Source organism: Dipodomys merriami, unplaced genomic scaffold (genome assembly GCF_024711535.1).
Source record: "Dipodomys merriami isolate MVZ:Mamm:240054 unplaced genomic scaffold, mDipMer1.0.p SCAF_4, whole genome shotgun sequence".
In the NCBI taxonomy this organism is placed as follows: Eukaryota; Metazoa; Chordata; class Mammalia; order Rodentia; family Heteromyidae; genus Dipodomys; species Dipodomys merriami.
The window spans coordinates 11,726,331-11,865,662 of NW_027205603.1; the positions used below are offsets into that span (position 1 = coordinate 11,726,331).

The 139,332-nt window shown below is 46.1% G+C and overlaps 1 protein-coding gene across 6 annotated transcripts; it reads right to left on the reverse strand.

Moving 5' to 3' along the window:
- Positions 1 to 46,837: 46,837 nt before the first annotated feature.
- On the reverse strand, positions 46,838 to 118,466 carry LOC138805640 (6-phosphofructo-2-kinase/fructose-2,6-bisphosphatase 3). 6 transcript variants are annotated; one of them, XM_069990526.1, is made up of 17 exons: positions 118,385 to 118,466; positions 68,806 to 68,931; positions 67,480 to 67,576; positions 66,767 to 66,833; positions 66,135 to 66,209; positions 65,785 to 65,841; positions 63,269 to 63,393; positions 62,245 to 62,452; positions 61,469 to 61,615; positions 61,227 to 61,331; positions 59,078 to 59,207; positions 58,008 to 58,070; positions 57,839 to 57,903; positions 55,708 to 55,881; positions 53,830 to 53,852; positions 51,348 to 51,400; positions 46,838 to 49,930 (listed from the first exon to the last, which is right to left on the reverse strand). In XM_069990526.1, the coding sequence occupies exons 1-16, from the start codon at positions 118,398 to 118,400 to the stop codon at positions 51,358 to 51,360; spliced, it is 1,521 nt and encodes a 506-aa protein (XP_069846627.1). In that variant the 5' UTR covers positions 118,401 to 118,466; the 3' UTR covers positions 46,838 to 49,930; positions 51,348 to 51,357. The 6 variants fall into 6 exon arrangements, with proteins under 6 accessions (XP_069846627.1, XP_069846629.1, XP_069846626.1 ...); XM_069990528.1 differs by lacking the exon at positions 118,385 to 118,466 and adding an exon at positions 103,731 to 103,765; XM_069990525.1 differs by lacking the exon at positions 118,385 to 118,466 and adding an exon at positions 77,149 to 77,525.
- Positions 118,467 to 139,332: the final 20,866 nt, after the last annotated feature.

Here is a 139,332-nt window from a genome sequence, read left to right on the forward strand (position 1 = left end):
CTGCCACCCCACTTGAAGGAATTTTAAACTCATACCTCTTCTTGACTTATGTATGTTCTATCTGGGGGAAACAGGAAGACTTGTAGATCCAGGCCTTTCATTGGTGGACTTTCCAGAGGCTACTGCCTTGACTATATCCACTTTGCCCAATCACTGACCAGGGTATGAAACACTTGCAAGAACCCCCATAGAAGCAAGAAGAACTTTTATCTTTAACAAATTTCCAGAACACAGAATGGGCCGCCATGGGAATTTAGAATGCTAGGAGCAGACAATTCCAAATAGAACTTGACCTTGAACAGACCCTCAGATCTCCTGGATGTTCATAAGACTAAAGGTAGGACAAGAGATCAGAGAAGATGTCCCTTGGTGTTGCCGACTTGGAGGAGGAAAGCAGCTGTATGCAAAAGGCTGGAGGTCTCATGCAGAGCCTGTCTTCCTTCAGAACCTGTCTTCATCCAAGCTGTTTGCCAAGCATCAGCAGACCCTGATGCAGGTATTGAGGCAAAGCTAAAATATGAGGGTGGAGCTGAGACATATCTCCATATCCCACACTGTACCTTAAGTATAAAGAACTTCTGGAGCAATCTAAAACTCATGATGTACTGAAGATAGTCATGGCAACAGCAATCCCAAATCCAGCTCAACACCCCTCCCCCCCAACACCGAACTAGATTAATTCAACTCTCAACAATAATCACCTAGCAAAAACATAACTCTGCCCATTCCAGAGATACAACAAATGCTGTCCCTTGGGGTCTGCCTGAGACTGGTTTCTGTAACTGTAATTTGAAGACACACAAAGACAATCGTGTTCTTTGTTCAACTGGTTTTGTATGTTTGAAAGTTTTCACATTAAATATGTGAAGACTGGAGATCAGGCTTGGATGGGAAATTCAATACAAGATGTTATAGGAAAAGCTAAGTACTCCTCCCAATTCCTTGGAACTTGAGCTATTCTTCCTCTTTGCTCACATAATATTTTGGTCAACACTAAGTGTGTCATATTCTGTGAGGCCCTGAGTCTGTGCAGTAGACAAGAAGTCCCTTGGGGATTTCATGAGCTTCACAGATTGGGGAATGTCTGGGTATCCAATGAAGTCCCTAAAGTAGTCTCTGTGGGTCTCTGATATCTGCCCCTGCCCCCACCACACACACACTTGTTTTTTGTTTAATAACTTGGATGGGATCAGGCAGTCTGAGCTATGTTTCCACTTCCGGAACTGAGTCACAGCTAAAGGAAGTTCATCAAGGCAGTTTTGTCCCCAGTACCTCTAGTCTAAAGGCAGACAAATGAGCCAAGTCAGAGAAAGTCAACATTTGCTAAGAGGTGTGTAGGCTTTTCTTCCTTAATAACTGAGCAAAGGAAGGAAAGTCTTTCGTCTCTGTCTCGTTCCTTCCTGCTTGGACTGTGTCATGGGAGACCATGAAGCCTTGAGCCATAACATCTGTCATCTGCTATGATGGGAGGCCTGGCCAACACACTAAAGATGACAGAGAAGACAGAAGGAAGACCCTGCCCACTAGGGCAGGATGCCACCCTTGCCTCAGATCAGATAGATACATATATTTTAATTATAGGACAGTAACAAGCCCATGTGAGCCTTTCCTGTGTACTACGGGCAGCTTATCAGTTCCTGCCCTTTGACCCCAAAATTCCACTTACACACATTTGTCTTATGAATATAGTGAAGCATTTGTCCAATGATTCATGTTGGATGCTAAGGCACATAGGTGTTGCTCTTACAGTAAAAATAAATCTTTTATAAAAATATTCAATAATAAAGTGTGGGTTAAATTGTACAATCACACTAGTCAGCTACTAAATATAGTAAAAGTGCAGAGCACATAACTCCATGGGAAGATGTATGTGCTGACATGTTTTGAAAATCCAAGATGTGTATTATGAAGAATACATTTGTTTTTTGTGCAGAATACATACGTGGAGAGGCAGAGAGATGGAGAGACAGAGACACAAAAAGAATGAAAAGAGAAAGTATGCCAGAGCCTAATTGTGGTTATCTGCGAGTGATTTTTAACTTTTTCACTTCTAATTATTGGCAGTGAACATGGGACTCTAGAATAGGACTGGAGCACACACTAATCCAGGTAACAGAATGGGTCAAGAGTCAAGGCCCTTTTGCTTTCAGATAATTTCCAACATGTTGGGGGAGGTGGAGAAGTAGAATAACTGTGCTCACAAACACACTCGATCATCCTGAAGCTGGACTTTTCACTAAACAGCTCTGTGCCTCACCCTGCATTTCAAAGTATGCTCTAATTTCTAGAAGTCTAGATTATAGAACTCACCCTTGCATGCCTGCTCTACCTGCTACTATGTGGCTCAAGGGAATGTGCTAGAATCCATACAACAGTAGTGGATGGAGATACTAAGTTGCTAAGCTGAAGGCACAGGGGGGGAAAAGTTGCAGAAAGCATAACCTCCATGCCAAGCTCAATTTAGGAACCCTGTCATTCTCCTCCTTCATTCCAAAAGTGGCTACTTAGCAACCACTGTACATTAGAGACTGGGGTAGAAATTGAGTATTTTAAGATAAATGAAGAGGTACATATATCCAGTGGAGTATTATTCTACCATAAAGAATGAAATTATCACTGGGAGAGAGCAAGGAAGTGGTAACGTTGTCCAAAAAGAAATGTACTCTTCACCTGACTTATTAATTAATTAATTAATTGTAAAGTCCTTTGTACATCACCTTTTTAATAGAAATTAAAATAATTTTATTTATTTATTTATTTATTTGGGGGTCCGGTCGTGGGGCCTGAACTCTGGGCCTGGGCGCTGTCCCTCAGCTCTTCAGCTCAAGGCTAGTGCTCTACCATGTGAGCCACAGTGCCACTTCCGGCTCTTTCCTTTTTTGCTTATGTGGTGCTGAGGAATCAAATCCAGGGCGTCATGCATGCAAGACAAGCATTCTACCACTGAGCCACCTTCCCAGCCAAAAATAGTTTTAAAAGAATGAAATCACATCATTTGGAGAAAAATTACTGGAATGTGTTAAAGCAGATAAACCAATTCAGGAACACAATTATTACATGTTTTTCACTCATAGGTAGAATCTAGACTTTTAAAAAAAAACAACCAATATTATGGTATGATTACAAAGGAAGAATGTTTGGGGAGGGAACCACCAGGTAGGGGAAGAGGAAAAAAGAGAATGATGGAAAGAGGTCAATAGCAGAGAAGAATATTATATTTATACATATATATATTTGAAAATAGCACAATAACCCCCCAAGAACCATTAAAAAGGAAGGAAAGAAGAATTAAGAAAGAATAACATAGGTGAATCTGTTTAAATCATATTATATGTGTGTCAGAAATGTCACAATGAAACCCCTTTGTATGATTAATTTATGCTAATAAAATTTTTTAATAAACAGCTGAGTCTTGGTGGCACATATGTGTAATCCTAAGTACTCAGGAGGATAAGATCTGATAATAGCAGTTCAAAGCCATCCTGGATAGAGAAGTCTATAAGACTCATACCTCCTATTTACCAGCAAAAAGCTGAAATTGGAAGTGTGGCTCGTGGTAGAATGCCAGCCTTGAGCAGAAAGACAAGTGAGAACACAAAGCTCTGACACAAAAACAACCGAATAAACTATAATCCCTGCCATTCATCATGTAGTAGCAGAGACACATACGAATAAATAACTAAATGCAATACTTCCAATCTAGCATCAACTAGCATATAGTACTTGTAAATGCCAAGCAGAGGGGGAAATTGGTCATTAATGTGAGATTGAATTGGAAATGTTTCACAGAGGAAGTGATACGTGAACAAAGTCGGAAGGTGGAGATAGGAGCTGGCAAAGGGAAAAAGCATTTCGTACAGAAGGACAGCAAAGGCCTGATACAGCCCCACCCCCTGCCCAGCTGAATCCACCATCCTCCCTAGCAGCCTCCACACCTCCTTCCTCTGCAGACTGATCTTCAGTGGCAATCATGAGATTGACCAATAGTGGTCAGAGTAAAAGTACCAACCATGGCACTTTCCTGTCACTGAACTTTGTGCACAAAATGACATAGTTATAAAACTAATTGCTAAGTTGTACTAAAATAGAAGCATCTGCCAAAAGCAGAGAAGAATAAATTATATCATGACATTGAATTTCTTGATTCTCTTAGATGTAAAACAATTATTTCATTATTATTCTTTTTTTTAAAGTTGTTGTTCCTATAATGCTACCTACCCAGAAGGATAAAATCAGGATGATTGCACTTTGAAGACAGATGGGGCAGAAGAGTCCACTTAGACTCCATCTCCAAAATAGCCAGTGAAACACCAGGCTGGAGGCATAGTTCAAGTGGTAGAACACCAACTGAGCACAAAAGCTGATCAAGTTAAAAGCCCTGAGTTTAAACTGGAGTACAGAAAAAAAACTCATTTTAAAGATATTATCCATTTCAGTAAAAAAGAAAACAATGCCTCCCAGTAGGTATAGTTTAACTGGTTTAAATCTTAAAACCCTAACTTATAAGTTCATATTATGGAACCATAGTACAACCAACTGAAATCACTCATGTACTGTTTCTCTGCCTTTCCAATCCCCGATCTGGTTGCTGACTTGAGTGACAGCTTAAACATAGGAACAGGTTGTCCTGTATCCAACAATAAGCTATGAAGAGCTGAGCTGTTACAAATTCAACTCCAAACAAAAGGCGTGTAGTTAATCAGGCGGAATTGTATCACTGAGAGTTCTCTTAATAAACTTCCAAGTACAGAACAAATAAGTAATAAAAATCTATTCATTTGCCACCTACCTATGTATTATGATTTGAATAATGTCCCCAATTGACTTGTATACTGTATGCTTGGTACCCCAGCTGGTGACACAATTTAGGAAGGTTCTAGAAACTTAAGGAGGCAGAGTCCAACTGGAGGAAGTAAGTCCCTTTGGGTGGATCCTTGGGGTACCTTGTCCCTAGCATACATCTCTCTCCCCCCCTCCGCTCCCCTCCTTCCAGCTTCCCTCCTTCCTTTCTTCTATCTCCCTTGTTCTCTCTCTATCCCTCCCTTCCCCCACTTCCTGTTCACCATGAGTGAAGGAACTTCACCTCCACATAGTCCTCCTCCCCGTTCCCCCCTCCCCCCGCCCCTGCCATGATGTTGTAGCCAAGAAGTGGACTGAACCCTCTAAAACCATGAGCCAAAATAAATTTTCCTTCATTTTAAGTCAATACCACCATGGCGAGAAAGCTATCATGCTGACTTACTAAAACTCAACCCAAACCACAGCAATTGTTTAGAACATATGCCAGCAAAAGATTTCTTTCTAGCAGGTATTTTCCACTGCTGACATTACTTGGACCTGCAAGTACAGAGGACAATACAAAGGGACGCAATTTTAGCTCACTCTAGTGTTCTTTTCTCTACAGACCACATGCCTGTGGTTGTTAGCACCCAGAGCGGGAGGCTTAAGCTACCCTCATCTCAAGATATCACTCCCGGAACGAAAAGTTCACATAAAGTAGGAGCTGAGATAGAGATTCCCTGGTGAGAGATAAGGACAGACTGGTGGAATTCAGGCAAAACAGAAAATCAACTTAGAAAGGATCAGCATTTAATTTTGCCAAGAGATAAATCATCCTGACAAAGAAGAAAGGAGGCTCCGTCCACTCCTCCTCCGTTCTCTTTATGGAAAAGTTCAGCCAAGCTTTCCTGTCATACACAAGGATCAAAGTCTTTCCATGTGCCTTACTGACCCCGCAAGGACTGTCAGCAGACAGCAAACACGAACACAGCCAAACTTCCTGTCCCCAACATCAATCCACCCAGAGCTTTCCTGTTATCATTTTGTTGCCATTTTTATTTCCTTGGGAATTTCTGGCTGTACCCCTTCCTCCTTTCTTACTAAAGTCTTCCTGAAATGCAGCCTCTGTCTCCAGGTGTGACTATTGGAGCGGCCTCAGACACAGCCTTCAGACCTTATAAGGACAGATGAACAGGAATGTAATGTTTCTCAGCCTGGAAACACCTGACTGCAGCACTTTCTGGAAGCTTTGATGACACCACAGTTACGCACGGACACCTGTTTAACCATGTACACAGCATTCCGTGGCTGTTATCTGAGATAAGTAGAAATCAAAGGGAAGTGTCCTGTCTTGAGGACAAGCAAAATGTACATGTGACAGATGCCATGTACGGTGACACCACCCTAAAATGAGGTGAGTTTATGGCTGGTCTACACACCTGCCAAAGCAGACAGCCAGGTGAGCATGAACAATTGGAAAAAGGAAGCAAAGTCAAATCACATTTCTTCACTGATAGAATGGTTTCCACTTTCAGAAAGGAAAACAAAAAAAGTATGTTTTCCTTTTTTATCATGGGCAGGCTGAAATGGGGGTCCTGATATTGGGGAGACTGTCAGATAGATGTGCACTTCTGCTCTGACTTCATTGTTCATTGGCTATATAGCCACTATATACTGGTAGGTTTGAATTGTACCTTTAAAAGAAAACATCTCAATCCCAGCTACTTAGGAGGCTGAGGTGGGGAGTGGAATGGCACTTGAAAGCCAGCCAGGGAAAAAAGTTAGAGAGATCCATTCGAACAAACAAGCTGCTCATGGGGACACATACTTGTAATCCTAGCTACAGAAGAGGGAGAAGTGGAGGATCACGGCCCAAGGTTGTTCAAAGCAAAATGTTCCAAGAAAATAGAATCAGTCAAGTGTCTCATGCCTGTAATCCTAGCTACTCAGGAGGCTGAGATCTGAGGATCACGGTTCAAAGTCAGCAGGGCAGAAAAGTAAGACTCTTATCTCCAATTACCACTCAAAAACCATAAGTGGCACTGTGGCTTGATTGGTAGCTACTAGCCTTGAGCACAAAGAGGCTCAGGGGCCGGGCGCCGGTGGCTCACGTCTGTAATCCTAGGTACTCAGGAGGCTGAGATCTGAGGACCGAGGTTCAAAGCCAGCCTGGGCAGGAAAGTCCATGAGACTCTTATCTCCAATAAACCACTAGAAAACCAGAAGTGGCACAGTGGCTCAAGCAGTAGAGTGCTCACCTTGAGCTGAAGAGCGCAGGGACAGTGCCCAAGCCCACAGTTCAAACCCCATGACCAACCAAAAAAAAAAAGTGGCTCAGGGACAGTGCTCAGGCCCTGAGTTCAAGCCCCATAATTGGCCAAAAAAAATTAATAAGTAAAATGTTTTAAATTATATATAATTAATTATATTTATAAAATAACATAATATAAATTAATAGAATATAAATAGAGTATAAATTATATAAAGCAAAATTGGCTAGGAGCAAGCTTGCCTAGTAAGCTTACGGCCTTAAGTTTAAATTATACTACCATAATACTAAAAAAGAGATGAAATTCAATAATATATGTGAAACCCCAAGGTAATCCCACCTGCTCAGGAGGCCGAGGCAGAAGAATTTCAGGTTGGAGGAGGAAAAGGATGGATGTAAAAACACATAATGTTCAGCACTTCAGGATAGACTTGCTTATTTCTATTTAGCCTTAAAAATACAAGCATCTTTATTTTAATTTTCACTTGGTGACATTTCATTGAATAAAGCAGGTCATTTGTCCTGTGGCATTTCCTAGGACCAGCATCATGCTAGTGCCTTCCCATATGTCTGCTTCTCCTGGGTCTATATGCATGGTCAGTTGGCAGTTCCATGGTGGCAAAATCACTTCATAGGGTTGGTGACTCACATGTCCTTGCTTTGTTTCCTTTGGTCTTTCAAGACAAGACCTCACTATTCAGCCCAGGCTAGCTTCCAACTCCCAATCCTCCTACCTCAACTTCACAAGAACTGATATTACACATATGTGCTACCTTGACGCATATTTTTTAAATTATTTTGCAGAAGATCCCAGAAGAAAAAAAAAATTGGGGGGGGGAGGGTCCGGTCGTGGGGCCTGAACTCTGGGCCTGCGTGCTGTCCCTCAGCTCTTCAGCTCAAGGCTAGCGCTCTACCACTTGAGCCACAGCGCCACTTCTGGCTTTTTTCTCTTTCTGCTTATGTGCTGAGGGATCGAACCCAGAGCCTCATGCATGCAAAGCAAGTGCTCTACCACTGAGCCACCTTCCCAGCCCCCCCAGAAGAAAGATTTAAACAGACTGAGAAGACAAATATATAATCCTATTGAATGCATACTGATGAGTAAATGATAAAGCTCTTTCTTGATAGCATAATGGATTAATTTGTGTCACAATAAATAGGAGGCTTAGCACTCAGCCTCGTTACGGACCACAACTTTAGAGAGGAAAAAAAAAAGAAAGAAAAAGAGATCCAAGCCTAAGGACCTTTTCTTTCTTGAGTGAATAAAGTAAAGGCATCTAAACCACACTCTGATCTTTATTTAACTACAATTAGGTGTGTTCACAAAGTCAGTTTCTTTTCTGAGAGTTCTCTGGAGAGGTGAGAGCTATGTGTTTGCAGTCAGTGGCATCCAGGTCAAACGATGCTGACAATGATGACCATGATGCTTTCTCCTCCACACTTCCCCCACTTACACATCTGCAAAGGCTTTCATCTTCGCCTGCCTGTGGCACCAAAATGCCACCATGTGATGGAGCATATTGCATACAATTACTACAATTAATTGTAGTTGAGTCCTGGAGATAATTAGTGTCCTGGAATACAATCCTACAGAAATGACAGAGTAGAGAGCCAAAAAGGTTGTTAGGGTACACTAAACTGTTTTGTGCATTGACTTTAAATCTGCAATGTATTAAATAACACAGATCTACTTTTTGCTTATGAAACAAACAAAAGCCAGATGCTGGTGGCTCACACCTGGAATCCTAGCAGCTCAGGAGAATGAGATCTGAAAATCATCAAGGTTGGAAACCAGCCCAAACAAGAAAGTCTCCATGAGACTCTTATCTCCAATGAACTACTTATAAAACAGAGATGGCGCTGTGGCTCAAGTAGTAGAGTACTAACCTTGAGCACAAAGAGGCTCAAGGACAGCACCCAGGCCCTGAGTTCAAGCCCCACAATTGACAATAAATAAATAAAAGATAAAATCAAGCAATCACTCAGCTCATCAACATGTTGACTGTGGATCTCTAGATCCTTCCATTGTGTGGTTCTACCACCCTGGCTTGAGGTTTGTAATGAGCAGCAGCAGGTGAGCAAGAGCATGGAAAGCACCTTCACAACCATATTGCCCACGTGCACAGATGGACAAGTCACTGCTGTTCTATGGCATTGCCCAGAGCTACCTGATGGCACTGATTCTGTGTTTCCATGGCTGAAGTCACAAGCTTTTTGGTATTGGACTTACGTGACATTCATATTAGTAAAGTCTTTACTTCTGAGCTGTCGTTGTATTCCTTAAATCAATCCAATTGAGCCAGCTGGGGCCTGGCTTTATTATAACCACAAGGTAATATGTTTATTAGAACTTTCACTTCTCTTTGTTTAAAAAAAATCAGCCTATCCATCTTCTTCTTCTCCTTCATCTCCTCCTCCTCTTTCTCCTCCTTTTCTTTTTTTTTTTTATTTTCTCAATCAGGGTGATGCTTTTGAAAATGAATAAACCTACATTGTATAGAATATACAATCTATTTACTAGTCTGTAAGCTTAGAAAACACTAATATTTGGTTGATTTCTGAGACACAGTCCTGCTATATAGCCCAGGATGGACTCAAACTTGTGATCATCCTATCTTAGCCCCCCAGCCACTGGGATTACAGGTATATACCACCATGCCTGGCTAGACATTTCTTAAATTAAGTTGTTGAAAAATAAGTATTTGTGCTTTGTAAGACTATTCATATTCTTGATTATTATCACTATGCATGGGACCAGACTCCACAGCTTCTAAATTCTAATCTTCCTGTGTTATCTTGAGCATGTCAAAATGTCATCGCCTTGACCGACTTTTTTTTTAGTCCTTCAACGAGGTCCTAGGTAGATCTGATCAACAAAATCCCTTCTGATGGCCTAATAGAGTTTTATTATTTCAAACTTGACTTTTTTCTCTCAATTTGTGAGTCAAGGAAAAGCATATTAAAGTGGTGTTTGAGAAGGGAGAGCTTTTTTTAGTATGAGAAAAATCATGTTTCTTAGCTCTGTGTAATTAATACAATGTCTGCTGTGAAATACCACCCTGAACCCCATTAATATGTACAACTAATGCATGCTCATCAAACTTTAAATAGAGCACCTATAAGGAAGTAGATAACTAAATGGTGTCATGAGGAACACATAAGATTCTTTGTCACTAGTCATATCAGAGAAGATAACAAAGCACTGGAATAAGGCAATCTCTGGCTTCCTTGTATGGAATTGTAACAGTGGGAGTGACTTGAAATCTGGTTCTTTTCATTAAGATAGAGGGACTCCGACACGTTGGAACTGTATCTCCCTTGCTCTTGCCTCCAGTATGTACAGCAGTTCCATGGCCAACCTTGAGCTAAACTGCTCCTTAGGCAGATGTACTAACCTCTGAGTCAAGTGTTCATCCCCAATTTTGTCCATCCGTGCTTTCCTAAGCAAATACAAGGGAAATTTTTTTGTTTTATCTGTTATTGTACTGGGTGAGCTATCTGAAAAGCCAGGGGGAGGGAGGAGTCAGAACAGCATCTGGAAGGAATTCCAAAATCAGCCCAGAAAATAAAACAACCAAATTCATGATGTCCACTCCACATCACAAGAGTAGTTTTGCTGCATTGAGGGCTTCTGTGTAACCATTAATGATAAAACAGCATGAAAAAGTGCTTGGCTTCATGTTCTTTTAGTTTTACGGCTGTTCTGGCTCTGGAGAATACAGATGAGTTCCTTCTGGAAAAGACGGATTTGGCTTGTCAAAGTGATATCTATCAACTAAAAAATGTTTCATACATATGAAGGAGGTGCATTGCACAAGACCACCAAGGAAAACTTCACTGATAAACCTGAACTTAACCTGAGTTTACCATGTCTCTAAAACCTACCCCTTAGTCAATAAATATCAGTAGCATTTATATGCCAGACGTAATTCCAGTAAGAAGCAATAAGAAGAGTTATACAGTCTCATATTGTAGAATTCTCAGTCTTGTGTGCAAAGACAGATTCATTGTATGACTTGAATGCACTGTGGGGGTCATGAAAGGATAAGAAAGAAATATAAGGAATAGATTCCACCCTGGACTGGCTCACATCTACCTGGAGACAGACATGGAAGACCAAATGCTAGAGAACTAGTAAGAACCAGACCATGGATGCTAACTCTGACTAAATAGAAATTCCAAAAAGGTAGAAAACCTTTACAATAAGTTCCTTAGTGAAATTTAAACTGCATTTCACTCTCTTTGTTTAAAAAAATACTGGGATATGATAAACAGGTGCTGTGCCAGGCTCTAGGAATACAAGCACAGAAATGTCTAAATTCATGCCTTACTTAAAGTGTTCAGCTGTTAAGAGTGAATGTGAGGGCCAATGAGCCCCTGAGCCACTCCATTGGTTTACTTTCCATTGCTATAATAACCTACCTGAGGCTAGGTACTTGGTTTAAAGAGTGGTTTATTTAGCTCACCATTTTTGAAGCCTAAACAGCTCAACATAGAGGGGCTCTATGGTATACATTCAGACTCTGCTGAGGCCCTTGTGACTACAGTGTGGTCAGGAACATCACAAAGAAGCATCTGCAAGAGGGAGAAATCACACTGCGAGACAAGAAGCCAGACAACCAGGAGGAGCCAGTTTTGCCCTTTCTTTTGTGTTGTTGTTGGTAGTGGTGGTGGTGGTGATGGGGCTTGAACTCTGGGCCTGGGCACTATCCCTCGGCTCTTCAGCTCAAGGAGAGCGCTCTACTGTTAAGCCATAGTACCACTTCTGGTTTTCTAGTGGTTTACTGGAGATAAGAGTCTCACGGTTGCTTTGTATGTCCCTCCCCCACAGTATAACCCCTGCTTTCACTATATTTGATGTCAGTATAACTTGTGGAGGAGATGGGGAAAAACAAGTCGTTTAAGGATACAGGTGGACCTGTTGCAACAAGTTGTCGTGTCCAAAACGAGCTTTACAACATCGGGGGGGGGGGGGGGGAGGAGAAGGATTGGGACTGGGGGGGGAGGGGGGAGGCTGGGAAGGGATGTGAAGGGTAAACAAAGGAGGCTGCAATGCTTGGTAAGAAATGTACTCATTAGCCTGCCCATGTAATTGTAACCCCTCTGTACAGTATGTTCACAAATAAAATAAAATAAATAAATAAAAAAAGAGTCTCACGGACTTTTCCTGCCCCAGCTGGCTTTGAACCATGATCCTCAGCTCTCAGCCTCCTGAGTAGCTAGGATTACAGGCGTGAGCCACCAGCACCCAGCTTGCCCTTTTCTTTTGTTGTTCTATTCTTGTTTGTTTGGTTAGACAGGGGTCTTGCTGTGTAGTCCAGTCTGGCCTCAAACTTAATATCCTCCTGCCTTAGACCCCCAAGTATTGGAATTATAGGTTTGCATCATGTTCTCCAGTCTTATTCTTTTTCTAGCATCTTGCTCTAACAGGAACAACGAAATCCAGGACCACAGTGTCATTCCCCTCTTTAGAGGGGAGGGCTCCCAATGACCTAAAGACCTCTCCTAGGCTCCACCTCCTAAAGATTCTACCACTTCCCAACATCACCACACAGGTGATGTTCCCACACAGGAATTCTTAGGGAACACACTCAAACAATAGTCAGATGATAGCAGTCATAAAACAATGCCAAAGTATAATCCCTGTTTTTACTGTATTTGATGTTGGTATAATTTGTGGAGGGGAAGGGGAAAAAACAAATTATTTAAATAGGTATACAGATGCAACCACTGCAACAATGAGATGCACAAGATGTTATGTCAAAAAATGAACTTTACAATTTTGGCGGGGGGCGGGGGAGATGATGGAGGAGGGGGGTGATGTGGGGGGACAGGGGATGGGGAGATGGGAAGGGATGGGAAGGGGAAACAAAGGAGGAGGCAACAATACTTGATAAGAAATGTACTCATTACCTTTCCCATGTAATTGTAACCCCTCTGTATGGTATTTTCACAATAAACATAAAATAAAATAAAATAAAACAGTGCCAAGGCTTTTGCGGGTTTGCGGGGTGGGGCTGGGGGGCCTTTTTATTTTTTTAGAATTTGAGGATGTCCTGAAAGGAGGTTCTGACTCTGCTGAGCTGAAAAAGAAAGGCAGCAGACAGAGAGGAAAACAATGCTACAGGTAAGGGTTTTAAACTCAAGGAAACATCAAGAGCTCAGACAATTAGATGACTTTTTGGGAACCCAAGGTTGAACAAATCCTGCTTATGGAGCAGAAGGAACAAAATCAAAGAAAAGAGAAACTTGAGGCCCGCAAATCATCATCCTTTATCTGCTCTAACAGATAGGAGCTAACATATAGCTCTGTGGAAAGATCCAGGCCAGGGAGAGGCTCAAGTTCACTTCCAAGAGCTGGTGACTCAGTGTACATTGACTCAGCTATGCCACCTCCACAGAGGCAATTCAGGACAATGAGGAGGCCTGACGCATGCTAATCAGTCTCTCCCTGGCCTGGCTCTGGAATGCACACTCCTTGATCAGGTGATTCATGCCTGCTTGCAAAGTGTAGCAGAGGTGTACATGTAGGAGCTTAAATCCTAGCTACCTCTAAGTAAAGGTAAGAGCAAATACTGTATCTAAGATATCCATTAAAAAATGGATATCACCAGCTGGGTGCTGGTGGCTCACATCTGTAATCCTAGCTACTCAGAAGGCTAAGATCTGAGGATTGTGGCAAGAAAGTCCGTGAGACTTCAATTAACCACCAGAAAACTGGAAATGATGCTATGGCTCAAGTGGTAAAGTGCACAGCACCCAGGCCCAGAGTCCAAGCCCCATGGCCAAAAAAAAAAGAAGTTATGTAAGTTACCAATTGATGGACTGCTCCAGCTGTAGAACCCATTACCACTCCACTACTCGAAGCATTATCAAAACTATCGTTTATCCTTGAAAAATGTACAGCCATGCACCTGTAATCCTAGTTACTCAGGAGATTGAGATCTGAGACTCAGAATTTGAAGCCAGTCTGGGCAGGAAACTCCATGACAAAGGCACTTCCTCTTATCTTCAATAAATTCCAAAGGGCCAGAAGTTGGGCTGTGGCTCAAGTGATAGAGCACTAGCAAAAAAAAACAAAAAAACAAAAAAAGCCCAGGGACAGCACCCAGGCCCTGAGTTCAACTGTACATGTGCACAGGCAGGCACACACACACACACACACACACACACACACACTCACACAGAGAAAGTTTTTACTTTAAAAAATTGCTTCTAAATAAAGAGAAACATAGAAAATAAGACAAAGACTATAATGTTCAGGTCTCATAAAAGAGAATCCTAAGAAAAATACAATTGGAAATCCTCATTTCTCCATCTAAAAGAGAGCCAATAGATAACTGTCTGACAGGAAAAAAATGAAATTATTATATACTACACAGGTTTGGGGCTATGTAACAAATAGTAAGAAAAAGCATAATGTCTCTAAGTCACTTAGAATTAGATGGGAAAGACATGGAAGTTAAGTGAACAGTACTGGGTGTATCACAATAAACACTTCAAAATTATCAGAATCACTTGCATCCATCCAGTGGTGCATTTTGATACTCTGGCCTTCTCTGTTCATCCATTTCTCTCTCCTGAGCCAGCTTCCATAGTGTTGCCCAAGGACATCCTGTAATACTTGTGGTAGGACTAATACTGAGCTCAGAGAACTAAACACAGAACTATGTTTGGTTTGGCTGCTCACAGCACTAGCTGTCACCTTTTCCTTTCAACTTTTGTTCAAGAGATCAGATTGATTTACAAGATTAATAAACTGCCAGTCAAGAAGTCGCCTTTTTTTGTTCTGGTAAATTCCTTCATTAAATAGAACATAGTGACTTATGATCCCAGCCCAATTATTAAGAGCCACCTGAGTCTGCATATATAATGGGTATGTTTGCCACCCATATTCTTGACAGAACAACAGACCAATGCTCCTAGGAATTTGTTAGCCTAAGGAAGAAAGACTCAGAAACCTGTGACCTATTTATGACTTACACAAAACTGAATATGCCTGGAATTGGGCTAGAAATGCACACAGGAAGGCCTGAGAGGGGACAGCCACTCAGTGATATAACAAGAAGAAAGAGTAGCTTACTCAATCTCCTTCTGCCACAGTCTCCAGAGTGCCATTGCCAATGAACTGGCACTCACCAAGAAATGCCAGCTGGGATTATTACATCACTTCCCTACAGTGATGCTCTCTCACCTGCTTCCCAAGGGCTAGGAAGGATTCCTGGCTGTCACCTCCTCTTGGTCACCTGGGCCCTGAAGCAGCCCTGCTTGTATGCTTCTTGGGTCATACGAAATGTCTCCAGGATGTGGCCTTTTCATCTTTTACCTTACAGTAAGACATCTTAGAGTTCAGACATCACCCTATGGGGCTGGTGGAGAGGCACTGGGACATTTTCATCCCAACTCTCAGCCAGACTTTGACCCTCAGCTTCTACTTTCAGGCACCAAAACTCCCATTTCCCAAATATGCCCAGAGAGTTCTGTTGGTGGAAGGGACAGACTCTACCTGAAGAATATATGGCTGTAGTTCCCCAGATCATGATCATTAATTTAGGCTTTAATCCTCCCTTTTCTTCCTGTTCCTATCTACTGGGACTTCCAATGGAATTGCTACCAAGAAGATTCAAACAATACTTTCTGAGATCCATCTGCAAATCTCAATCCACAAATTTAGGTTTACACACACACACACACACACACACACACACACACACACAAAGAAGTCAAATTGAAAATCAACAACTCTTAGGCCCATCTGAGATTTAAGGTCATGTGACAAGCTGGTGACCTCCAAAACTGTAGAGACAGCAAGGAAGATGCAGACAGTGACAACCCACAGAGAGCAGAAGCCCCGTAGCTGGAGCCAGTATCTGCAGGAATACATTCAAGCGTGGTGGCTGGTGGCTGATACTCCATGTGGACTAGTTTAAAATTTTAAAACCCCAAAGAACTACTCTGGAGAGATGATTCCCCACACTTGAGTGAGTTTCACCACCAGAAATTCTACCAGCTTTCCATTGTGATGATCATAGAAAATTCTCTAATATTAACTATTTTGTAACTATTCTATAACTTGCCAGAGCTCTCTGCTCCCTTTGATAATGCCTGTTCTCAGGGTAAATTATTTTACCAGCCTGTAATTTGCTGGGATTTTTAACTAAAGCCTAACTGGCATCAGGATAGAAAAGTACTCACTCTCTGGCCCTTAGTAAGAAAACGAAAGAATGTTTCTTTTTGCCCCACATCTTAATCAAAGGGGATTGTTTCTAATACTACAACTTTAAAGACATATCTTTTAAGCTGAAAGCCTGCAACCTCACCTTAGGGATTTCTCAGAACACTCAAGACCCTGGGGAATGCAGAAGTAAAAACATTAAAGGAAACTTTAGCCTCCGACTACTGTTTCAGTAAACACAGGCTAACTCCTGTACAGATAAACAAAAGCCTCATGCTGAAGTCCTGTATGCATTATCTCTGAAGAGACAAACAAATGTAACCAAACTCAGGTATGGGAGAGATTTGGGGATGAGATGAACCAGGAATTTAAAATAACTGGTTATTAGAGGAAAAGCTGAGTGATATGCAAGAGTAGATAGGCATTGTAAGCAGAGAGCTGGAAAGTCTAAAAGAAGAATCATAAGGAAATGCTTGAGATAAAAAGCACTATGACAGAAATGAAGACTGTTATTGATGGGCTTATCAGTAGACTAAACACAGCTGAGGAAAGGACCTGTGAGCTTGACTAGGAACTGGTAGTAGTTTCCAAAACTGACGTGCAAAGAGATGAAAGACGCACAAACAATGAAAGATGACACAGGATAAGAAATGTGACATAATTCAAAAGAGTGCAACACACACATAATCAGAATAGCAGAAGTAAAAGAGAGGTAGAAGCCAGACAATGGTATTTCACATCTATAATCCTAACTACTCAGGAGGCTGATATCTGAGCATCCTGGTTCAAAGCCAGCCCAAGCAGAAAAGTCCCCATGAGACCCTTACCTCCAGATAACTACTCAAAAACCGGAAGTGGAGCTCAAAACAGTAGAGCACTAGCCTTGAGCAAAAAGAGCTCAGGACAGCACCCAGGCCCTGAATTCAAGCCCACCCCATCTCACCCCACCCCACCCCCCAACAAAAAGAAAGAAAAACCTGCACAACATAGACAAATCTTGAGCACATAGTATCAGGTGAAATAAGCAATCATAGAGAGACCAGTACTATAAGTTTCTTTCAATATGACATTTGTAAAATAGACAATTCATGGAATAAAACAGTAGGATGGTGATTTCCCAAGACTGAGATAAGGGGGAAATGTGTAGTTACTAATCAATAGGCATGAAGTTTTAGTCAAGCAAGAATAATCATCTCTGGAGAGCCACAAGAATGTATCTATAGTCAACACAATGAATCATACACTTAAGATATTTGTTAAGAGGTTGTGTTAAGCATGCTTACCACACTTTTTTTTTTTTTTTTTGTCGGTTGTGGGTCCTAAACTCTGGATCTGGGCGCTGTCCCTCAGCTCTTTAGCTCAAGGCTAGCACTCTACCACTTGAGCCACAGTGCCACTTCCAACTTTTTCTGCTTATGTCGTGCTGAGGAATCAAACCAGGGCCTTGTGTGTGCAAGGCAAGCACTTTACCACTGAGCCACCTTCCCAGCCCTTACCACACATCTTAAAAAGAGAAGTAGAGGGGCTGGGAAGGTGGCTCTGTGGTAGAGCGCTTGCCTTGCATGCATGAGGCCCTGGGTTCGATTCCTCAGCACCACATAAGCAAACAGAAAAAAGCCAGAAGTGGCACTGTGGCTCAAGTGGTAGAGCGCTAGCCTTGAGCTGAAGAGCTGAGGGATAGCGCCCAGGCCCAGAGTTCAAGCCCCATAAACGGACCAAAAAAAAAAATTTTTTTAAAGAGAAGTAGAACATTTATACCCTGCTATAGGAATATAAAATGATAAGTGTCATAGTTTGGTGATTCCTCAAAAAAATTAAATATGAAATAACTATATGGTCCAGAAATTCTACTAGATGTGCAGCACTCAAGCAAGACCTTGAATATAGCAACATCATTCACAATAACTAAAAAGTAGAAATAACCCAAATATATAGTAATAAATGAATAGATAAATAAGATGTGACATATACATACTGTTAAATAATATTCAACATACTATAACATGGATGAACTTTGAAAATATCATGCTACATGAAATAAGCCAGAGACAAAAGGACCAAGATTTTATGATTTTATTATTCCTCTTATATGAGATGCTTTAAATAGGAAGATTTATAGCCAATAAAATAAAGTCTAGTAGAAATGGAAGGGGAGAAAAAGGAAATGGAGGAACTGTCAAATGTGTATGGAATTTCTGTTTCAAAGTTCTGGAAATGAGTAGTAGTAATAGTTAGCAAAAACTATGAATATATTAAATGCCACTGAACTTAATGTATAATAAAAATGGCTTATGATGGCAAATTATCAGTTATATGCATTTTATCATAATAAAATAGTTTGACATTAAAGGATGAAGAAAGATGCTAGCATACTAGTTTACTAATACCAACCAACCAAAAGAAATCTAGAGGAGCAATATTAATTTCAGACACAATGGACTTAAGAGCAAAGAAAATTATCAAGGATACAAGAGAATTACACAATGATAAAAGTTTCCATTTCTATGGCAATACTCCCCAAGGCTATCTACAAATTCAATGCTATACCTAGCAATATTCCAACCTCATTCTTCAAGGAAATAGAAAAGGCAATCCAAAAATTCATAAGGAACAATAAAAGACCCCGAATGGCAAAAACGATCCTCAACAGAAAGAACAGTGCTGGAGGAATATCAATACCAAATTTCAAACTCTACTACAAAGCCATAGTAATCAAAATAGCTTGGTACTGGCACAAGAACAGACCTCGGACTAATGGAATAGAATTGAAAACCCAGAAATGAACCCACAGACCTATAGCCATCTAATCTTCGATAAGGGAGCTAAAAAATAGAATGGAAGAAAGACAGCCTCTTCAGTAAATGCTGGTGGCAAAATTGGTTAACTACTTGTAGAAAACTAAAGCTAGATCCTTATATATCACCCTGTACCAGAATCAACTCCAAATGGATCAAAGACCTTGGAGTCACAGCAGACACTCTGAAAACATTACAGGATGGAATAGGAGAAACCCCAGATCTCCTTGGCACAGGCTGAAATTTTCTTAATAGAGACCCAGAAACACAACAAATCAAAGAAAGGTTGGACAAATGGGATTGCATGAAATTGCAGAGCTTCTGCATGGCAAAGGACATAGCTCGCAAGATCAATAGAAAGCCCATGGATTGGGAGAAGATCTTCACTAGCCATACAACAGACAAGGGTCTCATATCTAAAATATACCTGGAACTCAAAAAATTAAATTCGCTAACAACAAATCTTCAATAAATAAGTGGGCTAAAGACTTAAAGAGAAACTTCTCTGAAGAGGAAAGAAGGATGGTCAATAGTCACATGAAGAAATGCTCAACCTCTCTAGCCATGAAAGAAATGAAAATCAAAACAACATTGAGATACCACCTCACTCCAGTTAAAATGGCTATAATCAAGAACTCTAATAACAACAGATGCTAGAGGGGACGTGGACAGAAGGGAAACTTACTGCATTGTTGGTGGGAGTGTAAACTTGTTCAACCACTTTGGAAAGCAGTATGGAGATTCCTCAAAAGACTCCATATAGAGCTCCCCGACCCAGCAATCCTACTTTTGGGTATTTACCCAAATATCACAAACAAGACCACACTAAAGCTACCAGCACGACTATGTTTATTGCAGCATTACTTATCATGGCTAATATATGGAACCAACCCAGATACCCCTCAGTAGATGAATGGATCAAGAAAACGTGGTATATATACACAATGGAATTCTATGCCTCCATCAGAAAGAATGACATTGCCCCATTTGTTAGGAAATGAAAAGTGAAGTAAGCCAGGTCCAAAGAAACATAGGTCCCATGGTTTTCCTTTATTTGCAATAACTAGTATATGTCTGAGTCAAGCAGAAAAGGTCAGATAAGGTGATGTTAGGGAAATGAACCCCAAGATAAGTATTCAAATGCTTTTTCTTTCATGCGATTGTTTCTAACATATTTATAAGATGATTTCTTTGTTGTTTTGTATGTCCCTCCCCCACGGTATAACCCCTGCTTTCACTGTATTTGATGTTGGTATAATTTGTGGAGGGAAAGGGAAAAAACAAATCATTTAAATAGGGATACAGATGGACCCATTGAAGCAATGAGATGTACAAGTCGTTATGTCGAAAAACAACTTTACAATTTTGGTGGGGTGGGGGGAGAGGGGGAGATTGGGCCAGGGGTGCAGGGGGGGGATGGGAAGGGATAGGAAGGGGAAACAAAGGAGGAGGCTACAATGCTTGATAAGAAATGTACTCATGGGCTGGGAAGGTGGCTCAGTGGTAGAGCGCTTACCTTGCACGCATGAGGCCCTGGGTTCGATTCCTCAGCACTACATAAGCAAACAGAAAAAAGCCGGAAGTGGCGCTTTGGCTCAAATGGTAGAGCACTAGCCTTGAGCTGAAGAGCTGAGGGACAGCGCCCAGGCCCAGAGTTCAGGCCCCACGACCAAAAAAAAAAAAAAAAAAGAAATGTACTCATTATCTTGCCCATGTAATTGTAACCCCTCTGTATAGTATTTTCACACAAAAATGTTTCAATTTCTAATAAGTCCTAACAGTTGTTATATATGCATCAAATAACAGAACATCAAAAATGCACAAGACAAATGGACAGAACTGCAAAAAGATGAATCCACTATTATAGTTGGAGAATATTTTTAGTTTCAAATCCTACTACCTGCCCCAGGCTACAGCAGCCCCCACGACTCTAGCCCTATAAGTATACATGCAGTTTCTCTTTTGAGTGCTAGTTTGTCTTTCAGCACTCCTTTGTTTTCTATCCCAGAGAGTGTATTGTAGGCATGAGGTAGAGGCACCTAAGCATTCCTGACATTCACATAAAGCCATAGGCTTTGAAAAAATAAGACCAAGGAAACTCTTCTGCTTTCAGTCATGCTATATCCACCCCCCCCACACACACACACACCTCCCTTTGCAATAGGCACAGAATAACACTGTTTAAATAGAATAGATAGCACAGGAGGAAAATACAGGACACAGGAGAAGAGTGAATCACTTGTAGACAAACTAAACTTTATGCCTATGTGCAAGTTATCAATACCAAGGTGAAATGGAGCTAGGAAAATATGTAAGAAGGTAATTCACATGATATACCTATACCAAAAAAGAAAAAAGAACACACATAAAACACGTGCACAGGCACACACATGTACACACGCATACACATACACAAACACACACACACACACACACACACACACACACACACACACACACACACACACACACACACAGAGGCAATTTACCTCCAAAGACAGCTACATGAGTCACCCAAGGACAGCTAGCCTACAAGGATAATGAGCACTTCGCACAAGTACATTCCACCTTACACAGACTCCACTGAGGGAATGTTCTCTTTGTTTCAAGAGTTCTGTTCTTTGTCTATAGATATTTCTCTCACCCCAGCCTCCTGCATGCACCTGGAGTTCTCTCGCATGTATATCCAGGTTACACTCCACCTGTTGTTCCCCAATACCCTCTTTAACCTAGAGAACTGGTCTGTCACTTATTTCAGTTGGATGTGCATGAAGACTGAATCGAACTTTTTGTACAACTTTATAGTCGACCTTAGCCCCTAAGTTTGTCAGTAGCAGAAATAAGACATAGTCTTTGTCAACCCAACACAAACTCCCTTCTGGATTGGTTTTCTCTCCTCTTTGGAGTGAATATTTGGTTGTTTTTAGGGTTCACTTCCTCCTTTCTCATTCCTGCTTCTTGGAAGTGGTAAGAGAGACAAATGGCTTATTATATTCTTTTGGCATTAGAGAAAGAAAGAGACTCAGAGCCTAGAATTGCCTGGGGTCTTTGCTGGGTTTTCTTGGAGCATGTCAGCCCAGGTCACCACCCTATCTTCATGAGAGAGGAGTATGAACAGTGCAGCCTTCTGATTCTAGCACAAAGCCTCACTCGGTTTCAGCCTCCATGTAGATTTTCTCTGTATGTCTTCTGCATGTTCTCTTTCACTACAGATCTCCCATGGGATGTGTGGAATGTATAGAAAGTTATGATTCCAGAGCTTTCCAACTAGATTCTATATGATGTAGCTGGATGAGAGGCAACCATTGGATCCAGTTAGCAGTGGAACCCATCTGAAACCTCAAAGAGTTATCTTCTCATAAGTTAAAGATGCTGCCCTTAATGTCCCAGAACATGCTATCCTTTCTTCTCCTAATAGACTGAATTTGTAGCTGGGATAAAAGTTATGATGAAAATCACAGTTCCAAGCTTTACTTGCAGTTACCCTGAGATATTTCTCTACACAGGAAGTTGAACCCTGCATCTATGCATTAGTTAAAGTACATACTGCTTACTCTAAGTGCAGTAACAAAGAAGTCTTCAGGAATGTCATTGATTTAAAAAAAAAAAAAAAAAGCTTATGTTTTACTCATGGAAAACCAATTGGTCCTACCTGACAGAGCAGCCTCCCTTATTTTCCATACAGGGTTTTTTGTTGTTTTTTTTTCTTTCTTTCTTTCTTTTTTTTGGTTCCAGTCGTGGGGCCTGAACTCTGGGCCTGGGCACTGTCCCTCAGTTCTTCAACTCGAGGCTAGTGCTCTACCACTTAAGCCATAGTGCCACTTCCGGCTTTTTTCTTTTTGCTCATGTGGTGCTGAGGAATCGAACCCAGGGCCTCCGGCATGCAAGGCAAGTGCTCTACCACTGAGCCACCTTCCCAGCCCTCCATACAGGGTTTCAACTCTACTATCTTGTGGCTCTGACCCATCTCAGGAGCCTCAGGGTCTTCTCTATTCAGTGAGAAGATAGAGAGCAAGGTTTATATGTACAAAGGATTTCTAGACTGGGCTAAAAATACTGGTCCAGGACTAAACACTTAGGAGGCAAAACACACCAAAATACCATCATGTAACTGCATATCCAGAATCCCCACCTTCAAGTAAGGTAAGTTAGCAAACAATCATTGAATACCTTCCATTAACTTGGGACCACATAAGTTTTCTAGGGACACACATGAACAAATTTTTCCATGTAGGCAGTATTCATCAGAGGGAGAAGATGCCCTATGATCAAAGGGCTATGTCACCCAGAGGAAGAAACCAATTAATTCTGCCCCATAGAGGTAAGGACACTAAACTGAGTCTTATTGATAACTAGAATGTCTCCAGAGCAGGGAATTTTACATAGCAGGGACAGCTAAGCGAAGATATCTCAATATGAAGGTAACTAGTCAGATATGGCTACTGGGTGACAGGAGCAGTGTGGAAAGTTCTGGAATCCTTTGTCTCATCATTCCTGTCTATTGACACTGCACATCCCTGCAAAGCCCAGATTCCTCCAAGAAGTATTAATAACTTTTCTTCCACACAGGCATCTTGCCAAGGGCAGCCATAATGTCTATTTAACCTGTAGAAACCCAACAGAGCCCAACCCAGCACCTTTCTCATAGAAAGGTCTTGAAAATCAAAGCCCACGACGCCAGCATCATTTGTATAGGATAAATATCACTGGACTTGTCAAACAGCTGGAAATTTTGGTCACCTCCTGTTGCCCTGGTAGCTAGTTAATCGTTAGTTTCTAATTGCTGCTTCATGCTGTCTGGCAGGAGGTTCTGCGTGACTCAGAGCTCTAATGACATCCTAGGAGGTCACTAGAAAGACCTTCCTCCAATGTGACCCAAGGCATGAAGGCTGTGGGCACAGCAAGCAAGGCAGAAGAGAGTTCCTTCTTCTCTGGGTGCTCGCTCCTTGGCCAACCAGGAGCCAACTGTTGAGAGAAACCTCTTGAATGGCTGCATAAAAAAGAACATTTGGGGCCAAGTGCCAGTGGCTCACATCTGTAATCCAGGAACATGGTTTGAGCCAGCCTGAGCTGGCAAAGCTAAGAAACTCTTATCTCCAACTAACCAGCACCAAGCTGGAATGGAAGTTTGGTTCAGGTGGTAGAGCACCAACCTTTAGCGATAAAGCTAAGCAAGAGCTCAAAGCCCTGAGTTCAAGCCCCAGTTCCAGCACATAAAAAATGGAAATAACATTGTGACCCTTCCGAATTAAAATATGCCTGTGAATCATAGGTATTTGCATATGTGTATACTCATAGGAGAATATGCTAACATAGAGCAAGAATTACATTTTGATATTTTAAACTTTTATATACACCTAAATACAAATTTTAAATATGCGTAAATGAAGAGCTACATAATTGTACATCTTCATCTGAAGAATGAAAATACTTCATGACAAAAGCAATAAAAAATTATTAGCTATTGTATTACTTGGATGGATTAATGATCTACCAATAGTAATATTAGCGACTGAAACTTTATAGCTGATTCTGTAGTGAGAGTATATGCACTGCTTTTCTTTGCCTCACAGCAAGATTTTATCAGTACTTGAAAACATTCAAATTGGGGTTATTATAGCTGATAACTGCAGTTATTGGGGTTATTAGAGCTGAGGAAACCTCAACTTTCTTGTCAAAAGACAGTCTTCTATACTGTTACGGTCCTTTAATTAAATATATTCACAAAAAAATGTTTTATTCTTCTACATATTTCATTAATTACAATCTTGTGGGTTTTTTTTTCTTTTTTTGGGGTCCGGTCGCGGGGCTTGAACTCTGGGCCTGGGCGCTGTCCCTGAGCTCTTCAGCTCAAGGCTAGCACTCTACCACTTGAGCCACAGCGCCACTTCCGGCTTTTTTCTTTTTGCTTATGTGGTGCTGAGGAATCGAACCCAGGGCCTCAGGCATGCAAGACAAGCGCTCTACCACTGAGCCACCTTCCCAGCCCCTTACCTGTGTTTAGGACTCATGAGTAACAGCCTCTACCATTCCTCAGGTTTTCTTTTTGAAATCAATTAGTTACCTTATTTATTTAAATAACATGCCACCAATGATTTTGATACAAGCTAAAACACCACAAAATAGGGGCTGAGAAGGTGGCTCAGTGGTAGAGCGCTTGCCTTGCATGCATGAGGCCCTGGGTTCAATTCCTCAGCACCACATAAGCAGAAAAAAAAAGCCGGAAGTGGTGCTATGGCTCAAATGGTAGAGCGCTAGCCTTGAGCTGAAGAGCTGAGGGACAGCGCCCATGCTCAGAGTTCAAGCCCCGCGACCGGACCCAAAAAAAAAAAAACCCACAAAATAAAGGATATAATTGACCAAAGGTACACCATATGTGACCAAAGACATCATAGGTCCGCAGAAGCTTTGGTCTTGGTTTTATTTTTCCTCCAAATCCTCTAATTTCCCAATAGTATCTTTCTCTCCCTTTATGCACTTTATTTTGTCAAGTGCAAGACTCCATAAATTTTAACACTGCTCCTTATTTGGAGATATATAAGTATGCAAAAAAAAATAAGTCTAAGAATCTGTGGGCTAGTGAGTTAAGAAAATGTAAAACTTCATTTACTAAAAGAACAAGACCTTCCTGAATTAAGAAATATATCCCTATACACTGAAATAATTCCTCCATTTACAGCACAAGATCCAAACAAAGGCTTTCTTTTGCATAGTAAGAACAATATAGGGAATGGAAAGACTATGTGGTTATTGGTATTCAGGAGATGACCTCATGACAAAATCCCAGCTACCAACACCAGAGTGACTATACATAAGCACAGCCTGGCTGATGCAGGGTCTCTGAGTCATCAATAGATGACTCCATCATGGACAAGGGATGAGGTTTCTGCCAGGTATTCAAGCTACTTCCCCTCTATGCCCAATCTAGGAAGGCTCAGCTGATTCACACAGCAGGCTGAGGGCGGCTCTTGGTGCTAAGAGGCACCTCCTCAATCCACCTCCTTCGCTGAGTCAGGGACAAGCTATGCAGAGAAATCAAGAGCAGAAGTGAATGCTCTGGTGCCGAGCACTAAGAAACAGGCAACTTTCGGGAGCCAACTAGGTCCTGTTGCCATGACAACATAGCAGGCCAGGGAAGAAGAGGTAGCTGAGAACCCTTGGCTCCTGGCACCTGGTCTCTAAAGCCTCCATTCTTTCCTGGACAAGAAAAAACAGGCATCGTCTCAGAGTGGAATCAACCCAGAATGACTAATCACAGACTTCAAAAGGCAGTGCAAGAATGGATAGAATTCAACTACATATAGAAGAAAAAAAAAAGTTGGCTTCCATTAACCAATGACAGATACTTAGCATTTTAATTGTGAATGTAGGCCGCATCCAATATGAGCAACATTGTGCATGTCACCCATATATTGCTGCAGATGCTTACAACATGGCTCACCCTTCATCTATGCTATATATCATTATCCAATGTAGCATATTTGTATATCAAAAGGTTTATGTTGGGTATCTTTGGATAATGGTATCCCATGAAAATCCTTTCCCTGTAAAGATGACATATTTTACTTAGGAGATTTAAACGTTCTGAGGAGTCTAGACTCAACCTAAACTATCAGAGAGGTCTATGACATTAAAAAATACTTAATCAGGCACTGGTGGCTCACACCTGTAATCCTTGCTACTTGGGAGGCTAAGATCTGAGGATCACAGTTCATAGCCAGCCTGGGCAGGAAAAGTCTGCAAGACTCTTTTTTTTTTTTTTTTTTTGGGGGGGGGTCCAGTCATGGGGCCTGAACTCTGGGCCTGGGCGCTGTCCCTCAGCTCTTCAGCTCAAGGCTAGCACTCCACCTGAGCCACAGCGCCACTTCCGGCTTTTTTCTTATGTGGTGCTGAAGAATTGAACCCAGGGCCTCGAGCATGCAAGGCAAGTGCTCTACCACTGAGCCACCTTCCCAGCCCCCAGCGAGACTCTTATCTCCAATTAACCACCAGAAAATTGGAAGTGGAGCTGCAGCTCAAAGTGATAGAGCATTAGCCTTGAGCAAAAGAGCTTGGGGACAGTGCCCACAGCCTGATTTTAAGCCCCAAGACTGACAAAGAAAGAAAGAGAGATAGAGAGAGAAGGAAGGAAGGAAGGAAGGAAGGAAGGAAGGAAGGAAGGAAGGAAGGAAGGAAGGAAGGAAGGAAGTGAGGGAGGAAGGATAGAAAGGAGGGAGGGAGGGAGGGAGGGAGGGAGGGCAGGGTAAGGACATCATGTTGATGTCCTAAGGCTCAAGTGGTGTGGTGAAGTCCCACAGATGAGAGCTTAAAGAACAGATATTTCTCATCTTGGCAGGTCTGGAGGCTAGAAGTTCAAGATCAAGGTGTCTGTAATCATTAGATCCTTCTCAGACTATGAGAAAGGATCTATTGCAGACCTCTCTCTATAGCCCGCACATAGCTGTCTTCTCCCAGTGTCTCTTCATGCCATCAGAACTTGTCTTCTTTTTTTAAGGATGCCAGCCATATTGGATTACTTCCAGAAAATTGGAAGTGGAACTGCAGCTCAAACTGATAGAACATTAGCCTTGAGCAAAAGAGCTCAGGGACAGTGCCCACATCCTGAGTGGAAAAACTTCCAGCACCCACTGCTCATCTTTGCAGCCATTGTAATAAAGTGTGAGCAGTCTTCCACGTAAGCTGTCAGGCAATGGGACACCAGTTCAATGGTGTCACCAGGACAATGCCTGCAATCTTGACTTCCCTTACTACATAGAGGACATTTGAACACTTTAGGAAAACGGGAGACATTTTCCTCTTGTTTATCTTCCTCTGACAAGCTCAGGCATTGTCTTCAAATATGAAACTCACCCCCTCCACCTATACCATACACACACACACACACACACACACACACACACACACACACACACACACACACACACACACACACAATGAAATCCCATCTCCTCCATCTGATCTGCTCTTGAAGGAGTTGAAATAAAAATCATTTCACATAGCCATTTGGCAAGCATACATCCCAGGGGAGAAACAGGCCTGGTGGACTGGTTAGTTGCTGGAGCCCAAAGAGATTAACCTGGTATATTTTCTAGAATCCATAAACCCAATATCTCATGCAGAGTTTGACTGAACTCAGCACCTCAGTATTATAAAAGCCAAATCAAATGATTGCCTCCATTAAAGAGCCTAAGTCAATGGAAGAGATGAAGAGAGAGACCCATAATCCAAAACCATGAGGGCACTGATCATGGAGGAGCACCAGCCTCCACTGGCCTGGCACCAGAGCAGATTCGCTATCTCTGCACATCCCATAGGTTCAGGGCCTTTGGTGCTCCTTCACAGTATATACAATCCATGCCCAATGGCAATTCAGCTACATTTATGGCTTGCTAGACCATAACCAGTATGAGGGCAGGAACTATTACCGAGCTCACCAACTAGTATACTCCCTATGCTACGTACAGATTTCTATACATTGTGAGGACTGGTAAATGTCTCCTAAATAATTGGAAAAATGCATCTTCTCCTTCCACATCCACCTTTTTGATGACCTATTATCAGATGACCTCGGTAAGGTTCACTTGTATTTAGTTTTAGAAACTGTACATGTGCCGGGAACTGGTGGCTCACGCCTGTAATCCTAGTTATTCAGGAAGCTGAGATTTGAGGATCATGGTTCAAAGCCAGCCTGGGTAGGAAAGTTCATGAGACTCTTATCTCCAGTTAACCACCAGAAAACCAGAAGTGGGCTGTAGCTCAAAGAGGAAGAACATTAGCTGTGAACAACAACAACAAAAAAAAATAGCTCAGGGACAGTGTCCATGCCCTGGGTCCAAGCCCAATGAATGACAAATAAAATAAAATAATAAAAGAAATGCATGCCCACAGTGTGGAAGCAGAAGGTACATAGTAATCTACCTATGTCCACAGGCCCTCCATCTACTGCCCAAGCACTAGAAAATCCCCCTGGGGCTATTTAGGGTAATGTTATTTCAACAACCTTTATTGGGCATTCATTTTTTTAATGAAAGGTTTTATGTACACTTCTTTATTTACTCTGAACAATAACCTTATTTAAAACCACGTAGGTTCAGAAGGTTGAACATCTTGTCCAAGGTCATACCATTAGAAAGGTCTGATCCAGGCCTCAAGCTCAAATCCATCTGAATCAAGCCCTGCATTTGAACAGCTCATTGTGCTATCTGCTTGAGAGAGGTAATGTTTCTATGAAAGAACTCTTGGCTTCTCGGCCTTTCTCCAAGCCCTGCTAGCACACTGTTCATCCTGCTATTCAACAGCCACATCTAAAGTTTGACTTCTTGCCTCTTGGCTCCCATGCCACAGCAAGCCGCCTGCAGAGTCTTTTAGTGTCTACATAGGAACAGACCTGGCCTTCCCTGCTGTCACCCAAACATCCCAAAATAACTGCAAATGCTCCTTTCCTCTTCAGCCCAAGATGTGTGCATCTCTAAGGCTGACACTGAGCTTGGATGCTGTGGTGAGTTCATTGACACTCGTATTTCCAGAAGAATCCATTAAGAGGCCACACACATTTTCCTTTGGCACTTGAAGCTAGGTTTCCCATGGTACAAGTGGTAGAATACTAATGAAACACCTTGAGTCAAGGACATTTGAAGATTATCTTTCACAGTTTCCTTACAAAGTCAGTCACTTGTCCTCAGAGAATTATTTTTCTTGAACTTAGAAAATAAGTTAATAAGTTGGCAAAAGCTATAGTAAGGGCAAAATTAATACTTCTTTCCTTTGTTCATTTTTTTTGGCAAGTATTTGGTGAGGGTGTACTATTGCTGCAGGCAGCAGGCTGTGTGCGGGTTGGGAGGGATGACCCACGTTAGCACAGCTCCTACCCTCCAGGTGCTTATGTCTAGTGAGAAGTGCAGTCACGAAGTCAATAATCGTCCCAATAAAGGATTAGCTGCACATCCGGGAACCCTGTGAGTGAAAAGAGCAGATGTTCCAATGAATGCATTTCACAGGCTCTGATCCAGGCGTGAGGTTGGGAAGACTGCCCTGGCACCATGATACTTGAGGCATCAGGAGCTACCTGGGTGAAGAGGATGGTGGTGCTTGCTAGACAGAGGTAACAGAGAAAGTACAAGGCATTGCAAGGGAAAGGAATACGGTAAGAGAAAAGAAGTTCAAGAAAGTCCCTATTGCTGGGTGTGATGGCTCATGCCTGTAATCCTAGCCACATGGGAAGTGGATATTAGAAGTACCAATATCAAGGCCAGCCTGGGGGAAAAAGCTAGCCTGCCTCCATCTGAGCATGATGCTGTACACTTGTCATACCAGTTCTGCGAGAGGCATAAAGTAGGAAGATCACCGTCCAGGCTAGCCCCAGGAAAGAAAGGAGAGACCCTACCTGAAAAATGACTAAAGCTGAAAGCGCTGGGATTATAGCTCAATTGATAGAGTGCCTGCCAAGCAAATATAAGGCTCTGAGTTCAATCCCCAGTACTTCTGAGAAAAAGTCCATGTAACTAGAAAAGTCTGGTGAAGGTTATTAGTGGGGACTTAGGAGGTAGCTGAGGTCACAACCCCTGAAACATGGTAAGCTGTGCTGAGGGGACTTCTCATTAAACCTGAGAGCAACAGGGAACTATTGAAGGACATCCAACTTAGACGTGACACGATCTGTCATATCAAAATCATTAATGTGATATGAACTCCATGGCACTTTTCATATGAACTGAGAAAAGGTCTGGGCTGGGAATGTGGCTTAGTGGTAGAGTGCTTGCCTAGCATGCATGAAGCCCTGGATTCGAATCTTCAGTACGCACATACACAGAAAAAAAAAACCGAAGTGGTGCTGTGGCTCAAGTGGTAGAGTACCTTGAGCAAAAGAAGCTCAGAGACTGTGCCCAGGCCTTGGGTTCAAGCACTAGAACTGGCAAAAGAAAAAAAAAAAGAAAGAAGAAAAAGTAGATATGATTGCCTGTACATATTGACCTTCAGGGAGAAGTCTAAAACATCCTTAAAAACCCAGCTCAGGCCCCACTACTCACTCTCCTGAGAAGCCTTTACTTTCACTTTGTTAAATAACTTCTGGTTACCTTCTTTTAAAAAATGCAGAATTTTTTAAAGTCAGAATCACATCAGATCACCTTCATTTTTATGCATTCTGACATACTCACCTCTGAGTTTGCCAGGTATACATAGTATCTCAGTGATGGCCAAAAAAATATAGTCCACCAAAATCTACTCCGAGAAATGGTGGGACCTTACCACCTCCTCTCTCTCCCACTCTAAACCAAATTTTTCCTGTACTGTGTCCCTCCCAACCTCCTTTCTGCCATGGCTTATCTGTGGCAAAGACATATGCACATCAGTAGGATCTCTCCACCACAGATAGGACAGTCTCCAGAGTCTGTACAAGGTAGAGAAAAAAATTACATATTACTCCCTAACACAAGCCTAAATCATTCTAGACCACTGAGAACATAATTTAATGGGAAATTTGTTTAGAGAAATAATTGATTCCCTGTGGTATCAGTGTCTATAAAATGGAAATAATAGGACTTTCATTGCAAATAATGGAGAACAGGTCATTCTCATCAAAGATCCTGCAGAGAATAAACAGCTAGAAAATGTTAAGAAGAGAGAGGGGGGAGGGAGGGAGGGAGGGAGGAAGGAAGGAAGGAATAAAGGAAGGAAGGAAGGAAGGAATAAAGGAATAAAGGAAGGAAGGAAGGAAGGAAGGAAGGAAGGAGTCTGTATGGCCATATCTGCATCATACCAAAATCTGTATCATATCAGGAACTATAAAATTAATGAAGAATTGCCACTGACTGAAGAAGATAAAGGTCCACAGATTTCCACTAGCCTCCACAACAGAAAAGAGAGTCAGAGAGAGAGAAAGTGAGAGAGAGTTCAAATGATACCTTAAACCTTGAGCTGTATATTTATTCAAAAGTGTTTTCAATCACGCAATGTTTTGTTGTGGAAAGATCACTCTTACAATAACATCTGAAAATACATCAAAAAAGTTCCTAGTGTAAAATGCAAGAAGAAAACAGCCCACACAACCTCCAAAGAGAAACCTGAGCTCATTAAGGAGTACAACCAGAACACACAAACTTCCACTATGATCAGAATATTATGAGAGAAATTATGAGAGAAATATGCCCCAAGTCTAAACAAAGCTACTGCTAAGCCTTTTTGCCTGTGGCTTCAAGTACATGGGAAGAAATGTAGGGAAGAGGAAACAAGAAATTCTGGAAAACAGGAGACCTGCAAGGACCCCAAGTTCAGTTTAACACACTGTTGTCACCATCTTAAATGTGTGTTTTCTGATGATACTAGGATTTGAATTCAAGGTTTTCTGCTTGCTAGACTGGCACACTATCACAGGAGCTATATCTCAGTTCTTTCTGATCTTATTTCTTTTTTTTTGTGGGGGGGGGGGAGTCCGGTCGTGGGGCCTGAACTCTGAGCTTGGGCGCCATCACTCAGCTCTTCAGCTCAAGGCTAGCACTCTACCACTTGAGCCACAGCGCCACTTCCAGCTTTTTTCTTATATGGTGCCGAGGAATCGAACCCAGGGCCTCAGGCATGCAAGGCAAGCACTCTACCACTGAGCCAACTTCCCAGCCCATCTGATCTTATTTCTGAGATCAGGTCTCAATTTTTGCCCAAGTGTACCTGGACCACAATCCTCCTATTTATGTTTCTATTGTAGCTGGCCTAACAGGCTCATACTACTACTCCTAGATTTTTCTTCTCAGAAATGGTCACACGAACGTTTTATGCAGGGTACTCTCTAACTTTCCTTCTCCCAATCTTTACCTCCTGGATAACTAGGATTATAGGCCTGAGCCATCATCACCTGGTTTAACTGGTGTTTGTAAAGTGAAAACTGATGCTATAATGCATGAGAATTCAGCCAGCCTCAAATTAACTAGAAAGATTTTGTGTTATGTCTATACTGGGTGGGTGACAACACCATGAACTCAATAGACCACACACCTCTGCTGAACTAAGAATTTTCTTTGACTACTAAGAAGCAAGCAATGGTGTTCTAAGAAATGATAAGCCTTCTTACACATAAAAAGAAAGCAAGAGACACCAGAGTTCCTTTGTCTCCAGTCCTTCCTTCCTCACCAGTAATCCAAACTCAAAACACTTGAGTTGGTATGGTGCAATTTTCCATTGCTTTGGCAAGAACAAAATCTGTATACAGGAACATGCCAGGAAAAATAAAATTAGTCATGTGATTTTGGTGATTCCTCTCCTAAGTTTGAATTTAATTCCTATGTTTGAATTTGAAATCGCTACTGTACAATAGAAGAATGAACCATAAGAATGAATTCATGCTAATAATTAAAATTATGATCTTTCTTTTCTTTGGATGACATTTAAGAGCAAATTACATAAAGCATGCTAAAGCAAAAGACCACAGAAGAAGTTGGGGTGTGGCTGAAGTGATAGAGCAGCTGCCTAGCAAGGCTCCAGGTTCAAACCCAAGTTCTGAAGTGGGGGGGGAGCGGGGGGAGGAGAGGGAGAATAGATGAAAGAAAGATATTTTATATTTTAGTACCTTTGATGGCCTTTTCCCTTCTTTTTAATAAAATATTCTGCATATTCATTTTAGTTTGAGAAAATGTTCCAGTGTTGCTAATGAGTAGAGATTCTCTTTGTAAAGATGAGAGATGTAATTGGGAGAGAGTGAGGGAAGGGAAGACATTGTCCAAAAAGAAATGTACTCTTTGCCTGATTTATGTGACTGTATCCCCTCTGAATATCACTTTTATGATAACAATAAAAAATGTTTAAGTGTTTTGATTGGGTGGGGGGGAGGGGGGAGGCTGGGAAGGGAGGTGAAGGGTAAACAAAGGAGGAGGCTGCAATGCTTGGTAAGAAATGTATGCATTATCCTGCCAATGTAATTGTAACCCCTCTGTACAGTATGTTCTCAAATAAAATAAAATAAAATTTAAATTAAAAAAATGTTTAAGTGTTTAAAAAGATGAGAGATACAAATAAGAATGATAGAGACAACTCTAACACTTGAGACCCAAGAAGATACACAGGAAGGGCATCAGGCCTCTTGCTTGGTTTAATGCTCTGCCGTTTCTCTCTTGAAATTCTGAATATATTTTGAAACATGGCATCCCACACTTCATTTTATACAGGATTTCACCAGTTAATGGTAAGGTAGAGCCCTGAGGGTTGAATTAGAATTAGAGATTGCAATGCATAGTTGAGTCTCTAATAATTATGTGCATGCTTACACATATCAATTATAGCTCTTGTATAGTTTTATTTTTGCCTACATATATAAATACACATACATATATAAATGTATATTTATTATTTATCCTTGCTCTAGCAAGTCAAAGACTGTAGAAGCAACAACAGCCATGAATTCACTTGCAATCACATCCAGAAACAAAAATTTGTGGGGGCCATTGCTAGTTTTAGGGCTGAGACAGGAAAGGTATGAGGAACCTGCTTTACATTACTAGACCAGAAACAAGGATGGATGGATGGATGGATGGATGGATGGATGGATGGATGGATGGATGGATGGATGGATGGGATGGGATGGGATGGATCGATCGATCAATTGATGACTATATGGACAAATGGAAAGACTGAAATTTGTTCATCTAATACGATTCTCATAGCTTTAAGAATACAAATATTTCTTCTATACAATTCTCCTTGCCCAGAATTCAATACAACATCTCATCAAAACAAGGCTTAATTTCAAGATTTTTTTAGTAACAGGGATGACCTTTCTATAGTTCTTCATAGACTGAGGAAAAAAAGATTATCTCAATTAAGGTCTCCAATATCTACCACCAAGGAAGGAGAGAGTTTACTTCCCTTTCAAACTTAATCTTCTGCCAAGGCTACCAACTCAGGCTTCAGACCAAATAAGAGAGTCGTTTTTCCACTCAGACAGTCCCCTGCAGGGAGCAGAGACTAAACTAATGAGGATCTAATGGCTATCCATGCAGGAAGATGAGGCACTAAGCTAAGAACATGTTTTCCCAAAGCATCCTAAAATGACAACCAGGCAACTGAAATGGAGAGAGGTGAAGCCGCAATTTCCAGTCCAGTATTGTACCTAATTGCATATTTCAAAAGGAAACATCATTAAGGTCACCAAGTGGTCCCTAGGGGCATGGGTTCTTAGGACTGGAGACAGAAGTTCACCCACTGCCCAGGCACGGGCCTTGTCCTTGTTATGCTTTATTCCTATTACAAAGCAAAACAAGCATCTCATAAAATCAAAATGTTTCCACCTGTACCTTCACACTTACCCACCCCCCATCTTACCCTCTCCTAAGGCAACACACTTAGAATCACTTTCCTTTCTGACTTTTTTTCTTTGCATGCAAGCAAGGGCCTATACATAGTCCTCATTTTAAGATATCCAATGATATATGCTACTCAATCAATTGGTTTTTCTTTTTCTACTCAGGGCTGGCCATGAATGAACTTTCAAGGCCTATGCCTTTCATCCTCACTACACAGGAGATTTTGAGACTTGAAGGATCATGGCTCAAAGTTAGCCCAAGCAGAATAGGCCAAAAGACTCCACCACCGATTAACCAACACAATGCCTGACTTGAGGCTCAGGTCAAGAGGGCTGAGTTCAAGCCTCAGCACCTTGCCCATATGCACATAGGCAAACACACCCATACATATACACACACACTATGTAGATATATACATATACATATGTATAGGATGTGTATATAAGTTATATGTGTGTGTGCAACCTAATTTGTCTCTTGTCTTATTGTCCTGCTTTCCCACTCCTTTACCAGGCTGTCCTAGGAATGTTCTCATAGTAACCACTTGTACAGGAATTCTCACAGCAGGGTGTGTCTGGGGAGATTACCCAAACTGTGTAATATTCCACCATCCAGAACAAGCGCTTCATATTAAGGAATTGTTGAGCTGTTTATGACTTTTCCCCATCCCAGAGCATGCTGAATAGACATCTGCACACACTCCTCTAACTGAGCGCCCAACTATGCTCTGCCTACACCACTCCCACGGTTGCTTTGGTGGTCAAGTCCATTGTCTGGCCTCCTGCTGCTATAGTTTCAAAATAAGAGTGTAAACAGGGGAAATAAGAATGTAAACACGGCTGCCAGGAACCCACTACCTTTATTAGCCACCGTGAAGATAAATGACTCAGTGCATTTGTTTATTTTTTTTCCTGCAGTGATGATCAAAAAGTTCAACCCACACAACTTCCCCAACCACCCCGGCTCAGATTCCTAGGTAATCAATGGTTATCATACACCTGGATACAACAGTCCCAAGCCTGCTGGTGTCTTTTTTCAGATCAGGAATTCAGGAAGGGTCCAAGTCTCCTGGGTCTAAGAAGCCACAAGGTCCCTTTTGTGCCCACCTTTTCTTGACACGGTTCCAACTACAGATGGAACTGGATGGGGGGAAGACTTCAGTTTAAATATTGCTATGAAAACATCTGAGAATCGGCAAAAAAAAAAAAAAAGGCTTTAAAAAGCATTGGGGGGGAGGGGGGCGGGAATCCTGGGAACTGAACTCAGGGCTTAGGCATTGTCCCTGAGCTTTTTTGCTAGCACTTGACCACTTGAACCACAGCTTCCCTTGTGGATTTTTGGTGGTTAACTAGAGCTAAGAGTCTGGTGGACTTATCTGACCTGGTTGGCTTTGGACTTCGATCCTCAGATCTCAGCTTACTGAGTAGCTAGGATTACAGGCATGAGCCACTGGTGCCCATCTCCCTAAAGTATTGATTTTTGAGAGCACATGCTGAGACATATGGAAATCTAGTGGGAACCCTAAGGTTTAGGAGATCTCTGGGGATAACCTAAAGTGTCTCACTCACTGGGGAATCACCAACCTTTCTTCTCAGATGGCAACACAGTAATAATTTAGCTCCTTCTTCTTCCCCTCTGTATGGGTAGATTTGTTTGGAAAGCTTTCTCGTCTCTGACTATAGATGTTTACTCACTGAATCGCTTCTAAATGAAGTTTCTGGGTTACAACAACTATATATGCTTAGCAGGAATCCCACTTCATATTCAAAGCTTTCCATAGCCATGAATGAAGTCGGTCCACTTTACAACACACAGCATCATGTGATGAAAGAGGTGTGACAGTTCCCATCCCCAGCTTGCATGACCGCGTGGCTGGGAGACAGACTGAGAAGACACCACCCATCTGATGGCTTTGTCACATCCTTGGGGCCAGCTGGGACAGATTGTTGTCGTGTACAGCCTAGGATGCTCAGACTCCCTTCCTTCCTTCCTTCCTTCCTTCTTTCCTTCCTTCTGTTCTTCCTTCCTTTTTCTCCCCTTCTTTCTTCCTCCTTTTCTCTTTTCTTTTTCTTCTTCCCTCCTTCCTTCCTTCCCTTCTTCTCTTTCTCCCTTTCTCCCCTCCCTTTCTCTCTCTTTCTTTTCTCAGTCAGATTTGACAAAGTCTGAAGTTGAATTACCTCCTCTCATAGTCTCCTAATGGCCCATCTCTCCCTACCTTGACAACAAAAGCCTCAACCCTGGGAATCCATAAAGAGATATGGAGTGGACCCATGAAGGAAGGGAAGAAGTAAATCTTCTCCAGAAAAATATTACAGTCCTGATTCTGAAAATCAAAGACAAGTTGTGTTCAAAGGACACAGCCTCTAAACTTTCAAGGGTTAAAAGAGAATCTAACATCAGGGGCAGGGGACATGAATGACAATTTTCATGAGTTTACGTGGCTTACCCCAAACCAGATCATTCATAACAAGGCAAAGAAGGAAGCCTGCCTCCTTTACTCCAGGACTGGGGATCTCTTCCACTAGAACAACATAGCCAGTGTTATTAGAAATGCAATGAGCATCAAAGAGTGCAGGTTAAATGTCAGGGCTGCCCGGCTATTCCTGCTAACATCATCCCTAATTATGATGATGTTGCCGTAAGCACAGTTTGTTCTCACACAGGGAAGCTGAGGCATACAGCGGAGAAGAGGTTGGATCATTGTTCCATCAACTGAGCATATGGCTGGCTACCTGCGTCACTCCTCGGGGCCTGGAAATCAGAGCATCCATCACTGGTATTGCTGCTCAGAACACACAGTGCTCCACTCCCAAGTGTACACATCCACACTTGCTCCAGGGCAAAGCCTGGCCCACCAAGCACCAGCATTTAATTGGTCTGGCAGAGTATTGGCTACAAACAAAACTAAACCAAAAGAAAGGACGCTGTGTCAAATTTACATAGGTAATATTGAAGTAATATATCCAAACATAAAGTGTATATATATATATATATATATAGTATATATATACTTCACACACAATATATTATATATATATAGTATATATGCATTTATACATAAATTATGTCATATAACATTATATTATAATGTATTATATATTATATTATATTATACATAATATATGTACATACTACATATTATATTATATATTATATGTAATGTTATGTGTGTATATTATATAATATCTTATATATAATATTAATTGTTTTACATACATATAGTATATATGTACACATATAGTATATATAATTTATTTATCCAGCTATATATAATTTATATACATCATATTTGTTTATAATGTATTGCACTAATTCATATTAATTTATAATTGATATGTATATATACAATTTGTATATAAACTTGCACTTTTCATTATAATTGATTTATTTCTTATATTTACTTGTTTTTTACTTATTATTGTATGTAATTTTAAGTATATCCTTATAAGTATATAATATGTATATGTAAAGATACATATATATTTTAAGTATATCTTTAAGTAGTTGTGCAGTTGCCGTTCAACAAAGCAGTTTATGAATACAATGCATCTTGGGCAATGTCACCCCTTCAACATTCTTACCCATCCCTCCAAACACACTCCTTCCCTCATTTTTCCATATGCACTGAATTCTTTTTACTGCATTCCCCTGCCCCAAGATAAATTTACTATTTCATTTTCATAAGGATTAGAAAAAAAAAAAAAAAGAAAGAAAGAAATAGATGTAAGCCTCCACACTCACACCATAATGCGTTAAAGAGAACCCAATGGAATGAACTGGGGAAAAAATCCAGGTCATATTCTTACAAAGTTAATAACTGTTCATGTTGACCGACCTATGTTGACACAGCAAACACTGAGGTAAATGTATTTTACACAATGGACACTGCTGAGAAAGAATCTCAGATGATCATGGAGCGAGTTGGGTAAGCTGCGGCTCACCAGGTTGCCGGGCACCACCAGGAGCCACATGCAAGAGATGCAGGAGGAGAAGCAGTACCTGTGCCAGCCTGGGCTGGGGAGACTTGATGTGTTGATGTGAGGCAGAGAGCCCCCTCTGGGCATCCCTGTGCTCTCTGTCATCAATGGGCGGGGGGGGGGGGGGGGGGGGGGGCACAGTGGGGGGGGACTGCGGGGAGGAAGCCAGAGTCCTTCCCAGCAGCTCTATGCTTTGACTCCTACACAGGAAGGAGCACACTGTAGCTTGACCTGAGGAGACAACCAGAAGGAAATAAAGGTCACAGAGTAGAATACCCTTCAGTCCATGTTCCCAGGAACACCCCACCTTCTACCAAAGGCTGCCCTGAGACTGATCATACTCTTGTCCTAGCAGACCACAAACTTCCCTCCCTGACCCTCTGCCCCTACTGCCAGGCTGGGCAGCATCTCATTTCCTTTCTCTTCTCTACATCAACAGCCAAGAAGGAAGAATACTGGAACCAAGGATGGTGGGAGCTGTGTCTTAGCTACCAACCTATGCCACAGAACATATCTTAATGGCTGGTTATTGGCTGGCACATTGGCACCCTAGCCTGGAACTGATCCAAACACCATATAGTACCACATTCTCTTGCTCATGGTGACGTGGCTACTATTCCCCTTAACAAGACTCCATTTTTACCTCTCTGGGTAGCTAATGCACCAGCGAGCAATCACCCATTCAGTTGCACTTTGTAATCAATCCCAAAGTAATGCCCTAGAAAAGAGAATTCTTTTTTCATCTTTCAAGGGACATACAAAAAGGGACGAAAAGTTAAGACATTTTGATAGTGGCTTTGAAGTAAGGTAATAGACGTAAAGGTTCTAATTGTAAAAAGAAGTGTGTAGTGTATAGCCAGTTTGCCCATCTCACAAGACTCTCTGCACCCCCTAGAATTGCTTCCCCTTCTGGAAATTTACTGACTAATAAAACTGGGTCCAGCAAAGCAACAAAAAGACACTGTCTTCATGCTTACCTGGTAACCATGCTTATCTATATGACTTACATATTTATTCTTCCATCTGTGTGATCAGGAACAAAAGGTTTAACCTCTGAGGTGGAGTTTTTCTCATGCTGCATAGCGTGGCTCATAAAGCTATAGGGAAGATGGAATGCAATGATTTAAGACTAAAATACCTAGCAGGCATCTATTCTTGTTATTCTTGTTCCTTCTTTAGAATCATTTCCTCTTATACTCCCTAGTAAGGAAATTAAGTTGAGTGAATTTGTGATTCCCTGGACTAGAAAGGGATCCAAAGCCAGGTGTTGGTAGCTCTCTCCTGTTAATCCTAGCTACTCAGGTGGCTGAGATCTGAAGATCATGCTTGGAAGTAAGCCCAGACAATAAAGTCCAAAAGACTCTCATCTCCAATTAACTACCAAAAAGCCAGAAGTGAAGCTGTGGCTCAAGTGGTAGAGGTATAGCCTTGAGCAAGAAAAAGCTCAGGAAGTGGCACTATGGCTCAAAGCTCTGAGCAAGGGACAGTGCCCAGACCAGAGTTCAAACCCCACGATTAAACAAAACAAAACAAAAAAGTAAACAAATAAATTATTTTTTAAAAAGAGTTCAGAGATACAGTGCCTAGGCCCTGAGTTCAAATCCCAGGGAAAGGGAGGTTGAGTGGAGGGGGAGAGAGAAAGACAGAGGAAGAGAGAGCTGTAGGAAAGGTCTGGAAGCTAAGACAGGTACAGAGTGGAGGCCTAGACAGGCTAGGATAGAGAAAGCAGGCTTTTCTCTTATTTTTCTCTTACTTCAGCTCAGGGAGAGCTGAACTCTTGAACTGCCTGGTTGTGTTTTCCTTTGTTTTGCCTTGGCCTGGACAAGCCAAAAAAGCAGTGGGCGGATGGATGTCACTGCCTATTTCCTCCTCATTGTTTTTACAGGCCTACATTTTAGAGGGCTAATTGTGAGAGTCCTTGTCTTTCTACCCCACAAAAAGAAAGCTTTGTTTGGCAATTAAAATCCGGCTGTCTGAGAAGCAAAGCCTTCCCAGTTGGGATCAAGATTTGGCTCTGAAAAATTAAAAGCAATATTGCTTGGTTTTCAAGTATTATTTACCTGACCGTGTTTCTGTCTGCAGATCTGAATTCAAGTTTTCCCCCTAGCAGAAATTCTGGCCCTAAACATGAGGAATATTAACATCCAAATACCCAGAGGTGTGATTCTTGCTGACAAGCTTAGAATGAGTGCGGTATGTTAGACATCTTGTTTCTGCCTCCAGTGAATGATGAAGCCAGTGTTGCTATTGGTTGACTTCCAAGATGGCTCAACCCTCCATCTTGTTTTGTCCATGACCCAAGGCATTTCTGGGTTTTGCACACGGGGAGGGCACTGTACCAGCCTCCTGGCTTTATATGCAAGCCATCAGAAAGCATCTTTGGCATTCATCCTGTACCACTGATGTTTTCCTCTGATCAGCTAGAGCTGCTAACTGAAGTGATTGTTCTGGGATTAAAGGATTGTGTTCTGTGGTTGGTTTTCATTTGGATGGAAACTGCTTCGAGTTGCTTCAGTATTTTCTTTGGGAAAATTTGCCAACGTGTTTTTTTTTTTTTTTAAATGGATGTCACTTTTTTTTCTTTTGCATTTGAGACAGGGTCTCACTGTGCAGCCTAGACTCTGTCCCAAACTTGACATTTTCCTGTTGCAGTTTCCTGAGTGCTGGGATTATAGGTATGCACTGTCACACAGGCAAATACACTCTTTAAATGGGTAATTGAGCAAGCCTGGGCCTAGCAGGGCAGACACACACCAGGGGAAAGCAGCCCAGAAGAACCTCTGGGGCAAAGGGGAGAGCCTCCAGTGGGAGGACTTCCAGTTGGAGGGGTTGTATGGAGTCTTCGAGCTGGGTATGGTGATGCATCCTTGTAATCCTAGCACTTGGGAGGCTGAGGTAAGAGAATCTCAAATTTGAGGCCAGCCTAAGATACACAGTGAGACCCTGTCTTCAAACTAAATAAATAAACAAAATAATTAGAGGCCAAAACTGGGAGAGAGCTAAGGAGGGAGTGACATTGTCCAAAAAAAACAAATGTATTCATTACCTGATTTACGTAACTGAAACTCTTCTGTATATCACCTTTATAATTTTTTAAAAATTTTTATGTGAGCCAAGTGCCAGTGGCTCCCACCTGTAATCCTAGCCACTTGGGAAGCTGCTATCAGGAGGATTGTGGTTCAAGGCCAGTTCTTAGGATCCCAATCAATCCCTGGGTACAGTGCTCTGCAGATATCATCCTACAGCACATGCTAATAATAGGAGAATCCGAGTTCCAGGCCAGCAGAAGCAGGAAGTTCAAAAGATCTTATCTCAACAGAAAAGGCTGAATGTAATTATGCATAGTCATCTCAGTTACACTGAAAGTATAAATAGGAGGATCACGGCCCAGGCCAAGCCCTAGGCAAAAATTGAGACCCTATCTCAAAAACTAACCCAACAAAATGGGCTTACTTACTTCTGTTTTTGCCCCACCCCCACAAACTATGCATATACCCATAATACTATTAAGCCTGTCACCTCCAGAGGTTTTCTTGTATTCCCTTTTTGCTTGTTGTTGTTGTTGTTGGTCATGGGGCTTGAACTCTGGGCCTGAGCTCTGTCCCTCAGCTCTTCAGCTCAAGGCTAACGCTCTACCGTTTGAGCTACAGCACCACTTCCGGTTTTCTGGTGGTTTGTTGGAGGTAAGAGTTTCACGGATTTTCCTGCCTGGGCTGGCTTTGAACTAGGATCCTCAGATCTCAGCCTTCTGAGTAGCTAGGATTACAGGTGTGAGTCACCGACACCCGGCTCTTGTATTCTTCTGTTAAGGTTTCTGAACTTTTTCTAATGTGTGTGAGTTAAGAACAGTTAACTGGAGATTTGTCTTCTTGACATATGTATGTATATATGTATACACACACACACACACATATTTAATTGAAACAGGGTCTCCCTCTGTCACCCAGGTTGGCCTTGAACTTGAAATCCTCATGCTTCTACTTCCCAAGTGCTAGAGATTTAGGATGGCAGGTTTTGCACTATACCATGTCTTAACATAAAGCATACAATATATGTTCTTAACTCAATAGGGATACACGGCAGATCTCCAGAACATGTTTGTGTTGCTCAACTGAAACTTTGTGCCCATCGAGAAACAGCGCCCAACATCTCCCTCTTGCCATCCTCTAGCTACCAACATCGTACCCTCTGCTTCTATGAGTCTAACCACTTCAGATATTCCATGTGGGCAGATATGACCCACTCTCCCTTTAGCACTTGTGGTCAGCCAGCGGTTATCAGATAATCTCTCTCAGAATCACACAAAACACTACAACACCCAAGTGATTTCAGCCCTTGACTTCTCAGTCACAACCTCCCTGAGTGAGGCCAGGATGTGCATTTTGGAAAAAAATCTCTCCGTGTTGTGCAACTCTGGTTAAGACTCATTGAATTCAAACCAATGAGCTCTGACATCTAACTGCTCAAGCACAATCCCATTTGGCTGGGACAAGGGAGGTCAAAAGGCTGATGGGACGGGACTGGCATAATCAGGGCTTGTCCCCAAGCCTGGCTTGATCCCTAAGGGGTGAAACACATTGTTCCAAAAGGCAAAGCCTGGTGGACTGTAAACATCCACACTCCCAAAGACAGAGCACAGTTCCACTTGGAAGGTTGACCTGTGAGTTGTGAAGAAGTTTAAGGTGTCCTTCTCTCCTCTGGATCTAGACTGAACCCTGATTCCTCTTGTCAAGGGCCAGTTAGGCTCTGTAGTGGACTCTGGTTTCAGATTAGCATCTCACTTCCCCTCCAGCCCACATTCTACTTCCCAGTAGACACAGCTGAGAACATGTTTACTTATTTAGCATGATTTAATGAACAGCACCAGAACACGAGATTAACTATTTGGGGGTAAGTTAATTATAGCTGAGTGCTGGTGGCTCAGGCCTGTAATCCTCGTGACTTGAGAGGGCTGAGATGTGAGGATCAAAGTGTAAACCCAATCAGGGCAGAAAAGCCCTTGAGACTCTTATCTACATGAGACTCTTAACCAGCAAAAAGCTGGAAGTGGAGCTGTGGCTCAAGTGGTACACTGCCAGCCTTAAGCAAAAAGCCAAGCGAGAATGGGAAGTTCTAAGTTCAAGCCCCAGTGCTCGTACACATACAAAAAAAAAAAAAAAGTTAATTAGATAATAGCATGATGCTACATACATTTTAAGTACTTTTTTAAAATTAAGGTGCTTAAGGAGAATATTGAATGACCAAGGGGTTGAGATTGATTGGAATATATTGGAAATACGTGTGGAAATTTGACAATAAAATCACCCCCATATAACTAACATAAGCTAATAAAAAATTAAGGAAGATATTTATTGGTGAATATCTAGCTTAAGAAGTGAAAAATACCAAACTTTAAAAGCCAGAGAAACTACAAAGGAATTGTTGAGATTCCACAATGAAAAGGTCATCAAAAACCACTGTAAGCAAAAGGAAAACAGCAAGCTAAGAAAATATTCGTAACAAACTTGAGCCTCCTAATTGTCTGGAGATATAAATGGATCTCCATCCTTCAATGTTCCCTTTATGATTGTAGAGAGGCCCAAGCCCACCCAGATGAACCTCAAAACTTGTTCCAAAGATCAGGACTCATTTGCAGATTTCCTCAGTCAATCAAGCCTAGGACTTGAAATATTGGGATTCATCATGTTTCAGAGCAGATGTGTGTGTGTGTGTGTGTGTGTGTGTGTGTGTGTGTGTGTGTGTGTATGTGTGTGTGTGTGTGTGTGTGTGTGTGTGTGTGTGTGTGTGTGTGTGTGTGTGTGTGTGTGTGTGTGCTGGTCCTGGGGCTTGACCTCAGGATCATGTTTCAGAGCAGGTGTGTGTGTGTGTGTGTGTGTGTGTGTGTGTGTGTGTGGCTTGACCTCAGGATCATATTTCAGAGCAGGTGTGTGTGTGTGTGTGTGTGTGTGTGTGTTCAGAGCAGGTGTGTGTGTGTGTGTGTTGGTCCTGGGGCTTGACCTCAGGCATTGCCCCACAGCTCTACTTCTGGCTTTTTGGTGGTTCATGGCATAAAGAATCAGACTTTTCCTGCCTTGAATTGTCATCCTCAGACTTCAGCCTCCTGAGTAGCTAGGATTATAGGCATGAATAATCTTTTTCTTGGATGATAACCTGGAAAACTGGCCAGATTTGGGAGCAGACTGTCTGTCAAAGGCCACTGCTGTGCTACCTGCACCCAACCTCTAGAGCAGCCAAAGCTGGCTCAGAACTGAGGGAGCATTGCCACAAGTCTATCACAATGCTCTACCCTATCTCAAAGCTTCCACATCAGAACCGTGGGAGTCACTTCCATATGGAGCTGCCAAAGGGAAAACAGCTGTTCTCAGCTCTGGTTAGAAAAGCATAGTTCTGAGAGTAAGGGCTGTCTCTGGGGTAAAGGCTAGGAGACACATTCTCATCTAGTGTTCAACGTCGCTTTGTCTGCAGAGATGAAGACCCTGAAGCTTGGACATAAAGAGGCAGGCTCTCAAGACCAGAATGGTTTATGCCTATAATCCCATCTATTCAGAAGGTGATCAGGAGGATTGGGGCTCAAAGCCAGCCAAAAAGTTAGCAGGACCCTCCCCTTTCCTCATCTCAACCAAGAAGCTAGGGGTGATGGCATGCACCTGACATCCAACAACATAGGTAGGATTAGTAGGCTGGCCCTGCCAAGCTCTCCAGTCAGAGTTTATCAAAACAACAACTAAAGTGAAAAGGGGCGGGGGAACACAGTTCAAATAATAGAGCACCTGTCCAGCCAACCGAAGGCCCTGGATTCAAAACCCAGCAGATCAAATAAAGGAACCCCACATCCCTTCCAACTTTTGACAACCCATCATCAAAGACAAAGAACTTTGATCAAGTATTTTTCCCTGTTTGGAAGGGGCTAGAAGAGGTTGAAAAAAAGGGCAGGAGGTGAAAGCACATAAAATGAATTATGCCTTTCCGTAATATTGCCTATTACATGATGAAATGCTTGTGTAAGACTTGCTGCTTGCCAGGACTGAGGGAAAGGTATGGAGAGAATAAGGACTGACATGCCCATCTCTAACACCTTGGTGGAGACACACAGCACCATATATTTGTCAAGCCTAAAGAACTATACACTATAAAGCATGAAATCTACAGTAAGCCATGAACTCTACTTTCTAGTAATGTACTCACATCTGCCCATCAACTATAACAGATAAACCTCACTAAAGTCAGTTGTAACAGGGAACAATGTATAGTGGAGGAGGGAGGGAGACAGCTCTCTGTATTTCCTGCACTTTCCCACCAACCTAAACCTGTAATCCCAACAAAAGGCTTAAGCAAGGTATCTGAGAGTTCAAGGCCAAATAAAAAAAGTTATATCAATGTAAACTAAATGGACACATCTTCCCTCCTAAAATGCAGGCACTAGATGATCTTTGTTCAAATGTTCTATTTAAAGGAACAAAAGGGTAGCTGAGAAGTTGAAGGGTCCCCACCATAAATGTCAATTAAAGACTCTTAGCCCTCCCTCCCTTCCAAAAAAGATCCCACAATGCACTCCGTTGGTGTATTTCAATGTTTTATTGATCTGGCAACTGCAAAATATACAAATTTCTCAAAGGCATCTCTTGTTTGAAAATGTAGCATAGCTTCATCCCAGGTCATTAATTCAGACAAATATATATACAGAAGTCAACAAAAAAAAAAAAATCACACACATAAGGCCCCCCTAAACCAATTAACAAATGAAACCCAAGCTAGACAGCTTTCTATTGTTTAGGCTCCCTTATACATATTAAATAAATAAATAGCACATCTGCTATCAAAATAATAAAAAAATAAATTTCAAGTATTACAAATGAAAAGATCATTGGTGTGGTTCAGTTTTTCTGCTCTCCCAAAGTGAAGAGCTTTGCCCATGATCAATGGAGAATGAGAAACTCACCCAAAAACATATGCAAAGTTAAAGACATTGGTCCCTGTTGTTTTGTTTGCAGAGGTTGGGGAGGAAACCAATAGAAGCAAAAAGTTCGATGACTTAACTACATCAGACTCCTCAAGCCCTCAAAATCAGGTCAAACTAGCTTTCCAATGAAGCAGCATATTACCTTCTCCAAGATCTGACCTTAGTTTCGTGCTTTCTCCTCTTCCAGGCCCTTTTACCAAACTGAAGTCCTGTGTTAGGCAAATCTTTATTCATGTATTGATTTTAGGTCACCACAAATGCAAGGGAAATACCCACTGTTATCCAGCCCCTACCTGTCTCAGACTGGAGAGTTTATGTTCAAAGAGTTGGCTCCAAAGAAAACAAGCAAGGAAGAAGCCAGAAAGTGGCACCTAATAAATGTAAAGCTACAGTTGGGCGATGATGGCTCAGTGCCTGTAATCCTAACTACTTAGGAGACTGAGATCTGAGGAACATGGTTCGAAACCAGCCCAGGCAGCAAAGTCCATGAAAGAGACTTTTATCTCCAATTAGCCACTAGAAAGTCAGAAGTAAAGCTGTAGCTCAAGTGGCAGAGCATTAGCCTTGAGCCAAAGCTAAGGGTCAGTGCCCAGGCACTGAGTTCAAGCCTCAGTACCAACACACACACACACACACACACACACACACACACACACACACACACACACACGCACACACACACACAGACTACCAGTGCCTCTGATCTCAGAATATAGCCAGCCGCACATTTCACGTGCATGTGCATACTCAGCAGTCTGCCAGGACTCACTGGACTGTCCATTCAAAGAGGGGTGGGGCTAGTGGGGAGAATTTGAATGTTTAGTGTGGAAAACATACAACCTTTATTGCAGGGTATCTGAAGAATATTTCTGTGCCCCATCTAGAGAAATGTACATTCTTAAACTCCTTCAAAATACAGAGCCAGATGCTGGTGGCTCATACCTGTAACTCTAGCTACCCAAGAGGCTCAGATCTGAGGACTGTAGTTTGAAGCCAGCCTAGGCAGGGAAGTCCATGAGATTCTTATCTCCAGATAACCACAATAGCCAGAAGTAGGCTGCAGCTCAGAAGTTCAGCCTTAAGTAGAAAAGCTAAAGGACAGTGCCCAGGCCCTGAATTCAAGCCCAGGGACCAGCACAAATAAAATAACTCATCTCTCCACTGCAAGCATCATGTGTCTGTACCCCCACTCCAATCCTCACCCCAGGATGCCAGACCTCACAAGCAGAAGGCATAAAGTGACTTTTGGCACCACATGAGATATCCTTAAAAGGGTCATTTGGGAAAATTGTATTGCTGAGTTTTCAATTTTTTTCTTTCCCTAAGTTTCTGACATTCCACCCCGCCACCTCCACCGCCCTGGAATTTGAGATGACAAAGGAGGAGGCATTGGCGAGCAGAAGCCATGGGTGTTTCCACCCACCTGTCCCACAGGCCATACTTTCAACCCCTGCTCCGCATGTTACAACACCAGGACAGCAAGGCAAAGGCGCTCTACACTCCTGAACACCCCACCACGGTGCTAGACATACAGCAGACACTTGACAGAAGCACGGGGACAGCCCGCAGAGAATGTGTCCCCGGAGGGAGGCCTAACTTGGACCATCCCCTCCCTTCTGAGAAACATGAGAGGAGATCAGGTCTTCTCTGTGTCTTCTCACACAGTTAAGTCTTATGATGATTGGAAGGTTCCGGCTTCATCCCGCTCTGGGGCCTGCTCAGCTTCTCATATTCTAGCATCTAAGTTCCAAGTCAAGGTGTGACTTTCACATCACACACACACACACACACACACACACACACACACACACACACACACACACACACACACACACACACACACACACACACACAATAATAATTAAAAAGAAAGAAAAGAAAAAAGTGCAATGCGAACAGCTCCAGGAGAACAATTGGCTCAGGTGCTTCCAGATCCAGGTAGGAAAACCCAGGGACCCCTAGAGCTCCCTGGGAAAGGAGACCCCAATGATCACATCCACAGTTCTTCCTTCCACTCAGGTAGCCAGTCTGTCCTTAACTCAGGGCTGCAAAAACGTGTGGGAGCTGGGCATGTACTGCTCAGTTGATGGGCAGGTCTCAGCTTTGCCGAGGGATCTCTCTCAGACAGAAGTCCCCAAGTCTCTTCTTCTCCAGGGACATTTCCCCAGTCCCAGAATGCATAAAAATAGCTAGGTAAAGGCTTCCTGACATCTCCTAGCCTTCGACCACTAAGACCCAGCCCTTATTCAGTTCCAAGATTGCCAACCTGGTGGCCCTGGCTATCACCATGTCAGGCCAGAATCACAGAAATAAAACAAAACTGCACAGTGGTACTCTGTGTCCCTTCTCCAGGCCTTCTGTCATCTACCCCCCCAAGCCTCATGGGAGGTAGCTGAAGGCCAGACATCCCTGGAAGCCCCAAGAGAGCAGAAGACGAGGTCTGCCACTTGCCACAGGAAGCGGGGACCCCACGGCCTTCCGGTGTCTCCATCGTCACTGCTGGTGGGGGGCAAGAAGGGGATGCAGCAGACTCCCCTGCTCCCCGACCTCACCCCAGTCCAGAAAAGTCCTTGGCATCATTTGGTCTCAGGTAGACAGGAGGGCAGAAGCCAAGCAGCAGAAATGGAAATGGAATGGAACTGATGCATCGTCTTCAGGGTTTACTGGAAGCTCCATTGCTTTTCATGTTCTGTTCGTAAGAGAGAAGGAGAGAAGAGAATCAGGACTGACTGCTGACCATGTGTGTCGCAAAGCCATGCCATGGAGACCGCTTTCCCACCTTCCACACCCCGAGACAACAGTTATCATGAGACAGATGAGAGGGTCCAGGTAGGCCTCAGAACGGGACAGAAAATACTGCAGGTCACGGTCACAGAAGAGGCTAGACACAGCCAGCAGCCTGCTTAGCACCAGCCGAAAGGAGGCAGGGAAGAAAGATTAGTGAGACTGACATGAGACTTAGGATCCTCCGGGTCCTGTATGTCAGACAGAGCTACTTACAGAGAATGGAGGACCATGGGACACAGGTGGGAGACCTTATTCACACCTCTTTAAGTGACCCCCCCCCAACTGCCTCTGTACCCCACAGAAGGGCCCCTCCTCACCATGCCCAGACAGAGGGCAGGATGAGGACATCTCAAGTAGGACAGGCTTCTCTTGTGTAGCTCAGCTAACAAGAGAGCTTTACACTCAGCTCCTGGTGTCTGGAATCTAGTCACGGGAGAAGACGGGCACTGGGTGAGACAGCTGGAGCTGGTGGGGAACTCTGTCCTGGCCCTGAACTCAGGGGTCCTATCAGAAAGCCTCCCTTCTCAGCCACTGGAGTAAGAATCCCCTCTAAAAAACATCCATTCAGCTGGGGTCACATGATGGCTGCTAATAACAACAGGGAATTCTCCCTGAACTCCGTAGTCTATCCTTCAAAAATAGAGACATGACTTTTCTTAGTATTCCCTCTGATCTTTTCAGCAGCTCTTTCCACTTCAAGATGTTCTACAGAGGACAGGATCCTAGAGAGAGGATCCAGACAGTGGTATACAAAAAGCTGCCCTTACCCCCATAGAACTAAGGGTGCCCGCTGGAGACATCTCTAGAAAGGAAACTCTCAGAACCGGATGACCCCAGAGCCAACCACTCTCAGCTGGGTGGGACTCAGGAGCCCACGTGACCAAAGCCCTCAGTGAGAGGGTGGATCTCTGGCAGTGTCCTGGATCTTGCGTCTATAGAGCGCTAGCCAAGTTGTGGGTTGAGCAGGGACACGGGGAGAGTGAAGGCTACTGCTAGCTCCAACATTGGACATCAGAGGCTCATGGCCTCCAGTACCCATGTGGCATTAGCCAGGCAACAACAGAGGACAGCTACATGATGGTTAGGTCCATATCGTTCACTCACAGGGCCCCTGGTGCAGGATACATGGATACGGAACAGACAGACGGAAAAGGACCTAATGACAATGATACCACTCGTAAACCCCTCCAGCACCAACACAGGAGCCACATAATCCACAATGGCCAATCTGCACAAGACCAAAACGCCCTGTAGCTGAGATGCTATGACTGGGAGAGATGCAAGAAGGGACAGAGAGGGACATGCACTGGGTCGTTTACCTTTCCAAAGTTAGTAAGGAGAAAACTTTGAGAAAATGTGACAGACAGTTCGTCTTTCAAGCGTAGTGGGAAAGAGAAAAAACAAAACACAATAGGTTGGAAAATGGGAAGTATATGTATACATCAGTAGTATTTTGTCTGTAGTATACATTTGTCATTTCAAAATAAAGGCTTCATCTTGAATGCCTACTGGACTTTTAGTCTCAAACAGTTAACACAGCCCCCCCCCCACCCCCCAGCAGTGTCTGGGCCATTGTCATTCTCCAATTTGAGCAGAAAACCAAGATCACAGGCCTCAGACTCCAGGGGCTTCCCTCCTTCCAAATCTCAGTGCTCCAGCTGCTCATGGATAGAAATCTCAAGCCCACTGGCACGGAGCAAAGGGGACAAAAACACAGATTCAAACCCAAAGAGTCTGCTCATCAACTACTGAGTAACAGCAGCTACCATCCGCCAAGCCCCTCCAAGATGACAAATACTTTGCCAAGGGGGAGAGAAAAAAAAAAGGCTCAAAATCCCTTGCAGAGTTACTTTCTCCATTTTATAGATGAGTTCCAAATACAGTGGCCAGCAGTAGAACTGAGACACAAAGCTGGCTTGTTCTGAATTTCATAAACAATTTTGGCCATCAAAATTCCTAAAATCAAGACATTATTTATGATCCAACACAATGGCTCACACTCCTGGGCTGGTCTAGACCTTAACACCCCACAACAGAAACTGACCAGATTCTTTAGGAGGTACTTTTGTTAAATGGAAGGGATTCTGGCCAAAAGTACAGTCAGCTTTACCTTGGTGATAGACAAAGTTCAGAAGATATGGGGATGAACCTGAATGGCCTGAATAGCAGAAACATTTTGTTTCAGGCTCCAACATCCCAAGTGATTTTCACACAAGAACCCCTGATCCCTAACCCTTGTGCTGGCGTGGTGGCTCAAAAGGGACAGCAGACATTGCACTGTGATGATATCTTACTCTTTAAAGATGGAAGGTAATGCCCAGTATTAGGCCATGGGAAGCAGCTACAAATGAAGGTGCTGCTTACTGAAGCTGAGATTCCAGACATCAACTAAGGAGCTGGATATGTTCCTTATGCTGCAAAGATCAGCAATCTGGGGACACACAAATGGGAAGACAATATCCGGGCGACTCTAAGAAGCTGGTAGAAAGGAAAAACCTCCCCTTTGAAAGCACGCTGCCCATGTGGCTCCACTGCCTACCAGCTAGTGGTTGTGGGCACTTTTAAGCAAGACAGGAACTGCCCTGCCAACCTCCTAGTGTTATTGAAGGACAAGAGATGTGAGGGTTGGGATCGCCCATTCTTCATGAGCTCTCTGGTACCTCCGTGAGCCAGGCATGATGCCAAACCATTCCTGCTTCCCCCAAAATGAGCCCTACTCTTCAGCTCCTAAGTCTAACTTTCACCTCCCCAGTTCCTGCATCAGCTTACCAAGGTTAATTCATGCACACAAAAGGAATATTGAGGGAGATGGGACTGGAACAGTGTGGTGACATTTTTATGGTGGTTGTTCCACAAAGGTCAAGGGTCCATCTGCAGTGGAGATCACCAGAACAGAAGACACACTGCATCATCTAGCTGGTAGCAGCCAGAGATAATACTGAACTAGAACTTTCTACAGAGAGCTCTGACTGAAGGAAGAGGTAACGTGATAGGTCTGATGTCCAAGCTGTACACAATGTTGACCAGGACTTACAGCTGACTAGGGTCCCATACAAGATCAACTGGATCCCCAAGTAGGGTTTCCATGTACAGTTCACCAAAGCCCCTGGAACATCTTGGAGAGGAGAGGTACTTCCTCATATATTTCTTTCATAGATTAGGCTCTGGGTAAACTTTCCTTTCTGAATGAAAGGATGCTCTTCAGGGAAAAGATAAGACATAAAAAGTTCAAACCCAAAGCCATCCCAGACAGGAAAGCCTGTGAGACTCTCCAATTAACTATCAAAAAAGTAAAAAGAGCCAGAAGTGGAGCTATGCCTTCAGTGGTAGAGTGCTAGTTTCGAGCACAAAAACTCAAGGACAGTGCCCTAGGTACCGAGTTCATGCCCCAAGACTAGCACAAAAAAAGAAAAATCAAAAACCCAAAACTTCAGACCTTACCACCCCAAGAGGGAAATTTTGGATATATACCAAGCCCCAGACTCCAAGCACTGCAGACAAAACCTAGAACAGGGACTACAAAGAAGCATGTGGTGACCTCTACAGTGTGGGGACACCTGAAGGAACATCGGTGGACCCACCACACCTTACATCCCACACTAGAAAATTCGTGAATTCTCTTCTCTCTTTCCTCCCAAGTCCATCTCCTCCTCCTCCTTCTCCATAGAAAACCTCAGATGCTAAAAAAACAAAAACAAAAAAAAACTGTCCTATCCTCAATATTTTAACTGGCAAGAGGCCAAACTGGCCCAGCAATCAAGAAAATGCAAGCAACAGAATTATTCAGAGAGAAATACTTACAGACAGGCTTTCCCTAGCAAAGGCTGCAGGAGAGAAAGTGGGGAAAGAGAGAAAAGTCAGTCAGGATACAGGATGCCACGTCAAGGGTGAACCCCAGCCTACCTCCCACACGTGGTCCAGCCAACAGCTCCCGACATTTTCAGGACTCCTAACGGATTGTCCTGGCACAGTCAGGGCAACTCTGAACTGAGGGACAGGGCTGACCCTGCCATAGCTCCCCACATGGCCAAGTCAATGGACCTCTGTGCCCACCATGGCCCTTTCCTCACGTATCAAACCCCCGTAATGCACCTGTAGAATGGCCTAGAGATGCTACTTCAGTATTGCTCAGTTTTCAATTTTAAACTCTCAGATTAGGGAGCTGAAAGGAATATTTATTAGAGTTCTCACAGGGAGGTGAAATGAGGAAAAGTGACCTGCATTTTCTCAGGAAAAAAAAAGGGGGGGGAGGGGGCCAGGGGACAGGAAGAGCACGAATTCAAGGCCAGATTAGACTATACAGCAAGACCTGGTCTCAGAAGGTTTTGAAAACTCCTACACTTTTGTGCTACAGGTGGATCTATTACTGAAGCCGGACTCCCAACTAATAATGGCTGAGGGCTCACTGGATACAGCCTTATTATTGCAAGTGTGATTGCCATTCCTTGGATGTAAAAACTGAGGCCTGGGGAAGTTAAATGACCTACAGAGGCCTTATTGCTCTCCCCACAGCACATTCCAGATGCCAGGAGGTGAAAGAACCACCAGGAAAGACCCAAAGAGTTGGTGGGTGGGTTGTAGATCAATGCCCCTAAAGGGGATTTGATATCAAGCTCATGAACAAATCCAATCTGGAATTCAGCCTACATTGATTTGTAAGGGGCCACGCATGGAAGTACCAGTAGGCTAGACCCTTGGATAGCACCTGAATTGGAACCCAGAGATTTCTTTCTATATCTCACCTATTTGCAAAGGTTTGGGGCCAAAAGAAAACCTTCATATTAAGCCCAGGTACAAAAATCTTCTAGCTTTTGATCCTGAGCTAGGAAAACAAGTGAAATCTGGTTGGCTTGCTTTCTTTTGGTTCTTACTACAAACAAAAGGCTCCTCCTGGTCATCCAGCCTGAGAGCTGGTCTGCATACTTATACAAATGCCAAGGTGGCTCATCACTGTGGAACCCAGCCTTTCTGCAGTGGGGATGACTATAAGAGAGCACTGAGCTGTGGGCTACAACAGAAAATTGTATCCAAGGTCCACAGAGATGGATGAAGGCTCTTGGACTGAGGATTGCTATGGACTTTTAGAAATCTCTAGTAATAAATGAGAACAAGAAGCCAGGTGCTGTGAGGGCTCATTCCGGTAATCCTACATAGGTGGCTGAGATCTAAGGATCACAGTTCAAAGCTAGTCTAGGCAGGAAAGTCTGAGGCTCATATCTCCAATTAGCCACCAGAAAACCAGAAGTGGCACTGTGGTTCCAAGTGGTAGAGTGCTAGCCTTGAGAAAAAGAGCTCAGGGACAATATTCAGGCCTTGAGTTCAAGTCCCACAATGGACAAGAAAGAAAAGTGAACCAGATTCAGACATTTTACTGTTTGTTTTCTGCTCTATCTGCTTCTGCCCAGTAAATACCACCACCTTAGATAGGGTACCCAGACAGTCACAATCATTGTCAGTAAGGAAAGATAGTCAGATAGGGTTTTTCTTTATCCCTCCCCAAAATATGTACATGCACACACACACACACACACACACACACACACACACACACACACACACATACCACCTACACCACACAATACAGAACACATACATACCCACTCATGCCTACACAGCACACAGCCTCTCACCCCTCCCCACCCCCCACTTCAAGGCAGGAAGAAGAGGGGAGTCACTGACTTGTCCGGGCAGCTGCGTGGGCACCTCCGGGGGCAGGCAGCTGGGCAGGGCAGCAGAAGTGGAAGCCACATGCTCCTCAAAGCTGTTGATGCGAGGTTTTTTGGTGGGTTCGGGACTGGCTAGTGGGGTGACACTATTGCGTCTCATGAGCGGGTTAGGTCCCTTCTTTGCATCCTAAGCAAGACAAAGACAAAAGAGAGAAGGCGACAGTTACAAGGAATGGGGAGGAAGGGAGAGGAAGGGAGCTAAGCCAACACACACACACACAAAATTCACCTGCTTGTGGGTTTTAGGGGTACAACCAGACAGCCCAAGACGAGTGAGCAGAGAACCCTGCCATGTGTACTGTCTCTCAGGTGGTGTCAGGGTGATCCCTTCCTGTGTTCTTCCCTCAGATCATTCCTAAGGGTGCCCACACAGGCGTGGGTAAAGCCAGGGGGGAAATCACTGCAGCTAACCAAGTCAGAGAAAAAGGACCCTGCCTGTCCTAAGCCCCTCACCCTGACTGAGCATGGGCTACAGAGCGGACAACTGAGCCAGGAGACGAGCAATATGGACAAATCCACTGCCCATGAGTCTGGCAACCAGAAGCAAACACCAACATCTATCAGAGGACACCATAACAGGTCCCAGAGCTCCCCACAGAGCAGGGCGTAGGACATCAGATATGCCCAGTGCTCCACAAACAAGCGTTCGAGGCCAGGGCTGTCCTCTTCCAGCTTAGGAAAGCACAGCGTCTTTGGATCCCTCATTCCAGAGAGGGGAGCTAGAGGCAGAGCAAGGAATGCTTCCACTGGGTCCAGAGTGGCAGCTGGGCAGATAACTGGCTGACATCTCATGCACTCTTTCTGTGTTGCTGGTAGATTTTGTGTTGGTTTTTGTTTTGCTGTGTTTTTCCCTGAGGGTCTCCCTATAAAATCCAGACTGACCTCAACCTGGAAATCCTGCTGCCCACCAGTACACAGAACACTCCCAGCCTCGTGTGCTCGCACAGCCCAAAGTCCATGGCTAAGTTCCGTGGATATACAGAAATCACCTGTGTTTCAGACTCCATCAACAGAAAGCCACGCTCAGCCTAAGAGGAAGGCCTACCTATACTGGCAAAGGGTTGCATTTGGAGCAACAGCCTGCATGGAGCAAATTCAAACTCACTTGTACACTGCACACCTGGGCAGAAAAATGATCTGCTCTGTAGAGGATTCATGGGACTAACCCACCCCAGATCCCAGCCCTCCCTGAGGTGAAAAACAAGACAGCCAGGTATGGGGGTCCCTGAGCATCATCCCATTGGCCGTTCATCATGTCTCCCTGCCTCCAGCCCTGCTGCCTTTCTCAGTGCTATCAAACTCTTGTTAATTCTGACTTAACCATAGGCAGACGACTGGCCTATCCTGTTGGAACCAGGCTTCTGGAACTTTCCTGAAAGCACAGTTGTAGGGATCTGAAGAAACAACAGTTCCTGGGTTTGGGCTATGTTTAAAAGAGGGGGCTTTAGAAGGAAACACTGGGAGACAGCCAGGGAAAGGGTGACTTTGTCCAAAAAGAAATGTGCTGTTTACCTGACTTATGTAATTGTAACCTCTCTGTACATCATCTTTATAATGACAGTAATAAAATTTTTAAAAAGCCAGGCACAGGTGGCTCATGCCTGTCATCCTAGCTACTCAGGAAGCGGAGATCTGAGAATCGCAGTTTGAAGCAAGCCTGGACAAGAAAGTCCATGAGACTCTTATTTCCAATTAACCACCAGAAAACCAGAAGTGGCACTGTCGCTCAAAGTGGCAGAGCACTAGCATTGAGCAAAAAAGCTCAGGGTCAGTGCCTAGGCCCTGAGTTCAAGCCCCACAACGGACAAAAAAAAAAAGAGCATGTCACTCCCTCTTTAGAGTACTCACTTTCGTAGTCAGGTGGAGATGGAGAAAGCATACAAAGACGGGAAAAGGATAAATAGATCCTGTGAAGAAGCCACAGGAAAGACAGGACAGGAACACAGAGGGACTGACCGAGGCAGGCAGCCGGCCAGACCTAGTACAGACAAGGTACTGAGCAAGAACCTAGGCATGGAGCACCCTGAGGACCCTATCACCTCCTGGTATGATGAAGGCCAGGCTAGGGAGAGGGCCAGACTCACCTCTGACCTCTCTCGGTGTGTGCTCACTGACTCCACATTCAGGTAAATGGATTCCACACGGCAACCTGAGCACGAAGACAGAGGAAGATGACTTTTGTTCAAGGGACCACCCCACCTACAACGTCCCACCCACGGGAAGACACAGGGCTTGGCAAAGGCTGTGACTCACCGTAAGCAACAGGTGTCAGTTTCAGGACGGTGTGAAGAGGACATTTCAGGTAGGGCATCTCTTCTGGAGAGAGACATAGGGTCCACAATTAGATATGAGGCTGGAGGCAGGGAGAGGGAGAAGGATATCCTCTGGCCCACCATGAGTTTCTGCCCTGTAGGGACCCCAAAGGCTGAGCCCACACAGGAGTATTGGCCCTTCCTGCAGGCGCCCTGGATAAAGACACCTAGCCAAAAGAACATAGTTTCAAAAAAAAAACTACTGAGGACTGGGAAGATGGCTCAGTGGTAGAGCGCTTGCCTTGCATGCGTGAAGCCCTGGGTTCGATTCCTCAGCACCATATAAGAAAAAAGAAAAAAGCCGGAAGTGGCGCTGTGGCTCAATTGGTAGAGCGCTAGCCTTGAGCTGAAGAGTTGAGGGACAGCGCCCAGGCCCAGAGTTCAGGCACCACGACCGGACCCAAAAAAAAAAACAAAACTACTGGGCCTGGTGTTAACACTTACAATCCCAGCACTGTGTAGTCAGAGAAGGAGTATGTCTAGTTCAAGGCTAGACTGGGATTCATAGGAAATTCCAGATCGGCCTGAGCTGTCTAGGGAGAGAATGAGCCTGTCTCAAAAACCAAAACTAACAAAACCAAAGCAAACAACTCAAAAGGTGGTTTTGTTTGGTTTTGTTCTGTGACATTTTAAGTCGTTTTCCACAAAATTTTAGGTGTGTCTTGGGATTCAACTGCAGCTGGGCAGACACAAAGATGATATTATGATGGTTTCATTGGTTTCCTGAGCTGTGTGTTCCTCGGAAGGGGGCCGGGAGGAAGGATGGCCCTCGATACCCAGCCTAGAGGCCCTTAGATGAATAGTGGCTGAACCGTGATGTCATGAAGCCCACAAGGGCCCTAAGAGCCAGTACAAAAGCGCTAGAGGAGAGAGACCCCTGCAGAAGGCTGTGGGCCGGACCCCAGCCCCACTTGCTCTAACATTCCGATGGGTAAGCAGGGTAAACAACAGCGACCCAACACTCAGGCCACTTTCCTGACTCCCTCCCAAAGCGCGGCCTGCCTGTGGTACCTGCACTCTTATCCAGGAAGTAGGCTAGCAGGCAGCGCAGGACAGCCTGGTGGCAGATGACTAGCACATTCTCCTGGCGCTCCAGCTCCATGATCACGGGCTCCAGGCGCTGGACCAGGTCCTGGTAGGACTTAACACAGAGGGATAGGGGGCCATGTTGGAAGAGAAAGCACTTGGGGAAGAGCCAGTGTCATCCCCTCCCCACTACTAGCCTTCCATCATCACGGACCAGACAGCTCCATTCATCCTCCCATCCATTCATCCACCAACCCATCCCTGGACATTTGGTGAGATCATCCTGAGGGGACATAAGCCTGCTGGATCTGTCTGTCTGTCTGTCTCTATCTCATCTCCTTCCTACCGTTTCCTAACTGGTAAGGGATGGCAGAAGTTGGGAAGGGACAAGTCTACAGTGGAGTGTTACTCAGCCATCAAAAGGAAGGAAGTCCTAACACACCACTACAACATGGAGGAACTTCGAAAGCTTTATGGTGAGTGAAAAAAGCCGAGCACCAAATTCCATATACTTAGTATGATTCCATTTCCAGGGTTGGCAGCTCCATAGAAGCAGAAAAGAGATTCCTGGTTACCAGGGGAAAGGGAAGCAGAGGGACCGAGGTCTCCTTGTGGTGAGAGGAAGGTTCTAGAGTTAGTGGTGATGGTAGCCTGGCACTGAGTACAGAAGGCTCAAGACAGAATTTATAACATGTAGGAGAATATGTGTAGGTTGTATGCAAATACCATCTTATATAAAGGACTTGAGTATCTACATATATATGATGGTACTGGAGCCAATCCTCTGAGGACACTAAGGAACAACTGTATCTTAAAAGTTACTGACTTGAAAATCGAGTGCTGGTAGCTCACGCCTGTAATCCTAGCCATTCAGGAGTCTGAGATCTGAGGATCGCAGTTCAAAGCCAGACCAGGCTGGAAAGTCTGTGAGACCCATATCTCCATCTCCAATTAATCACCAGAAAACTGGAAGTGGTGCTGTGGCTCAAAGTGGTAGAGCGCTAGCCTTGAGCAAAAAGAGCTTAAGGCCTGCACAGTCTAACTCCTTGCAAAACAGACTCAACATCTCATTTCTTCAAGCTTCTCCCACTATGGACTATCAGCTGCACTTCTGAAAACTATTAAGTAGATTCTTTGGTTTGTTTGATATGCAATTCAGTGTAGTTTTGCTATCTACATGTCGTGGTCCAATCCAAGAAGGAAGGAAGGGAGAAGGGGAGGGGAGGGGAGGGGAGGGAAATCCAGAATCATATATTTACAAATGGTTAAAATAATGAAGTCTATGTTACATAAACTTTATGCCAGTTTTTTTTTAACTGTAAGAAGGGATAGATTGTCACTTTCAAAAAATGCATAAAAAGAAATGTTTTTGGAGAGACCAGCACAGCTCCTATTCACGCTGGCCCTCCACCACCCTCCCTTCTCTCCTAAACCAGTCCTAGTGAGGCAAGTGTGGGACCAGAGGAGGGACAGGCTGCTGGCCCAGCAGGGACTGAGAGCTGACAAATGGTCAGAGGGCATGAGCAGGAAGGATGCCCACCGGGTGTTAACGCACCCACCTGGCCTCCCTCCCGGAGCCCTGCATGACTTGGCACACCCCATTCTCATTCAAAGCAGCCGCGTGCTCAGCCACACTGGGAGATGTGCACCCCAAATGGAAATGCCCTCCCACACCAGTGTCCACTCCAGCCCTAACACAAGACAAGCAAGGCCACATCCTCACAGGGGGCCTGTCCACCACTACCTCTGGGGGTGGGGGTGGGGAGGAGGGGGAACCTTGTCTGAAGTGAGTCACGGGCCATCCACCTCCCTCATTCCCTCATCTTAGCATCTTTCCTGGAGAGATGCATGCACACCCCTCACTTTTGCTTAGGAGAAAACACACCCACATACATGGCTCCATTCAGGACAGCTCATGTTCAAGGTTGCAGTGGGAAGAATGAGCTACAGAATACAAGGTTCCTGGAAGGGGTTATCCAGCCAGCTGGTCACGGGGGGGGGGGGGGGGGGGGGGGGGGGGAGGGAGTCCCCTTAGACCTCCAAAGCTCTCAAGTGAATCATACACATAGCACACACCCCTGATTATTATCTGTGGAATACAAGAAGACTTGCAAGACGGTGACCCCCTGCTCACCTCGCCCGTGGGGTAGCGGTAATAGTATTTGTCTTGCTCACGCAGCGCATACTCCTCAGGATAGGTGTCTCTGATCTCCTCGTAGGTCAGCTCCTCACACACGCCCTAGCAGAAAACAGCAGCATTCAACCCAGGGCATTGCACCCACAGGGGCGGCCCAGAATGCAGGGATATGATTTCAGCAGATCCACTGGACAATGCCCCACTCCCAGTTCAGCCCCCTCCACAGCCCTGAGACTCACAGCGTCGATCTCGTTGAGCGCCTTCCACTGCTCGTAGGGGAGCCGCAGTGCCTCGGCTGTCTGGATGGTGCTCTTCAGCTGGCTGGTCCACACACGGAGGTCCTTCAGGTTCTGCTCCTCCACAAACTTGCTCAGGGCACTGGCAAACTGAAGGGTTCAGGGAACACAGGGCTCATTGACCCGGGGATCCTTCATCTCCCAGAGGCATTGGGGGAGCAGGACAGGGGGTAGGGAGCAAGGAAGTGCCCCAAAGCATATTAAACTGGTGCCAACAAATTGGGCGCTAGAGGCTCACGCCTGTAATCCCAGCTACTAGCAGGCTGAGAGCTGAAGATCATGGTTCTAAGCCAGTCCAGGCAGCAAAGTCTGTGAGACTCGTCTCTAATGAACCACCAAAAAGGTGGAAATGAAGCTTTGGTTCAAGTGATAATGTACCAGCCTAGAGTAAAAAAAGCTAAGGGACAGCACCAAAGCACTGAGTTCAAGTCCTACTACTGGAGCATGTGTGTGCACACGTGCGTGCATGCACGCACGCGCGCCCACACACACACACACACACATACACATACACAGAAGCTGGGCACCGGTGGTTCACACCTATAACCCAAGTTACTCAGGAGGCTGAGATCTGAGGATTGCAGTTCAAAGCCAGCCTGGGCAGGAAAGTCTGTGACACTCTTAAACTACTCACTCCCCTACTAATGGGAGCTGGCCTCCTGTGAGGCTCCATGAGTCAGTCCCACAACCAACTGCCATCTGCTTCTATCTATATCTACCTTCTTGCCTCTGCTGGACAGGCCTGAGTCACCCCCGATCTTGCCCTGGAGGTTGAACTCATTCTCGCCGTGCCGACACAGGTAGATGGTGCGGGGCTGCACGTGGATGTTCATCAGGTAGTACACGATGCGGCTCTGGATGTGGTCCTGAACTCTGTTCACCAGGAATCTGCGGCCAACGTCTATCACTTTGATCAGCGACAGGTCCCTGTAGAGAAACACCACTGAGGACCATGGGACCAGCCTGCCCTACCAGCACAGCCAGCCCCAGGCCTGGCCAGCTTCCAGAAGACTCCAACCCTGAGAGACCAGCAGTGTTGAACTGGACATATGACCCCAGGATACAAACCAAGAAGTCAGGGAATAAAATAAATGCAAAACCATCTCCATAATACATCTTAGTCAAGAGGAGAACTGATCTCTCAGGTGAGGGAGAAAAAAGAAAGAGAATAGAAAAGAAAATGAAGTGTCAGAAGGCAATGGTGATACTGGATTCAACAGTAAGTTTACAAGATTTGTATTGACATGGGTTTGTTCAGTCAAGGTTTTTGGTGTGGCTTGTTTGTTTGTTTGCTGAAGCAGGGTCTTGTATATAGTTCTGGCTGCCCTGGATCTCTTGATCCTCCTGCTTCACTGTGCCAAGTACTGAGATTACACATGCAATACCATGCCCAACTTGGACAATTCTGAGACTGAGCCTATTGGCTTCATGCATCCTAGGCAAGGATTCTCTGACACTTAAGTCATGCCAAGTTCTTTTGTTCCTATTTCTTGTTTTTTGAGATAGGTTCTAACTGTGCCCAGACCACCTGGAACTCTAGATCCTCTGGCCTTAAGCTTCCCAAGTGCTGAGTTATAGGTATGCAATGCCAAGTCCAGCTTCAAGGACGTTTTTATGAATGCCTTAAAAAAAAAAGTAATACCTTTTTTAATGAGTATATGGACATATCTGAGGGTAAGTGCTTTTGCAGGGAAAAAAGTCCTAAGAATCCTTCATTGAGAGAGGCTCACCAATGAGAATTACCTGTCACATTTATCAGGGTCAAGGGGCTGGTAGCTGGCTTCATAGCAATTGATTCTCTTCATGAAGTCGTCCATGGCTTCTGCCGAATTGCAGTCTTTGTAATCCGGGCTGGAGATTTTAACTTCCTATAACATCACAAAGAAGCAGCTGATGAATCAGGCTGGAAGGCTTTCTGCTTAGATTAAGCAGGATTTGGAGCTTTCAAAAGGGGAAAGCCCAGAAAGGCTCAGAATAAAGATTATCCTACCCAGCATTTAAGAGAAAAGAAAAGAAAAGAAACTGGGGGTTGACACAAAACCCCATGATGACATGGAGAGGGCATCTAGGAGAGACAAGAGAATTTTGATGGCCACAAGGACAGACACGGTAAACCTACAAGGAAGTCGTAATGAACAGCTCTGAACCATCAACTCAGCGTCACTCCAGTAATGGATTCACCACCAGACAGACTGGGCTGGGCCCTACATAAGTAGTTCCTAAATGTACTCATTACCTTGCTCATGTAATTGTAAACCCTCTGTACAGTATTTCACAATTAAAAAAAAACTTATTAATTAAAAAAAAGAAAAAAGAAAAAAGTAGTTCCTACAGTGTTCTTCATACTAAGAGCAGGTCTCTGGTGATAAAAGGCACATTAGTGGATGACAGAGATACTCTTGACTTTGACTGGACTCATCTCCATCTGTGAAGACAGAGAGAACACTCACTCATGGCTGGTCTGTAATTACAGCTTCTCTGACAAGACCCCAGCTTTTCAAGGGCTGCCCTTCAGGGCAGAGACATCACTAGCCTTGTAGATCTTAAAGGAACTCAGAATTTTCCATTGCCTGTGCTTCTTTTTAATCTCTGGGACTTGGAAGTGTAAGGAGACACTCTTCAAAGATCTAAGTCCACAGGGAGTTCTTGTTTCATAAGTACAGAGCTTCAGAAGAGGGAATGAAAAGGCCCAGGGGTAGACAGCAAGAATGGCTGCCCAACTATTTGAATGGCGCTTAATAGTGCCATATCACACACACTTAGAACTGGTTAAAACTGAGCTGGACCTACGGGGTTCACACCTACAATCCTAACAACTCAGGAGGTAGAAATCTGAGGATCATAGTTCAAAGCCAGCCCAAACAGGAAAGTCAGTGAGACGTTTATCTCCAATTAACCACCAAAAAAGCTGGAAGTGGAGCTGTGGCTCCAAGTGGTAGAATGCTAGCCCTGAGCCAAATAGGTCCAGGACAGTACCCAGGTCCTAGGACCAACATACACACATATAGACAAAGTATGTCTATTTTGCAATAAAAATATCTATCCAGCCAGGGGTGATGACAAATTCCTGGACATCACCACAAAATTGCTCTGAGGCTTAATGGGGGAAAGAGCTTTCTAAACACAGAGGATCAGGACAAATGGTAAGCTGTGTTCATGGACAAGCTAACAGATAAACTCCTAGCTAAGCACATTGGGAGCTACTCACTGGGGGAAAAAAAATGATTTCACAGCTGCTCTGCGCTTCGTTACCAAGTAGACCGAGGAAAATGAAACCGAAAGATCCCATCAGAGTCCTTTGTGCAGCTCAGAGTACCTCCCTTTTCCTTTGGCATTGAGACTCTTCCTTTGGACCCACTGCAGGTGATTCAACTGATTTCCCTCACCCCAAATAGTCTTTCCTGAAATATGAACTCATTTCTTAGAAATGCTTATAGACATTTCTAAACTGCCTTGGAGAGATGAACCAACACACCCTGAGCATTTGTATATAGCAAATGCACAGGATCCCCTGCTTTTCTTTAGGCAGATGTCCTATTCTGGTATGTTTAAACTGGGCAGAAAAACTGATCTTGGACATGAGAAAGAGACCTGTGATAAAGGCTTCATAGCAACCATTTCTATTTATGATCTCTTGCCATCAAACGACAAAATAAATGAACTTAATCCAATTATGCTGCCAATTACCCTGGATTTATCCAGGCTAGCTCCCCTTGAAATGGTGAAATCAAGGTGCATGGTACATTGCAGGTTCAGCAAAGAGTAATCTGCAGAGAGTAACTGTAACTATGACCCTTCTCCCTAAAGTTGGAATGTCTTCCTTCAGCATTCTGAGTTCTCAAAGTTTTTGATTGCACATGCGTATTCCTACCCATCTGCAATCTCGATGGCTCACTGTCTCCTGTCCCAGACCCCAGCTGCCTTGCTCCTACCACCTACTCAAACTCCCCCAGTCTCCTCATTTCACCATGTCCTAGATAAGACTGTGTACGTCTGTCTGTCCTCAAAGACCCCAGACAGAGCCTAGATGTAACTTCCACACAGGTCGGGGTCACAGACCATGCTTCTGAGTTCCTGCTCTTGTGCATTCTTAGCACAACCATGAGGTGGGAGGTGTAGCTCATTCCAAGGGTTTGGTTTCTGTTCAAGGGCTGACCTAGTTTCTTTAGGGGGGGGCTGGCCTGAGTTCCTACTCTTTGTAGGATTGCAAAGTCCTTGCTACGTAAGCTCCACCCAAGCAAGGCATCCTGGCGGCTTACCATGATGTTGGAAGCAACCACTGTAGGGTCGTCACACACGGATTCAATGAAAAATGCCTAGTGGGGGGGGGGCAAGAAGAAAATGTTAGGAAAGAACAAATTATCACACAAGGTCAGTGTCAGCACCACATCACCATCCCATACCGGATGACCTCAAAGTCATCTTGGAACCACCACATCCTCCACCCTTCCCGCAGACAAGTAAGTCCACCATCCCCAGCCTGATTTTCAGGGAGCAGAACTCAGACAGCCAGAGGCAAAGGACCCTGCGGGGATGAGGGAGCCCACTAGTGGGCTGAAGGCAGTTCTTCCTGCAGGGGTCGCTGGAATGACATGCCAAGTGAGCTCACCTTGAAGTCATTCTCTTTGGCAAAATGCAGGATCATGTGCCTTCTCTCTCTCGTGGTATTAGTAGCATCAAAAACCTGATGGGGAAGTGAGAGGGGTCAGGAAGAGGAATCTACATGTGAATGAGATGACAGTGTTAACCAAAACTGCCCAACCCGTCACGCCTGCCATTGCCAGGAATAACCATAGAAGAGATGATCTCCCAGAAGTGACCGTGGTGCCCTACCCACAGCAGCCTCCAGGGACAAGCTCCCAGAAGCTCCGTCCCTCCCCCACCTCCCCCACAGCTCCTAGGCTTGGAAGGGAAAGGGTTGGAAGAGCGAATCGGCCAGCAGTAATATCCAGAGGGAGGGGCAATGGGGAAGGGCCACAGTGACTGGCTGGCAGCAACCCAGGTCCCACTTACCTTGGAGGTGATGTCCAGCTGCCCACTGAGAAGGTGGGTGACAGAGGACACTGTGGCTAAGTCACTGAATCCACTAAGTCACTAGCTGCCCTAGCTACCAGCTTCCCATAACCCTCAAAGCCAGAGGCGCTTGTGTATCATCCCTGCAAATGGCTCTGGGCATGGCTTCAGGCCAGGGAGGACAGAGCCCAACCCGGTTTAACCACACCCACCCCACCCCAGACTTACTGCAATCTGTCCCCCTTCCTTTGTCAGGTAACTCTTGACATCTCTCAGGGCAGCTAAGGCACACTGCCTGCAAGACAAGAGAAGCCACATGTCAGAGCATCTGCTACGCAGGAGTAACCCCCTCACCTGTCCCAACACAGGCCCTGCGGGCTCTGAGCCTGCATAGTGCTAGCCAGATCTTCCCAGGCTTCCAATCCAAGGCCCCAGGAGCCCTTGGGAGGTACACTGCAATCTTTCCTCTGGGAGCTTTTGAAAAAGCAGGGTTGGAGCCCACCTGGTCCTCAAGGACCAGCCCTGGAGTGGGGCTGGCATCAAAGGGATCTTGATGAGGTCTCCACTTTTCTACTGTGCCATCAGAGCAAAATGCCACCACACAAGGGTTTCCCCACCACCTCCAGTTTACCAGAGATGGTGTCCCAACGCAAACAGATGATTCACAATGAAAAGGACTTTGTTCACTCCTGGGAAGTAGCGGCTTTGGATCTAGCTGGCCTCAGCTCAGTTAAACTATCTGGGAGCAGATCAAAGCTGAGTGGCTGAGTGTCTCACAGACATCTGCCCTGACACGGGACAGCTCTGATGGCCACCAGGGGAGAGCCAGACCACAGGCTGGCTTTCTCTTTCTCATACTGAATCTGGCTTAAAAACAAAGGAAAACTAGAAAAAAAAAAAAAAAAAAAGAACTTGTGTCTGCAAAGCAGCTCATATCTTACTTTCGAACTCTCATGGCTTCTTCATTGTCGGGGCGGAAGAAGTTATAGGAGCTGTACTGCTTCACAGCCTCACGCCGGTACTCTCCCACGTTAAACACTGGAGGGGACGACAAGGACAGCCCTGGATGAGCCAGCGGGAAGAAGGGAAAACCCACCACCAACACGACTCCGAATAGAATGACAACCTGACACGGAAAGCAGAGTGGGGCATTCACAGTCCGGACTTATCATCTCCTTCCTGAAGGCAGCCAGAGAGGAAGCAGCCCCGCGCCTCCCAAACCACACTATGGCGCCCACCACTACCTGCTTTTCCTGAGCCTGCCCTACAGCCCAGCCTCCAAACCCAGTCATCTACTACTGGGCCAAGACTGAGATAGTGAAAAAAGGGGAGAGCTGTAGGTCTGGTTAAAAAAAAAAAAAAAACAAGTACAGTGATCTTTTTGTCTGTGGTATCTATAAATGGGTGAGTCTCAGACCAAGGAAATGAATTTGATAGAAGGGACTAAGGAGTAGCTCAGCATGTGCAAGGCCCTAGCTTCAATCCTAACACTCCCTCCCTTCCATAGAAGAAGTTGCTGAGAACTTCGGGAAAGATAGCAAATATAAAAAAACTAATCTCTGTATGCCAGGTGGTGGTGAATCATACCTATAATCCTAGCTACTTAGGAAGCTGAGATCTGAGGCTCATGGTTCAAAGCTAGTCCCAAAAGATGAATCCAAGAGACTCTTACTTCCAATTAAGCCAGCAGAAAAGCCAGGAGTGGAGGTGTGGCTCAAGTAGTAGAACACCAGCCTTGAGCCAAAAAGCTCAACAAGAGCGTGAGGCCCTGAGTTTGAGCCCCAGCCCCAGCACAAAAACAATCAAACAAAAAACTTACTAGTCCCTATCCTCATTTCTTGTTTACTTAGGCAAAGTAGGCAGAGATACAGCAACAGAAGAGCAGCATGGAGCACTTGAGGACCAGCAGGAAAAGCAATGTTACCTCTAAATACAAAGGGAATTTCAAGGATAAGAGCTGCAGAGAATGAGGTGATGGGAGGAAGCGCCATGGAGCAGGTGGAACCTGAGTCAGGCAGGACTTAGGGGAGTGGGAAAGAGAAGATTGGTCAATGAGACCAAACCCAACAGGAAAAAAAGGGTATGGACACAGCTGGACTGGGGACACAGCTGGAATGGGCGGTGGGATCAGATTTCATGACCCTGATATAGACCTACCCAGGAGGGGTCCTGCCTCTGGGCACCAACAACCAGAGGTAGAAGGTCAGGTTTTCAGGCCTGGCAAGCAGCCCATGATGTAAAGGCCTTAGCCCAGGGACCTGGCTCACCTTTCGTTGGGACTCCGATCCAGTTGAGGTAGCGAGTCAACTTCTTGGAGATGTAAGTCTTACCCCGGGCAGGAAGGCCCACCATAACAATCACCGTGGGTGAGTTGGTCAGCTTTGGCCCACAGGCTAGAAAAAGCAACAGAGAAAAGTCATCACTCAAGTGGCAAAAGGTGAAGAACTGAGTCCCACAACCTACAGACTTCAAAGAATAGCACAGGAAGTGGAGCTGTAGCTCAAGCAATAGCATGGCAGCCTTGAGCTGTCCCTTAGCACCCAGGGTCTGAGTTCAGGCTCCAGGACTGACAGATATATATACACACAAAGAATGGTATGAAAGTGTTATGTCATGTCCCATCCCAGAGCCCCTGGGACTTGACAATCCAATGAAATCACATGCCCTCATGATCTGAGTCCCTCCTCGTGCAGCTCAATCATATTTTTCCAGGTTATACTTATGAACAAAGCAACAGTTTCAAATACAATCAGATATGACAGGCCCTTAGTTCCACCAAAGACTAACACTACAGAGCAGAACTCAAGGGAATAAGGAAGAAACCTAATACCAGCGAGTATGAAGTGAACAATACAGAGAGGAAATTTCCAAATGCAGAATATAAACTGAAGAGATAAAAGAGGGACATTAGCCAGGCACCAGGGGCTTGCTAGCATCTGTAATCCTAGCTACTCAGGAGGCTGAGATCTGAGGATCATTGTTCAAATCCAGCATGGGTAGAGAAGTCCATGAGACTCATATCCCCAATTAACCACCAAAAAAGACATAAATGGAGCTGTGGCTGAAAGTGGTAGAGTGCTAACCTTGAGCATAAAGCTCAGGAACAATGCCAGGCCCTGAATTCAAGCCTCAGAACTGACATAAAACAAGCACACAAGCATACACACACAGGAATACTGGAGGTGACAATCAGAAAGCCAAGAGACACGGGGCTAGGAAGGTGGCTCAAGTGGTAGAGCGCTAGCCTTGAGCTGAAGAGCTGAGGGACAGCACCCAGGCCCAGAGTTCAGGCCCCACGATCGGACCCAAAAAAAAAAAAAAAAAGAAAAAAGAAAAGAAAAGAAAGCCAAGAGACAGAAAAAAGATAACCTTTCTTTAAAAATTAAAATAAATTTTAAAATAATTTTAAAAGCTAATCCTTAAAAGTATGAAAAGAAAGTAGATGAGACCCAGAACCTCAAACCCTATGGAGGGAGGGAGGGGACAGGTGAACACACTCATCCTCGAACTGCTCACATTCTTTCCTGATCCTCCAGCCCCCTCCACTTTGCTGCCCCATTCTGAAGGGTGCCAGGGTCTACCTAGGGAATTGCTGGTCACTGATCTCCGCTAGCTCTAGCAGAGATGTCCTTGACTTTGAATTCCCTCTGGGTCTCCACATTTGAATGAGTGACCCATATTCCTGAGAACCTCAGTAAAACAAAGTACCCGGGACCAAGGTTTTCAGAAAGCTGACAAAAGCAGCTAGTCCTAGAAACTGAAGGCACAGTATTTCTTTCCTAGGCTGTGTGAGACTCTCAGGCGACAACTGCATCCTAGTGACAAAGGAGATCGCATGCCAGAGGCCACCTGCCTACTCCACCCAGGCAGCCGTCATCACTTCTGAAGCTGGGGCCATATGGCCAATCCAGGCAGATGTCAGATCTGGACAGAGGCTCGGCCTCAAGGAGGAGCCTAAGGCTGCCCAGGCAGGGAGAGGGGACTGCCACCACCTTGGTTGGGTGATGATGCTATCGGTGCCTGCACATGATTAGAAAAAGCACCTCTAGCCCTGCACCTGTGGCTCACACCTGTAAGCCCAGCTACTCGGGAGGCTGAGTTCATAATTAACCACCAGAAAAGAGGAAGTGGCGCTAAGGGCTTAAAGTGGTAGAATACTAGGCTTGAGTAAAAGAGCTCATGGACAGCCCAGGTCCTGAGTTCAAGCAGAAAGGGGGGGGGGGGAGTGAGGGAGGAAGGGAGGAAGAAAGGAAGAAAGGGAGGAAGGGAGGAAGGAAGGGGAAAAAAGAAAGGAAGAGGAGAGGAAAGAAAGGAAGAAGAGAGAAAAGAAAGAAAGAAAGAGAGAAAGAGAGAAGAGAGAGAAAGAAAGAAAGAAAGAAAGAAAGAAAGAAAGAAAGAAAGAAAGAAAGAAAGAAAGAAAGAGAAAGAGAGAGAAGGAGGGAGGGAGGGAGGGAGGAAAGGAAGAAGGAGGGAGAGAGGGGAAAAGAAAGAAAGGATACCTGTAGGCCTAATATGGACATCAACCATGATCCCAAACCAAAGTGAATAATCTCCCAAACACCACAGTGCATTCTGGGCTCTGCTTTCCAAATGGGCAGGCTGGGGTTGCGTGGCGCGGGCGTGAGAGGTAGAGGTCAGCACCCAGGTGAGGAAGAGGAAGAAGTGGGGCTTTCTGGAGGCCAAGTGTCAGAGGCCACACAAAGCCTTCCCTATCTCTGACATCCAGAGGCCTAGAAAGACAGATTCCTAGAAAACAGAAACTTATCTCGGCCAGCCCCTCCACCTCACTAGCGATAAACAGCAGCTGGTGGGAACAATCCTCAAGGGGCTGGAGGCCCCTGGAGTCAAGCATTTTTCCCGAGCATGGCACGCCCAAAGGTGTCCAGGAGGCTCTTTTAGCAGCGGCAGAAGAGCTTGCACGTAAGTGGCAGGGACCACTCAAGTCAGATCACTTGTATCTGGAACAAAACCCACCCACCCACTGGCCACAGTCGTCCTCCCCCTTCATTTCCCCACCTCTCTGGGGTCTCCGTGACCCCAAGCCACCACTCCTGAGAATATGCAGACATGCCCAGAGTCAGACTCAGACACAAATGTGCACGCATATGACAGGCTTTGGTTGGAACCAGGCCCCGGAGCCCAGGCAGCAGCTGACTGGGCTATCAAATCGGGGATTAAGTCCAGCCACTAATCACAGGAGCAAATCTCCTCTGACAGAAGACTTTTGGGGAGGGAGAAAACAAACAAATCCATAAACAGCAGAGTTAATTCCTTCAGACCAAAGTTCAGGCTGAATTTCAAACCCAAACAAACCATTACTCCCTTTAGTGGGAGAAGCAGACACCACTCCACCCATAGGCTCAGATTTGGACGAGTACCAGAAACTGTACCTTCCTTTACTATCTTTTGGGCCTAGGGATCAAATCAACTTTTTATTCTTTCATCACCCTTACCACCCCTGGGGGTGGGGGGGGAGCTGTTTCCCAAGCTATACAACTCTTTTTTTTTTTATCAGTCCTAGTGCTTGAACTCATGGCCTGGGTGCTGTCCCTGAGCGTCTTTTGCTCAAGGCTAGCACTCTACCACTTGAGCCACAGAGCCATTTCTGGCTTTTTCTGTCTATGTGGTACTGAGGAATCGAACCCAGGACTTCAAGCATTCTACCACTGAGCCCCATTCCCAGCCTGTCATGTAACTCTATCTTCCTACCTCAGCCTCCAGATCACAGAAGTGCACTACCACTCCCAGCCCCTTTATTAAACTCTCAGCATACCTCAAATGTCTCCAAAACCTGGTTATCTCTATCCCTACCTGAATATCCCCCCCCCCCAAGACAAGGGCAAAATAAAGCTATACAGAAACATTGCCACCCTAAGATCTCTCTGGAAAACAGGCTTAACTTTCCTGGTCCTTAGGAGACCAGAATGCAAGAAACACCAGCACAGACAGCTAGGCAGAATCATATAGTTGCTACTTGATTCACACTTCTCTTCCAGTATCATTGGATCAGCTGACAGTGCCCTCCAAGACTGCTGACAGTAATAGGAAGTGAGCTAGGCCTGAGATTACTGGGGCAAAGTGGGGGGGGGGGGGAATGTAGACCATAGACATTTTTTATCAAAAGCTCTTCTGCATTGGTAGACTTATCATCTTTGGTGCCTGGAAGGCCAGCCCCGTGTAATCTCTGCCAGCAACACCAGGATGAAGCATTTCAGTGACTCACCAACAACTGAAAGGCAATACAATAGCACAGTATGAAGTGCGCAGCCTGGAGTCCCTTACACAAGAGTTCAAAGCCTGGCCATCACCTCCTTGGGCCTTGGACAAGTTAATCTCTCTGAGGTTTTGTCTTCCTTTCTGTACAATGAGGGGACAATTCACACAGGCACTGGTGTGGAAATGAACCGTGACACAAGTCACCGGAACCGCTTACTGTAATGCCCTTCGTGGGTACCAGCCATCTTGGCTACCTCTTTTGGAGGCTCATGGCAAAAGCATCACGGGCTTAGTTCTCCTGTGGAATCCTCTCAAATGTCTTTTCCTTAAGCGAGTGGTGAGTGGTACCGCTGGCTGAAATTAGAAACTTTTTTAAACATAGTAACAGTGTATGTGAATCACACCGGGGGTAATTCTAACTCGGTGTGAGTACAGATTTTGCTTTTCCAAATCTCACGCAAATTATTCGAAGGTGCAATCCTCGCTGAAAGTCCCTGCTACAATTTGTAGGGCACAAAGACTTCAGAGGTAATTCTCTGGAACAACCATCCTTCTCCCCTAAATTAGAGAACTATCGGTGTCTATTAACTCTCACGAGAGGAACATCTTCCTATCTGATGTGACACATCCACCTTCCTTCACGTGCAACCAATCCCAGGCATTAAATCCTGAACAAAAATAGTCATCTTACTCTCCCGTATTTTGGAGATTAATAATTTTGTTGAGCACTTGGTGCTTTAAGATACTGTTTTTGTATTTACTTTTTAAGACAACTCTGCACTGACTCATATCAGTACCTCCTTTGCTCCAAGGAGGAATGGCAACTTTTTAATCCTTCTTTTTTCAATTAGCATATGTTAGTTATATAAAATAGTAACCGGATGTAGTAGCACAGTAATCCCAGCCCTACAGAGGTTAAAAGTTAGGAGGATTATGAGTTTGAGGCTAGCCTGGGCTATATTAAAGAGACCTAGCCTCAAAAAAAAAAAAGAAAAGAAAAGAAAACTGCACACGCTAATGGGTTTCATTAAGACATTTTCTGTACATGTACCTAACATGCTTTGAGACCACAGAGTCACCCCATGTCACCTATTATCCAATGCCCGTCAAGTTCCAGTGCACTTTTTTTTTTTTTTTTTGGGTCCAGTCATGGGGCCTGAACTCTGGGCCTGGGCGCTGTCCCTCAGCTCTTCAGCTCAAGGCTAGCACTCTACCACTTGAGCCACAGCGCCACTTCTGGCTTTTTTCTTTTTGCTTATGTGGTGCTGAGGAATCGAACCCAGGGCCTCAAGCATGCAAGGCAAGTGCTCTACCACTGAGCCACCTTCCCAGCCCTCCAGTGCACTTTTGAGAACCCATCATATTGAGAAAGGAGAGGATCCAGGATACTACCTTCCTTCCTCCACCCTCTTCCCCAACCCCTATCCCATATACTCATTAAGCCTGTAGAAACATAACCTTTTTTTTTTTTTTTTTTTGTCAGTCCCTGGGGCTTGAACTCTGGGCCTGGTACTCTCCCACACTCTACCTACCACTTGAGCCACAGTGCCACTTTTGGTTTTCTGGTGGCTAATTGGAGATAAGAGTCTCATGGACTTTCCTGCCTGAGCTAGTTTTGAATCTTGATCCTCAGATCTCAGCCTCCCGCATAGCTAGGATTACAGGCATGAGCCACTAGCACCCCACCATGTAACCTTCTTTACAGAAGAGGAAACTGAGGTTCTGAGTGGTTAGTAACTCAGATTAAGTTGGAAGGCTTCCAATGTTTAGTTAAAAAAAAAAATTACTGAACAGAAGCAGAACCAACTCTTGCTAGCCCAGAATTCACATCTGTCTTGTCAGCTAAGCTGATTCACACATTCAGTATGTCTCCTGACCTGGAGTCATGATTCCAATTGATGCAAGCACTGATTTGAAAGAAGCACCCACCGCCATGTTGGTGGAGGAACACTTAACCCAGAGGCACAAGTATCCATCCCCATATCTGGGTTGATCTCCCACTGTTCCTAGTACTTGCTTGTATTTGGCAGGAACCCCGCCCCCTTGGTGGTAAGCCTCAGGAGTCAGGGTATCAGGACTGTAACAGATTTAGGAAAAAGTAAACTTGTGCATGATTCCAAATGTCATTAGAGAAGAAATGTGCTTTTTGGCATTCCAATAAGAGTCCAATGGAGCCATATAAGCCGACAGTCACCACCTGAACACATGCGTAATCAGTGCCCAGATGTGGAGACTTTTCTAAGAAGGAATGTATCTGAGCCCACACCCCAGAGTCACACAGCAGGCTTCCCGGAGGGGTGGGCCAGGCCCAGAGAGCTTACTTAGGTTTAGGCACACACACCACACCTCTCCTCTCCCAAAGCTCTGAATGGTTCTTGCAGCCATTCCTTGCAAAATCTCTTGGCTTCGTGAGAAACGTGTGGCTTCGTGAGAAGCCTGGGCTTTGTGGAGTCTAATGTACTGGTTTGTGAAGCCTTGGGGAGAAGGCGAGGCTGCAAGCTGCTGTCCCTCTAAATCACTGCTGAGCCACACTAACCAAACTCTGTGACCCTGAAGAAACTTGGGACATTCATCTCAGACCAAACTTGGGGCTGGGGGAGGGGGGAGTACATCATACAATCACACACACACACAAAAGCATTAGGGGCCCCACTAAAGTTTATGAAGTGCCCGGTTCAAAATATTGGTTTAATTCAAAAGTCCAAAAGAGACGCACACTAGACCTGGTCATGCCCAAATCCCCCTGGGTGAGAGCTATCATTTTATTTTCTTCAATCTTCATTTAATTGTGAGAACAGGATCTTCTGGCCTCAAACTCACCAGAGTGTCCTGCCTCAGTGCTGGGATTACAGACATAAGCTACCACCCCGATCATTGGCTGAGATATTCTTATGAAAACAAAGTAAAAGACAACCAGAACCACCCCCCACCCCCCTTCATTTAGCAGATGCCTCTCAACGTTCTGTAGGGAACCAGCGGCACACCTGCCAAGCCCTCTACCACAGGCCACTTAGCCAGGAAGGCAGGGAGAACAAGACTCCTCCTAGTGGCTGCTTCCCCCCAGACCCTGGGGTCCAGCACAGGGCCCCGAGGGCGCCCCGCCCCGGAGGCTGGGACAGGTCTGCGCAAGGCGGCCGGTGACTCAGAGCCGGCCCATCTCCAGGCGAGTGCCCCATCCCGAGGTGGCCATCCAGGGAAACGTGGCAGTGGAGAAAACCCCAGCCGGCCACCTGCCAGGCATACAGGTGCCCCCCGTGCCCACAGGCTCCTCCCAGGGGTTAAACCTGGGGTCCGAGGTGGCCCCTCAGACGGCAGACCCGCACTTGGCACCGTACCGCTGACCACCCTACGGGCGCCTGGCCCCTCCAATCGCCCTTTCCAGAGGCGGCGCTGCATCTGAAGCGGGAACCCACTTTGGTCAGAGCACCACGGGCGCACTGCCAGCGAATCCGGAGTCCGGGGAGTGTGTGCACACGTGTGAAATGCCACTGACCGTGCAATCACCCACCCTCGGCCTGTCCACACCCCCCCCACCCGCAAAGTCGACAGAGGAAGCGTGATCCGGGTCGCCCTCGGCTCGTCCCCAACCCCAGACGCACCTGCAGCCCCCGGAGTAGGAGAGGAAGGCGGAGATTCACCGATAGGAAAGTGGGGGTCACGAACCACGGGCAGACAGCGAGAAAGCATGGAGAGATCCAGTACAAAGGGGGGGGGACGCGAATCTGAAGTGAAGGGGGGTGGGTTGGGAGAGGTGAAAATCAAGGGTGACGGTGATAAGGACCCACTGTATCCATAAACCGCATTGTTGAATGCCAATTCCTCGGTGCAACTACTTAAAGATGATAAAATATTCAAAAAAAGAATCCGACGTGTGCGAAACGAGAGAAGAACGTGCGTGCAGAGGTGCACAAATGTGTGCAACAGGAGCCAGGGGAGATGGGCGTGCAGACGGGTGCGGAACGTGTGACTCGTGAGGGCAGACGGGCGTGCAGAGAGGTGCAGAGATGAGGGAGGAGGGAGAGGAGAGGAGAGGGGCGGGGAAGCGGGCGGGCGGACGGCCGCGCCCCAGGCTCCCGGCGCCCGGGTGCCGGGCCTCCCCCCTAGGCGCGCGCGTTCTGCGCGCCCAGCGATCGCAGCCCCGGGCCCGGCATCTCAGTGTCTGGGGCGACAGCGCCCCTGCCGCCCGGCCCGGGGAGGCGCACCTCGCGGCCCCGCCAGCCCCGCCGGCCACGCCGGCCCCCGCCGGCCCCGCCGGCCCCGCCGGCCACGCCGCCCCGCCGGCCTGAGCGCGCTCCCCGCAGCGGCACAATGCCGCCGCCGCCACCGCTTACAAAGGCCGAGCTGGGCGCGCGCGACTCCACCTGCAGCCTGGAAGCCCGCGCAGCTGCACTCACATCTGGGCAACGAGGGCCGATGGTCCACGGGCACCCAGATCTTCTGCACCCGGCTCTGGGTTAGCTCCAAGGGCATCTTCGCGACTGCGCCCGGCGGGGCCCCGCCACCCCGGGAGGAAGACTCCGACGCGGGAAGGGCAGCGGCAGCCCCCGCGGAACAAAAGACTGAGGACGGCCGGGGCTCTGCGTGGGGAACGTGCTTTGTGCGAAGTCCGGGACGCGGGGCGGGCGGGTGCGCGGGGCTCGGCGAGGGGGGCGCGGGGTTGGGGCCGCCGGCGGGCGGGTCGGGGGAAGGGGAGGATCGGCTCTGGGAAGCCCGGGGATGCTGGGGCACCGTGACAGCCGCGCTCACCGCCGCCCGGCACCGCCACTCGTCTCCGCTCCGGCTCTATGGGGATGCCACCCGCACCGCCCGGCCTTTTAATCCACCCGGCCGGCAGCCCGGCGCGTCAGCCGCGGGGCGGGCCGCATTCTTTGGGTCCCAGCCCCCTTTCACGTGGGGCGGAGGTGGGAGCGTTCGGAGACGGGCGGCGCGCGCCCCCTGCTGGCCGGCGGCGGCGGCGCGGGCTCCGCTCCCCGACCTGGTCCTGGGGACCCCGGAGCTCGTCTGCGGGGGGTGCTGTCTTTTATTTTGTTTATTTTTAACCCCTTCCTTACCTCCAACTAGACCTGGCACCGCTTCCCCTTAGAATTCCGGACCGTTCCCTGAAGGGTGCCGGGAAGAACAGGGAAGCAGCCGGGGGCAGTCCACACCCAGATCCAGGCATCCTCTACTAGCTTCGACCTTTCTAGCCCGGGGCGGGGCTCTGACCGCTGCTCTCAGCTCCCGGGCAGTCTCGGCCCAGGTGAAAGACCCAGGCCCAAGCAGTTTTCTGATAATCCCAGTTCTCACCCATGACCCTACCGACCTGGAAGTTCCCGGTGCTGGGAGCAGGGGGGGGGGGGGCTCACCACTCCCTGGGGACCATCGGAATCTGCCCCACCCCAACACGGGAACCGGGGGAGGGGGTTCCGCGTGCGGGGCTCAAGGGAACTTTGGGGAAGGCCAAGGGTGGAGCGGGCACCTCGGTTCTCCCATGCAAAGCGCGCGATTTTCAGCGAACTTGGATGGAACGCGACCCCCCCCCATTTCCACCTGCAATTCACTGACTATAAATCCGGAATAATTATTGGGGGGGGGAATCTGATCACGGAGACTAACTCGACGCCCCGCCGCCGTTGGGTGTGTGCGCACCTCTCCATATCCCGCTTCCTGCCTCCCCCCGCGCAGTTGTGCGTGAGCTGGGGACGCCGAGCCAGGCTGTGTGGTGACGCCTGGGGGCGCAGGGCGGGAATTCTCCCCCCACCAGCTCCGCGGTGGGGACAGCCACGCCGATGTGACTTTGGCGCGCGCGCGCTCGCGCGCGCCCCCCGCGCTCAGCCGGGCTGTGATTGGAGGCGAGGGGGCGGCGCCGGCTGCGCCCCACACCGCCGCGGAGCCGCCACACGTCGCGCACGTCCTGCATGCGCTGCTGTGAGCCGTGCCGAGCACCGCGGGCCCGCCCCGCCGCTCGCCCCGCCCGGGCCTCCGCCCTCCGGGGAGCCCCGGGCGCCTAGGGAGATGCCTGCCTGGCCACGGTCCCCTATCCCCGCCCCGTCCTGCTCCAACCCGCACCCCATCATTTCGTGTTCCCTGCATCTCAGTCCCCCCCCACCCCACCCCTACGCACACACAGCCCAGCTTTGCTGACCGTCTGGTTTCTGCGCTCCTGCAGCTGTTCAGAAACCCGATGCATTGCATGCGGACTTGTTTTTCCACCATGGGAGCAAATGCCAGAGGTGACACCCTAGAATGCCCCAGGGACGGTGCCACTCCACGCCTGAAATAAGAGCGGGCTCACCCGGAAAGGAAAGCGGCGAATGCCCGCGCCGCACCCCGCCCCACACGGGGGCCGAGAGAGGGGTTGAGCTGCACCGGAGCCGCTCAGGCCAGACCCAGGCACCTGTGCGCCTGCTACCCGCCACCGACGCGGTGGTCTCGCTCTGCCTTTGAGACGGGCTCTATCGCTGCTAGGTTGCCAAACTGGCCCAGATCTTCCCCTTCTTCTGCCTCTACTTGCCCAGGTACTGGGACTACAGGCCTGCTGTCCCACTCCTGACTGCCCACTAGAGATTTGGTACACACCTAAAGGACAATCGAACGCCCCAGATGGAAGCTTTTCACCCCACCCCCAATGCTTGACGACAATGGGTTGTTGGTTTGGGTTCCAGGGGAGCAGACAGAGGTGGAGACACCCTTTCATCTTTCGACCTGGAAAATGCATCTGGCCAGGATGTACATCCCAGGCTCCCCAGAACGCGTGTCTGTCTCCTGCTGAGCCTTTGCACTTAGGCACCCTCTCCCTGAATGCACATCACAGAGGATGTCCACAACAAAGGCCTACTTCTTCCTCCCTGCCTACCCTAGCAGATACCCAGCAGGCAAAAGGAAGTCGCCTTAATCCCCTACCCCGGTAGCTGTCTAAGGGCCTGCCAACCTGGGTGTTCGTGTGGGGCAAGGACAAATCCCCACTTGTTTTGTTGTGTCTTTTTAATGGCCTGCAGCCTCAGGTAGATTGCGCAGTAGTGGGAGGTCAAAACTGCTTCAATAGGAAATGCTTTATAAACAGCCCCACAGCAAATATATTCTGAGAATTTACCTACTCAGTTTGCTGGTTTAAATATCCTTAACGGCCCCCCCTCTTTCTCTCTCTCTCTCTCTCTCTCTCTCTCAATCTCTCTCTCTCTCTCTCTCTCTCCCTCTCTCCCTTCTCTCTCTCTCTCTCTCTCTCTCTCTTTCTGGCTCTCGCTCTCACTCTCGCTCTCCCTCTCCCTCTCCCTCTCGCTCTCCCTCCCTCCTCCCACCTCTCTTTGTGCTGTGGCTTGAACCCAGGGTCTGGGCTGTCATTAATCTTCCTTTTACTCTATCACTTGAGCCACAGGCCACAGGTTCCACTTCTGGCTTTTTGGTGGTTAATAGGAGGTAAGAATCTCACTGACTTTCCTGCCTGGACTGGCTTCAAACCCAGATCCTCATGTCTCAGCCTCCTCAGTAACTAGGATTATAGGTATGAGCCACCATGCCCAGTTATGCCCTTAACTCTTTCACCCCATCTTCACCTTAACTATCATCCTGGAGGCCTTCAGTAACTCCCAAATCCCTTGCTGGATACCAAAAACTTGGTCCTTCTGAAAAGGCTATCATAAACATCAATAATATTCCTGTAACATAACATTCTTGTTGGTGGTGGTAGTTTGGGTTTTTTGTTTTGCCAATCCTGGGGCTTGAACTCAGGGCCTGGGCACTGTCTCTGAGTCTCTGAGCTCAAGGCTAACACTCTACCACTTGAGCCACAGCGTCACTTCTGTCTTTGTCTGTTTATGTGGTACTGAGAAATCGAACCCAGGGCTTCATTCATGCTAGGCAAGCACTCTACCACTAAGGCACGTTCCCAGCCCCTAACTTAACATTCTTATAGCCAGAGCTACTCTAGGCCTGAGAGCTGGTTAGTGACCATGTCTCTCTTAGATTCTGAGTCACAGCCCTAGACCCTATTTGAGGCCAAATGCAAAGAGACTTTGGGGAATTACAGAGGTTAGGCAATTAGGTCAGAGCTCAAGGAAGGAAGCCAGTTAGGAACAGAGCTTGTTTTTGTTTCTATTTTGGGGCGAGGGTCCTCTATTTGACACAGACAACAGCTAGCTGTCCCCCCTCCCCTCAGGATCTCATTATAGACAGCTCAAGCCTGGGGCCCTGAGAAGAGCTGATTGTGAGTCACGAGATGTCACACAGAACAATGAAGCTGTTTGGAAGGAAACAGCTGAGAAGGACCTTGTAGCTGGGACATGAACTAGATAATTACTTAAAACGGCCTCTTCATATTCACAAAGAAGTTGCAAACACCTGGTGAGGTAAATTCATAAGCCAGGTCCAACCATAGAGAGAAAGGACATGGGAATGGCTTCTCTCCATAATCTTTGTTCCTACTCTCCTCTGCAGGCCAGTGTCACCTAACAGGATGGCAATAAGCAGGCCCATTCCCAGCCACCTGTGCCGGCTAGTTAGACTCCAATGTTCCCACCATGCTGGTGGAGGAAAAAACACCTACCTATGGCAGGCCAAGCAATCCTAAATTGCTAATTATAGACAGGAAGTGTCATTAATTTTGAAACCACCTGCCAAGCTTGGTGGTACACACCTGTAATCCCAGCACTTGGAAGTCTGAGGTAAAGAGATCATAAGTTTGGGACCAACCTGGGCTATGGAGTGAATTCCAGGCAGTCTGGGATTTGGATAGTAGGAGAAGGAAGGGAGGGAAGGAAGAAGGGAAAGAGGGAAGGAAAGATGGAAGAAGGAAGGAAGGAAGGAAGGGAGGGAGGGAGGGAGAAAGAAATGAAGAAAGGGAGGGAGCGAGGGAGGGAGGGGGAGGGAGGGAGGGAGGGAGAGGGAAAATGAAAAGAGAAAAAGGAAATTCCAAGTATGAGACTGGAGCCAGACACAGTGGTACAAACCTGTAATCCTAGCATTGGTAAATTCTACACCAGCCAGAGCTATATGGTGAGACCTTGTCTCTCTCCCTCCCTCTTGATCATTCAAATATCAGCCTCCTGAATAGCTACAATTACAGACATGATCCATCACCCAGCCTGGAATCACAGTCCTACAGCTTTGCTTCAGCTCTGTGAGGGTACCAAAGTCCTCATCAGTCCGTTTACCCCATGTCAAGACAAAGTGTTTAGTGTTTTATCATGATTTGAGATGTTTGTCCAAAATTGGTTACACAGTAGTCTAGATAACAGCAATGACCCAGGACCAACTCCTGTTTTTGATATTTTACTGCATTTATGTATCACCATCTTATTGGGGATGCTAAGCGGAAAGTATGTGGTACTCTATGTACTATTTTGCAATCCTGTGAGTCTGTAGTTACTTCAAAACCAAAGGCTATATTGTTTTACCTTTTAAATCAGTAACAGGTCAGTTTGCTTGACTTCTAAGAAGAAAATAAAGTATAGATTGTGGGAATTCTGACACAGAGGGAGGAAGGACTAGACAGAAAGTTAGTGAAGGACTCTGCAAATGACAAGGTCGTATACATAGAGCCTCAGGGAAAATTCAGCTGTTAGGGTGGAAAAACAGGAGCCAGCTCCACAGAGTTTCAGTGTGGGGTGATTCCATTTCTCACCTTTATATAGATCTTTGGAGGGTGTCAGTGGCTTTGTAGTTTGACTCTCCAAGGATTTGCTTAAAATGAAGACACAATCACCAAGTTCAACAGAAAGAGAACTCTCAGCTCATACTGAGCCTCCTTCCCTAGGATAAAGCATGCCTCAAAAAAAAGTAACTTGAGCCTAGCGCTTGGCTTGTGGCTCACGCCTGTTATCCTAACTACTCCAGAGGCTGAGATCTGAGGATTGTAGTTCATTGCCAGCCCAGGCAGGAAAGCCAGAATGTAGAGCTGTGGCTCAAGTGGTAGAGTGCTAGCCTTGAGCCAAAAGCTTAGGACAGCACCCAGACCCTTAGTTCAAGGACCAGCACACAAAAAAAAAAGAAAGAAGGAAGGAAGGAAGGGAGGGAAGGTGGGAGGGAGGGAGGAAGGAAGGGAGGGAGGGAGGGAGGGAGGGAGGGAGGCATGCTAGGGTATCAGCTGAGCAAGCCAGTGACCCTGAGTTTGAGCCAAAATAAGAGTAACTACCGCCGGGCGCTGGTGGCTCACGCCTGTAATCCTAGCTACTCAGGAGGCTGAGATCTGAGGATCGCGGTTCAAAGCCAGCCCGGGCAGGAGAGACCGTGAGACTCCTATCTCCAATAAACCACCAGAAAACCGGAAGTGGCGCTGTAGCTCAAGTGGTAGAGCGCTCGCCTTGAGCTGAAGAGCTGAGGGACAGCGCCCAGGCCCAGAGTTCAAGCCCCACGACCGACAAAAAAAAAAAAAAAAAAAAAAAAGAGTAACTACCATACCCCCTGTGATATATTAGGAGGGTAGAAGCTTAATGTATCTCCAGTGTTTTGATGGAGGCCTTTGAGAAGTGGTTAAAAGTTACACAGCAAGGTGAAGCCCGGTAACTTAATCCAGGTGGCTTAAAAAGAAAATAAATGAAAGAATATGCAAAGAGTAATCTCATGTCTCTACAATCCTCCTACCCCCATAATCTTCCTACCGGAGAGGCTGGGATTACAGCAGTAAGCCACCACACACAACCCCCATTCTCTCACTATACAATGTTCTGTTCTTCCTTGAGTCCCATTTAGCAAGGAGACCTTCATCAGATGTGGCTTCTTGAACATCTCAGCCAGAACAAACCTCTACTTCTTCTTAGGTTACATGGCCACAAATACTTTCTTTTACAACAGAAAACCAATATCCCATTTTCTTACCAGTTTGGTTTATGACTCAGTCTCCCTAAGCTTGACTATATCTGAATGCACAGCCAACATCCAGCATCTAAGTAGAAAAATCTGAAGAGTAGACACATGTGTTTCCATGAGAGTCTGCCCTAAAGAATGAATAGAAAAGTTCTTCAATGTCAGTATTTTGTAGACACAGACATACCATAAAGAGAGACTGGGGAAAATCCAGAAATGTAGTAACACATTTAAACGAATAGGACCAATCTCAATGAAGAACTATGGTGGGGTAGGAGAAGTCATGGCCTGTCCAATGTCTAGATAACCCAACAATAGGACCAATCTTGGTGAAGAACTATGCTGGGGCAGGAGAAGTTATGGCCTGTCCAATGTCTAGACAATCACACACACACACACACACACACACGCGCGCGCGCGCGCACGCACGCACGCGCCATGTCTCTTATGAAAGAGATTTCTCCCCAATCATGGATGGAAAAGAAACAAGATTGTTACTTTAAAACCAAATTTGTATATGTTTTTTTTAATTCAGATTATATTTTTTTTATTTTCATATCATATTTCATCATTGAAAATTTTTTATACATTGTCTCTTTTTTTTTAATTTTGATATTGTCTCTTAAATCTGCTCCATGTCTAAGATGGCTAAACAGGAGGATAAAGAAATATTGACAAGGGCTGGGAAGGTGGCTCAGTGGTAGAGCGCTTGCCTTGCATGCATGCAGCCCTGGATTCGATTCCTCAGCACCACATAAGCAAAAAGAAAAAAGCCGGAAGTGGTGCTGTGGCTCAAGTGGTAGAGCGCTACCCTTGAGCTGAAGAGCTGAGGGACAGTGCCCAGGCCCAGAGTTCAGGCCCCATGACTGGACGCCCCCCCCAAAAAAAGAAAAGAAACAAGAGCAGAAACCCCACCAGAACCGTGGGGCATGACCTTCACAAAGTGAAACATTCCTGAGTGCATCACAGACTGTTTTCTGGAGTCACTTCTTTGGGTAGGGTCTGCATCAATAAGGCAAACTGTCCCTCAGTCATCAGTCATGATGGGAACCGAGGCCAGGCAGATTCAAAAGACAGTGTGCAGCCAAGTGGATGGACAGCCACGCTGCTGAGGGCCTGCTCAAGGAAACCTGTGCACACCTCATCTTGAACTTCTGGCTTTGGGATTTTGTTATCCTAGTAAACCAGTGCCACTGAGTAGAAAGAGATTGGTTCTCCTGGAATTCAGCCCTTGGTTCTCAGTTGCTGGACATACAATGCTTCTGCACCCCCTCTTCCAACAGCAGAGGCTTACAGTGTCACATCCCCTTTCAAGTGTTCATGCCACACACTAAGGAGCCCATGTGGACTTCAGGACAGCAGTGGGGTTTTCTCATGACACACATGAAAAGGATCATTCCATTCACTAAAGAGTGAATTTACTGGGCACCAGTAGCTCACATCTGTAACTGTAGCTACTTGGGAGGCTGAGATCTGAGGATCAGGGTTCAAAGCCAGCCCAAGCAGGAAAGGTCAGAGAGATTCTTAGTTCCAGTTAAGCACAAAAGGCTGAAAGTGGAGCTATGGGTCAAGTGGTAGAATGCCTTGAGCAAAAAGAGCTCAGGAGGAGCACCCTGGTCTTGAGTTCAAGCCCCAGTATTGGTATGCGTGTGCACACGCGCGCACGCGCGCACACACACACACACACACATAATTTTAAAAAGGAGTAAATTCACTTCACACTGCTAAAAGATGGATGTTGAATGATATCCTTAATTCTTCAGGAATATAAAAATACAGCAGGGACTCAAAATTAGGTATGGTGGCATACACCTGTAATCTCAGCATTCCGGGACAGAGGCAAGAGGGTAGCAAGTTCAAAGCCAGTCTGGATTACTTATGGGAGACCTTGTCTCAGGAATAGACAATTATGGGTGGGTGACAGGCAGAGTAGAGCATGCCTGTAATAGCAGCTCCATAGGAGGTAGAAATGTGAGGGTTACAGTTTAAGGGCAGCCCAGGCAAAAAACAATAGCAAGGCTTTCTCCAAATACAGAGTGGGAGGCACCCGCAATCTCACCTACACAGGAGATAATGGATAAAGGTTCTTAGAAGCTGCCCCAAAAAGAAAAAAAAAAAAAGCAGCTGCAAAAGGCAAAAGCACCAGACTCTATCTGAAAGAAACAAACTAAAAGGCAAAACATCTGGATTAAGTGGCTTAAGAACTGAAAGACCCCGAATTCAATCTCTGATACTGAAAGAAAAGGGAGAAAAAAGAAGAAACACTAGAACACCTAGCTGTGGACCATCTAGGTGTAAATACTCTGCCATTATGATCAGACTGGTCTCTCCTCCAAAGCTCTTGCCAGCAGGAATGGAAGGGCAGGAAAGAGAGGAAAGATGGCCCAGGAATTTGGAGCCCTGACCCCTGCTCCTGACCCTTTCTATACTCAATCTGGAACCCTGTTCCCTTATCCATTGATGAGTTATCACAGTCTTTGAGGATCTTTTCCAGTTCTTAAAATACAAGAACCATCCAGGTGCTGATCATCCTACCTGCTCCAAAGCCTGTGATTCAAGGAGAGAGGCTCATAGCCAGCCAGGGAAGAAAAGTCCAAGAGACTCTTGTGTCCAGTTAACCAGCAAAATGCTACACTGGAGATGTGGCTCAAGTGGTAGAGCACCAGCCATGAGCAAAAAGGCCAAGTGAGAGCAAGAAGTCCTGGTACAGCCCCAAAAAGCAAAGATCAATGATGCCCATTTTCTCTATGAACACAAATAAACACTTGATCCTTGTCACTAGATAGTCAACAACTTAAAAACAGGTCAACTCTTCATCTGTGAATGACCAGAGCCTAACAGTGTCAGATACAGATAGAGATGCTTGTGTGAGCAGTAAATGTGGATATTTGCAATAATGCAACTGATCAACCAAGAATGAGTGCTAGTTCTCATGGTGGACCAGAAGTAACCTCCCTGTAACCCCCATGCCACAGGCTCTGAAGAAGGGAGACAACCATTTACTGTGTTCATCCTCTGTAAAATTAGGATGATAACAGCCTGTCTACCTCAAGAGCTCCTTTCGAAGATCAGGTTCATGCAGTCCACTGGTTTTCCAAGTGGAGTACATGAACTTGACCTGCCCAGACCCACGCCAGGTGGGAGATTCTGTAGGTAGATTTCCTGTCTTCTGATTGCTTGGCAATTCATTCTTCACCACTTGATTTCTTCACACCAGCAATGACATCTCCCTAGTGACTAGAGAATAAGGGGAAGAGTCAAAAATAAGTCAAGTGAGGTTGCTAACCCAGGCCTAGGGAAACAGAAATTGCAACTGGACCGTCTTCTGCTGAGTCTGAGAAAGTGCCCCAGTGAGGCGGGAGAAAGTGGCGGTGTTGAGAAAGTAGGGGATAGTTCTGTGTCTGTTGCAAGACCTCCCTGTGCCCGTGGTGCAGACGCAGGCAATGGAGCAACTCCTGGGTGGCTGAGCAGAGCTAGGAGCCTTCCCTGTTCTTCCCCACCTACTTCTTTCTCCCAGTAGAAAACAGCCTAAAAGGGGCTGGAAAGGTGGCTAAGTGGTAGGGCACTTGCCTTGCATGCCTGAGGCCCTGGGTTCGATTCCTCAGCACCACATAAGCAAAAAAGAAAAAAGCCAGAAGTGGCGCTGTGGCTCAAGTGGTAGAGCGCTAGCCTTGAGCTGAAGAGCTAAGGGACAGCGCCCAGGCCCAGAGTTCAGGCCCCATGACTGGACCCAAAAAATAAAAATAAAAAAATAGAAAACAGCCTAAAAATAGAGCTGAACCAAGCTAAAAGAAGAAGAAAAAAAATGGCAGATTTGGGAAAGTGATGCTAAGTAGGTGTTGGACAACCAACCCCAGCTGGGCTGTATTCATAACACAGTGTTCACGTTCGAGAATGGAATGGTCTGTGATCATGGGTAGTAAGATTGAGCCCGTTCAGTTGTATGATGCTGTTTAAGAGGAGTGTCAACACACTCTTACACCTTCAGCCACAAGCAATCAGAAGGCTCAGGCCACACGGAAACCATGTCTGCAGCAATCGTCCAAGTCCTATATGTGGACTAAAGGAGACTATGAGCTGGTGGTTCAAAACTATAATCCCAGCACTCAGAAAGCTGAGGCAGGAGGATTTTGAGTTTGAGACAAGGCCTATCTCAAAAGAAGGCGGGGAGGATTCTTCCTCAGATTTAAAATTTGCATACATCCAATGAAAAGTCTTAGGGGCTTTTTTTTTTTTTTTTTTTTTTTGAGTGTACAAGGAATTGAGACATCTCTGGTGTTTCAAAAACCATTTTGAAAGGTATTGACAAATACATGTAATTCACTTTCCATTTACTGGCAACAAAGACTGGGCAAATGCGAAACCATTCATTTGTTTATAAGCAGCTTACAAGAGCTGCTGGAAACTTGGTGCATCCCAGCATTTACCAGCTATTACACAATACAACTGCACACATACCACACTTCTCACAGACCAAGACATTCCTGCCAGTCAGAGGAAACAGCACGAGACAGGAGAGGACATTTAAGTGCTTGCATTTTCACTTGGACAACAACATTCCAGAATTTGATGTCACATTTCCACAGCTTCTCAGTGTCCAAATGAGTCCGGGTCTACACCCAGCTACAAAGGAGGAAGGAAATGGAAGAAGATGGGAAGAAGGGGTGTTGAAGAAATGTTAGCAGTTCTTTCTCCTATAATACAAATGTCCAACAAACACTTTCCAAAAGATAGCCTTTTCATAAAAAGGAATGAGAAAAGGCGTGCTTTGCTGTTAGAGAAGACTGATGACATTTATACAATCTTCAACCAGCTGGACAAGGCCATGCTGGAATGTATCTGTTTCCCTAAGAGCTAAAGTACAGGACAGCATGCTTTCTTATAGACTATGAGACACACACTTCACTGACGGCACCCCCTGGCAGGAAGGGGAGAGGCAGAGGCCCCTAGCTCTGGGACAGTTGTTTCTCATGCTACCTAAGAGGTGAACTGTGATTGGGCAAGACATTCTCCTTTGTCAGGGACTTGTCGGAATGTGGTCATGTGATAAATGTCTGATTAAGCCACTGTAACTTACAGCTCAAAGCACCCCTGAATGATAAATATAGAATGGGTATCGCTAATATTCTATCAATAGGATCTGTGTGATTAGAAGACTAATAACGCAATCAAAGAAAGTTTTACTTGCAACACCTATCATGTGCACCACCAAAATAAATTTTTTAATTTCTAACTCACTGCCTCCCTGAAGGAAAGATGGTACCCAGAAGTTTTACTTTCCTATACAAAAGTACTGGACCAGAACTCTCTCTGGCTCTTCCAAATCTGCAAAGCCTTCTTAGTTTAGTTCAGGTTTTTTTGGTTTGGTTGAGTTGGCAGTATTGGAGTTTCAACTCAAGATCTCTCTGTTAGGTAGGTGCTCTGCCAGTTGAGCCACCTGCTAACCTTTTTGCTTCAGTTACTTTTCTAGTAGGGATTTCCACCTTTGTCTGGACCTCTTATTTATATCTCCTGCATAGCTGTGAGTAATACCAGACCCAGTATTGGTTTAACTGGGGTCATGCTAACTTTTTGTGCAGGTTGGTCTTGAACTGAGATTCTCTGATCTCTGCCAGCAGGTAGTCAACAGGGGAGGAGCTCCTGGTTCTTTAAAAGTGGGGGAAGGGAGGCAAATGTTGATGTAGAACATGCAGGTGAGAGTCTGGGCTCCACAGGAGACTTAACTGGGTATTGAGATGGACCATTGGTCCAGCAACATTAGATGGGAGACAGATCAGAAGGGAGCAAACTGCATGCTATATAAAACATGAAATGTCCCATTTTAACTACTGGTTTGGTATTTGTTAAGTTTTAGGAAGGATTAATTTTACTGCAAAAGGATAAAGTAGGGAGAAATGGGTAGGGAAGCATTTCCTGTGTCCCAAACAGGAAATGGGAGTAAAGGACTCCTTTTGTAATTTTTTTTTGTGATGGTACTGGCGCTTAATTAAACTCAGGGCCTTGGCACTATCCCTTTTTTTTCCACTCAAGGTTGGTGCTGTAGTACTGTAGCCATAACTCCACTTCCAGCTTTTTGATGGTTAATTGGAGATAAGAGTCTTACAGACTTTCCTGCCCAAGCTAGCTTTGAATCTCAATCCTCAGATCTGAAGCATCTAAGTAGCTAGGATTATAGGCATAATCCTTACCACCTGATTTAGAACTCCCATTTTAACTATCTTTAAGTGCCCAGTTCAAAAGCATTCAGTACATTCACAGACTAGCTGGGCTCTTTCCCTAGGTGAGATCTTACCTCCTCCATGGCCTGTTTTTATGTTCTGTGTTCTCCCATCCTATTCAAAACATGCTTTCAGAAAGGGATCTGATCCCTACTTGTGTTGAAGTACCAAAGCCTGACAAACAACTTGGGGCAAAGCCATCATATAACACTTAAAAAGTAGATGGGCCGGGTGTGGGCAAGAGACAGTCCAGCCCAGGATGTGAGCCAGGGGAGTGTATTCCTAGTGAAGACTGCAGTTTCCACTGTTGTCCCAAACAATGAGGGATTTAAAAGAGGAAGTATGAGATTGGAAGGCTTTATGGTCAGATAAGGTTGTGTCAATGTGTCTCCAGATGGCCAGGAAAGCCCCTGGCTGTACTGTAGTCACCTGAGCACTTCTTCCAAGGATCTCCAGGGAAAGGAAGCCTTGGGCCTCCTGGCTATTTAAATCAGGACTTGGTGTCTGGGTTTCAGAGTTGAGATCCAGTCTGATGGGCTGAGTAATTTTAAAGGAGGAAAAAGAATAAACTAGAATCCAAGTGAGATCCATGCCTTCAATACAGTGGCATAAAATGATCATTTGAGATCCCTGCCTTCAATATTGAGGCCTAAAAACAAAACAAAAAAAAACATATCTGGGGAACTTAAAAAAAAATACCCATGTGGAATGCATCTGTGATCTCAAAATCAAAGTTGACTGGAAGTCCTTAGAGAGAGAGGTGTGTGTGTGTGTGTGTGTGTGTGTGTGTGTGTGTGTGTGTGTGTGCGCGTGCGTGTGTGTGTGTGTGTGTGTGTGTAAGTTGACTGGACTACATAGTGAAGTACTTAGAGGGTGTGTGTGTGGTGTGTGTGTGTGTGTGTGTGTGTGTGTAAAGTCCATCACAGACAAATTTAAGTCTGAATTATTACGATGGGCTTTACCCTGTTCAGTTAAACACACACACACACACACAACTTCTGGAAGCAATCTGCAAGTCTAGCCATATGAAGATAGCAGTTTTCTCCCCGTGAAGCTCTGGGCCAGCTCTGGGCCAAGCATCAGACTAGGGCAATAAAGACTTAGTCCTTGCTGAGAATACACAACACATAGAGATGCACTGGAAGCAATTGGTAAATACAACCATGTGAAGTGCCAGCTGAATTGGAGAATTTTGTGAGCAAAACTAAGAACCTAGAATAAGAGAATACCTTGAAGTTGGGGTATCCATGCTGAATTTACAGGGTGCTTATGATAAGCCAAAAACTCTGATCAGCTTTTTTTTTTTTAATTTAAAAATGGGGTTGATTTTTGAGAACGAAAAACTGAGTTGACTTTTTGAATAAAGGCTAGAAACGCTCTTTATGATATTAAACTCCTAGGGAGTTTCCAGAGAAAATTCCCGGTTGTTAGGCCTACCGGAAGTCCCCGGGCAGAAGAGCAGGTATGGCAAGGAAGGCCTAAATCACCTAGGGGCAGGTTGGGCTGGTGTATGTTCTAAATCTGCTCTTGCTGGGCTCTGCCCTGTCCACTTCCTAAGCCTGAGGGAACAGGGCAGCTCCCTGAGGACCCACAGTGCCCTGGCCACCCCTACTATGCCGCAAGGAGAGACACTGGGGAGTTGGGAAAGGCATTGCACTGTCTGGCAGAGACCCTGCCCTCTGCCTTTCTGCCCTGGCCCAGAGCCCGGACTAGGGGGCAGACATGACCACATTTGGGCAGCATCCAGCTGAGTCAGTGAAGCCCAGAGTGGTCCTGCCTTACCTCCTAATCAAGGCTGTGATTGCCAGCAGCCACGGCAAAGTCTAGAGGGAGAACAAGACCACAATGAGGGGAGGGGAAAGAATCTCGTGTCACAACCAAGGCCACCTTTCTAGCCCACAGATCCACGTTTGATGCTTTGCCAACACTTTGCACTTCTGAGAGAGACACCAAGCCAATGGAGTGGAAACTCTGCCATCTGAGAGCCTGGGAAGTGCAAAGCACAACTGGCTAAACAAGATGTGATATATACACACATACAATGGGCTGATACACTGACCAAAAAAGAAGGCAGTTCTGCCACATGTCACAATACGAGTGCATTTTGTAGACATGGCAAGCAAAATAAGCCAGTTGCAAAAATACAAAGATTGTATGATTCTACTTATTTGAAGGATGTAAGTGGTCACAGAGGCAGGAAGTAGAAAGTAGAATGTGGTTGCCAGGGCTGGGGGGAGGGGCATTGTGCAGGTCCTGTCTAATGGGGACAGAGTTGCAATTGGGAATACGGAATGTTCTGAAGAAAGTTGAGAGTGATGATAGCATAAGGATGTGAATGTACTTAGGGTCACTGAGCTAGTCACATAAATACAGTTCAATGATAGATTTTATGACAATAAAGCAACAGTAATGACAGAAGTTCCTGGTGTCTGTCCTTCCATCTTGTCTCAGGGTGAGTCTTTTCTCCCAGAGTTCTTCCTCTCACCCTCACTTCAGCTTCTCTGGCCAGAGTCTGGTCAGTTTCTCAATACTGATTCATCCTCACACCCCAAATGCACTGGAGCACACACACATTCCCTGCAGGAGGTCTAGATTATAGGTCTGATGTTGGAGGCCCTGAGGGACCAAGGCCCTGGGGCAGGAGGGCAGGGCCCTGCCTAGTCTTGAATCATGAAAAGAAATTGTACACATGAATTGTACACAAAATTGTACACATGTGGCCAATGTGGAAAACAGAAAAATGAAATGTCTAGTTTTATTACAGAATTACAGATTTCTATTTTTCCTCCCTTTTCTACAATAAGACTTATACTATTGTTTACTTTTTCTCCCCTACGCTGCTTGCCTGAGGCCTGCCCAAGGGCCTGGGTTTCTCACTGCCTTATACAGATAGCTGTGATTGATTTATCCATCCATTCAAGCTGATTTCAAACATTTTCTAAAACTGAATATTTTGAGTGTTGAATGTTAAGGTCAGTAATTTCTTTTTTGCCATTTTTTATTGTTATTGTAAAGGTGATATACAGAGGGTTTACAGTTATTATATAACTCGGGTAATGAATGTTTCTTTTTTGAAAATGTCACCCTTTCCATGTTCTCCATTTTTCCCTCCCATCCCCACCCACAAGGTGTATGGTTCACTTTTAACATAGTATCCAGTCAACTCCACTGCTGCATTTTTTTCTTTTCTGTGGCTGTTTTGTTTTTTAAGACAGGGTGTCACTAGTTAACTCAGGCTGGTTGCAGAGGAGTTTGATTTCCTTTTTCCTTTCACTTCTCTCCTTTCCCTTCCTCCTCTCTTCTCCCTTCCTCTCCCCTCCCCTTCTCTCCCCTGTGCAGGTGACAGATCCCAAGGCCTCTCCTAGTGAGTTGTCCCTGGCACAGAATGGCCATTCACTGCGGGTCGCAGCTATGTCTCAGGTTGACCTCACTGGGAGCTTGCTCATATGTGACCCTGTCTCTAGTCACGTGCTTGGTAGCCACTGGGGTGGCTTAGCCATCCCTTGGGGCTTATCAGACTGGAACAAACACTGAGGCTGAGCATTCCACCCTCTGAAGTCAGCACCTGAGTCAGCCAGGCTCCAGTGCAGGTAGATCCTGGGTGTCCATCTGTCCTGCTACCCTGCTCTCCACACCAGTTTCCAACTCGCCTCACTCACTGGCCTTAGACCTGTTCACTTGCAGAAGGCGCAGCCTGTGGAGGCTGGGGCACGGGGGGAAAGAGGGGGCAGGGGAGATGGGGGGGATGGGGGGTGCTTCACCTCTTCATCAACCCCTTGATGATCCTTGTGGGTATTGGACAATCCACAGTGGAAGAAAGCTTCTGTCCACTCTGGAGGCATGCACAAAGAAACTGTTCAGCCTTCCTCTGCACCTCATTTCTTCCTGTAGACACAGTCTCTCAGCACAGAAAGAGGCGAATTTCAGCTGCTACGTCAATAGAGAAGTTTAGGCAAAGAATGAAGGACTCAGTGAGCAGAGCACAAGCAGCGCAGTGTGAAGCTGAGGCTCCTGCCAGCTCACTTTTACCTGCTGTCCCTGGCCAACTGGGAAGCAGCCTGCCTAGGTTCAAGTTCCAGTTGCCCCACCTGCTAGCTCTGCGACCTTGAACCAATAGCTTGAGCTCTATGCCTTAGCTTTCCCACCAGTAAATCAAGGAAGGTAACAGACCTCAAGGAAGGTTAGCTGTACTTAATAACTGATAAAAAGTAGTAATGTCTTTGGATATACCAGGCAGACATTGTATTAGGAACCTTAAAGAGGCAATTGAGTCTTTAGAATCACTCAACCAGACAGATATTATTGCTGTTCTGAGATAAGAAAACAGTTACAGAATTAAATAACCTGTCTGTCCCCAGATCCTTGGCTGTGAGAGGTTATCATCATAGCAAGAAGGCAAGTAGAACTGGGGGGAACTAGCTACAAAAGTGGTGACAAGTGTCTTCTCTCATTATCTCATCAAGAGCGCCCAATGGACACACACAGGGACTCCAACAGAGCCCCTCAGCCCTCAAACCCCTCCCCACTGACCCTGTGTAGGTGGGCATCCCTCTACCTCACCCGCCCCTCATCCTGCAGAGCTCAAACTTGAGGCAAAGATGTCTGCCTCCTAGCTGCAAGAGAGTAATGCCTGGCTGTACCCCTGAACCATCTTCTGTGTGTCAGGAAGATCAGGTCCTGAGAATGGGGAGGAAAGGGACCCTCAGGGCAACCAGCACACTGGCCTGGAATCTTCTTCCCCTACAGGCCCCCTGGGAACCCTCACTCTTGTCAGACAGGCCTTCTGGTCTGAGGCTGACCACTCATATGGATGCTGATCTGGTTTTTCTCCTAAGCACTTGTCCCGTCCCTTCTGTTGTATAGTCTTGTCTCCCCCATGAGGACAGAGATGTTTTGATCTGCAGAGGAGAGCTCACTCCTGCCCAGGCTGTGGCAGTTCGGGGTTGACCTCCTGGGCTCAAAGAAACAGGTTCCTTGGTGAAAGGCCATAGAAAGCTGTGGCTGAGGAAGTCAGCCCTGGCTGTGAAATCCCTCACCTCGCAGAACTTGAGCCAGACGCCTGGTGTGATGTGGGCAGGCAGGTGCTCAGATATTGTGGTGGAGCCAGGAATGGAGCTTGTTTATTGTGTACTGAAGATGTCTTTTCTAAGAACTCTGCCCTGGGATTAGGAAACTAAGCTAAGGCTGGTCAGGGAAAGGTCAGTTAAGTGTCAGTTGCTTCTAGTAAACAGGTAAAATGATGAACTAGCAAATCTGTTAGACCACAAGGAGCCACATAGGAACTCCCCTACTTTATGGATGAGGAAACTGAGACTCAACAAGGTTAGGGGAAATGTGAGGGCTCCGCAGGCGCCTTACACTCTGACTTACTTCTTAAATCCCTCACTTTCTGTATCTTGACTAGTCACCAAATGCGACTTCTTTCTTTTGTGAGTTATCTGTGTTCGTTTCATCTCCACACCACATGGATTTTAAATCCCAAAGCCTAAACGAGAGAGAGAGACCCTGAGTCATCACTCCCATCTCCTGCCCTGGGCTCTCCTAGCCCAGTCCACCACTCAAACCAAGTCTAGTCTTCCCAAAGCAACACTCGTGTTCTCTTCTTCCCCTGCCTCAACACTACCATGGACTCCCTACCGCCTCCAGCACCAACTCCAACCTCTCTGATCTTCACTGAAGATTCTCCTCGATGGGATATTGAGCAAGCTTTCCTGGGTTCCCTATCCTGCATCTGACCTGCTTCTTCCCTGCAGACACGCCTTCTTGCAGCTCACTTCTGCATTTCTACAGAGCACTCCTCAGAGAGGCTTTCTTGTACACACCTCTTCCTGTATGTGTGCAGAGGTGTGTGTTCCCACCCACATTTCACGATTCTACAGAATTTGGCTCTTCTATTCATCAAGCACAACTCTGGTGTAGCAAGACACAGCCATCCATGATGCCAAATACACAAACCACATGGCAGACTCCTCACAAACTCCCTCCAGCTGGGGTGCTGAGCGCCAAAAGCTAAAGACTACAAGCAACGGTGGTGATATATTTTTAAAGTGTGCACAAACCTCAAGGAAGCAGTCGGGGAAGGGTTCCTAGAAGATATGGTGGGAGGTGAGCTGTGAAGGTTAATCCCAAGTGGGCAAGTAGAGGCCCAGGGAAGATGGAATTGGGGAAAAAAGATTATGTTTCCAGTCAAGGCAAAGAGGCCGAAACACAGGCCAACTGTAGCACACACCTGTAATCTCACTAACCCGAGAGGCAGAAGTAGGAAGATCACAGACAGTCCAAGGCTGGCAAAAGTGTGGACTTCATCTGGGGGAGGGGGGAGGCGGAGGGGGGAGAACAGCTGATGGGGGCTCTGGGGAGACCTGCATAGCTGCAATGGGTGATGGCTACTGGGTAAGCAGCTTCCTAGAGTGGCCTACTTTCAGGAAGAAAGGAAATGGAAGCTCTAGTTTATCATTCCCGGACAATGTACCTGGCTTTAGGTAAACTTGCCCATTGCTGCAGTCCTCAGTACTTCAGTCTTTAAGATGATGGTTTTTATCCTGTGCCATGCTGCCTCTAAGGAGGCTTTAAAAAATGCTCATGGGGACTGGGAAGGTGGCTCAGTGGTAGAGTGCTTGCCTTGCATGCATGAGGCCCTGGGCTTGATTCCTCAGAAAAAGCCAGAAGTGGTGCTGTGGCTCAAGTGGTAGAGCCTTGAGCTGAAGAGCTGAGGGACAGCACCCAGGCCCAGAGTTCAAGCCCCACAACTGACCAAAAAGAAAAAAAATATATATATATATATGCTATATATATATATATAAAATCATATATATTATGGTAATCATAACCCTTTCACCTTTGATAAAGGCTCCAATCTGGGAGCCTCTCAAAACTCAGCCATAAAGGTGTCCATTCCCACTGACCACTAGACTGTGATAGGGCTCTGAGCAATTCAGTAGTAGAATGGTAAGGTTTGCCTGGCAGCAGAGTACCCGGTTAAGATACTTACTCTGTGGTGTATGAGAACACAGAGAATGATCCCCCTCCCCACACCCCAGGAGTGTCAACGAGGCCTGCTCCTCACCTTCCAGGTTTGGGTGAAAGGTAGAAATGCTGCTCTGAGATTTTCCATGCTTTATCATGGAAGTGACCCTCTGGATATCAGCAAGCTCCTTATCAACCCAAGGAGCTAGAAAGAGGTCAGTGGGCTTTTCTAGGCTATAAAGGGATTAGAAGAGAAAGGCCAGAAGCCCCGCTGTAGGACAGGGTGAAGCGTGATTGAAAGGCTGGCTCTACTCCCAAGTCCCTCTCAAAAGCATGGCATGGAAGATCAGCATGCCAAACACATCTTAAATCCAACTTGCCAGGCTCAAAACAGATGGAAAGAACCATACTATTCTCACACTTGCTCCTCACCTTTTTTCCCTGAGTAAGGAGAATTGAGACTTTGGAGTGTGGAGTGTGGAGGGGAGAGGAGGAAAGGGGGAGAGGGGGAGAGGGGGAGAGGGGGAGAGGGGGAGAGGGGGAGAGCGGGATAGGGGGATAGAGAGAGAGAGAGAGAGAGAGAGAGAGAGAGAGAATATGAATGTGTGTTTAATCTGGTTTTGTTACATTGTTTTTAAAACAGGGTCTCAGGATGTATCCCAAAGTGGGTTTGAATTGGCTTTGTAGCCCAGACCAACCTTGAACTCTATCCTCCTGCCTCAGCTGAGCCCAGCGATCACAGGAAGGGACCACCACACCCTGATAAGCTTGAGTTCTTGTAAGCTTAAAGACAGTAGATAGCCAGGCACTATCTTCATTCTATTTCGGATTATCGCTTCTATTTTGTCTTTACCGGGTTGTTCCTGAAGTTCACATTCTGACACTTACTGGAAAATGCAGTCTTCACCTACGTGATTCACCTCACAGTCTGGACAATCAGCCCAGTGAACTTTCTCAGAAGCCCCTCTGCTTTGTCTAATGGAACCCCACACACACAAAGATTCCTTCAATGTAGTGACCCCCATCCCAGCACTCAACATCCAGGTAATACATCTTTCATTCCTTCTCTTTCCAAAAACCATGAGCTCCTTAAGGCCAATGATGACTATCAAATTCATCTCCTAAAATGATACTGGATATACTGTACTTCTTTTTTTTTTTTTTTTTTTTGCCCATCCTAGAGTTTGAACTCAGACCCGAGTGCTGTCCCTGAGCCTCTTTGTGCTCAAGGCTAGTGCCTACCACTTGAGCCACAGCACCACTTCTGACTTTTTTGAGTAGTTTATTGGTAATAAGAGGCTGACGGGGATTTTTTTTTCCGGAGCTGGCTTCAAACTACAAGCCTCAGATCTCAGCCTTCGGAGTAGCTAGGATTACAGGGGTGAGCCACTGGCATGTGGCCCTGTACTTATTTTAATAAGGAACAACATAAACTTCAAACACTAAGACCTAGTAATTCAGACTGCCAAAATAGAGGCAAGTCTTTTTTTTTTTTTTAACTTAAATAGAAGGGAGCGGTGAGCAATAAGTCAAGAGAAACTTTTACCTGTTCTGCCACTTGTACATCCCATGGTCTTAGGTGAACCCCTTAACCATTCAGGCCCATTTCCTCATTGGGAAGCAGAAAAGCTACAATTTTAACTACATTCAAAGTGCTTCCTGCCGTCACTTCACATAGGGAGCATGGGCACTGTCTCACCTGCCTGACAGAATGCATGCTAAGTCAACAGCAGAGAAAGAAAGGGGACAGCATTCTGGTCAGCCCCTCCCTCCACTCCTGACTGCAATACTTCCCTACACCACCAAGCCAGTCACCAGTCTGTGCCACGCCTGCGCGGCCCTGCAGGGGGGTTGCTTCTGCCAGCACCTTCGCCTCTTCGGAAGTGAGCTGCAGAAAGTCATCCAGAGCAAGAAGCAAACTGACATCAGAAACAAATGACACATCCCCACAAGAGCGCACGCAGTAGACTTTCTGAGCGAACAGGGACTTCCTCAGTCTCAAGGACAGCACCAGCATGTTCCAGAAGTCACAGTTCTGGCCCTGACAGCCGGTGGTTTTCGGGTTTCCCTCCATGACTAAGACTCAAACCCAATATTATGGGAAAAAAGGGACAGCACACCCACTCATGCTGAGTCAGGCTGCAGAAGTCTTGCACTCCAGCTCAGACCTATGGAACCTGAGTTCGAACACTCTCCAAGTGAGTTGCAGGAGTTCAAGCTTTTCTGACCCCCAACTCTACTGCCAGTAAAGAACTGTAAATTGCGTATGTGTGCTGCTGTACTCACCCATTATGGCCTTGACCAAACACATTAATACTGAAAACAGAGCCAGGCACCAGTGGCTCACACTTGTATTCCTAGCTATTAAGGAGGCTGAGATCTAAGGATCACAATTCAAAGCCAGCCAGGGCAGGCAAATTTTTGAGACTCTTATCTCCACTTAACTACCTTTTAAAAAGCCAGAAGTAGGGCTGGGAAGGTAGCTCAGTGGTAGAGCGCTTGCCTTGCATGCCTGAGGCCCTGGGTTCGATTCCTCAGCACCACATAAGCAAAAAGAAAAAAGCCGGAAGTGGCACTGTGGCTCAACTGGTAGAGCGCTAGCCTTGAGCTGAAGAGCTGAGGGACAGCGCCCAGGCCCAGAGTTCAGGCCCCATGACTGGACCCAAAAAAAAAAAAAATTTAAAAAAAAATTTAAAAAAAATAAAAAAATAAAAAGCCAGAAGTAGAGCTGTGGCTCAAGTGGTAGAGCACTAGTCTTGAACAACACAGCTCAGGGAGAGCTGCTAGGCTCTGAGTTCAAGCTCCAGGACCAGCATAAATAAAAGCTGATTTAAAGTAGAAAGCTGGGGGTTGGAGGTGTGGCTCAGTTGGCACAGTGCTAGCCAATGAGAAAAAAAAAAAAAAAAGCAGCCACAGGTACTGTGTTGGAGGCCCAGTCTCAGATTTAGGAAAAAACATAAAAGAAAAAAATAGAAAAAAAAAAGAAAAAGAAAAAGAAAGCGGGGCATATGCCCTGTGCCTGCAATCCCCACCTCTGGGAGGCTGAGGCAAGAGGATTCCCAGTTTCTGGCAGCCCAGACTACATAACGAAACCTTGTTTCAACAGAATGGAAACTAGTGAGGTTATAAGATTGTTCTGGCATTCAAAGCAATCCTCAGGAACATAAGGACCTGACCCAGGAGCTGCCTCCCCCACTGCTGGCTAAAGGAAATGTTCTCAGTGGAGTTCTGGTCCCAAACCCATCATCTCCTCTCACCTCTCTGAAAGCACTTTCCGGCTCCTTTTGTCCATCACATGCCAGTTTCTCAGCCAAGTATTTTCCCTGCTTCTAATTTCTCCACCTCCACTCAACCACAGCTTACACTGTCCTAGCCTTCACTTTTTTTTTTCAGAAGTACTGGGATTTGAACTCACAGCCTTAGGCTTAGGCAAGTTGTTTGTTCAGCTAGCACTCTACCATCTGAGCCATATCTCCAGTCCTGCTTTTTGCTGCTTATTTTGTAGATGGTGTCTAACAGACTTTTCTGTCTGGACTGGCCTCAAACCATGGTTCTCCAGATGTCAGCCTCCTGAAGTAAGCTAGGATTTCAGGTGGAAGCCAATACATCCAGCTTGTCCTCCACTTACTGTTCTTAATCTTCCCATCAATGCCTGCATGGATTTTTGTAGATGGAAGTTTCTAGTCCAGCTTAAATTTATGTCTTCATTACTCCATTTGTTAGAGTCTAGAAGGTGGATTTCTTTAATGCTAAAGCACTTGGTGTTCCTTCTAATTTCTAGAGCGCTCAACAATATAACTCAAGAAAAAGTGACTCGTCAAGACACAGAGGTTTCCAGGTTGCTTTAAGGGACACCACTCCCTGTCTTCAGATTAAGTATCTATTTCTGGAGTGCTAGTAAACAGGTTCTTTTGCTGGAAAGCAGAATCATGGTCTATTCATTAAAGAACAGAACAGAACATGGTGTCAATGGCTCATGCCTGTAATCCTTGATATTCATAAGGCTGAGTGAGATCTGAGGATTTCAGCTTGATACCAGCCGAGGCAGACAAATCTAAGACTCTTCATTCCAGTTAACCAGCAATAAGGCAAAACTGGAGGTGTGACTCATGGTAGAGTGCCAGCCATTGAAAAAAAAAAAAAAAAAGCCTTTCAAGAGAGTGAGGCCCTGAGTTCAAGCCTCATTACCAGCACGCACACATGCACACGCACATACTCTCTCTCACACACACACAAACCAAATACATTAATAAAATACAAAATAACAGGAGAGTGGCCCAAGGCTACACTCCTCCCACTTCAAAGTAACTCTCAACAGAAGTCCAAGAAAAAGATTACTTAATGTAAGGTAACTGCAAACAGTGAACCAGCAAAGTCTTCCCAGATATTAAGTCATGATATCAATGCTCTCAGTATCCTATAACCTGAACCTAAAAGATGCTAGGAAAGTTTAAAGAAATGTACATCCAAGAAATAAAAACTTTACAGAAATGTAAACTTGGGAGTCAGACAGGAGACAAGTCTCTCCTCTTATCTCCAGTCCTCAAGACCATTGCACTCAAATACGCCAGCAGCTGGGATTTTTCCCTAGAGCATGAACATTTCAAAGGTGTCAAATGTTTAGCATGATTCTCAAAGGTTCTGCCCACCTGCAAACCCCCTCAAAACCCCAGCAATATCCTTCCTATTCACCCACTGCCTCAAGCTACACTCAGAAGTTAGGCTCCCACCCATCTATGACTCATCTTTTGGGATCAGGGAACAGATCATTAAGCCCCAAATCAAAATCAAGTATCCCAGAGTCTACTCAATATTCACTGATAATGCTTCTCTCCTAGCCCAACCCCAAACTCCCATCATGGCCTAGTTTTAAGCTCCCTCTAACTCTCCATTTATCCAAACTCAGATCCTGTTCTGACTGTAAATACGAAGATCCCATTACACTCTCCAAGTCTAAGAGAAAGAGTGGAGAAGATAGATACCATAGCAGGTATCTTCTGGAGCTATAAAAATAGTGCTCAATGAAGTGGCTCAAGTGGTAGAGCACTCGCCTTGAACTGAAGAGCTAAGGGACAGTGCCCAGGCCCAGAGATCAAGCCCCATGACCAACCAAAAAATAAAAATAAAAAAAAGTGCTCAGTGCACAGAAGTGACCAGATGTGAACACTTACTCTAGGGGAAAGGGGACTGGCTGGTATTTTTTAGGCTGGATTCATCATAAGAATTTGTAACCATGTCTACCAAGAATTACCATTATATACATTCTATAATGCCTACCTTTTTTTTTGCGGGGGGGGGGGGGGGGCGGGGGGGGGGGGAAGGTTCATGGTTCTTAAACTCAAGGCCTGGGTGCTGTCCCTAAGCTCTTTTGCTCAAGGTTAGTGCTCTACCACTTTAAGCCACAGCTTCACTTCTGGCTTTTTGTTAGTTATACAGACTTTCTTGCCTAAGCTGGCTTTGAACTGTGATCTTCAGATTTCAGCCTACTGAGTGGTTAGAATTAATGGCTTGAGCCTCCAGCATCCAGCTAATTAATCCCTACCTTTTTAAGCAGGGTGGAAGTGATTTAAATCTGATCATTTCATTAATGCAATGGAAACACATAATAAGAAAGACTCCATGGGGCTGGGAAGGTGGCTCAGTGGTAAAGCGCTTGTCTTGCATGCATGAGGCCCTGGGTTCAATTCCTCAGCACCACATAAGCAAAAAGAAAAAAGCTGGAAGTGGCGCTGTGGCTCAAGTGGTAGAGTGCTAGCCTTGAGCTGAAGAGCTGAGGGACAGCGCCCAGGCCCAGAGTTCAGGCCCCACGACGGAACCCAAAACAACAACAACAACAACAAAAAGACTCCAGAAGGATTATCTTTCCAGAGGATGAAGTTATTTTTTCATACACTGAATGCAGAACTACAAAGAGGGTTACAATCCTTATGAATCCTCTTGAGAGGCTTAAAGTCTACGGGATTCACAAAGCTTTATCAGTTCCCTCCAGAATAGGTAACTTTTTCTGCTGTTGCCTATGGGACTAAAATATACTCAGGTTAAAGTCATTCACTTACAGTTCTCTGCTCTTCCTGGTTAAGTCTCACTCCTAGCCTGATCTAGGAAGATGGCTGGAAGACGGGAAGGAGTGCCAGATTTGGGGGGGGGGGGGGGAGAAGGGGAAACTGCAACAATGAACCACAGTTATTACCTCCTAACCTGTTAAACCCAAGATCATGACTTTTCTTTTCATTAGTGCCAGGGCAATGGGTTGGAGAAAACGGCCTTAAGGGTCTGACTGGCTGGTGAGATAGGAGGCAATCTCTTCATATGGGGTAAAGAGAGGTAAATGGCTCATCAGGGCTGGACCAAGCGTCCGGTGCGATGTGACCCATCACTGCCCAAACCGTGAGGCAACACTGTGATTGCGAAGGAAGCCATCCCGTCAACGTAGACGCAAACATCCAGTTGTTCCTGGCTCCTGGAGAGAACTGCATTAACATCCAATAACCGACAAACAAAGCTGTGACGTCCCCGCAGGCAGAACAAGGCCAGTCTAACCCCTAGTGTACAGGGCTCCCCAAGGCTGGCAGACAGGTGTCACTGCCCGGCCTGGAGAGACAGCGTCCCCCCTCCTCACATCCAAGCCCGTGTGGCATCGGACCCCTCCCGGGTCAGCGACTGCCCCCCCCCCCCCAGGCCGAGGCCCGCTCGATTTAGAGTCCGCATCCTTCTAGGAGCTGGAGGGGGCGGGGACGGAGCCCGCGCCCGGAGCCCGCGCCCGCGGTCCCGGCCCTCAGGATGCCTCCGCCGCGGCGGCGGCCGCCATGGACGCTCGCCACGCGGGACACCGCGTCCCCGACACACCTCCCCGCCGAGAAGGGCACACTCCGTGCTCCCGGGTCAGAAACAAGTCATAAAGTGTAAACAACGTGAACGACCACGGGGACCCGCCGTCCTCCCGCCCGCGCGGCCCCGCCCCGCTCCGGGACTCGCCAAAACAGCGGCCCGACCCACTTCCGGGAGTTATTTACAAAGCACGGCCACTCCCAGGGCTTCCCGGAACACGTCCTCCCCGGGAAGCCGACACCGGGTGGGGTGGGCGGGCGCTCGGAGCGGGGGCCCGGGGCCTGGCGGTGTCCACGCCGCGCTCCCGGGCCCGGGCGGGCGACGCGCCCGCGCGCGGGGCAGGCTGGGGGCGAGCGGCGGCACGTGAACGCGGCGTGCGGCGGGGCGGGGCGTGCGCTGAGGAGCTCGTGCGCCGGGCGCCGCAGCCAATCCGTGTGCACGGCCTCTCGCGGCCCCGCCCCTTCCCGCCAGCGGCCGCGAGTCCTCACCTGACCTCTGGGAAGATGCTGAGCGTGCTGGCTGGACCACGGTACTCAGCTGATTTGCGCGTGCGCTCGGGGTGGGGTCCCCACCCCGGGACCCCTCCAAGTCCACCGGGCTCTGCCTTGACCCCCCGCCCTCCTGTCTTATTTCCAAGGCCTTGATTATCTGCGTGCGTCCCGCATTACACCCCCTGACTCCTAGGATGTCTGAAGAGGCCAGATGTGGCCTTTTTGATGTTATTAATCTATGATCGTAGTGCAATGATGGAAGGATTATAAAATGTTCCCGATGGGTTTTCTTCCAGGTGTTTCTGTCGGTAAACACTTCAGATGTTTTATTCAGCTTCAGGAAAGCTGGTGAGATTCGCCCTCACCTCTGCTGCCTCTGCCCCAGGGCACCGCTCAGGGGGTGACGGGCAGACATCATCATGAGGAGTTTTATTTTTTCTCATTAAAATTCCCAGGCGCACAGGAGTCCCAAGTTGAAGACAGCAAAATGGAATGGAGGGAGAGAACATTGGGCTGTCGGCTTAGAATAAGAGATCCGTATGAAAGAATTTATGATTTGAAAATATCCATTGAGGAGGAAAGGTGTATAAGGGAGGAGGGATCTTCAAAGGGTTCTGTGTGCGACTATGGAAGTATCTCAATGAAACCTCCTTGTTACACTAATTCAAAAGCACAGCTTCAAACTTCTATACCTAGATAGATCTTTCTTTTTTTTTTTGGTTGGTCATGGGGCTTGAACTCTGGGCCTGGGCGCTGTGTCTCAGCTCTTCAGCTCAAGGCTAACACTCTACCACTTGAGCCACAGTGCCACTTCTGGTTTTCTGGTGGTTCATTGGAGGTAAGAGTCTCACAGACTTTCCTGTCCCGGCTGGCCTTTGAACGGCAACCCTCAGATCTCAGCCTCCTAAGTAGCTAGGATTATAGACTTGAGCCACTAGCTCCTGGCCAAGATTCAGTTTCTTTATTTCCTTATGTAACATGCAGTCTGGCCTTTTTTTAAAAAAAGTTTTTTAAAAATATACATAAAGTATACCATTTTAAGCATATAATTCAGTGGTTGTAAGTGCAGTCACAATGTTATTCTCTCAGAATTTTCATCATTACAAATAGCACATTCTGTTTTTCTGCTTGGTTTTTAGTTGGTTGAATTTACTGTATCCCAAACAGAAATTCATTCACTGAATTCTTCATTTGGCATGATTTTAAGGTTCATCTACCATGTAGCTTGTACCAGAATTTCTTTCTTTGGGGGGGAGGGGGCTGAGTAATAGTCCCTTTGTATTTACCAAATTTTGTTTATCCATTCATCTGCTGATGGAAAACTGTTCTGCTATGAACCAGTTTGTCACACACAAGCTTTTTTGTTTCTTTTTTGGATTGGTTGTTTGTTTGGCTTTATATGGTGCTGGAGCTCAAACCAGGGGTGTATGTCGAGCAAGTATTTTGCCATTGAGTTACATCCTCAGCCTTCGGATTTTGAGATAGAGTGTATAGTCCAGCACAACATGGGTTTGTTTGTTTTTTTTAAGATCTTACCAGTCTGACTGAAGTTAGAGAAAAGTACAAAGCCATAGAATTAAAAAGAAAAATAAAAAAGACTCAGCTGGCCTTTCCAGAATATGGTTTAGGACACACTGTCACCACACATACTGTTTATTGGTATTCTTCCCCAAATCAATTTTGAAAGTTGTAGAAAGTTGGGGGGGGGTAATCGGTTTCTGGTAAAGCAGTAGTGGCCTACGACCTTTTAGTTCAGTTAAATCATTTCTAATGAGAAAGCTTTTTAAATAATCCAGGACTTAAAACATGATTCAGCTTGAAGTCGGGTTTCTTGTCATTCTCCATGTGTATCAAGGCCACAGGATATGATGGGCCAACCATGACCCTTAGTGGAGCCCTTGCCAACTGACTCATCTTTGCTTTAAGGATTCACATTCAAGTTTTAGATTTCTTCACAAAGAAGCCAGGTCATGTGCAGGTTGACATTCCTTTGCTGTTACTATGAGGAAACAAGTTGATGATAAAATTCTTGTTTTGACTTTCTAGAAAGTCTGTCTGGAAAAATTACTTTGAAAAATTAGCGTTCATTTGTTTCAAGCCTATAACCCAGAGTCATAAGATTAACTTGGACTCTTTGTTTTGTTGGTCAAATATGAATGAGGTTTTTGTTTTGTTTTGGTGGTGGTATTAGGGTTGACACTCAGGGGCAGGGTGCTGTCCCTTGGCTTTTTTTCCTCAAGGCTTGGCACTCTACCACTCAGCTCCACTTATGGCTTGTTGCTGGTTAACTAGAAATAGTCACACAGACTTAAATCCTTAAATCTCTGCTGAGTAGCACCATTGGTATCTAACAATTTTTTTTAATTAGCATACAATAGTTTTATTGAGGATTTCACTGTGACATTTCCACACATGTAGACAATGTATCAACCTCACTCTATCCCCCTATCTCACTCCTCTTCTTTTCAAAGTGGTTTTAGTGTTCTTTTTTATTTTGGGGGGGGGAGGGTCCGGTGGTGGGGCCTGAACTCTGGGCCTGGGTGCTGTCTCTCAGCTCTTCAGCTCAAGGCTAGCGCTCTACCACTTGAGCCACAGCGCCACTTCCGGCTTTTTTCTTTTTGCTTATGTGGTGCTGAGGAATTGAACCCAGGGCCTCAGGCATGCAAGGCAAGCACTCTACCACTGAGCCACCTTCCCAGCCCCTTAGTGTTCTATTTTTATACAGGCAAATAAAATCCTTGGACCATATTTATGTTCATTTAAACCCATTTCTCTAAAATGAAGCCACTAGCTGGACCACCAGGTACAAGGGGAAGCTGGATGCATATCAGAATGATCAACCAGCCACATTTGCCTGGGAACTGGGACATCACTCGAACTGGTGATTTGATGCTGAAACCAGAGAAAGTTGGACAATCTTCACCCCATTGGAAAGCTAACTTGGTCCACTGGAGGCTGGGCTGCTCGTTCAGGAAGGCTTCCTGATGTAAGCATCACCCTTCCACTCCCAAGAGCCCTTCACGCTTTATGCAAAGGGGAGAAAGGCAAGCGGCTTTGACATATACAGACACATTGTTTTATGCAAATGGATAAAAGGAGAGAAAGGCAGTTGCCTATGACATACACAGAAACAGAGAATATGGAAAACCTAGTAAATGCTTTCCTACTAGCTTGGGAGATGCCATACTCAGTGCCCATAAGTAAACCACACAAAAATGGTGCTAGGAATCCTTTATGTGCCTCAGTGATTATCAGCCCCAATTTTGAGTGTCTTTTCTTGCCTTTCTTTTTCTCACCACCTGATGGTGCCACTGCACAGCACTGGGCCCTAATTCAGGCTTAAATCCCTCCCTCCCTCTCTCCTCCCTCCCTTTCTTCCTTCCTTCCTTCCTTCCTTTTTCTTTCTTTCCTTCTTTCTTTCTCTCTCTCTCTCTCTATTTCTTTCTTTTCTTTCTTTCTCTCTCTCTTTCTTTCTCCTCTTCTTTCTTTTTTGTTAGTACCGGTGCTTGAACTCAGGGCCTGGGTACTACTGTCCCTGAGCTCTTTTGCTCAAGACTCTACCACTTTAAGCCACAGTGCCACATCCAATTTTCTGGTGGTTAATTGTAGAAAAGAGTTTCACAGGGACTTTTCAGCCCAGGCTGGCTTCAAACCATGATCCTCCAATCTCAGCCTCTGCAGTAACTAGGACTAAAGGCATGAATCACTGGTGCCCAGCTAAATTTCTTCTTTAATTTTTTTTTCTTTGTTCCTTTTTGGTTTTTGTTTCTGGACCTGGCCTCACCACACAGCTCAGGCTGGCCTCAGTCTCCTGAGTGATGGCCACTGAGCTTTTCCAGGCCCAGAGCAAGATGAGTATTTCTAGATAGCTGCTTGCTATGTAAATCCCAGGCCTTTTGAACTATGAGCTGAATCCGGCTGCCCAGGCAGGTCCTGGTGACCTCATGTGGGCTGTTTAAGGTACACACATATCCTCAGAGCAGAGCCTTTAGCAACCTGCTATTTGGGAGGTCATGGCGACTTCCTAACAGCTACTGAAAACACCCCCCACAATGCCGTTGTGACCCAGGGTCCTACTCTGCTCTCTGCAGCCTACCACCTCTACCCTTCTGTGCCGTGCTTAAAAAGAAACTGCACTCAAATCTCTCGAGGTCAGAGAGAAGACACTTACAGAGTCAGCCATGACCTCCTCTTCCTCACCCCACCTGCCACCCAAGAACAGATCCTGCCATCTCTGACCTAAGGTACCTTCTGCTTACCTGCTCACAGACTCCTACCTGGTTGCTCCACTTGATCCCCGTCTCCCTACAATTTATTCTCAGGAAACAGCCACTGACTTGAATATATATTTCCCAGCACCAAGTGAATCCATATTCCACCTCCACGAAAATCTCCCAGGGACTCCACATGTCATGCTCAGCAAGCAGCAAAGGTGTGATCCTGACCCGATGAGGACTTAGTGGGCTGCCCGTTCCTCCTCCAGCCTGCCTCCACGCTCCCCCCCACACCCACCCTGCTGCAAGAGTTGCCACTGTGGTTTCACCAGTGCTCAGGCTCCGGCATTTCTGCCAGTCATGGCCCTGCTTGGTATGATCCCCAATCTAAGGGCACAGTCCACTCCCGCACCCACTGTGGTCTGCCCACACGTCAGCTGGCAGTGCCAGTCCTATTTGAAGCAGCCCTCCCACCCCATGTTCCTTCTCCTTCCTCTTCCTTCCTACTCCTTTGTCTCCCTAGCACTTACATCCATTGAACTCAGTCAGTTTTATCTAATATTATTATAATTATACTATATACATAATTATAGCTATATAATATATAGTATAATTATAATATAATACATACTATATAATTATATGTAATAATAATTATTATTATTCATTGCCAGTCTTCTCCCCCCTTTTCAGGCTTTCCGTGCTCTGTTCACTCCTGTATCTTTACCACTCACACACAGACTTGATTTACTGGGCATGCAGTAGGTGTGTTAATAGTGTACATCCATTTCTATGACAAAACATCTGAGACAATCAGCTTATAATTGCAAGTCGATAAGGAGGAAAGGTTTCTGAGTTGGCTCTTTTGCTCTGGGGCTTGTAGTGACATAATATATCACCTCAAGGTAGCCAGGAAGCAAGCACAGGAAGAGACTGGAGCTGGGGTACTAATATCCTCTGTAAGGCTACACCCCCATTGATGTAACTTCCTCTACTAGGCCCCATATCTTAAAGGTTTCATTAACGGTTACATGGATTTCAGTGATGCCACAGGCTGGGAACTAAGCCTTCAAAACATGGGCCTTTGAAGAACACTTATCTATGACCATCTAGAACTTGTCACAGAATTCTCAGTCTCACCAGGAACCCTGGCTACAGGTGAGCCCAGATGGGGAGATTAGAACCCCCCAGTCTCTGCAGAAGACCTCTGCCACATAGAAGAGTGGCTTCAATTTGGAGGATCACAGTGCAGGAGTGGCCTTGGAATCAGTTCACTAGAACAACCATACTCTTCTTCAGTGAAATGGACTAGACTAAAAAAATATCAAAGAGCCAGGCACTGGTGGCTCACACCTGTTATCCTATCTACTCAGGAGGTTGAGATCTGAGGATCACAGTTCAAAGCCAACCTAGGTAGGAAACTCTGTGAGACTTTTATTTCCAATTAACTACCAGAAAACCAGAAGTGGCACTGTGGCTCAAGTGGTAGGGCACTTGCCTTGAGCTGAAGAGCTGAGGGACAGTACCCAGGCCCAGAGTTCAAGCCCCAACAACAACAACCATAATAATTATATATATATATATATATATATATATATATATATACATACATTACATCGCCTAAGCCTAACTATTGTTTCAATGAAACTTCTTGTCCAAGTATTAAAGCAAAATAATTCATCAGAATTTCTAGGGCATCATCAAGTCCTCTAGTGAGGGCTACCTAGTGAATTCTTTTTTTTTTTTCTTTTTTCTTTTTTGCCGGTCGTGGAGCCTGAAATCCAGGCCTGGGCACTGTCCCTCAGCTCTTCAGCTCAAGGCTAGCACTCTACCACTTGAGCCACAGCACCACTTCTGGCCTTTTCTGCTTATGTGGTACCAAGAAATCTAACCCAGGGCCTCATGCATGCAAGGCAAGCACTCTACCACTGAGCCACCTTCCCAGCCCTGCCTAGTGAATTCTGTTGTTTATCCAGAACAAGACCTCTGGGGTCTGGTTTTGTCCTTCAAGTACCAACACTGATGTCTATGGAACCTCTGGTCTATCAACATCTGGCTACTGACAGTAGCCCAGCTTCTCTGCTAAAGGCCAGCCTTTCTCTAGAGTCGGCCTGCACCATGCAGATCTTTCTCATGCCCAGGCCAGACCTTTGCTTTCCCTCACCTTGTCCCAAAGTCCATACTTGGTTTGAGGTGTCTCCCCAACTTCCTGTTTGCCATCCACTGATGAGCCCTGTTTCCACTGCAATTGCACAAACGCCTGGATCAGTCTCAGGGAGGTGGCTTCCCATTGCCAAGGGTCAGCATCTCTAGTAGATAGTAAAGGTACCAAACCCATTCCTCCAGGCAGTTCAAAAGCATCCCTAGCACCTTAGCATTCTGGCCCATCAGGGGATGATGATCAAAGCAAGGGCCTCAGTGCCTTTGGACAACGGGCCCACTGTCCATGTGGCTCCAGTCAGGGGCCTGAGGAGGCGCTTTCTGCCAGGGATTGGTAACACAGACTGACCCATCATGGCAGGATGCCTGTTGAAACATCATGAAGCAGCAAGACAGCCACCAAACCCTTCCACCACAGCCTGTGACCTCTCCAGAGCCAAAGCTCCTTGTTCAAACCACAGGCACAAGAGATGGCCATCTGTCCACCCAGGGCGGGAGGAGGTGTTCAACAGATCTGCTTCTTCACCCTGTCACTACTGTCCCCTCCTCCCGTCCTTACCACTCAGCAGAAAATCTTGGTGCTCATCCTCTGCAGGGAATGAACTGGCAACCCTTTTTTTTTTTTTTGCCTTGTCATTTTCTGCATATTCTCTACAAATCAAACATATAAAGAAAAGACAGGAGCTTCCAACTTTTTGAACTAAGTAAGTCTCTGGCCAGCCACAGAGGATGTGTAATCATTGTGTCCTGAGGGATGGAAGCAGACCAGAGAGTAAAAGACTTGAGATTCTGCAAAGATCATCCCAGGGTGCTTTGCACTGAGAACACTTACAAAAATGCAGAGTTGCACAGTGCAAGCCCAGGGAGCCTGTTCAGCAGACCAGAGTCTGGAGCTCTTCATTTTCTACTTCTCTGAGAATATTACCTCTCCCCAACAGACACCAAGCCTAGGTGCCCATGTAGAATGCTTTTTTTTTTTTTTTTTTGCCAATATAACCATAAAGATGAGGAGGCCAGACTCTTCAGACACTCTTCAAGTGTCTATCTCAAAATCAGAGCTGCTGGAAATACGAGCTCAGCCTTATTTTCAAAAGGTGGCTAACTCTAATCATTCACACAGTGAGACAAAGGAGGATACTCTCAGAGGAGGAATGCCTATGTGCTTCTGCTCATATACAATAATACTTACCAAAATGAGCTCCAAGAAAAGGAAATGAGAGGGTTTTTTTTCCCTTGTTGTTCCTTTCTTTGCTCATTTATCTGTCTTTGGGAATTAAGGGGGGGTACAGAAATAGAGGGACAAAGGTGAATCATGCAGCAGGGGTACACACTGGGCACTATGTTGAAAATGAACTACACAAATGTGAGTGAGGATGGGAGGGAAAAACTGGGAGAGAGAGGGAAGGGGTGACACTGTCCCAAAAGAAATGTACTCTTCATCTGACTTACATAACTGTAACCCCTCTCTACATCACCTTTATAATAGTAACAACTTTTAAAAAATTAGAACCACATTTTAACAAAACACAGCCAAAAGTCTGGCTAACCTGAGGCTGGTGATCTTCGGGCCTTCCTTGTGACTGCTCTGCCAGTACCCGACCCAGGTGGACCTGTCAGGGCTGGTTTCCACCTTTTCAGGCTCCTCTCTCCTCCCTCTGGGACTTCCTGCCTGAGTAGTATCCAGACTGTCTCCCAGGAATATATAGTCAGCACATACTTAACACTGAGTGGTCTGCAAACATGACCACAGGCCTGTGGAATGAGCGGGGGACCTCTGTGTGTGGTCACCTGGAGGCTCTTATGTTGGAGGGCATGACTGGCAGACATTCTATAAAGATTTGAGGCTCTTACGTCTTCCCAGGCCACTAGAGAAAGACATGTGATTGACAGGAGGGCACGTCCCTGTTGGCACCTGTCCTCGTGTGACATGTGACTTTTTTCTCCTATGCTCATGTTGGCTTGTTTCATCCACATATGAATATTGGTGAGGACAGGAAGCTTTGTATGGCAAGGACCTGGTTGGACTTGACTTCCGGTTCCAAGGGGTAGGGGGCATGAGCAGTCCATACTAAGGCAACAGAGGCCTTCCAGTATCTGTGCTGGGAGCTGGGGTGGAGAGGAAGAGGGGGGTCTTACCCTGGGAAATTCCCAGTGGTCTAGGAAGTTACAGGAGGGTCTCACAGTTGGCCACAAAGAGTAGAAGAATGCATTGGGAGCTAACTCCAAGATTGCCCAGTTGGTATGTTAGTACTCTACAAAACAAAAACAGAAACAAACAACAACAACAATAAAAAAAACCCTTCCTGAATGAGCCCCCAAGAATGAAATAACCAGCAATACAGACCAGCTCCAGGTATTGTCATTATTTAGAATTTGGTATTTGATACTTCCAAAAGGGCACCAAGATGGCAACCATGAAGAAGCAAAAATGTGTTTGTGTCCCTTGCATTCATGGCTTAGTATTATCTTTAGTTTTTGGGGGGGTTTTTTGGTTCCAGTCGTGGGGCCTGAACTCTGGGCCTGGGCGCTGTCCCTCAGCTCTTCAGCTCAAGGCTAGTGCTCTACCACTTGCGTCACAGTGCCACTTCCGGCTTTTTACTTATGTGGTGCTGAGGAATCGAACCCAGGGCCTTGAGCATGCAAGGCAAGTGCTCTACCACTGAGCCACCTTCCCAGCCCTTATCTTTAGTTTATATTCAATGTTGGGTGGAGGGAGCTGCCAAAAGAATAATCAAGTACAAGGATTTATAAAGCACTTATTACAAGGCCCAAAATATCTGCATGAGGAACAGATCCCGACTCCAATAGCTCACAAAGACAGCATGCAGGAAGCATCTAAGGACAAATGGGCATTAACCTTTGTGCTGTGTGACCAGTGGATGGAAAAAGCCATCAGAGAAGATGTGGACTTGACAGGCCTTCAAAAATCACTGTGTGGCAGGAGGGGGGGGAAGAGGGGGGACACATGCACACAGGCACATGTGCACATGTGCACCTGTAACACAGCACAATGCATGGCAGTTTTCTCTCTGCTTCCATCTGCACACATCTCACAGAACCAGAACACTCAGTACCTGAAACTCTCTCTTTTCCCCCCTAATGTGAAGAACTTGATGATTCTAATACAGACTTGTCACTACACAAGGTTTCTCCCTGGTGGAGACATAGCTTATGCCATGTCATAGCTCAGCAGTCCATGTTGGAAAGGCAGAATGGGTTGTTGAGAAGATAAATGGGCTCACACACAAAACACCCTCCCAGTACTGAGAAGGTAACTAATAAAGGTTAGTTCTCTTTCTCTATCTTTACATCCATAGTGTTGAAGACACAGAGCCTCAAGCATTCCCTACACAAGAACTCTACCACTGAGCCATGTTCCCAACCCCTCTCCTTTAGCTTATTAGGAATAGTTAAACACCATTGTCTGAAGGTAATTTTGTAGGACTCTAGATATGAAAGGGACCTCAAGAATTTAAGAAAGCCTGGCACTAGTGGCTTACACCTGTAATCCTAGCTACTTAGGAGGCTGATCTGAGGATCAAGGTTCAAAGCCAGCCCAGGCAGAAAGTCTGTGAGACTATCTCCAATAAAGTACTCAGAAAAAGCCAGAAGAGGTGCTATGGCTCAAGTGGCAGAGCACCAGCCTTAAACACAGAGGCTCATGGACAGTGCGCAGGTCCTGAGTTGCTCGAGCCCCAGGTTGGAAAAAAAGAATTTTAATAAGGACTTCAGTCTCCAGGCTGAGCCACATGTGAATTATACAGTTTTTTTCTTACTCTTTTATTTTCTTTCTGTGTGTACATTTGTGTATATGCCTCTGTGTGTGTGTGCACACGCGCTCGCACATGCGCTAGCGCACGCGCAACTGCCCCAGAGATCTCAAGATCTCTAGAGATCTTTAGCTCAAAAAGTCCAAGATTTAGGTCCCCCTTTAGTAGTGGCTCCCAAATTTAATCCTCTTGGTGTCTAGCTGACATGGTTCCTGTCCCTGCCTGTTCTAACCAATCTCTTTTGCATTTCCTGTGCGGACATTAACTTCTCCTCATTCAAACCAGTGTTTGCAGACCTACTTATCATGCCACAGAGGGGGAATCCTCCCTCCCACGGCAGCCACAGTCACCCTGGAAACCAGTCAGAAAGAGAACAAGGAGACAGACTTACACCCTAAGCACAGTGCCCGCACCGCCTTCTCCCTGCTTGCCGGCTGCTGAACATGTAAGAGACCTGCGTCATCCCTGCCCCTCCCACCCCCCCAGCGCTGCCCCTATACCATAGGGTGACCAGTCGCAGGCCACCGTGGTCCAGGTTAGAAAAGTGGACTATTTTGGTCCAAGCCCCTCTGGCTCCAGTGAGGCTGGTAGAACCACAGTCTCACATCCTTAGCTGGGTCTCATGGCTCACAAGTACTGAGCACTCAGACCCCTCCAGCACTATTAGAGAGCACAAGAGCTGAGCCCCAAACAGGGGACACCCTATGTCTGCTCGCCCAGGCCTGGCACATGCGGGCTCACAGCAAGCGCTTGGTGGAGACAATGAAAGAATGACTCGGCATGCAACCGCTCAGCTTCGCCCACGGGAAAGCAGAGCTGCCCTGACTTCCTGCCACAGGGACTGTGGCCTTTAGCTGGTTATCTGTTGTCCCAGCAGATCGGTGCTCTGCTAAAGGCCAAGCCTGGCGAGACGTTCTGCATGAACAGCCCCATCAGCTCTTAGCCATCTGAGGAGTAACGCCATGAGCTCAGAGGAACGGAAGCAGTGGGGTGTGGGGCCTGACACCCCACTTCCTCTCCATGACCCACAAGGGAGCCCCATAGCTCTTGTCAGCCGGCTGCCCCAGGATCATGCACCAACCCCTGAGGATTCTCCATCTTCTACCCAATCTTTTGTAATAAGACCCTTTCTTCACCACCACCATCACCCCCTTGCCCATTATTCACAGGTGTGCTACCAGGCCCTTTGGAAGGGCTGTTCCCAAGTCTTGTGCTCATCAAGACACAGAGGTACAACGTAGGAAGGGATTCGCAGCCTTCCCTTCCCGGCTGGCAGCCCACTGAGGAAGAGTACTCCATCTGGCTGCACTCTTGATTTTTGGGTGGGAGACAGCAAAATCTCTCATTAACCCTTTTCTTTTCCTTTTAGTTTTGCTAACATAGGATCTCACTATGTAGCCGGGGCTGGCCTCAAACCCGTGATTCTCCTGCCTCAGCCTATAGAGTGTTGAGATTACAGGCAGGTAGCACGATACTCACTTCTTTTCCCGTTCCTTTAAATTACTCTTTGAGTAGTGAATACATCCAGTTGGCTCAAAACTCCAAAAGCACCGAAGAGTATGTGCATAGATGCCTCCCTCATGCCTGAGCTGGGCAGGATTTGGGGACCCAGCCATCCCTGCAGCACCTCTGGTCACCTGCAGGCCACTTCCACGCAGCAGCAGAGCACCAATGCCACCCACACCCTCACTCCCTGCAATTCCCACTTGCAGCGCTCACAACTCAAGAAGCAGGGAAGCTGTCCAAACTCAAAACCTGCCAGGATCCATGCCTGACCTGGCTCCTGCCACAGGTTCTAGAAAATTCTTACAGCCCTGATTCCAAGGGAATGCTCTTTCTCACACCCTGGGTGGGACCCTTCAGAAAGTAGCATCTACAGAGCAGGAGAATAATACTCCCTTCACCACCCAAGGCCGCCTCAACTCTGCAGATATCAACAATACACAAAGGCAAAACAGAAGATGGCTGGCAGTTTACAAATGTTTAGTTCTGTATAACCTAAGGATGCACGAAATCTCCATACACAAAGTCATTGAGCAACCCAGTTACTTCCCATCTGGCCACATAAGGTGAGAAGTAATCAGATACCTTTGTCTTCTAGGAGTTTGCCAGTGACCACAAGGACACGAAAGCCAGCCAGAGAGTTAATGAGCTCTGCATCAAATGACTTCACATTGCAGCTGGGGGGAGGGAGTAGACGGGGGAGGGGGTGTCAAAGACAAGGTGTCCATGTTACACTGGGAGTGATGGACACAGAACAGACTGCACAGAGCAGAATCTTTCCTTCCTCCCTTTCTTTGTTTCTTTCTTCTCTCTTCTCCCTTCTTCTTTCTTCTCCCTGGTCTCTCTCTCTCCTTTCTTTATCTCTTTCTCTTCCTTTTTCCCTTCCTTCCTTCCTTTCTCTCTCTCTTTCTCTCTTCCTGTGCCTGCCCCAGCTGGGGGCTTGAACTCAGGACCTGGGTGCTGTCCCCGATCTTTTCACTCAAGACTTTTCCCTCTACCACTTACGCCACACCTTCACTTCTGGCTTTTTAGTCGTTCATTGGAGATGGGGGAGGGGGTGTCTCACAGACTTTCCTTCCTGGACTGGCTTTGAACCACGATCCTCAGCTCTCAGCCTCCCGACGTGAGCCACCACGGCTGGGCTCTTTCTCTTGGTTCAATTCGCATCCATACATGGTACAAGCTCCCTGCTCTTTGACCCTCCTTCTCAACCCGCTCTACCCCCCTCTTCCTGTCTCCCAGAGGGACCGGGTGCCGGCCAGCCCCCTTTCACCGATAGCTGCGCTGGCTCAACGCGTACCTTGGCCTCTGAGTGCGGGACAAAGGCCAGTCCAGCGCCCCAGCAAGATGGCCCTAACCTGGCATCTCACGCGTACCGTGGAGGAGAGCACAGAGAGCCACACAGCGCAGTCCCCGCACCCGGGAAGGCCAGCTTTCCTCTCTCTCCCCATCAGCAACGCCCCTCCCCGCCCCGCACAAACCCCAGGGTTGATCCCTGGAGCCCGAGCCCCGCCCAAGACAAACAGAAAACGCAGGATCCGACAGCCTGGTTCCAGAGTGAATGGGGGCTCTGTCCCCGGCCCTTCCGTCCCTGGGCTCGGACCGAGGTGCACCCCGAGATTCGACCGAGCTCTGAGCAGTGTCTGGTGGGGTCTCTGAGCCAAGTGCAAGAAGAGCCAGCCCCGTCCCGCCACCCCCCGGGAAGGCGCCCAGGTGCGAGTCCCCAGGCGGCGGTGCGCGGCGCAGGGCGGACCTCCCAGCCGCCCCAGAGCCCGTGCCCATCCCGCCCAGGGAGAGACGGAAACCGGGCGGGGCGGCGACTTCCCGGTGCCCAGCAGGGGGGCTAGGAAAAGGGCCGGAGGCCAGAACTGGCATCCGACCCGCCTCCCCGGCCCCGCAGCCCCGGCCCGCGCCCCCAAGGTCACGCCTCGCGTCCCCGGGTCTCTCGTCCCGGGGTCTCCCGCCCCGCCGACCCCCTCCCCATGCGTCCGCACCCGCGGCGCGCGCACAGCACGATTCCGGGACCCGCGGAAAAAGTGCCGCGACTCCGCACGTGGCGAGGCCGGGAGGGGACGCGGGGACCCAAGGGGACGCGGTGGCGCGGATCTCCGCCGCAGCCCCGGCATCGCGCTGCCCCCGCGCGCGGGGTTCCGCACCCCGCAAGGATCAGAGCCCGCCCCCCGCCCGTCCCCAGGTCCCCGGGACGCGCAGGGTTCCGCACCTGGCGAGGATCCCAGACACCCGGCCCCCAGTCCCCGGGTCCCCGAGTCCCCGGGGCGCGCAGGGTTCCGCACCTGGCGAGGATCCTAGACACCCGCCCCCCCAGTCCCCGGGTCCCCGAGTCCCCGGGGCGCGCAGGGTTCCGCACCTGGCGAGGATCCTAGACACCCGCCCCCCAGTCCCCGGGTCCCCGGATCCCCGGGGCGCGCAGGGTTCCGTACCCGGTGAAGATCGGAACACCTCCCCCCGGCCCCGGGTCTCCCGGACGCGCAGGTTCCGCACGCGGCGAGGATCGGAGTCCCCCCCCCCCCCGCCCCGGGTCTCCCGGGCACGCAGGTTCCGCACCCTGCGAAGATCGGAGCCGCTCCCCCCGACCCCGGGTCCCCGGGGCGCGCGGGGTCCCGCACCCTGCTAGGATCGGAGCCCCCCACCCCCGGACCCCAGGTCCCCGGGGCGCGCGGGGCGGCGCGGGTCGCCTTACCTCTCGTGAAGGGCATCGCGCAGGGGACGCTCCCCGCGGGGCAGCTCCGCGACTCCTGGGCCGGCCGACGTCCGAGCGAGCGGCGGCCCCGCGACTCGGGGCGCCAGCGAGCGGTGGGGCCGGCGAGGGAGGGGACAGGGACATATTTGGTCAAAGGCTGGCGCGTCACCTCCGCGAAGCAGGAAGCGCGGGAGCCGCGTCACCCCGTGCGCTCCGGGGCGCAGCGGGGCCGGCTGCGGGCGCGGAGCCGGGGCGCGGGACCGGGGCATTGCCAGGCCCTGGAGCTGCCGCCGGGCCTTGGCAGAAGCCTGGAAATGCATGCAGGGACGGGCAGGGCGTCCGCTCCGCTCCCGCCGCCCTCCCGGGCAGGGACGCGGGGAACGTGTGTCCTGAAAAGTGTTCAAATGAACTGAGCCCAGAAAACCCCATCTCTAACTGACTTCCTGCCCCCAGAGTTCAGCACCATGCTGGGCCTGGGTCCGGCCTGAAGCCCGACGCGTCTCCAGACAAACCTGTTACTGTTCGTCCAGCAGGTTCCCGGCGGCGACTACTTCCCCTCACACTTCACTGCTGATTCCCGGTCTCCAAATGGCCTTGCACACCTGGCTCAATAAGTCAGCCAAGACAAGGGGTGCCCTCGGGGAGCCGCGGCGGGGGAAGGTCCCCTTGGCACTGCTTTCTTTTCCCTTGTCAGAGACCTGCACCCTGGGGAAGCGCAGCCACACTACACGCCCTGGTCCAGATGCCTCAAGGGCAACTCCTCTTTTGGGTCACTTAAGGGTTAATGGCAGGAGCTGGGAGGTGGCTTAGTGGTAGAGTGTTTGCCTTGCATGCATGAAGCCCTGGGTTCGATTCCTCAGGACCACATCCACAGAAAAAAACAGAAGTGGCGCTGTGGCTCAAGTGGTAGATTGCTACCCAGGAGCAAAAGGAGCTCAGGGACAGCGCCCAGGCCCTGAGTTCAAGTCCCAGGACTGGCAAAAAAAAAAAAAAAAAGTTAATTATAAAGGGTTGTGCAGCTAGTGAGACGGCCTGATCCAAATGTCCTGGAATTAATGTTGCCAAACAGCAATGATCAACTCCACCAGGAACCCAACTTCAAGAAGGAAATCTCCAAAAGAGAGGGGCTCCACCTAGCCCTTGAGTGCCAAGTTTGTGATGTTGTGGGGTGGGGAAGAGAATTTTAGGACATATCAAGGTAAAGATCAAGAAAGTGTATTAGTAAAGCAAAGCAACGGGAAGACAGAAAGGTAATACACTACACAGACACAGATCCAGGCGCATAGATAACAGGTGCAATGAGTGCTCTAAAATCACAGGCATTCATGGTGAAAAAGTAGATTTAGGGTGTGTGTTGATCAGACACCTAGTATGGTCATTCTCGTACAGTGATTTATCCATGGGCTAGACATTCCAGACCAACATTCCAAATTTGGTCTGCTCCCAGATGTTTAAAACAAAGGATGGGTTTTTTCAGATGTGTCCTGTGAGACTGGTGTCCAGCTTTGAGATGGATTTTATTTCTTCCCCAGTTGGGAATACTTTTTTTCATTGTTATTGTTGGTCATGAACTTTGAACTCAGGGCCTGGGCATTGTCCTTGAGCCTCTCTGTACTCAAGGCTAGCACTCTACCACTTGAGCCACAGCACCACTTCCCGCTTTTTTTCTGTTGATGTGGTACTGAGGAATCGAACCTAGGGCTTCATGCATGCTAGTAGGCAAGCACTCTACTGCTAAGTCATATTCCCAGCCCCCATTGTGAATACTTTTTGTGTTTTGTATTTAGAAGTCATTTTCCCCAAGAATTTCCCCAAGCCCAAGATGTTTCCTTTTTAAAGATATACTTATTCAGTTCTCAGAGTTCCCTAATAATCTGGCAAATGGACAGGATAAGAGGGTGAGTCGCTCCTCACCTTTCTCCTTATTTATTACTTTACGAAATGTTGCAGCGTGTGAGAGAGTGTGAGTATTCAAAGGAAACGATGCACGTGTGCCTTTAAGCAAGCTGTTCACAAATGTAATGTTTGTCTCGGAGTTTGTGGCTACTTTTTCCAATGGCCTCATTTCCCCTGACTTACCCTGTCTCCGTTCTAGGATTCAAAAGGCTGAAGGGACTTCAGTCCAGGAGTTAAGAGACACCCCTTCTTGGAGAGCGCGGGGGGGGGAATTATAACGAGGCACCTCCCCTCAAAAAAGAGTGAATTCCTGTGAGAAATGCTGTTTTACTTTGCACTTTATAAAATTATGATGCTAGCAAGAACTCCCTGAGCTCCTAATATTTAAAACATCCACACAGCTGAGCTCCAGTGGCTCACTCCTGTAATCTCAGCTAATCCTAGTCCTAAAATCTGAGGGCTGAGGTTCAAAGACATCCCAGGCAGACAAATCTGTGCGACTCTTATCTTCAATGAATGAGCAAAAGGCCAGAAGTAGAGGGTTGGCTCAAGTGATAAAGCACCAGCCTCATATGGAAAAAGCCCAGCAAGGCTTAAGTTCAAGCCTTAGTACCAGCACAATAAAATAAAATATCCAGACAAACAATCAGCCAATTGAGTGAAAAAATTATAGTCTGTCGATAAAATGGATGCTTTTCTATCAGAATCTGTTTTTATTCACCTACTGTGTTTTATGAGTACATGTTCAAACTTCTTTCCTTTTTTTTTGGTGCCAGTCCTGGGGCTTGAACTCGGGGTCTGGGTGCTGTCCTTTAGCTTCTCAGCTCAAGGTTAGTGCTCTACCACTTGAGACATAGCTCCACCGCCAGCTTTTTAGGGATGGTTTATTGGAGAAAAGAGTCTCATTGACTTTTGTGCCAGGGCTAGCTTTCAAATCATGATCTTCAGATCTCAGGCTCTGGACTATGATTACAGGTGTGAGCCACTGGTCCCTGGCCTCCTTCCCCATTTTGAAGAGAGGACTCCAGGGAGAAAGAAATGACTGTGACTCCAGATGGCCGTTTGTCGCTGTGTGAGCTGCTAAGCAAAGTAAGCAAAGGGTGAGTCTCATATTAATACCTCTTTTGCTTTCTTTCAGCTAAAACTTTATGACATAAGCTGGGCATGCTCCAAAGTATTCCTATCCTCTATTTCAGTCTTTCGAACTTGTGCTCCATGACCTAGAGCTAAGAAGGCCTAAAATGTTCATCTTCCATCTTTCTTTCTTGACCTATTTGGGGAGTTGGGGGACAGGGGCTAATTATATGCCCAGATTGGCTTCAAACTCATGATCCTCCTGCTTCAGTCTTCCAAGGGCTGAGATTACAGGTGTGCACCATCATGCCCGGCTCCCATATAGACTTTTTGAGTCTACCCAATATTTCTCCACTTTGTCATCAAGATTCTACTAGCTGACGCAAGGGTCCAACACCATTTAGAATAGGTACTCAGGAAACTTCTAAACAAAAGACCTAAGAGGAACAGCTGTATATGACAGTGTAGATTAGGGAGAAGACTCAGAAATAATCCAAGAAAACCCGGCCACCAACTCTGCAGCTAAGCACACAGTCTTGTTCCAGGAGATGGCAGCTACTTTTGATGCTCTCTTTGCTACTCAAAGAAGGACAAAGAGGAAGGAAAAAGGACTGGTTTGCACATATTTCCTGTGTTGGGGAGGGAGGGGAGTAGATGGTCATAAAGGTAGCCCAGGTGTTTAATTTGCCTATAGTTCAAATCATTATGGAAAAAGAAACAGTGCAACCAGCTTATTGGATGACTAGCAACTCCAGTTCTTTTGGGGGGAGGGAGGGGAGGGTCAGTCATGGGGCTTGAACTCTGGGCTTGGGCACTGTCCCTGTGCTCTTCAGCTCAAGGTGAGCACTCTACCACTTGAGCCACAGCGCCACTTCCAGTTTTCTGGTGGTTTATTGGAGATAAGAGTCTCACAGACTTTCCTGCCTGGGCTGGCTTTGAACTGTGATCCTCAGATCTCAGTTTCCTGAGTAGCTAAGATTACAGGCATGAGCCACTGGCATCCGGCACAACTCCAATTTTTTTTAAAAAAAATTTTATTATCTTTAAGTAGTTGTACAAAGAAGTTTCCATTCTACAAAACAGTATATGAATACAAAATACAACTCCAAATTTTAAAGGACATCATTGCCAAACTGGCAGAGTCATGAGTATACTTCATGCAGTCTGACCACGTGCGCCCCCATTAGAAAAGAGCAAATAGCAGCCAAAGGCAGGCTGCCCTCGAGGACAGATAAATACAGGTCACAGTCATGCTGGAAGCCCTGGTAGGGTTGTAAATATCTCTTTGTTTTTACAGGTACATTTTCTGGGGGACTATAAGCCTTCTCTAGCAGAAAAGAAAAGGCAGTATAAGTTAGGAAACCACTGTTCAAAGAAATGACCCCCATATGTTACCATAAGGTGTCCAAAGAGACAATCAACCAACTGTCCAACTGTGTGTGTGTGTGTGTGTGTGTGTGTGTGTGTGTGTGTGTGCTGGTCTTGGGGCTTGAACTGAATGCCTGGGCTCTGACCTTGAGGTTTTATGCCCCAGCCTAGCACTCTATTATTGGAACCACAGCTCCACTTCAGCTTTTTTTTTTTTTGCCAGTCCTGGGGCTTGAACTCAGGGCCTAAGCACCATCCCTAATGCTTCTTTTTGCTCAAGGATAGCACTCTACCACTTGAGCCACAGCACTACTTCTGGCTTTTTCTGTTTATATGGTACTGAGGAATTTAACCCAGGGCTTCATGCATGCGAGGCAAGCACTCTACCACTGAGCCACCTTCCCAGCCCTCTACTTCAGCTTTTTTGATGATTAATTGGATGTAAGAGTCTCACAAACTGTCCTGCCTGGGCTGGCTTTAAAACATGATCCTCAGATCTCAGCCTCCTGAGTAGCTAGGATAACAGGTGTGAGTCACTGGTACCCAGCAACTGACCCACTTTGATTTCAAAGGTGGTGTGTGGGTTTCCCGGATGTAACCTTGGGAGTTGTGTGCAGTGTGGAGATCCCAGTCATCTACAGAACCACAAGGTTCACACATACACTTACGATTACCTTTGGCCAAACTGTCAAGAAATTCCTGGAAACAGGTCCAAATTTCTACCTTTGCTCTGACCTACATCCAAGCTGTCCTCAAAAGGCTCATGCTCAACCACTTTCAAACATTGTCAGGTCGGTGCTTCCCCCGGGGAAATAGCTCTAAAGTACACCCTGATACAGAAATTGAACTGGCAATAAAATAGAATCAATCTAGGGCAGATGAGGTCAACCTTTAATATGTACACAACCCTAAAACTTCCTTCTCCTCCTGAGATACGGTCACAGAGATGAGCTACAAAGATAAATTCACTAGGAACCAGGAATGGGGACACTTAAACATCTGAAGCTGGGCACTGGTGGCTCATGCCTGTAATCCTAGTTACTCAAAGGCTGAGATCTGACCGTCACTTCAAAGGTAGCCTGTGCAGAAAACTTTGTAAGAATCTTATTACCAATTACCCAGCAAAAAACCAGAAGTGGAGCTGTGGCTCAAGTGGTTAGAGTGCTCGCCTTGAGCAAGTAAAGCCAAGTAAGAACGTGAGGCCCTGAGTTTAGAGTTCAGGCTCAGTTATGGCACAAAAGAGAGGAAGAGAGAAGGGGGAGAGGGAGGGAGGGAAGGAAAGGAAAGCAAAAGAAAGAAAGAGAAGGAGAAAGAAGGCAGGGAGGCATGCAAACAAGAAGGAAGGTAGGGAGAAAGGGAGGGAGGAAGGAAGGAGGGAGGAAGGAAAGGAAAAGAAAGGAAAGGAAAGAAAAGAAAAGGAAAGGAAAGGAAAGGAAAAAGTCCACCTCAGAACCACCTAACCCAATGTGGATAGGATCTTAATTTTACTAACTACTCACTTTTCCTTTATCAAAGTATGACCCTCTCTCTCCCAACTCACAGTACCAGATAAAAGAGGGCACAAGAATGGAAAGACTCAATTGAAGCTACAAACGTCTCTTCCTGTGGAACACGACCAGGACTCAAATAAAGGTAAAGAAAGTCAGATAACAAGTAGAGCCAAGCAGTAAACAGTGCTCTCTTTTGTCCAGCTTTCATGTTCTGCATGCTTTCACTCATTGTGTTTTAATCAGAAGCTTAAAAATCATAATATAAGACACGATAATTTATATATATATATATATATATATATATATATATATATATATATATGTTTGGTTTTATCCTTTGAGTTGGCTTGTTTGCATAGATAAATTTTGGCCTAGATTCTCCAGGACATTAAGCCTATATTTTTTGTGCTACTTAGGAGTGACATTCTTTAAGTCATATTTTATTCACAGTATATGTCATATACCTCCAAAGGCTGCAAGAAAACAATTATGAAAGGAACTCAAGCTATGGTGTTAGGTGACTGCTGGAGAAGCCAAGATATATTTCATGTTGGCATAAAGAGAATTTCATTCCTCTAACTAAGAGGATATAGTACTATATAGAAGGACGTTCTGGAACCCTGAAGCTCTTTATCTCAAGAGTGAAGAGTGAACTGTCTCAGGAGAGAATTTGTTATCCTCTAACACAATTAGGGGCAGATATATCATTAATGTGTCCTCCTTTTTGCCAGCTAAATCTTCCATTCATTTTCTTTTAGCAGTACTGAGTACTGAACTCAGGGCCTCGAACCTGCAAGGTGCTATCATTGAGTCATACCCACAGTCTCTCTGTTGGTGTGGACTGGTTGGTCCTGGGGCTTAAATTCAGGGCCTGGCCTTGTCCCTTTTTTTTTTTTTTTTGCTCAAAGATAGTGCTTTACCACTTGAGCCATCACTCCACTACTGGCTTTTTGGTGGTTACCTAGAGATCAGAGTCTCCTGGATTTTTCTTACCCAAGCTGTCTTCAAATCCATGATCCTCAGATTTTAGCCTCCTAAATAGCTAGGATTACAGGCACGAGCCACCAGCACCTGGCTCCAATCTCTTTTGTATGTGGGTCTAGCTTTATGCCAACCAGCCTGGTTTGTGACCCTCCTACTTGTATTTCCTTATATCACTGGAATGACAGGTTGTGTACACAATGCCCAGCCATTAGTTGAGAGGGAGTCCCCTAGACTTCTTTTTGGTCTCCACTGACCTCAAACTACAGTCCCTTGATCTCTGTTCCCAAGTGGCTAAGATAACAGGCTTAGGCCACCAAAACCCTGGCTCAACTAAACCTTTATGGTACAAGGTAAATATGCCAAAGTATTCTTGTCTGCTGATAACCTTTCAAACATGAGCTCCATGGCTTTGAGCTAAGTATATATCCCAAAATGTGTCCACCATCTCTCCTTCTTGAGCTGTGACTTTAAACTGAGCACATACAAAAATAGGCATACTCCTATGCACAGGCCTCCCTAATAGAAATCCTCATATTTCCTTTGTTGGAAAAGGAAATGACTCATGATCTCCTTACCGACTTCCAGTAGTGAATCTACCTCTACTGTTTTACCTCTTGGCTCTTCATCTAGATGCCCGAGTTTCCTGAACACAGGCGAGCTGGGCCATGAACTCTTGGACCACCATCACTGGGGATGGAGGTGTGTGCCAGCCTGTCCCAGAACACGAGGCAATGAGGACAAACCCCCATTCAGTGCAATCAGAGACTGTCGTGCCCTCTGACCTTTCCCCTGCCACGTGCACATTGTCAAGTGGAGGCAGACTTAGCTCCTTGGACTCAGCCACCATGGAAGGCTCTGGGTCCAGATAAAGAGGCCATCCATGGGCTCGTATCGGATATCAGATACCTGCACAGCTGTTACAGTCAAGCCAGCGCACATGCTCCCCAATGAGGGTGGATTCTTTTTCTTCCTAGAAGTCACTTTTACTCCAATGGACTCATGAGTTCACAGAACTAGGTGACTGACAGTGATACAATAATAATGCAGAATGTGATCTTTGGTCTCAGTTCTTGGCCCAGAGCTGCTATTGGCCCAGAGAGCTAAAACCCGTGGATTCCTGAGAGGGCTGGGGCTAGACTTTGTGTGTCAATGGGATGACTGGAGATTGGGCTTCAGGATGGGAGAAGGTAACCCAAAAAGACCAAGGCCTGATTAGATCAGTGGACCCTTCCATCCACATCCCTGCCCAAGGGGGAGGGCAGTGGGGTAGAGAGTCAGTTTATCACCAGGGTAAACGATTTCATTGATCTAGCCTGCAGTGAAACCTCCATCCAAACCTCTGAAGACAGAATTTGGGAGGCCTCTGGGTTCAAAGCACATGAAGGGCCCAGATGCTTGTCCCCCGCCACCACCACCCTGCCCTGGGCATCTCTTCCTTGTGGCCACTCCTAACTTTAACCTTTATAAGAACGCAGCGTGGTAATAAATAAGAGGCCTTCTCCAGTTGTATAAGCTGGTCTGGCAAATTACTGAATATGAAAATAGCCAAGTGCTAATGGCTCACACCTATAATCCTAGCTACTCAGGTAGCTGATTTCTGAGGATGAAAGTTCAGAACCAGCCTGGCCAGACAAATCTGTGAGACTCTCCAATAGCCAGCAAAAAAACCAAAAACAAAACAAAAAAAAAACGCTAGAACTGGAGGCAACCATGAGCAGAAAAAGCCATGCAAGAACTCAAGGGCCTGGAGTCTAAGTCTCAATACCAACACACACACACACACACACACACACACACACACACGGACACATATGCACACATACATACAGGACAGAAAAATGCAGTGTGTGTGGCAGAGCATGTGCCCCTCAGGGGTGACACAGGACATGGGGGGTGCAGGTTTGCTGGGCCAGGGCTGAAAACCTAACAGCACAGACATCCTAGAGAGAGGTGGGCAGGGGTGGTGGCACCCCGTCGTTCTGGTTTTCAGATCTAGAGCAAAGACATTTGAAAAGGAGACTCTGTCCCAGGCCTGTGAACAATACAGTGTCATTTCTCCCTCATTCGCGGAGCCCTCCATCCTTCCCACTGACATTTTGGTTTTGGTGATAATGGGTATTGATTAATTAGCCTGCTGGCTCTGCAACTCAGGAGCTCTCAGCAATCTCACCTAATGGCTGGGAATTCTGAGGAAAGTGCGAGAAGGCCTGGCTGGGCTCCAGTCCTCTTCTGGTCATGGCTGTAGAGTGGCCACTTTACAGCACAGAACTTGGTGTCTGGACGCGATCCTGGGGACAGCGCTTCTCGGACCTGAGGGGGCGGCATCAGAGAGCGAGGCGTCACCCTAGTTTCCAGGAGTGGCGGCTAGGGCTGGAGATTTTGCATCCTTGGCTGGGTCTGTGACGTCTGGACCACAGGTGGAGAGCTCCAGTGCAAACCCGTGGGGTGGGTGACGTCTCACGCAGGGTCCCCTCCATCGGGCAGATCTACCCACAGAATGTCAGCTCGCGGTCCCCAGATGCTTTTGGCCACGTCCTGGGAGGACAGAAGAGCTACCTCCTCCCCATCCTCGCGCTTCTGTTGGCCACGCTGACTGTGTGCGGGCCACTCTGAGAGGCCTCTCTATATCCCCTGCCACGTGGTACCCTCCATCTTCCAGCGGCAGAGGGGCAGCTGGATCCCGCCATGATTCGAACTCCGACCTCTGATTCTTCCAAGCCCTGCTCTAAAGGACTCAGCTCCCCAGACTGTCCCCCTGGTTCAATGGATTAGGACCTGGGTTCCATCTGCAAATGCCTTTAAGGGGTGGGGGATGTGACACTCAGGTCAGTGTGGCACTGGATAATTGGGAAGGGCTGGGAATCTGGGGTCATATTAGAATTCTGTCCACTATGGACAGAGTACACTAAATTATAGTTCATTGGGAGTGGGGTTGTTTGTTTAGACAAAGTCTCATTCATACCACAGGCTGACTTTGAACTCACCGTCCGCCTGCCTCTGCCTGCCTTGGGGAATGGGATCCCCACTGCCCTGCCCTGTGACAGATGTTTTAGAAAGCAGGCACCCCTTCTGACTCAAACCAAACCTGGTGTTAAAATTCCAGCTCTAAGGACAAGCCCTGACTCTGGTGGATTGCAACTATTCCTCCCCACACTGCTTTTCAGCGGAGGTCTCAGGAATCAGGATGTAGCCTCTGAGGATAAATTCTGTCCACATGGGTGATTCATGTTTTCTGATGGAAGCCAAGTACTGTTACGTTTTCTGCTCAGCTTTCCCAGAGGTGGCCACAGGGGCAGATGGGAATGTGCCTTGGGTGGACCTGAGGGAGGTCAGCTCTTTCTTCTCAAGGGAAGAGGACCTAGGAGACTTCTGGGTGGCTGGAAGCTTGGTAAGCTGGTTCTAGGGCTTCCCTGGGTGTCAGAAAACAAAAGATGGGGCTGTCATGAGAAGAGCCAAGAGCCCCAAGATGCCCAGCCTGCTTATCATAGGAGCTCCTTTTTCTTAAATCAAGCCTATTTTTTGGGGGGGGGGTCCGGTTGTGGGGCCTGAATTCTGTGCCTGGGCGATGTCCCTCAGCTCTTCAGCTCAAAGCTAGCGCTCTACCACTTGAGCCACAGCACTACTTTCGGCTTTCTTTTCTGCTTATGTGGTGCTGAGGAATCGAACCTAGGGCCTCATGCATGCAAGGCAAGCTCTCTACCACTGAGCCACCTTCCCAGCCCCTCAAACCTATTTTTAACTGATGCATAAAAACATACACATTTTCGGCAATACTTCCCAAGGCTATCTGCAAATTCAACGCGATACCTATCAAAATTCCAACCTCATTCTTCAAGGAAATAGAAGAGGCAATCCAAAAATTCATATGGAACAATAAAAGACCCCGAATAGCAAAAACGCTCCTCAATGGAAAGAACACTGCTGGAGGAATATCAATACCAAATTTCAAACTCTACTATAAAGCCATAGTAATCAAAACAGCTTGGTATTGGCATAAGAACAGACCTCAGGACCAATGGAATAGAATTGAAAACCCAGAAATGAACCTACAGACCTATAGCCATCTAATCTTTGATAAGGGAGCTAAAACAATAGAATGGAAGAAAGACAGCCTCTTCAGTAAATGCTGGTGGCAAAATTGGTTAACTACTTGTAGAAAACTAAAGCGAGATCCTTATATATCACCCTGCACCAGAATCAACTCCAAATGGATCAAAGACCTTGAAGTCAAAGCAGACACTCTGAAAACATTACAGGATGGAATAGGAGAAACCCTAGGTCTCCTTGGCACCGGCCGAAATTTTCTGAATAGAGACCCGGAAACACAACAAATCAAAGAAAGGTTGGACAAATGGGATTGCATGAAGTTGCAGAGCTTCTGCATGGTAAAGGACATAGCTAGCAAGATCAATAGAAAGCCCACAGATTGGGAGAAGATCTTCACTAGCCATACAATAGAAAAGGGTCTCATATCTAAAATATACTTGGAACTCAAAAAATTAAATCCCCCAACAACAAATCCTCAAAGAAACAACTGCCCAATAAATAAGTGGGCTAAAGACTTAAAGGGAAACTTCTCTGAAGAAGAAAGAAGGATGGCCAATAGACACATGAAGAAATGCTCAACATCCCTAGCCATAAAATAAATGCAAATCAAAACAACATTGAGATACCACCTCACTCCAGTTAGAATGGCAAAAATCAAGAACTCTAACAACAACAGATGCTGGAGGGGATGTGGATAGAAGGGAACCTTACTTCATTGTTGGTGGGAATGTAAACTTGTTCAACCATTTTGGAAAGCAGTATGGAGGTTCCTCAAAAGACTTCACATAGAACTCCCCTACGACCCAGCAATCCCACTTTTGGGCATTTACCCAAATGTTTACAAACAACACCACACTAAAGCTACCAGCACAACTATGTTCATTGCAGCATTATTTACCATAGCTAAGATATGGAACCAACCCAGATGCCCCTCAGTAGATGAATGGATCAAGAAAATGTGGTATATATACACAATGGAATTCTATGCCTCCATCAGAAAGAATGACATTGCCCCATTTGTTAGGAAATGGAAAAAACTTGGAAAAAATTATATTAAGTGAAGTAAGTCAGACCCAAAGAAACATAGGTCCCATCGTTTCCCTTATTTGAAATATCTAGTATATGTATGAGCCAAGTGGAAAAGGTCAGATAATGTGATGTTAGGAAAATGAACCCTTAGATATGTATTTTAATGTTTTCTTTCTTTCATGCATTTGTTTCTAACGCATTTATAAGATTATTTCTTTGGGGCTGGGAAGGTGGCTCAGTGGTAGAGTGCTTGCCTTGCAGGCCTGAGGTCCTGGGTTCGATTCCTCAGCACCACATAAACAGAAAAAGCCGGAAGTGGCGCTGTGGCTCAAGCAGTAGAGCGCTCGCCTTGAGCTGAAGAGCTGAGGGACAGTGCCCAGACCCAGAGTTCAGGTCCACGACCGGCATAAAAAAAAAAAAAAAGATTATTTCTTTGTTGCTTTGTATGTCCCTCCCCCACAGTATAACCCCTGCTTTCACTATATTTGATGTCAGTATAACTTGTGGAGGAGATGGGGAAAAACAAGTCATTTAAGGATACAGGTGGACCTGTTGCAACAATGAGAAGTACAAGTTGTCATGTCGAAAAAGAGCTTTACAACATTGGTGAGGGGTGGGGGGTTGGGGGGAGGATTGGGGGGGAGGAGGGAGGCTGGGAAGGATGTGAAGGGTAAACAAAGGAGGAGGCTGCAATGCTTGATAAGAAATGTACGCATTATCCTGCCCATGTAATTGTAACCCCTCTGTACAGTATGTTCACACACACAAAAAAATAAATAAAATAAAATAAAAACAGGGCTGGGAAGGTGGCTCAGTGGTAGAGCGCTTGCCTTGCATGCCTGAGGCCCTGGGTTCGATTCCTCAGCACCACATAAGCAAAAAAGAAAAAAGCTGGAAGTGGTGCTGTGGCTCAAGTGGTAGAGCGCTAGCCTTGAGCTGAAGAGCTGAGGGACAGCGCCCAGGCCCAGAGTTCAGGCCCCGTGACTGGACCAAAAAAAAAAAAATACACATTTTCCATATGAATAGGGTATCACATTCCCATTCGTGTATACTTTGTACAGTGATTTTTTTCCCCTTCTCCTTTTTCTTTCATTGGGATTTGCGACGTTGGTGTTGCCCACGCTCGTGTCATCATGTTACCTCAAACTTGTCATACTCCAGCCTCAGTTTCTCAAATAACTGGAATTCCAGGCACGTACTACCATACACAGCCACTTATGTAAAGTGAAAACTTTCAAAATCCTTTTTATTGCAGCTTCTTGAAATGTACAATGCATCATTGTTAGTCATCTTAGGTTGCCAAGGTGTATCAGAACTTCTTGCCTCCACCAACTACTTGCCCATTGGTCAACCTTCTCCTGCTCCACTCTTCCCAGACTCTGGTAGCCACCATTGTACTCATGACTTCTATGAAATCAACTTTTCTTGTTGTGGTTTCCACATATGAGGAGGCTGAGGTCTGATTAGCTAACTAGGATTTCAGGCATGAGCCACTGAGTTTTTCCCATCATGATAATCTCCTGTTTCATCTGTTTTCCTGTAAAGGACATAATTTTGTTATGGCTATAATATTCCATGGTATGTATCTATTTTTTACTATTTTTTTGTAGATTGAATTCAAGGTCTCACACTTACTAGGGAGATGCTTTGTCAGTTGAGCCACACTTCCAGCCCTTTTTGTTGCATCAGTTATTTTCAAGATTGGGTCATGATTTATGCCTGGACAGTATCCTCCTACTTGTCTATTAGAAATGCCTTTGATACAATGAAGCGAATCATGTGCTGATTAAGACAATGGGGCAGGGGTAAGGAGAGGATGTGAATTTGCTCACAGTGTAGTATGTGGAACTATCACAATGAAACCCTCTCATACTGAAAAAGATGCCAACTCAAACATAACACAAATATAGACATGCTTTCAGCTACATGGAAACTCAATTCATGCAGGCTTAAACAAGTGGGGATGTACTTTTCTCCCATAACAAGAGAGTCAGGGTGGGGAGGTAGTAGTATTTAAGTCCACTTCAGAATTCTAGCATAGTGCCCATGATTTCACATTTTCCTTAAAATGGCAGAAATCACAACTGTATTTGAGATACAAGAAATCTTCTTTTGCTGGAAAGTAGAATACTCTCGGAAACAAACATCTCCCTGCCAGTTGAGTTCTGTTAATGTTTTATTGATTAGCTGCATGGAAAGTTGAGAAAGACTATTTAATATTTCTAAGAAATCCAATATAAGAAAGGGGACTGGGTGGACTTTCATAGCCCTCCCTCCCCCCGCCCTGCCCCCAGCCCTTGTATCTGTTAGAACACATTGTCTCCCAAGGATTTGGAAGATACTGAGCCTTAGCAAGTTTTTCCGCTCACTTTACCAAGATGTACATATCTAGAAGTATGAGGCTGTCTTCTTTAAGCTAATGACCTGCGGGCTGCAAATGATTACAGCAAAGGCTATGTAGCAAAGGCCAAGGTAGCAGAGTTTTCCTTTAATAACTACATCAACAAGGTGAATTCTTCCCATTGGTTTACACTGTAGCTCAAATCCGTGGGTCAGGTGACATTAAAACTGACTGTTCACCATCAACTGTGAAGTCCCTCACTCCAGCCGCAAATTGCTGACTCTTCGCTGCCTACTACCTTCCCTCTCTACTGAGCACCACGTTTTAGTATGTGATCAGGGTTTTCCCATTTGACCAAGGCTGCTTTGTGTCCTATCATTGGCTGGATGGACAAGACGGTTCTAAGAGGCCGAGTTGTCTCTCTTCAGAGGCTGACTCTGTTGGCCTTTCCAGGGAAACTGAGATCCAGTTAAACACATGAAGTTCAGTGTGGATGAGAGTATTCAACAGCTTTAATAAAGCAGGAGACTGCAGTAGGAGAATCATGAGTTTGAAGCCAGGTTGGAGGACATAGTGAATTGCAGACCACCCTGGGCTATCTAATGAGACCCTATCTCAAAAACAAACAAACACAAATAAGTAAATAAATAAGGAAAACAGTGTCTCTTCTCTATGCTCTAAGCTTAGGGCCAATCATAATATACTGTCATCTGTTTATTAGCATCATTGTTTACATATTTGAGAACCATTTAACCATGGTTTTAGGATCACTCTCATGGAGTCTAAAAGTATTCATCAAACACTACTGCTGTGGCTAATTGGCACAAATACATAATTTCCCTTAACATTTCTTACTGTATGTAAATAAGAGAAGGCATCTTGTAGCATGAAAAAAGCCAATGATATTACTATTGTCCCTCGGCTCCCCCCTCTCTCCCCCCCTCCCCCGCCCAGTGTTTCCAAACTCATTTGATTTAGACAGAGCTTTAAATATCTTTCTGGGAAGATGACACATTTCCACACAGACAAGCTTGCTTATAGGCCATCAAATGGCACAGTAAGTTTGGTAGCACTACTCCATTAGAAATGTTCTTTCTGTCTTTGGGAGCAACTTCTGGGTTGTCCCAAAGGTTGTCATTAGACAGAGGCTCTGTGGGTGACTGGTGGGAAGCCTGAAAGGACATGGGAGGAGGGAGATTTATTTTTGTCACCAAGAAATATGCTTTGTCCAAATGCTTGGAGGAAAAAATAATCACCTCATTCCTGCACAGTCATTGTTATAAAAAAAATAATAAGGTTGGTGAGATGTAGCAAAATGTGGGAACTATATCCCACTCTTACTGCTGGGGTGGATGCACTCATACATTGTATAAGCAATTGCCCTTGGAAGTCTCTTTATTCTAGTGAATATTACTCACTTTGTTTTTTAGGGTAAGGCTTGGAGTGGTGGTGCACGCCTGTAATTCCAGCTACTGTGGAGGAGAAGGCAAGAGGACTGTGTATAGCCTGGTGTATAGACTAAGATATTGTCTCAAAAATTAATTAAAATTAGCCAGGCGTTGGTGGCTCATGCCTGTAATCCCAGCTATTCAAGAGGCTGAGATCTGAGGGTTGCGGTTCAAAGCCAGACTGGGCAGGAAAGTCTGTGAGACTCTTACCTCCAATAAAATTGGAGATTGAAGTAGAGCTGTGTCTCAAATGGTAGAGAGCTAGCCTTGAGCAAAAAAGCTCAGGGGGCAGTGCCCATGCCCTGAGTTCAGGCCCCAGGAACAGCAAAAATGTTTTTTTTTAAAATACAAAAATGTATCTATATATAGCTATACATTGGGTGTAATGGTTCACACCTGTAGTCTCAGCTACTCCAAAGGCTAAGGAAGGAGAATCACTTGGATCTACAAGTTCCATATCCACCTACACAAACAAGAGAGATCCCATCTCTAAAACAAGCCTCACCCATGCCTTGCAATTTAGTGTCTCACACTCCAAGGTAAGACTTGGGGAAGACAGAGAGGTGTCTGGGTGCTGTGCTGCACTGCCTGTGCCCCACACTCATGTCCTCTGCTCATCCCCATTCCCAGCCTTTTCCCACCTCCCCACTCCCCAGTCTTGGTGCAGAGCTGAATATTTTATAATGCAGTCCCTTGCCCAGGTGTGCTGAGGTACACTAACTGGCCAGGCAACAAGGAAATGGCAGAACTGAAGGCGATCCCTTCACCAAGGCAGGGAGGGTGGTGTTCAGCAGTCACTGAGCAGAGAGTGAAGAAGAGAAATAGAGTCAGAGGGAGAGATACTGAGTCCCTGGGCCAGGATCGACGAGGAGGGGAAATCGAGGAAGTCTTCTTCCATCAGCCTCTCAGTCACCTACAACTGCCCACCCAAAACAGGACTTCCTTTTAGATTTCCCTGTTAATGATGCAAAGACTTACCAGATGGTTCTATAAATCCCAAGTCTCCCCATAGCTTCCGCAACCCCCTCTTACCTTCTGAATTGATTCTTTCAAGCTGGAGACACACCAGTACCCAGTATTTGTTGCTCTTAGCTAAGCTCACTGTATACCACGATTACCTTTCATGAGTACACGCATCAATATCTCCCATGAAATCGGGCCTTCCTCCTGCAGGCAGCCTTCTGGCCTCCTCGTGCATGGAGTGGCCCCTGGGCCTCGGCTTTGTGCTGCTGGATAAGCGCTTCCTTTCGTCCTGGTGGGATGGAGTCAATGGAGTCAATGCCCTGGTTTCTGGATTGTGGGTTGCAGATTGAATGGATGAGGATGCAGACTGCACATGCTTGTCTGACAAGGCGGCGGCATAGCAGAGGTGCAGGAAGCCTGCAAAGATGTATTTAGAAACACGGAGGCAGACACCAGAGTGAGTTGTCCAAGACCTAAAAGCAGTCACCATGGAGGAAGCGGGGAGGACTTTTCCATCATAAGTTGCGGGGTGAGGAAAGTAAGAGAAGAAATAAAAAGAGCCTTGCATGAGTAGCAGCTCACTAGGTGTAAGAAAACTATGGGAAGAAATGAGAAGGGGGAAGCTGGCTTCTAGTGGCTCATACCTGTAGTCCTAACAACTCAGGAGGCTGAGATCTGAGGATCACGGTTCAAACCCAGCCTAAGCAGGGAAGTCCATGAGACTCTTTTCTCCAATTAACCACTAGCTAACCAGAAGTGGAGCTATTGCTCAAAGTGGTAGAGTGCTAGTCTTCAGCTAGCTCAGGAAGAGTGTGTAGGCCCTGAGTTCAAACCCTACAACCGACAAAAAAAATGTGCAAAGAAAAGGTATGTATTGTATGGTTTCAGGTATATACTGTATGATTTCAGGCATTCTGGAAAAGGCAAACTACTGATGATGAACACATCAATAGTTGCCAGGGGTGGGTTTGAAGAAATAAGTGAAATATAGGGATTTTTTTCCCTAAGGCACTGAAATTAATAATCTGTAACTCCTACTTTCTCCTTGGGGAGCAAGAAATGTTTCTCTTCTTTTCTCCCCACTTTAATCCTGTAACACTAAAATAAATCCATGCTACAAGTTAAAAAAGTGACATTATTCTATATAATACCATAATGGTGAAAATGGAATATTAAACATTTGTTAAAACACACAAAACTTTTATGAAATGCCGAATAAACCTTAATGTGAGTAAATTTAAGAACTGACTGGGGCCAGGTGCTGGTAACTCATGCCTCTGCTCTGGGCGGCAGCCAGAGCAGAGCAGTTTGTGAGAGTCCATCTCAACAGAAGCTGGTACTTGTCATTCCAGCTACAGCAGATGTGATAGGAGGATCGTGGGTCAGGTTTGCATCCATGCAAAAATGGAGGTTCTATCTCAGAAATAACTAGTGGGGAAAAAAACGTTGAAAGTTGGTTTGGCTCTACTGACTCCTAACAACTCTACATTTCCGTTTTCACATGCTGAGTGGTAGAACCAGGGTTTGACTCTCCACACCAGATTCAGTACAGCTGCCCAATGACATGCTGTCAACCATCTTGTTTTCCCTGCCATCAGTCCATTCAGTTTTCTGGACCACAGCACAGGCGGGGGTGGCTAAATATTTTACCAAAATGAATGGGTTCACGGTTGTCAGCCTAAGGAAGACGCATCCTGGCTGATCGTGCCCTACCTCTTGAGGCTGATCATTTGTCACTTGACATTCCAGGCATGTTAGTCACATTTCTTAACGAATGAAAGAACCCATTCTAGTTTCTAAAAGCAGAAAAGGAATTAAAAAACAAATCCAGTAGTGAATCTTCAGGCTGCAAGGGAGAAGCCTGGTGATATTACCTAAGTCAGGAAATCCCTATACCACTCCGTCCTGCCCTGCAGGGCACCATGCATGCCCATCCATCCACTGCTGTCCCAATGCCAGACTCCACTGCACAGACAATTCCTGACAAAGTGCAGATAGAACTCCTCTCACCGCAAGTCTTGGTCTGATGGGATGACTGTAGCACATACCCTAACGACTAGCAAGCCCAGCTGAAGAGCACTGTCTCTGGGGGAGGGAAGGAAGAAAACTTGTCTGGGCCACCAAAAATGACAAATCACTGTTACATCGGACCTTGCTACCTATAGTGTAGTTCAGCTAACTTTTCATTCATACTGAATTTGTATTTGTTAATACTGAATTACAGATGCACTCAATGATTACTGCAGTTACAATTTATAAAGTAATGAAGAAATTGGGGCAATTCACTAGGCTCTGCCATCAGATGAAAGCAATAGTGAGTCACCTGCATCTCTTTAGCTGTTGATAAAGATGCTGGAAAAGCCATCTAAGGCAAATACACCATAATATGAATATATATTATACATAGTTACATATGCATAACTGTGAACATTACAGTTTGCAACTTGTACCTTAGCAATTAAAGAGTTTATTCAGATTACACTAAGCACTGTCACATTCGGTAGGGGTCAGGTCCCTGTGATGACAGGCAATTTCATGGTACAGCAGTCTCACCTTCAGGGCTGTTTTTCCTTCGTACTGTCCAACAAAACACTGAGTTATGAAATCCTTTTTAACTTTTATTCTTTAAGCCTTTATGTGATGTGGATTTTTAATCACAAAACTCGTTTCAATTTTAGTAAGTAGAAATGCTAAGTGTTTTCTCCTGGCCAAGGGGGAAAAATACACTGCACTTTCTCATCATAATAACCTAAGAAAAAACACAGGTTTGCACCTTTCAGCTGTCCGATGGGCAAAGTCCCATGTAATGTTGGGGAAAGCAAGGAACAAAATACAGGGATGAGAATTTTTTATTTTTTCTTTCTTCTGGATTTTGTTCTTTTTCAGGGAGGTGGTACTAGCGTTTTAACTCAGCACCATGAATTCTTGTGCCTACTAAGCAGGATTCTACCACCTGAGCTAATTAATTCATTAGCGCCTTTTGTGGATTTGTGAAACAGGGTCTCATTACGTAGTCCAGGCTGAACTCTGAACTCAAGATCCCTGACCTCAGGCTCCCAAGAGCTACATTAAATGTGTGTAGAGGTATGCTCAGCAGTATTACTGTTTTCTCCAAACAGCTCTTACCCTGGCAATGAGCCTTACTACAGAGTATTTTTTTTCATGTTTCCTTTTTTGACCTTCTGCTACATTTTTTTTTCTTTTTTTTGGGTCTGGTCGTGGGGCTTGAACTCTGGGCCTGGGTGCTGTCCCTCAGCTCTTCAGCTCAAGGCTAGCGCTCTACCACTTGAGCCACAGCGCCACTTCCGGCTTTTTTCTTTTTGCTTATGTGGTGCTGAGGAATTGAACCAGGTCTCATGCATGCAAAGCAAGCACTCTACCACTGAGCCACCTTCCCAGCCCTCTGCTACATTTTTAAGCAACATGAACAACTTATACTTTAATGGTATGATCTTTTTTTTTTTTTTTGGTCGGTCGTGGGGCTTGAACTCTGGGCCTGGGCGCTGTCCCTCAGCTCTTAAGCTCAAGGGGAGCACTCTACCACTTGAGCTACAGCGCCACTTCCGGTTTTCTGGTGGTTAATTGGAGATAGGAGTCTCACGGTCTCTCCTGTCCGGGCTGGCTTTGAACCGCGATCCTCAGATCTCAGCCTCCTGACTAGCTAGGATTACAGTCGTGAGCCACCAGCGCCCGGCACGGTATGATCTTTCACAATTCCAGAATTGTATCAGTTGGTAATACAGCTTAAGTAGCTGACATGGCTGAATAGTATGTTTTATATATATATATGTATACATACACACACACACACACACACACACACACACACACACACACGTATATAAACACACATACATATAAAACAGAAATAACACAAATGCAAATTTTTCCAACCTAAAAGAAATCCCAAGGAACTACCATTCCAAAACATAACTGGATACACATTTACTATGTACATGCTAGGTTTTGGGTTTTGTCATTTCTGATCTAGAGACTTATGATTGAATCTCTGAAAATAAACGTTAGTCATTTTTATACCTATATACTCCATAAATCCATCACAAATCCTATGTGTGAGTTATGACTCAGCCAAACAGGTCATGGTAGGCTAACAACTCCTCAATCTTAGATTATAAATAATTTTTTGGTTAGTTGTGGGGCTTGAACATGGCCTGGGCACTGTCCCTGTGCTCTTTCATTCAAGGGTAGCGCTCTACCACTGAGCCACAGTACTACTTCCAGTTTTCTGAGGGTTAACTGAAGATAAGTCTCAGGGACATTCCTGCTTGGGCTGGCTTTGAACCATGA

What these genes read in the sequence shown, in the direction of transcription:
- LOC138805640 (XM_069990523.1), bottom strand. Translation starts at nt 77,224, where the DNA reads ATGCCCTTGGAGCTAACCCAGAGCCGGGTGCAGAAGATCTGGGTGCCC. An exon ending in GACCCTGATAAATGTGACAG is followed by an intron (nt 62,453 to 63,268) that starts GTAATTCTCATT and finishes GTTTCTCTACAG; the next exon opens with GGACCTGTCGCTGATCAAAG. An exon ending in ACTGACACCTGTTGCTTACG is followed by an intron (nt 57,904 to 58,007) that starts GTGAGTCACAGC and finishes CTTCGTGCTCAG; the next exon opens with GTTGCCGTGTGGAATCCATT.